At 42.2% G+C, this 144,179-nt stretch overlaps 1 protein-coding gene across 1 annotated transcript; it reads left to right on the plus strand.

Moving 5' to 3' along the window:
- Window positions 1-27,686: 27,686 nt before the first annotated feature.
- Window positions 27,687-100,737, plus strand: LOC308640535 (long-chain-fatty-acid--CoA ligase ACSBG2-like; the record flags this gene model as incomplete). The annotated part of the gene is made up of 11 exons (XM_081312405.1): window positions 27,687-27,833; window positions 29,426-29,514; window positions 32,342-32,462; window positions 34,612-34,695; window positions 37,398-37,547; window positions 40,073-40,249; window positions 43,870-44,051; window positions 44,121-44,354; window positions 48,214-48,431; window positions 50,083-50,222; window positions 100,624-100,737. The coding sequence occupies 11 exons, from the start codon at window positions 27,687-27,689 to the stop codon at window positions 100,735-100,737; spliced, it is 1,656 nt and encodes a 551-aa protein (XP_081168531.1).
- Between the last annotated feature and the right edge of the window lie 43,442 nt (window positions 100,738-144,179).

Raw genomic sequence — 144,179 nt, forward strand, 5'->3', positions numbered from 1 at the left:
TTGTCGTTGGAGCTCCTGCCAGCGCTCACCCTTGCAGAGGGATGTGTTTGTCCACTAAATTCCTAGATTAACTTCAGGTGTTTCCTACCTTAAAACAGACCGCACAAGGTCCACATGCAATCCAGGAGGACGTCCTTCCTGAATGCATCCTCAACATCCGGTGGTAGTCAGGAAATCCAATCACAAATGGACAATCCCGGGCCACTTATTACTTAGTAATTATAACCACAGGCTTTCTGAGCACCTTGTAGGTGCCAAGCCCTGGACTAGGTGGTTGATAGAAGTTATTTCTACCATAGCAGCCATATAAGCTATCGCTACTGATCCATAGTCCCTGCCTCTCGCCGTTTAACCCTCCTGCCGCACTCCAAGCTGTCACTCCCTGTGAGGTGGGAGCTGAGGAACTAGCTTTTCCTTCCTTCTCTCGGCCCTCATTCATCCAGTCTGAGCTCTGCCAAGTCTCAGCGGTGGCTTTCGTGGTCCCCGAGGAGCCACTCTCCACTCCACAGGGGCTGTCCTTGCAGGCATGCAGGAAACCACTTGTTACTGGGCCAGGGTTGTTCTCAGCCCTGGGGATGTAGAAGGTACACAAACTGCTGCCCTCACCAGGCTGACAGTCTCATGAGGGTGGTGATGACAAAATAAGCAGGCCGACTGCACAGTGTCAAACACCACGGAGACGGGGAAGAGGGAGGGAGGCCGAGTGCACCGTCATTTCTGAGTGAGTGGCCCATGACATCTGGGATGGGGCTTGGAGGCAGCGAGCCCTCCCAATTCCTGGGCAAGGACTTTGCAGGTGCTGGGTTTCTGAGAGGCCAGCAATGCAAGGGAGGTCAAAGGTGAGGCCATGGAGGCACTCACTGGGGAATGAGGGTGACTCTGGTTTTTGCTCCATGTTGAGGTGAGAGCCACTGACTGGACAGGTTTGAGCTGAAGAATAGAAAACAGGAATGAATATGACCCCCTCAGATGAACAGCTTCTGGGCTGAGGATGGACTGCCATAGGCCACCGAAGGCATCACCTGCACAGGACCCTCCTGGTGGCTTGAACCAGGACTGCCAGGAGAAGTGGTGGGACATGGTTAAGGGACAGTGGACAGGATACGACAGCCCAGAAGAAAGGAGCCAAGATTGACTTCAGGGTTTTGATGTGAGCAACTGAGAGAAGCAAATTGTTAATATTTACTAAGGTGGGGGCAGGTTTGGGGGGGCTGTGGTGAGCTCAGCTTAGCTGCAGAATCCGCCTGGACACTTTGGGCAGGGAGAGCATCCTGAGCCGGTTGGGGCTTTCTGGCAGGAACTCCCTCCAGAGCCTCTCGGGGTTCTCCCGGGCCCTTCTCCCCCTTTCCTTGTCCTTCCCTCGCCCACAAACCCTCGCCATTCTGGTCTTCCTTTCCTAAAGTTCTCCATTTTATTTTCTATAAGAATTCTTTGCTGATCTTGGGGTTTCCAAGAAGCATGTGGTGTCTTCAGATTTCTCTTAACCGTGACACTCATGCCATCCACCGTCACTCTGCAGTCCGTTTAATGAATCAAGTGCGTCCGCTATGCTAGGCACATGCTGTGAGAGTGTGGCCTGGAGGGTTAATCCCCACTGAAATTCTGGAGGAGGCAGAATATGAAATAATATGAAACTAAAATCAAAGCAACTTTCTAAACAAGTCCACAGCCCCTTACAGAAATCTGACCTGAACACTGGGAAATCTTAAAACAAATTGATACAGACTCATCTGATGACAAAACCTGACCTGAACTGATATGACTCCACTTATGATCCTTCTCCACTCCATTTCATGCAAATAGTCCTATAATTTAGGGCAGAAATCTGGATGTGTCCTCATGTGAGTGCAGAGGACCCTGCAACTTGGATGCTGATGGGGAATGGTGCTGACGACTCTTCCAATTGCTGAGGGTCCCAAGAAGTGAGATGGTCTCTCTGGGAACTTCCCTTTGCTTTTTAAAAAGTTTCATAATTTACAAATAAGTAGGTGGGCATGGGGTTCATTATATAAAGAAGCTGTCACCCTTCAGTTAATTAAAAACTAACATATAAGATGTGGTTCCAACCAGTCCTAGAATTTTATGAGCAAAAGAAACACTACTCATATAAAAAACTCACAAGTATACTCAGATTTTTTTACTCAATTACAATATTAATTAAGTTTAAATTAATTAAATATTACTATTAATTGTAACTCTAATATGAAACTCAAAATCAGATCTAAGGAATGAGACCCAGAGAAACCATTCCCCAGTGTGGTGTTTCTGGTGCACAGATCCATCCTATTAGCACTTGGGTAATAAACACCATCAAGAGATGAAAAACAGCACTACCAATACTTCTAAAGGCAACACGTGCCCTTTGCCCACAAAGCCAGCTTCACTGAATATCCTGTTACTTGAGGTAATTGATGACTCTGTCCCTCTCCTCTCAGGCTCAGTGGTTTGTAGAGGCACATCTCAAGGGTGAAATGATTCCGTAAGGCTCATGCTGCAGGGGCAGACTATTTCTGAATCTGTTCCCGGCCCCAAACAGTGGAGCTATACAGGATCAAGTAACAGTGGTAGCTTTTCCATCATTAACCCCCACCAAAGTGTGGCCCAGCCTGGATGAAGGAGCCCTAGTGACAGAGGAAATTAAATTCCTCTCCTAGGGGCTCTCACCCGACAACTCTTGCTTCTCCGTGAGCAGAATAGGTGAGCGGCCATTTCCAGGGTTATTTTCAGGTCAATGCAAGTCTTTGACTGGGAAAAACAGGAGGTAGTCACATCCAGAAGGACAGGGTAAGAATCTTCATATAATAATGTATACACACACACACACACATCTATCTGTCTAAACTTTCACACCGCTTCAGAGCACGAAACAAAAAGAGAAGAACATCTGGACAGTACAGACAGGCAAAACTAAAAAGAAGTTCCTATTGAGGTTTCACCTCATGATTATTGGCCTGAAAGTGTGTTTAATTCACCTTCACTTCTAACATTTTATTTGACACATAATCCCTGTACGTATGTAGGAGGAACGCGCAGAAGGCGCAGCAGCAGCAGCACTTTGTGGGGAAGTTCCCTGAAACTGATCATGAACCTCCAGCAAAATCTTGATTAACTTTGGATCTTCAGAGCGAATCCGATTGGGAGGGGGAACCTCACTAAATCCTGCGCTGACAGTTCACAGCGCAAAGCAAGAAAATAGGGGAGGGTACCCAAAACATCCCAAATAGGAATGAGGTCCGGGGACAGGCAGAAGCCCCGGGCTCGTGCTCGGGACGGACCAAACTCTGCCCGGTCCCTTCTCCGTTCCTGCAGAGCGAGGTTAAAATAAGAAAGCGAACCTCCGCCTCCCGCCCAAGTGGCCGGACAGCTGGGGCCCGGGGCCCCTGAACGAGCCGGGCGACAGGCAACAGGCGCCGCGGCTTCTCCCGGGCAGCGCAGGAGAGGAACGAGCGCGGCGGCGGGGCGCGGGCGAGGGTGGGTCTCACCAACGACGCTCGCACCGCGCCGCGCAGCCGGGAAGGCGCGCCAGCACTCGGGCTCCTGCGCTAACTATGAAGACTCAAAAAAAAAAAATCCACTTCGGTGATCGGTGAACTTTTTCCGCTTCCCTGTAGGTCCTAATGGGGGAGCCGCGGGTGTGCGGGGAGACTGGGTGGGAGGCGTGGGAAGCACCGGCGGGGACCCGCACACGCAGGGCTGGGCAGGAGGGGCTCTCCCAGCGCCAGCACGCCGACTTTTCTGCGCAAAGTGCGAGAAGGGGGTTCCAGGGCTGCCCCGAAATCAGTATGTCTCGGGGGTCCAAGGGATAGGGGTCCCGGGACACTTCAAATCCAGGAACTGGGGCATAAACGAAAACGGCGCCTTCCAGGACCCCCAGTTCGGGGAGTGTGAGACTGAAAGAGAGAGGGGCCCCAAGGGGTGCCCCGATTTCAGAACTTTTGGGAGTAAACGGCAGAGGACTCTCCGATCGCCCCCAATTTGCGAGGCCTGGGAGCGAAAGCGTCCCGGGTCAGTGGCCCGCGGTCCCGCTCCCGGCTCTGGGTGCGGGGAGAAGAGTGACGGGTCCTCGGCCCCTAGTGGGGAGCCCAAAGCTGGCCGAGGGTCCCCGGGCGGCCGCACCCCAGGAAGTTTTGTAAAAAGTGAGGCGACGGGTTCCCACCTCTCCGAGACTGCTACAAAGAGGGAGGGGGCGTCGCTAGGGACCCCCAAACTCAGCGGCGCGTGGGTCCCGGGGCGCGGAGGCGGGTCCCGGGTGCGCCATCCCGGGCGCTCGGGTTGCTTGGCGGGGTGCTCTCCCCAATCCCCGGCCCCCCGGGAGAGGTCCCCGCCGCTCCCCGCACTTCCCGGACGGTCGCATCGGTCACCTGGAGTTCGGGCCGGGAGTTCGGGCAGCGGCTCTGGCGGCGGCGGCGGCGGCTGCTGCGTGTTGGTCCCCGTTGGTAAGTAACAGTCTCCACGGCTACACTCTCTATGGCGGCGGCGGTGGCGGCGGCCGCTCCTCCTCTGGCTCCCGCCGCCCTCCCGCCGGGCTGCCTTGCGCCGCCCGCCGGCCGCGACGGGGCGTGGCGTTGTTACCGGCAATGGTTACCAGGCTCCACGCCCCACCCCCTCAACGGACCGCCCACGCCCGCCTCCAACGGGCAAGGGGCGGAGCGCGAGGCCCTGCGGAGTCCTATTGGATGCATGAAGTTCCTATCGCGGGGGGCGTTCCCCATCGAGAAAGAGGGCGAGGCCGGGCCAATAGCCACGAAGAAGGGCGGGGCCTGGCGGGAGGCGCGCGCGGCTGGGAGGGTGGGCGAAGGGGAGGCTCGCAGGGGCCGGGTTGGTGGCCCGTCCTGGCGGAAAGTCGGTGTTTCCCGGCACACGGGGCTTTGGTTTATGCACAGGCGGAATGTCCCCATGTAGGCACAGCTTGGCCTGGGGTCAGCAAACTTTGGTTCTCTGTTTTTTATGGCTCTTAAGTTGTGAATTTAAAGAGATGTTTTAACATGGTTAGAAAACAAATCAATAGAATTTTTGGTGGCGTGTGAAAACTATAGAAGGCTGCATTTTATTTTTATTGAATCCAGAATTTTCAACTAGTTTAAGTGTTAGGTAGCCAGGCGAGCAAGGAGGGACAATGGAGGGCGGCTGGAAGCCACAGGGAGCCTTATCTGACAAGCAAGCCCTGGGAGGCTGGGGACTTGGTCTGATCAAACCTCCCCAGCTCTTTACACCCCCTTAAGAAAGACTATTGTTCCAAGATCCTATCACACTCCACCAGGTGGCCTGGACCCTCCCTTGTCACCTCAACTGTCACAACCCCCAATCACCCTGGCAACCAAAATATCTAGAGTATCACAAACAGAGCTTGCTGAGGGCTGTTCAGAGGGTAATAAACCATTAAGGGGGCAGGAATTTCCTTAAAGACTCCAACTCCTGAGCCTCAGCCAGCCTCCCCTGAAGGCTGTCCTTGCCGTTCCTATGATGTCAGTCAAAGATGGACCTGGGAAGATTCCCTGGAAACTTCTCTGGCACCCCCCTCACCCCCTAAAACTGAGAGGACCCATGCTCTCCTTTGAATGCCCCCCATTCCTTCTAATAAACTCATGCTTGTTACTCTGAGCAGGTGTCTGAACTCATCTGGTCTGATTGCAAGAATCCGGGTGTAGAGGGGGGCGTCTGGCTGCCTGAATTTTGTGGCAGGCCTCTGTAACATGAAGATGGGCAAACTGTAGCCTCAGGTCACGCTGGGTCCACTTCTGTTTATAAATAAAGTTTTATTGGAACACAGCCCTGTGCATTCCTTTGCGCAATGTGGAGAAATACTTGGATACTGTAGGGGCAGAGCAATGGATTATTGGGAGGTTGGACAAAGACCACAGGGCATAAGCGCAGCCTAGACTATTTCCTGTCTGGCCCTTTAGTGCCTTCCTCAAGGCAGTAGGTTCAGTTGTGAACACAACAATGGGACCCTCATGGGGTTTTTATTTCGGGGGTGGGGGGCATTGACAATACACAGAATAAATAAAGAAACAGGTACAGGATTTTAGGAGAAGGAGCTGGAACTCTGTGAGAAAAAGGCAGGCTCTGGGAAGAGGCAGTCAGGGAAGTTCAGGCAATCATCAGGCCTCGGACACAGCCATTCAGAGGGTCGTATTAGTATCAGCCAAGCTGTTTCCACGAGCCAGAGGATGATATAAGCCTTCTTCATACGCTACCTCATTAAATTCCACACTCACATCCTGAGAAAAGCCCTGGGTATTATCCCCACTTTACAGATCGACAATCTGAGGCCCAGGAAAAAGTGAGAAAATTTGCCCCATGTCAAACAATTTGTAAAGGATTCAAATCCCACATCTTAGCACCAAATTCCAGGCTTCTTTTGTTCAGTGGGCTTTGTTTGTTTCTTTGTCAGTGCTGGGGATCTAACCTGGGGTCTTTCACATGCAAGGCAAGGGCTTTACCCGGAACCACATTCCCAGACCCTGAGCACCACTCTTGACCACTAGAAGGGAGGCTTGGCTGCACTACACAGCAGCAAAGACGGTCCACTCAGAGACCAGCCACACAAGCGCATCTGCACCTGAAACAAGTGCTCCCTGCAGACAACAGTGCACGTAAGAAAAGACAAACTTTGTGTTCCGCTCCAGTTGTACCCTTTCGGTCATCTCTGTGGACCGAGATGTGGTTTGGAGTTGGTTTGAGTGTGTTCCCCAAGGATTCACACACGGGAGGCTAGGTCCTCAGTGTGATGATGCTGGAAAGTGGCAGAACCTTCTTAGGTCACTGAGGTGCTGCCCTTGAAAGAGATTGATGCTGGTCTCAGAGTGAATCAGGTGTTCTTAGAGGAGGAAGTTGTTATAAAAAGGCAGGACTGACTCCTGCATCTTTCTCTCTGGATTCTTCCATTGCCATGTAATCTCTCTCTCTCCACATGTGCTCCTGTCACAATGCCATCTGCCATTATGCCATCCACCCTCATGATGCAGCCAAGGGGAACCGTCACCAGAGGCTGAACAAATAAATGGAGCACACTGATCTTGGACTTTCAGATTCCACAACTGTGAGCTAAATAAACCTCTTTCGTTTATAAGTTACCCAGCCTTGGGTATTTTGTAATAGCAACCGAAAGTGAACTAATACACTAATGTACTATGATAGTTTCTTTTCTATTTCATTTTAATTAAAAGTTACTAGTGGTTTGCTAACTTGATTTCCCCATCTTATAATGGTGGCTTCTTGCAGATTTTCATGTGAGTGAGTCTTAAACTTAAGCAGACCTCAGTAATTAGTTCCTTTCACTCAATCATTAATTCTGGCAAAAAACACGAATTGTCTACTAATTGTAGGTTCTAAAGACACTGCTGTAAATAAAGTACTATTTTTTTATTCACGTGCTTATAGGAAAGGTGAGATAGTGATTTGGGGATGCTGAGTGGGTGCAGCTTATCCTAGACAGAGCAGCCAAAGATGACCTCTCTAGGGAGATCAACCATCTTATTTGGCCTGAAAATGAGGGGTTTTCCAGGACATGGGCCTTTCAGCTCTAAAACTGGGAAATCCCCAGACAAAGTGGGAAGAGTCTGTCCCCCTAGGCCTCCCTGAAGAGATGACATTTGAACCACAGCAGCGATAAGGATGAATGAGAGAAGACAATTTTGAATTCAAAATCCCTAGGGCGGGGAGCAGGTCCTTGGAGGTGTAGACCGGAGTGAGAGGAGGAGGGCTGTGAGCGGGCAGCGCGGCGAGCCAGGGAGGTGGCAGGAGGCTCAGGCCGTGGGCAGGAGGCCCCGTCGGTCTGGAAGCCAGTGTTTTAGGTTTCAAGCAGGGGGAAATGGCATCTGGTGGGGATTTTAAAAGCTCAGTTGGAGCACCGCTTGGGAGGGTGGACTCTGATAGTTTCTTTCCTATTTCATTTTAATTAAAATGCTCTGAGTGGTTTGCTAACTCGATTTCCCCATCTTCCAGGAGAGTTTAAGTGACAGAGATGGATGGATCTCCTGGCAGTGGGGGTGGACGTGGTGAGTGGACTGGGGATACGTGTTGGAGAACATTGTCATGGAGCAGATGTGGGGGACAGGGATAAGGTTTTATGGTGGGGCAGGGGTAGCTGCTTGGGACAGCCAGTCTACGAGATCACATGTTTGTCCCCATGTGATGGATATAGTCGGCTGGCCCTTGTCCTCTGGGGGTTCCACATTCAGGGATTTGACCAACTACCAGGAGAAAATGTTTGAGGGGAAAGATTCCAGAATGTTCCCCAGAGCTTGAATTTTCCATGCACTGAGCTCTACTCGGGGTCCAAGTCTAAGAAGTGAAGTGTGGGCAGAACCGCGGCAGCCCCCCACCACTCACGGGTGCCTGGTCTCCCTCTGGCGCTCAGCATCGGAGCATCCTGCCCATAGTGTCCTTGTGTCACCTACACGGGCCTCTGAGGGTGACACCTGTACTGAGCAGGTATAGACTTTTTTTTGTCAGTTTTCATCAATGCCACATAACAGCAGTGCACATGGCATTGGAACTGTATAAGGTCTGATCGCGAGTCTACAGCCAGACGGGTGTTCCGGGCTAGCACTGTGCCCCTTAATATAAGGAACTCGAGCACCGGTGGATGGGGCAGCCATAGATGGATACTCGGGGCGACGGTCATCGGAAGCAATCCGACTACAACGTGAATTTTGCCTTTGCAATTTCTTCTGTGGGAAACACTGGGTGAATACAGAAATTGCCTCCTTCTAAACCAAACCACGTAGGAAGACCCAGAGCACCCACAAGCTCACACTCGAACACTTCCCAGCCGCCTGGCGCCCCATGTCACCCCAATGTAATGTGCCCCAGACTGATCTTCAGCCCTCCAGAAGCACAGCTTTGAGGCATTTCTTAACCACTTAAAATGGGCAAAACCCACCGTCTTCAAGGCAAAATCATGAGATAAATTAGAAAACGCTTTGAAATGAACGAAACGAAACCCAACATGCCAAGATTGATGGGATGCAGCTACTGAGGAGGAAATTTTTCAGTTGTAAAAACCCAGGTTAGGGGCTGGGGATGTGGCTCAAGTGGTAGCACGCTCGCCTGGTACGCGCAAGGCACTGGGTTCGATCCTCAGCACCACGTAAAAATAAATAAAGATATTGTGTCCACCTAAAACAAGAAAATAAATATTAAAAAAACCCAGCTTAGTAAAGCAAGGTCTGAAGTAAATTTCCAGCTTAAGAAAATGGAAAAAGAAGAGTGAACTAGACCAAAGTTAACAGCATGAGGAAATGATCAAGAAAGTGGTAGAGATGAATGGAAGACAAGGTAGAAAGCAAATAGACAACCACACCGTGAGTTGGTTCCTTCAAAAGATCAACAAAATTGACAAACATTTAATTCGACTGACTGACAAAAGAAATGAGAGAAGGTTCAAATTGCTAACATAAGGAAGGAAAGAGAGGACAGCACCACCGAAGAAAGATTACAGACCAAAACTCTGTATCACAGAAATAAAAAGGACGATAAAGAACTATGAATCATTGTCCGCCAGCAAATCAGATATCCTAAGTGACACCTAGTAACCAATAAGTCACATAAATGAAACAAACAAATTCCTAGAAAGATACAAAGTGCCAAAAATGACAAAAGAAGAAGTAAAGAATCTGAACAGATCTCTAGCAAGCAAAGAAACTGACGGTGATTTTTAAAAACCCTCCCACAAAAAGCCCAGGACCAGATGGCTTCACGAGCAAATTCTACAAATATTTAAAGAATTGGCACCAAACTGCTCACACGCTAGTCTTAAAAACAGAAGAGAATGGAACTTCCAGCACCTCCCAATTTATTCTAGTAAGCTGGTATTATGCAGAAAACAAGACCACACAAAGACATCACAGGACATCCCCCAAAAACTGTGGACTGATATCACTTATGGTTGTAGATATAAAGAGCTTCAATGAAACACCAAAAAGCCAAACCCAAGGATATAAAAACACCACGGCCAAGTGGGATTCATCACAAGAATGTAAGTCTTATTGGTTCAAAAAACTTTTTAAAATCATCATTTTAGTAGAATAGAGGGCAAAAACTAGATGACCATTTCAATGATGCTGAAAAAAGCATTTGATAAAATCCAACTCTGATTCGTGACAAAATAACCCCACAAACTAGAAATAGAAGAGAGCTGGTTCATCCTGATAAAGGGCAGCTACAAGAACCCCACAGTTAACATCACATTTAATAGTACAAAAGGGAGTGTGTTCCCCTGAGATCGGGAACAAATCGAAGATGCTCACTCTTACCACTTGACATTTCACTGAAGGATCTATCCAGGGCAATCAGGCAAAGGAAAGAAATAAAAGTCAACCAGATTGGAAAGGAAGAAGCATAACTATCTGAATTTGTAGACTATTTCATTTTGTATGTAGAAAATCAGAACAAACTCAGTCAAAAGCTATCAGGGAGCTGGGGTTGTGGCTCAGTGGTAGAGTGCTCTTCTGGCATGCATGGGGCACTGGGTTCAATCCTCAGCACCATATAAATGTAAAATAAAGATATTGTGTCCACTTAAACCTAAAAAATGAATATTAAAAAAAGCTATCGGAATTAATAAACAAGTTCAGCAAGGTTCTAGAGTAAAAAAATCAATATTAAAACACCATTTTATTTCTATACACCAGCAATGAATAATCCAAAATTAAGAAAACATCCATCAAGCATTAAAAAGAATAAAACACCTAAGAACAAACTTCATTAGATACACACAAGACTTGTGTACTAAAAAATTACAAAGTATCATTGAAATAAATTAAAGAACACGCAAATAAGTGGGCAGACATCCCATGTTCATGGATTAGTGCCCCTGATAGCCGTAAGGTGGTAATGTGCCCCAGACTGATCTTCAGACTCCACATAATCTCCATCAAAATCCAGATGGCTCTTTTGCAGAATTTGATAGACTGGTTCTAAATGTCAGGTAGAAATACAAGGAACTCAGAATAGCTCAAACAATCTTAAAAAAGAACAAATTGAAGGACTCACACTTCTGTATTTTAAAACTATCCATAAATGAGACAGCTTTTAGGCTGCAGATATAAAACCTTACATGTGTGGTCAGCTGATTTTTGACAAGGTATCAAAGGAATAAGAATAGTGTCTTCAACAAATGGTGCTAGGACAACTGGCCATTCACATGTAGAATAATGCAGTTGAAACCCTACCCCATACCATGTGCAAAAATTAACTTAAAATACAGCATAGAACTGAATGTAAGAACTAAAATTCTTACAAGAAAATAGAGGGCTACATCTTCATAATCTTGGTTTTGCAAAAGCTTCTTAAGTGTGATACCAAAAGCACAGGTAAAAAGAAAATAGATAAATTGGACATTATCAGCATCAAAAAAAAATTCTGCTTCAAAGACTACCTTTCAAGAAAGTAAAAAGACAACCCACAAGATGGGAAAAATATTTGCAAATCAAAAATGTTATGAGTGTCTCAGATGCATAATATATAAAGAATTCTTACAGCTCAATAATAAAATGACAAGTCAATTAAAAATGAAGAAATATTTGCATAGACATTTCTTCAATGATGATAAACAAATGTACAATAAGCACATGAAAAAAATACTCAGAATCATTTACCATCAGGAACAATGCCACCAAACATTATGAAATGCCACTCACGCTCATCAAGATGGCCCCATAAACAAAGACAGATAATAGCAAGTCTCCGTGGGGACGTGGAGAAATCAGAATACGCATATGATACTAGTGGAAATATAAAATGGAGCGGCCAGTTGGGAACACTGTGTGGCAGTTCCTACAAGAGTCAAGCATCGAGTTACCATACGATCCAGCAATTCCAGTCCCACGCAAAAGAGGAATGAAGACAGACGTCCACAACAAAGCTTGTGCACAAATGTTGGTGGTGGCATTATTCACAATAGACAATTGGTAGAAAAACTTTGAATACCCACCGACTGATGAAAATAGGTAAATAAAATATGGCAAATATTTTCTCAAATACTATTTTGAAATAAAAAAGAATGAAACACTGACACAACATGGATTGACTTTCAGACGGCTCGCTCTGTGAAGGTTGCCTGTCACAGGGGATCACATCTTGCAGGACTTCTTTTGTATGAAATGTCTGGAGTCGTCACCTGCATGGGCACAGCCAATGGCTGAGGAAAGAGGGGATGGGGAGGCTGCTGAGGCACATGGGGCTTCGTCGTTGATTGCGGTGATGGTTGCCCCAACCTATAAGCATGCCAGAAACCCCCTGGATTATCTAGTTTAAAAGCTGACCTTTGTGCTATGTGAAATATACCCAAGAAACACTTCCCTTTAGAAAGTTCTAGTGCAGGGCTGAGGCTGCAGCCCCGCTGCCCAGTGGCCCAAACCCCTGGGTTCAATCCCCAGCGCCACACAAAACAAAAAAGAGACCCCACCTCAGTTGTCTTATGCTTTCTAAGGTGCTATCACTGTCACCCATTAGCCAATGGCACTGCACACATTCAACTTCCTGAGCAACGACCCCACCACCTGGCCTCAGAATCGCTCCTCTCCCCACTCGACACTCACTCCTGTCCCCTCCTGCAGCCCTTCGTAAGTACCAATCCACTTCCTGTGGATTCGCCTGTCCTGGGGACCTCGTGTGTTGGTCCTTGGGGCAGGAGGACTGGCTCTTTTCACCTAACGTAATGTCTCAGGGTCCACCCGCGCCGTGGCAGGGCCTGGGCTCCCTTCCTTCTCAGGGCTGATGGTACTTGGCTGTATGCAGAGACGACACCATGGATGTGGGGTGTCTCCACCTTGGGCTCCTGTGAACATGGGTGGCCAAGGATTTCTTCCAGATCCTGTCCCTGCGTATGGTGCCCTAAGCCCTTGGGCTTAGGGGCAGAAACAGTGAAGAAAGGCCGAGGGGAGCAGATGCCATGCTGTGCCCTGGAGGGGGCTCAGCTCAGCTGGGGGTACAGGAGGAAGGGGCCACGGCTTCTCATCGCTGTGCTGACTCCCACAGAGGCTGTGCAACAGGAGGGCAGGAGGTGACAGTATGCATTTCCTCCAGGAACCTTCCACCTGGGCTCACACTCTGTTGGGGCCTGGGACCTCCCCAGGACCCCTTCCATGGTCCAAGCAATCTGGATCAAAGAAGCGCCTGGCTCGGCTGATGCAGGACACCCAGGCAGACGGGGAGGGACAGCTCCCAGCTCCTGCGTGGATGGGGGACCCTGCTCGTGGACTTGGCTCCTGCCTTTCTGGCTCTCCCAGGAGCTGCTAGAACCATCTCAGAGGACCATCCCTGAAGGACCTTGTGGGGCGCAGCTTGGAGGGAAGGACGGAGCCAAAGCTGGCAGAGTGGACAGTCTGCAGAGACAGGGGAGCGTGGAGGTCGGGTCGTGGAGGAGGGAAGGGTATACAGAAGCTCCCAACCGAGGCTCTCGGGCAAGTGACACCAAGGAGGAATCATTTGGAGGGTGACCAACTCACCCAGTTTCCTTGGTACTTTCCCACTTTAAAGACCCAAAGTCCCAGTTCCTCAAAATGTTCCACCTGTAGCCACCATAAGGCCCGGCAGCGCCACCCCTGGGGTCTGCCCAGAGCCGTTGAAAACGAGGCTCACCCAGGATGCCCACCCAGCATGAGTCCTGACAGCCCAGAACCAGGAAGGACCCCATACCCGCCCAAGACGAAGGGACACACGGTGATGTATCTGTACACGGAATATTATTCAGCCATAAAGAGGACATGCAGCCCGCAGGCGGGTGTGTGGGAGGATTTCCACTGCCTACATCTTGGCTGTGACCCTTCGTGGGAGGTCAGGGGTGGAATTTACCATTTGCAGCTTCATGTCGGGACTCAAAAAGCTTTGGATTTCGGAGCAGTTTGGATTTTGGATTTTCAGATGAGAGACACTCAATGTGTGCTACCTTTTTAAGCCAATGTATGTGCGCCCACTGAGTGCCTACTATATGCCAGGTAATTCTCTCATCACTTTGCCAAAGCAAATTCACTTAGTCTGCTTGACAATTTTCACACTCTCCGTCCCACTTTACCTGTCAGGGAACTGGGTGTCCATTATTTACTGCTGTGCAACAATTCACCCTCAAAACAGCATCATTCCTAATTTCCTGGGGTTCTGTGGGTCTGCAAGCTGCGGGCACCGTAGCTGGCCGGTTCTAGCTCACGGTCTCCCACGAAGTCATTCACTGGGGTTGCATTCTCCTCCCAAGGCTCCCCTGGAGGCAGGTTCGCCCCTTCTCTTCCTTCCTCCTCCTCCTCCTTCCCCCTCCTTTCTTTTTAAAAACAGTGCTAAGAACACTTCATATGAGATGCCCCCTCTTAATGAAGATTTAAATGCACAGTGTTGTACAAGTGTCCCTCTGTCTCTTGGAGGATTGGTCCCAGGATCCCCTGCAGATACCAAAATCCGTGGATAGTCAAGGCCCTCATTTAAAATGGAGTGGCAATTGCACAGGACCTACCCAGTCCTCTTGCAGGCTTTAAAGCATGGGGAGATGATTTGTAACACCTGATAGATACAATGTAGGTGCTAGGTGCACAGTTGTTACACTGTATGGTGTAGGCACCAGGACAAGAAAAGCATATGTGTCCTAAGTACAGGTGAAATTTTTAAAAAGTTATTTTTGAACACGAGGGGTTGAATCTGCAGATGCAAAACCCATAGATGCTGGGACTGGCTGCCTTGTGCCCTGTAGGCACAGCACTGCAGAGCGGATCTCCGGAAGGTAGCCATCTTGCATAACCGTGTCTTTCCATTCATTGAACAGCACCTCCTTGTGGGGCAGATTTGCTTCTCACTCCTGAGGTGCTTGGTAGGCCTCCCTCCCCAGAGAGCTACTGGCTGGAGATGCTCTTGGCCATGTGAGCTTTTCAACAAGCATCTTGATTGTCCTTGCGGCCTGGCAGCTGGCTTCCCCATGCACCCAAGATGGACATCACAGTCTTGGTATGACCTAATCTCAGTAGTGACATCCTAGCACTCTGACTTCTTGGTTAGAAGTGAGTCACTAGGTCTACCTCAGGGTCAAGGAGAGGGGATTGTGTAAAGATGTGACTATGGGCAAGTGGGAATACGGGGGCATTTGGGGGGCTGCCTCCCCACTGGGGTACAGAGTAGTCCATTTGCTTGCCCAGGCTTACAGAGCTAGCCAATGAGGGAGCAAGGGTGTGTCGGCCCAAGACATATCAGCGTGGTATATTCATCATTTTGAGCTGAGAACAAACTGCGATTGCAAGACAGGCTAGTTGACCTTCCAGGCTACATGTAACAGGTCATGAGGACTTGGGGGAGGGCACCCCACACACCAGAGAAGGGGTCCTTATCATTGGCGGCTGAGGCTGGCGCCCCAACGGAGCTCAGCAAACTCGCTAGAGGAAGCCTTGTCTTCCACTGGCTCTAATTCCCCACCTACCTCCTAGTCACCTTCTTACGAAGCACAACTCCTAGCATAGAAATCCCTGAGTCCTGCCATTGCTTTGCAAATTTGTTCTTTGTCTAAAATGGACAGGGCCTCTGGTTTGGGCCACGTCTTTGGATATTCGCTCTCTTGTGGGGTCCTAATGTACACGCAAAATTAATAAAATGTGTCTACTTTGCTCCTGTTAATCTTCCCTGTGTTAATTTGGCTCCTGGACCCCAATGAAGACCCACCTAAGATCTAAGAGAGTTGGAGGTGAGTATTTGCCCTTCCACACTAAGAGCTCACAGAGCTCAGCTCTGCTCCCTGTGCTTAGCCCTACCCTGCATCTGCTCTGCCCACATCTCCCTGATGTGCTTTTGTCAATTTTGGGTACTGGGGGTTGAACCACTGAGCCACTGCCACAGCCATTTTGATTTTCTTTTTTTTTTTTTGAGATAGGGTCTCACTAAATTGCTGAGGCTGGCCTCAAGCTTTTGATCCTCCCTCCTCAGCCTCCCAGGTCTCTGGGATGACAGACACCCCTGTGCCCAGTACCTGTGCACTTTTTTAACACACTCAATGGCAGAGGATATTTCTGGAAAAATAATAGATATAATTTAAGCAAGGTAGGCTGACTGCAAATTCAGGTGATTTCATGCTGTGGAGTGTGTCTGTCTTTGCATGCATTTACCAAATACCAACATTACCTTTCCGGTCAATTTCATTTTGCCAGAAAAACCCCAAAGGCATGGTAAAATGAAAGGATTTTTTTTCCTGATAAAATAGAAAATGGAACAAAAGATGTTAGCGCTGACAAGGAAAGCAGATGCAACCTTGGATCTGTAGATCCAACCTTCCTGGACAGACAGCTGGTGGACGGAGAACAGGATGAAGGACAAGAATGTGAGGAGCCGCAACCCGAGAGCCTGCTGCGTGGCCATTGGAACTCTTTCTCCCTGGACAGACGGGCTTTTTCCTAATTGCCTGTTTTTATTTCACTAATGACTGTTGATTAAGCAGCGTGGCTGGAACTTTATGAGCCATTCTGCACCTAGGGGTGGGTCGAGAGCCTCTTAGTTGGCAGAGGCCTGAGTATGAGCATCTGATCCTCTTAAGAGTAGAATAAAAGGACAATTTCCATAAGGACGGAGCTTCTGAAGAGCGGGTTTTGCGTGAAAAGCACCTGAGTGCTACAGCGTCTTCTATTTTTGTGGTGGCTCTCCTGCCATCCCTCTGTCACATTTCTCTGCGACACCAAATCATTTCCATAGCAAACTGTCACGACCCCGCCAGCCTTCAAAGGGGCCACTGAGTGGGCATCCAATGCATTTCTTTAAAAAAATGCACACATTTTCTTTTAGTCAAATGTATCATTAAACACTTCTAGGCAACCAGGGAGCTGGGGATAGAATGGCTGGGCTGAAGCTCCAGGCTGCCTGGAAATGGACCAGAGGGCAGGGCCGGGAGGGAGGGAGAGGGGCAGAGAGAGAAGGAAGGGAGAATTGGAAAGAAAAAGAGAGGAAGGGAGAAGGAGAAGAAAAGAGAAACAACAACAACAAAAAGAAACAAAGTTTCAATAGCAAAACCTTCCCAGAGCAGCTGACCAGGTGCCATGCCAAGTTCAAGGCAGAGTGCGGCCATCCCTCAGGCCCCTTGCATCTGCAGATCCAACCTTCCTGGACAGACAGCTCCCGGAGCCATCCCAGAGAGCTTGATATCTGTCTTTGTCCATTTTCAGTTTCTATGATAAAATACCTGAGACCAGATCATTTGTGAACAACAGAATGTTTTTGGCCCACGGTCCGGAGCCTGACATGGCTGAGAGCTTGGCGCGGCATGTCCTCAGCCTCTGGTGAGGACCTTCTTGCCGAGGGAGGTGTGCAACATGGTGGGGCATCACCTGGTGAGGCAAAGCAAAAGTGCTAGCCCACCTCTCTTCTCCCCTCATGGGGGCTCTGCCCTCACGACCTCCGCCAGCCTATAGGTCCCACCTCCAAATGCCCTCAGCCTGTGTGTGTGACATCCACAGCCCTCCCCCCCCCCCCCGAGATGGGATGCAGATGCTAGGTTTATCGAGTAATGCTTCCTGGGGAGGGTCTGGTGGCAGGGGACTGGACTGGTGTTCCGTGGTGACAGGCTCCACAAGTGCTTCACCAGAAGGTGCGGTGGAAACGGGTGGGGCAGGTGCACCCCATTTCACATGGTGCCTCCGTGTGTCACCAGAAAATAAGGGTGGCCACCGAGATGAGCACTCCCCGCTCCATGGGGCTTTGATGTGCGGCAGTCACCACAGGGACCGGCCTTTACAAATCAGGGCAGAAGCCGTGCTGTCACTGGTGTGCTCCGTTTCTTGTTGTTGGATGACCTGCCTCTAGGGAGCAGCTGCCCTGGCATGTGTGCAAGAAAGCAGTGCCTACAGGTGACACTGGTGGGCCCTGTGTGCAATACACAAAAGACAGACAGAGCCAGTGTCCTTCAGGAGGTCCGGACACATACTATCTCGAAGGACATTGGCCCACTCTTTTTAAAAAAAAAATTATTAGTTGTGGATGGACCTTGATTTATTTGTTCGTTTATTTATTTATTTACTTTTGGTGCTGAGGATCGGACCCAGTGCCTCACGTGGACTAGGCGAGGGCTGTGCCCCTGAGCCCCAGCCCAGCCCTTGGCCCATTGGTCTCTGAACTTGACTCAGTTCCAGGGAGTGGAAAGGGGCATTTTGGGGACAGTGTTTTACTGTCCTCCTTTCCTTTAAGGATGACAGGGTATGACTTTGGGGATTAAGTTCCCAACACATGAACTTTTGGGGGACACACTCAAACCACGGCCAGGTCCGACTCCCCTGCCCAGAGAGGGGACCCCGGAGAGTCACTCCCTTTCAGTTTCCAGCGTGAGCCCCTGGAGCTGCCCTGGCGCTGGGGACAGGGGTCTTCTGGGGTCTGCTGAAGTGAGGCGGATGGGTTTGGCCTGGTGACTGCTTCTTTGTGGTCAGTCCTTGCTCCAATTAAAATCTAATCAGAGGCTTGGGGTGGGCTCCATTGCTCCACTTGGAGGAGGGGTCCTCAGTCCTGGGACCCCTGAGCTCAGATCTGTACAGGGAGCGCTCATGAAAAGAAGGGGCTGACCACAGGGGTTTGGGAGTGAGCAGCTCAGGGTCCCCAGGGCAGGGCTGTGGGTGGGGAGTGCCCATGTTACTATCTTACCTGGGGTCAGTACGATCCAGGGAAGACAAACTGAGTGTCTTAGCTTTCATTCTGTGACCAAAAGGCCTGACAAGAACGACTCGGGGGAGGGAGAGTTCTGTTGGACCCCCAGTTTCAGAGGGTCGCTCTGTGAATGACTGACTCACTGCTCTGGGCCCGAGGTGAGGCAGACCGTCGTGAAGGAAGGCCCTGGTGGGGGACAGCTGCTCAGCTCATGACCGTCAGGAGGCAGAGAGAACCGGCAGAGTGCTGGGGGCAGATATGAACCCCAAATGCACACCCTCCAGCCATTCCCCCCCTGACTACAGTTACCACCCAGCGAGCTCACCCACATTATTAACTTATCAACTGGATTCATCCACTGACTAGGCTACAGTTCTAACGGAACCATGTCACCTCTGAACAGTCCTTCATTAGCATAGGATGTTGGGGGACACCTCACATCCAAATAGAATATTCACTCCGGCCCTCAAAGCTTATATCCACATCACAAGGCAAAATGCTTTCATTCAGTGTGTCACCAGGAATCCCCATTGTCCTAACAGTCCCAGCCTTGCCCAAAGTCCAAGTTCAAAGTCTCCCTAGATACTCAAGGCAAACTCTCGTCTATGAGTCTAGAAATCAAAAGCGAGTTATGTATACCACACCCAGTGGCACAGAGTAGGTGTTCTCGTTCTGAGAGAGGAATTGGGGCATAGAAAGAAGGGTTGGGACCAAATCAAGACCAAAGCCCAGCCGGGAAAACACTGGGTCGCAGAACTCCAAGTCTGACATCCAGGGCGTTTGGTGGGAGAATCCCGGAAGGCAGCTCTGCAGGCCACCCTGTGCCAGCACTCTGTCCCCAAGGACTCTCCCAGAGAGGTTTTGTTTTTACATCCCAGAGTCTGCCATGGGTGTGATCTGGCGATTCTTGACATTCCCCCAGGGTGTCTTCGAATGGTCTCTGGGCAGAGTACTTGGTTTCTCTTTAATGGTGATAATCTCTTCAATACCACTTTCTTGGCCCCCATTTTACATGTGCTTCTCTAGCCAAGCTGCAAGTTTTCTGAATCTTTCCTGTCTACCTTATGCTCCCAGTTATCCCAGTGAATCTGTCTAAGAGCTGCCATCACCCATCCCACTGCCTCAATTCTGTGCTGCCTTGAAATTTCTTCCACCAGATTAGTTAGTCCATCACCTTTAAATCCAGCTTCGCAGAATCTCAGGACTAGGATACAATGTAGACAGGTTCTTTGCCAAAGTGTGACATGAATGGCCATTAGTGCAATTCCCAACAGAGTCCTCATGAGCACGGTCTTTACTATCTACATTCCTATCAGCACCGCTTTTCCCATCAGAATTGCCCATTAAGCTCTGCTTGCAATATTTTAATATTTTAAATTAAAAAGGATTGATATCTTATTAAAAGCAGATTTAATATCTGCTTACAATATTTAATTTTTTAAAGCTTTTCCAAACTCCTCCTACAAACCAGTTCCAAAAGCTTCTGAAGCACGTGGTCAGGTTAGTTACAGAACAACCCAACTTCCTAGCACCACTTTCTGTGTTAGCCAGCTTCCCGTTGCTAAGAACAGAATGCCTGACAAAACTCAGGAGAGGGAAGGTTTGTTCTGGGCACACACTTTCAGAGGGTCAGCCTGTGACTGACTTGCTCTGGGCCCGAGGTGAGGCGGACCGTCATGGCGGAAGGGCCTGGTGGGGGACAGCCCTCATCTCATGACCGTCAGGAGGCAGAGAGAACCGGCAAGTGTCAGGGACAAAATATGAACTCCTGAGTTCCACCCCAGTGACGAATTTCCTCCAGCCACGCCTCTCCTGTCAACAGTCGCCACCCGTTAGTCCTTCTACAATATTAGTCGGTCAAGTGGGTTAACCCACTCATTGGCTTACGGCTCTCCTGACTGAACCATTTCACCTGTGAACATTCCTTCATCAACACGGGAGGGTTTTTTTGTTAATTTTTTTTTTAGTTGTAGGTGGACACAACACCTTTATTTGACTTTTCTGTGGTGCTGAGGATCGAACCCAGTGCCTTCCACATGCGAGGTGAGCGCTCTACCACTGAGCCACAGCCACAGCCCAACACAGGAGTTTTTGGGGGATGCCTGACATCCAAACCCAGCATCAAGGGACTGTAGTGGTGTGCATGGCTGCCTTGGTCACATGTGCAGGACCCTTGGGAACCAGAGGAGAGGAACTGAGAGGACAAAAGGTTACTCAGAGGGGCTCTCTTAGGATGGACAGCGGTGGAATGGAAGGAATCACGAGTGGACAGAGAGGGACAGGAGGACGATGGCTGCTCCCAGGGAAGATGGCGGCTGGGACGGCTTCTCTCTGGGTCCTGAGCTGGGGTGAGGGGCAGGACATCATACCCTGGGCTGATCCTCGGTGTCCTGGGAAGGGAGTGGCAGCCTGGGTGAGCAGTGCCATTCAGAGGCCGCTGGACTGAAGGGTCAGGGAGCAGAGGTCTGCCAAACACCATTCCCAGAAGCCAGGAGCCATCCTTCATGCCTAAAAATACCTGGGAAAGTGGCAGTGTCCCCTCGGCCTTGCTAAGCCTAACAGTTATTATCTCCGACTGGTGTTTCCCGAGTGAGTTTTCTCTTCTGTAGTGTGTGTGCATGAGTGTGTGTGTGTGTGAGTGTGATATGTGTGTTATCCTGTGTCTGAGTGCAGGTCTGTGTGTGTGTGTCGCAGTTTCTGTGTGCAACAGTGTGTCTGTAAGCGTGTGTGCCTGTCTGTGCCTGTGTCCGTGTGCAGCATGTGTGGGTGTACACGTGGCTGCGTGTCTGTGTACCTGTGTGAGTGTGTTTGCCTCTACCAGGGGTGTGTGTGCTGTGTAAGAGTGTAGGCACTAGTGCATGTGAGGCGTGCACAGTGTGTGTGACAGTCGTGTGGGAGGCAGGGCTGTGGCAGGTGGGACGGCAGCGCGGGTCGGCACGCCCTGGGACAGCCTGCGGGGCTCTGAGAGTGCTGCCGAGGTCAGCCCTCGGCGTGCCTGGTCTCTTGGCCCTGGGTGCCCTCACCCGCGGTCCCCTTGACAGACCCTCCTGCCTCTGGCGTCCCACACGGTGCTGGCCTTAGGGCTGTGGCCCGCCGGTCCCAGCACATGCAGAAGTGCAAGCACGGGGAAGGGTGAGTGAGAGAACGAGGTCCCAGGAGCAGTTCCCTCCAGGGGAGGGGGCGGGAAAGTGATGTCACAAGGGATGGCCTGGACGGAAGGTTCCGGAAGGTTGAATGGGGTAGAAGACGGTGGAGGAGGGAGGGAAACTACCCCCCTTCCTGCCTCCCTCCACCACCATCATCCCAGTGGGACCCAGGGGGTGGGGTAGGGACAGCACATGCCTGGGCTTCCAGGAGGGGGCACCTGTTCGCTGTCTTAGAGAAGGAAACGCTGTGTGGTTCCATGTCAGCTCCCGACACCTGGCCCTGATGGCCAGAGCCACACGTGGTGAAGAGCAGCACTCGGTAGGGGCCTTGGGACAGGTCACGACTTGGTGTGTGGACACTTCTGGGACAGGGCTGTGCGGGAGACCGTGTGGGTCTGGTTCTATGGCCCTGGTTCGTGCATTACCCAGGGTCCAGCCCTTGCTGGCTTCAGGGGCTTCCTCCTGCCCAGAGGGCACAGCTGCTCTCTGTAGCTGCTGCTGCTCTGGACGTAGGAAAGACTCTGATGGCACCTGCTGAATCTCATCCAGAGTGTCCCCAAGGGTCGGCATGGACCTGGTGACATGTGGGCTGGGCTTTTCCTGGTGGGAGGAAGGTATCCTGGTCACTGTGGGTGTTTTGCAGCATCCGGCTCCATCCAGTGGATACCAGTAGCAACCAAAGCTGGCCACTCTCTGCCAAGTGTATTCTCAGGGGGCAGAATTGTCCCCAGTGAGAATTTCAGCTCTATTAAGTCAATATATTCAGGTGTTCCTCATCCTGCTGACATTGATTGAGCCTGTTTGTGACAGGCACAGGGTTAGGTGTTAGGAGACAATAATCAACAAGACGGCAGCGAGCACGCGCACACGCACACACTCACTCACACACGCACACACGCACACACACACATTCACAGAACTACAAAGTGGTGATTGAGCCACAGAGGAAATGCAAGGCGCAGGGTCTGGTTCACCCCAGGACAGCAGGACGTGCTCCCCAGTCCCTGGAGTCACCTGCAGCGCTGTTTCCTGTCCGTGGGTCCCACCTGTGTGGCCGGTGCGCCTGGTTCTCACTGAGCTGGCGCCCTGGCTGTGGGGAGACCCTGCTGTGGCATGGGCACGTTCCTGGCGTCTGCACACAGCCGAGGGGTCTGCACCTTTCAGGGGTCCAGGCCCACCCACCAGCCCCTCTGGTTGCACACGTGCGTCTTGCTCTTCAGCCTGAGCAGGGTAGGCGTGCTTGGCCGGGAGTGGGGAGCCTGGCGGTGCATAGCTCCTCAGCCTTCCTGGTTACCTGGGACTGACGTGTGGCTTCGTGGGGACGTGAGACTTTATTCCCAAATGGAAACAGATACTTCCTGATGGTCCCTCTATACAGGCCCAGCTTGTCACGGTGCATTATCACATTCTAATTATTTAAAATCTGGACTCCATCTGGTGAGTGTGCAATTTGGGCACAGAATACATTTTCCACACCTAACCGGCAGCTGCCCTTCCACGACACACATCCTTGGATTCAGCCAACTGTGGGTAGAAAATATTCAGAACAAAAACCCTGTATCAAACACACACAGGGTCTTTTCCTATGCAATACAGTGTAACAAGAACAGGCCAGTACTGACCTTGCACTAGGTACAGGAGTCTTCCAAAGAGGATCCGAGACCTGCGGGAGGATCGCGCAGGCTCTAGACAAATGCTACCCTGTTTTATATAAGGGACTGGACAGCTGTAGACTGGGGTGTCAGCAGAGGGTCCCGGAACCAGTCGCTGTTACACCCCTGTAATTCCTTCTTCCTTCCTTCTTCCTTCCTTCTCTATCTCCCCCAACCCCTTTCTCTCTCTTTCGAGCCACTCCTCCCTCTCCCAGCCCATGGCAACCACTGATCTGCTGCCTGACGCTGTATTTTGTTTCCCCCAGAAAGCTGCACAAATGGCAGGTCGCACTCTGTAAGTCAGGCTGAGCTTGGTTTCCCGTCGGGCAGTCTGTAGGCAGCAGCGGCCGGGAGACTCGGCTGCACTGCTCTGTGGGTGCAGAGCTTGTCCTGTTGGTGACAGTGTGGCTGTGCAGAGGTACCACAGCTGGCTGGTCTTTGAGGATGTATCCAGTTGGGGTGACCAAGGATCCTGTCCTGGACAGATGAGCTAACACCTCGTGACATTAAGTCTGCTTGCTTACAAACGTCTTCCAAAGAGACACATGGATTTTTACCACAATGTATGAGAGTTTTCCCACACCCTCACTAGGATAAGGTACTTTCAACGTTTTTGAACTTGATCTGAGAGGTGAAACTTACTTTCTACTATTCTCTATTGCTTTTCTCTCGTAACTGAGATTTGAGCATGTTTTCCTGTCTTTAAAAGTCATTTTCAATTTTGTTTTAGAATTATCTCACCCTGTCCCTTGCCCACTTTCTCAATGGTTCTTGGACCCTTTTTTATTGTTTCACCAGAGTTCTTTACACTTGAAGGAAATACAACCTTTATCTATTGGAAATCTTGCCTGTATTTTTTCCCTGGTTTGTTGTTGACCTTTAGATCATGTTGATGATATTTGCTGCCTTGTGGAAAAATTTAAAACTTTAATATGCAAAGAATGACCCTGTTCCTTTCTTTATGCTATTGGGGTTCTCATGTTACACAGTAAGGCCTCCATCTCCACATCCTCAAACCCAGCCAATCTTCAAATGAAAATATATATATTTTTTAAATTGCATGTGTCCTGGACGTTTATATATTTTTCTTGTCATTATAACCTAAACAATGCAGTGCAGCGACTATTTGCATAGCATTTGTATTGTCCTGGTGTTATAAATCATGGCAAGATGATTTAAAGTCTACAGCAGGCTGGGTGCGGTTTCTGTGTAAATGCTGAACTCGTGGGTCACTTTGCAGGAGGAACTTGAGGTACAATTGATGCCTGCAGGGGGTCCTGGAACTAATCCCCAACACATACCAAGGGGCGACTCTCTGTAAGGCAACGTGGCTAGAGCAGAGTTCCTTGAAAACTGTGAGAGTTTCTTTCCCCGTGAGAGGTTCCAAAATATTTCCGCATCCACTTAGACCTTGTATTCCAACCGTGGCAGAGTCTCTTCTACAAACTCACAGGCGGACACCCTCTGAGCTTTACAGATCCTCTCCTCCCAGGCTCGGGGCAGGCGTGACTAATCCATCCCAGGATTCTGGGCAGACATGACCTGTGGCTGGGAGTGGCCCTTTGCCATGTCGCTAAGTGCCACTCTTTTGCCTCGTAGTCCTGCAAAGAATGGTTCCTGGAACCTGGAAGGGCTGAACTCCAGTGTCTCGAGGAAAGGACCCTAAGACAGACATGAGTGAAACGCAAGGTATGCCACTCCTGAGAGAAGTGAGGGGCACGTGGATGGCACAAAGGGACCAGCCGCCCTTCTCAGCCCTGCTCAGCCCGTCACCACTCCCAGGGAACACGGAGGGAGTGGTCGGCGGTGTGGAGCCGGCCCCAGGTCACAGGCCCAGTTCACGAGTCCAGCCCAAGTCACTCAGGCACTGACCATAGCTCCTCCCCCTCAGGATGGTGGGCCCGGGTAGGGCCAGTGCCCAGGAGCCACCCAGAGTCCCGATGATGTGGCATCGTGAGGTGATGACCGCTGAGCGAACCCTGGGCCTCGAGCCATCATCCAGACCTGCACCCACCCTCACAGCTCTGTGTGCTTTGCAGAGCACATAAAATGGTGGCCCGACGGTGACTCGCGGTCCCTCCTTCTCCATCAGCGATGAGCTTAGAAACCATGTGTCCGCCTCCCAGGCTGTCAGAACAAGGCGACCGGCCTGGGCGTCTGTGTAGGCAGGGCCGTCAGAGGCTCTGAGGGGGAGTCAGTGTAAGCGTCGCCTGGCTCCTGTGGCTGAGCCATCCTCGGGGTTCTTTGGCTTGTGGGCACACTGCTCCAACCCCTGTGTCTCAGTCCACCCAGTGAGACGAGGAAAATCATAACAGAAAGAGGTTGGTTCATGTTCTGGAGGCCGGGAAGCCCAAGATGGGGTGCGGTCACTGTCCAGGGCCTTGTGCTGCGTTGTGACATGGCCCATGGCGTCCATGGTGGGGCACGTGAGAGCAGCAACTGGGCGCAGGCAAAAGAGGCAGAACACGGGCAGGGCCTTGCTCTGTAACAGCCCACTCACGTGGGACTAAAACAGTCCTGCGAGGGCAGGGTTCGCTCACTGCTGCTTGAACTAACCTGGTCCCCCGAGAACGGCATCGACCCCTCTCACTGGCCCCTCCAACACGGCCGCCGTGACCGCTCAGTTCAACACGCGCTTCGAGGGGACCAGCTGCTTCCAACCATGGCACCTGCCTCTGGGTGCACATGGCCCTGTCCTCTGTGTCCTTTCCCCTTTGTGGGAGGACAGCAGTCACTGGAGTTGGCGATCACCCTACATCCATGATGTTTTCACCTCAAGATCTTTAACCAAGTCCACCTGCAAAACCCCTGTTTCCAAGTTAGGCAACGAACATTCCCCTCGCTCCATGGCTTTGCCAAATACGAGCTTATGTCTTGCCCCATCACGTGTCTGCTGTTAGGGCAGGGGCTTCTATTTTTTTTCCTTTTTTTTTTTTTGGTACCAGGGATTGAACTCAGGGGCACTCGACCACTGAGCCACATCCCCAGCCCAATTTTATATTTTATTTAGAGACAGGGTCTCACTGAGTTGCTTAGCAGCCTCGCCATTGCTGAGGCTGGCTTTGAACCCGCGATCCTCCTACCTCAGCCTCCCAAGCCACAGGGATTACAGGCATGTGCCACTGCGCCCAGCAGGGGGCTTCTCCTTGACATAAGCTTTCTCCGACTTTGTAGCAGAATAGAGCAGAAAGAGCCCAACAGTGACACAATCCATCACTGGCCGAAGCACATGGAGTCACTTGGTGCTAATTTACCTTAAAAAAAAATCCATGTAAATACAGGTTGAGCATCCCTAACCTGAAAATCCCAAACCCAAATGCTCCAAAACCCAAACCTCATGAGGACCAACACCACACCCAGGAGGAAGATCCCACACCCGACCCCACGCCCGGGTGGCCGCAGAAGTGCAGTCGCACCACAGGCCCAATGCAAAAGGACCTTCAGTCTGTGTGTGTGCATGTGACGCCTAAGGGAATTCTGTGTCTGGATCTGGGTCCCATCCTCAAGACACCTCATTAGGTACAGGCAAATGTTCTAAAACCCGAAAACAAGCCAAACGTCGGAAGAATTTCTGTTCCCAAACGTTCCTGTGACGTGGACTCCAGTTAATGGTTCAGAGGCACAGTCATTTAAGGCTGAGGTGGGTGGGTAGCTTCAGCTCAATTTGAAATGCAGCTGGATATGGAGGATGGGCGCATCCTGGGGGTGTGTGATTGGCCAGCCCAGCAAAATGCCAGCTGCGGTGGCACGTAGGTGGTGGGCAAGCGGGCGTTTGCCATAGTTTTTTCCACTTTCTTACATGCTTGAATTTTTTTATAATAAATTATTGAAAGGGGCCATCAAAAATTAATAATTTAGCCTTGCACAGTGATCCACGCCCGTTATCCCAGCGGCTCAGGAGGCTGAGGCAGGAGGATCATGAATTCAAAGCCAGCCTCAGCAACTTATCGAGGAGGCCCTAAGCAACTCAGCCAGACCCTGTCTCTAAATAAAATATTAAAATGGGCTGGGGTTGTGGTTCAGTGGTTGAGTGCCCCGGGTTCAATCCCTGGTAGCCCAAAATAAATAAATAAATAAAAACTCATCCACTCGTTTTTACCCAAGGAGGGGGATTAATTAAGTGCTCAGCACCTTTCTCCAAAACCCAGTCACCCCCTCCCGAGGTGCTCCGTTAATGAAGTCCCCGCCCCCAACCCCTTGGCTGTTCACAGGTCCTACCAGGTTGCGGACCACCTATCGAGATGGAGAAGTCCTCCTCAGGCTCTCGAAGCACGGGCCAGGCCACGAGACCCCGATGACCATCCCTGAGCTTTTTCAAGAGTCAGTCCAACGATTCGGCTCTTACCCGGCTCTCTCATGGAAGGATGACGAGAAATGGGAAACTCTGAATTTCTACCAGTACTACCAAGCTTGCCGGAAGGCCGCCAGAGCCTTGATCAAGGTGAGAGGGTTTGGACCACACGTTGGCGGGGTCCACGTAGGGGGATCTGGTACTAAACACCGAAGTTCTAAAACATGCAATAGTCAATTGATGAAATGGCTCCCCGAGAGCCCTTGACCCTCAGCCACCCGGGTTCCCTGTGAAGGAAGCCACCATTGCCAGTTTTTTTGCATGTCCTTTTGGGGAACAAATCATATGTCTATATCATACAAGTTTCATGTTTGCACAGTTTTACACACGTGGTGTCATCTACACACAAGGTTCTGAATCTGGCTTTTGTCCCTTATTATGGCATCTCAGTGTATGAGTCAGTCACTGCTACATAACAATTTATCCTACAGTGACTTAAAATGACAGATGTTTGTTTCCTTCCATGAATCTAGGGCCAGCTTTGCTGGGTGGCTTTGGCTCAGGGCGCCTCCTAAGGCTGCTGACAAGCTGTCCAAATTACTTATGTGGTACCCAGAACAAAAGGGCATCTCCCTCAAAGACAGCCAACTTCATCAACTTTCCTGGGTCGTTATCAGCCACATCTGCAATAGGCCTGCACTTTAAAGTGTGCAATTCATCACTATAGGATGTTACTCTCTTGAGTACTTTTGTTATTAGACATAAAAATAATTTCACATCTATTCAAATGCCCACACACATACATGTACATATATGCATATGTGTGTGTTGTGTGTGTGTGGTTTTGGTTTTGGGGTCTTTGTACTGGGGATTGAACTCGGGGGAGGGGCTCTGTTGCTGAGACAGGGTCTCACTAAGTTGCCCAGGCTGGTCTTGAACTTGCCATCCTCCTGCCTCAGCCTTGTGTCTCTGGGATCACAGGTGTGCACCACCACGCCCAGTGTAGGGTTTTAAAGAAACCATAAAATAACACGTGTTGGTGAGGACGCCAAGACACTGGGAACCTTGCACAGTTGTTGGAAAGCAAAACGGTTGGGCCCGTCTGAAAAAGAGTACGGCGGTCCTTAGGCATTAGACCTGGGATCCCCATGTGTCCAGCAGCTCTGTTCCCGGGGGATATCCAAGTTGATAGCAAGGGCACAGGGAGGTATTTGTGCGGCCGAGCGCTCGCCACCGCCATTCACAGCAGCCAAGCAGCAGGGGGTCCAAAATGGGGGATATCATCCAGACAGTACATGGGAGTGCCGCGGCATGAGTGACCCAAGGCACCCTGAGCAGCAAGCCATCAGTCACAGAAGGACAAATGCCGCCCGGTCCCACTCCCGGGACCCCCTCACCACACACCTGCATCTTCAGAAGCAGCACGGTGGGAGCTGGGGCTGGGACTGGGCGGGCGCCAGTGTCAGAAGGGACAGAGCTGCCAGATGGGGAGAGGAGGAAGCTCTGGGGCTGGACGGGGGATGGCAGCGCCCTGGACGGCACACTGCACGGTGAAGATGACTCATGTTCTGTCACAAAAAAACAAAAAGATAGACAAATGGAGTGTCACACAGGGGGAGGCAAACCCACCTCCCAGAGTCACGTTTCCGTCGTGACACTGACTACCTTCAGCCCACTTCTCACATCCTGGTGATCATGGCCCACGAGCTCCCTGACTCCCGCTGCCTTCCCTTCCCTTCCAGCTGGGCCTGCAGCGGTTCCATGGGGTCGGCATCCTGGGATTCAACTCCGTCGAGTGGTTCATCGCAGCTCTTGGCGCCGTCTTGGCAGGGTAAGGCGCCGTCCTGGTCCACTGGGAGTGTCGGGGAGCCACCGCCCTGGGCCTGGCAGCGATGGCCGGCCCCAGGTTAGCGGGCAGGAGGGAGAGAACTCTGTTCAAAGTAGTGATCACGGATAACATCTGGAGACTTCTGACCACGGGCCAAGCACGGTGCTCTCACAGAGCAATGTGAAGTGGGCCCTGCCACCCCATAGGCACCGAGGAGAGAGCCAAGGCTCACAGAGCCAGGGGCAGAAGGGCCAGCCCCAGACCCAGGCTCTTGGTCAGCTGCACCCAGAAAACCCCTCGTTGTTTCCCTCCGGCTGCATAAGGCCTCGTTTATTCATTTTCATTTAATTTGTATTATGATAAAATGTGAATCACATGGAATTTATATTGTCCTGCCAATGGTGGGGTTATGGGGGGCCAGGACGCCCTGGAGTTAAGTTCCACATGGATGGGGACTGTTTAATCCACCTTTGGGGCATAATTCACCAGGTGATGCAGTAGGTATTTCATAAATGGTGACCATCTGTATGGTCAAGTGAAAGCCCATGTGAAGTCTCTGTGTGTAAGGGGTAAATCTACAAATAATCCCTAAAGGAAAAAGATCAGCCATCTTTGTCTACACCGGGGTTTCTCCCTCCTGGCACTGACAACCTCTGAGGCTGAACCGTTCTCTGTGGTGGAACATCCCAGCCATCCCTGGTCTCCACCCTGGAAATGTCAGCAGTACCCTCAAGTTGTGACAACCATAAATGTCCCTAGGATTTCCCAGTGTACCCCCGTGGGACAGAATCACCCATTTAGACTCCCCAGGTGAGGGATGCCATGGATCCCAAGAGACTCTGCATCCCATGATCATTTGAGGCCCTATGATGCTGCCCATCAAGAGTGAATGTGGAGCCCAGCGTGGGCAGAGATGGAGCAGCCCACACAGGAAACTGAGGCCGATGGCCAAAACAGACATAGCATGTACACGTGTGGGCATGAAGACCTACACACTCTAGTACATTCTACTTCTGAATTTCATACGAGCATATATCAGTCCTGACTTATTAGTGTGTTGGAATGAACTTTAACAAAGAGTCAATTTGTGCTTCAGGGCAGCGTGGTGAGACAGTGTGGTGCGTGGGTGGGCTCTGGTCGCAGACTGCAGCTGAGTCTAGAGCGATTGGTCTTCCCAAGATCTTGTGTCATCTGGAAAATGAGGATGATTTCAATATACCTCCAAGCCTCACAGGATTAAGCCCTTCGACAGAGCCTAGAATAGCGCATGCCTGCAAACAGTGATTAGGGTAACTATTTCACATGATTATAACCTGCATGATTTCCTGCACAATCTAGCAGCACAACTAGATCAACAGAGCAGAGAGCCCAGAAATAGACCTACATATACTTGGTCACTGACTCTCATAAAAAAGCACCAAAGTAATCCAATGGTGCTGGATGTGCACATGGAAATGTGTCAGCCTTGATCCCTACCTCACACCATACACAAACTTATATTGAGGTGAGCTGTAGACCCAATCACAAAAGCTAAAGTCTAAAGCTTCTGGAAAAAGGCAGCACAGGAGAATATCTTCACAACCTGGAGTATCCAAAGTCTTCTTGGGACACAGAAAGCAAAATAAAAATAAAATAAAATAAAAGGCTGACAAATGGGCTTTGTTAACATTAAAAATTTACATTTTTTGACTCAGTAATACCATTTCTAATCATCAATCCTAGGGAAATAATATAAAACAACAAACATAAGTGACGATGTTAAAAAAATGTGATTTTCTAAAAAGAATGACAGGAAATAACTTCTACAAGTAGACAAATTGGCTTTTTAAAAAAAACTTGGCAAAAAAAACCCATTAAAATGATTCTAAAGTAGTGAAGAATACACCATGTACCTATATGTAAGCCTAGTGTTACTATTACATAACCTTGAGGACATATACCAGTTATTTACATCTGTTAACACAAAGTTTCCTCTATGCAAAAAGTGAAGCTAATAATAATACCTGAAAGTTGTTGTAAAGAGGAAATAAAAGATACTTTAAGCATATAGTAAGCCCTGTAAGTTTCGGTTATGATAAGAATATGATATCCATTATTATTATAGTCATGTAAAACCCATAAATTTTTAAAATAAAAATGCAATAGAACAAAAATGAGTAAATAAATAAATGATAAAAAAAATAAAAATAAAAATGATTGCTCATCAGAAGACACCAAAAAAAAAAAAAAAACATGAACAGGCAAGCCCCATGCTTGAAGAAAATATTCATAAAACTTGAACCTATCAGAGAATTTGTATCTAGAATGTGCAAAGAAATTCCATAACTCCATAACAAAAAAAGACAAAACTTTTAAATGGGTGAAAGACTTGAGCAGAAGTCGCACAGAGAAGTAGCCCATCAATACTGGTAAAGATGCTTCGTGTCATCTGCCATTGAAATGCACACAAAACCACAATTGTGTGTCACCAGCAAGGTTACACGTGAGAACCAAAGACAGTGAGTGGAGAAGGAGCCGAGGCCTGGGCTGGGGGTTCAAATCCCACGCCTGACCCCTCCTTGCCATATAACCTTGAGCAAGCAGCCCCTGTGCTGGCCTCTTCTCTCTTGGGGTACAGTGGGGTGTGGTCAGGGTTCTGTGATCCACTGTCATGGTGACAATGTAGGAGTTCCCGCTCGTCATGGATGTCACTTCTGTTGTTTCAATGTGGTTAAGCTGGTGCTGAGACTGTGACCTCCAAACTCGCCTGCAGACTCTCCTCTGCCTGACCTCCCTGCCCACTCACTGCCAGGGGAGTGAGTACACATGCAAACGTGTTTTCTTTCCCCAGGGGCCTCTGTGTTGGTATTTATGCCACCAATTCTGCCGATGCTTGTCAATATGTCATCTCGCATGCCAAGGTGAACGTCCTGCTGGTTGAAAACAATCAACAGTTACAGAAAATACTTTTGGTAAAGCCTCACCTAGCACTGCCTGCCGTAGCCACCCCGGAGACCTCAGGGCTCTGGCCAGGCCTCATCTGACTCCCTGGTCGATGCTAATGATTGAGATGGGGGTTCCCCCTGAAATGGGCTCGGGAAGAGTCCCCCATGACCACACCAAGGTCCGGGGGAAGCTGCTTTTGTGGAGGCAGCAGATTGTGGGGGGGTTAATTTCCAATTAACGGTAACTGAGTTTATGGCTCAACCTCCACGCAAAAAAAATGCATTTATGCATGATTTTATAGATGCCATTTTATTTTACAGACACGATCTATCTTTCCTTTAGGAGTGTGATGATTTCAAGGCCATGCTCCCTGACATTTTCTTCATTTCTTGTCACTGTTTTCATTTCTGAAATGACTTTGCTTTTCTATTTCTTTCCTGAGTTCTGCCCCTTCCTGTTTCATTCTTTTCCCCTGGTGACAGGCCCTTCCTTCCCTGAGCACCTGAATGTCTGCTTTGTGCTCTTTGCTTCATTACCTTTTAAATTTTATGCTGGAGAGCTGGATTGCAATTTTATTTCACTTTGTGGTGAAATTTTCAGGTGAGTTTTCTCTGTGTGCAAGGAAATTTAGCCTCTCTTCTTCTTTTCTTTTGGTAGTGTCTTTGTATAAATGTTGTAAAATTTTGTTTGAATGAGCTGCAGTTTCCTGCATCAGCTTTTGGCAGGAGGATCCTGAAGGTAGGAGAGTCCTGGGAAGAGACTTGTAGGCAACCAAATTCCTCATTCAGCTCCAAAGCCTCTGAGTCACACATTTCTTGACTTGTAATATCTCTAGAGAACAGACGTGTCTTGCCATTGATGGTATCTTCTGATCACGTCGATCATGTGTTTTCCCATGTCTGAAATTCAGGCACACTGTCCAGACTCAACAAACTCCCAGCTAGAGCCGCTGAGCTTCCATACCAGGGTTCAGGAATGACAGACAGCTCCAGCCTTAAGCTTCTGGGAATTGCTTTCTTAAGTGCTGCTGCTGTGGTCTCCAATACCCATGTCACGGCTGTTTGTTCACACTATGGCATGGGGCCAGGGGTGAAGGTGGGTGGGTGGGGTCCTTCCTCCTGCCATGCATATTGGCTTCATATGAGTTTTCTGTCACTGAGATATGCCACATGCCCTGACGGTTCGCTCTACAGCTCCCTGGATGCCCTCCCTTACAGCCCTGATTCTGGCATGTCCGGCCTCCCATGCATAACAAGTTATTTCTCTTCCTAGTTTTGTGGAAGGCGCAGTTCGGGGGAGACGGATTTGTTGTTCTAGTTGCTCTGTATAAAAGATTCAAACTGGATATCAAGCTCCGCTGGAGAGCGTTGATTTGGGGCAATGACCATGGCCCTCCTGTGATCATGACCCTCGACCCCCAGAGGTTTCCTGTCTCCTATGAGAACAGCTTAAACTCCTTGCCTTGGCCTCCCAGGCTCCACCCCGCTGGCCCTCACCACCCTTTCTTGCCTCCTTCCCTGTCACTGTCCTGGTGTCCCCTCTGGCCATGCTCTCTGGGGTCCTCAAACTCCCTAGGCTGGGCCTCTTCCAGGCTGCTGAGCATCTGGTTCTTCCCCCTGGAAAACTCTTGCCCGGCTGTCCCACCAGCTTCTTGTCTGAGCACAGGGCAGTCCGGAGGTGGCTCTTTCTCTGGGCTGGCCAGATAACGCCATAAAAGTGCCCTCCTTTGCACAAACAGCCTGTAGGAATCGCACCAGTCGCCTGAACCGTACAGTCCTAGGCCCGGTAGCCGGCTCCCAGCGTATCCAGCGCCAGCCACCTTCATGAAGAATTTTGTTGCCTAGGTTAGCGGAATCCTGCTGCCTAGTGCAGGTCGCTGGAAAGGGGAGAACCAGGACATGCTTAGCTCGCCCGCCAGCGTCCGCCACGCAGAGCAGCAGAACGGCCTGAGAAGCACCCGGCCGCAGGCAGTGGTCTTCATCCACTCTTGCCCGTTGCAGGCTACTACTGATGCGACCCCAAAGAATCCAAACCAGCCAAGACAGAGCAGTGCTTTGCAGAGAGGGCGGGGAAAGACAAAAGGCTGGAGCTGCTTCAGGACAGAGCTGAGACTCTGCCAGCGTCAGCTTCCCCAGGGCTGGGTTGCCACAAGCCCCACAGGGAACTTTGTTTCAGATTCCACGAAGCAAGCTGGCGACCCTAAAAGCGATCATCCAGTACAAGCCTCCACTGAAGGAGAGAAGCAACAACCTGTACTCTGTAAGTGGGGGAGGCGGGCGCTGGGGAGGGGACTGGGGCCTTGCCAGGGAGGTGGGTTAGCCGGTCCATGGGCAATTAGAGCTGGGGTAAGGGAAGTGGACAGGGTCATGGGGGGGGGAGTGAGAGGTGCTGTGCTGCGGAGTGGGTGGGGCCATGCGGGGGAGTGGGAGGGACATGCTGGGGAGTGGGTGGGTCCATGCTGGGGAGTGGGAGGGACATGCTGGGAGTGGGTGGGTCCATGCTGGGGAGTGGGAGGGACATGCTGGGAGTGGGTGGGTCCATGCTGGGGAGTGGGAGGGACATGCTGGGAGTGGGTGGGTCCATGCTGGGGAGTGGGAGGGACATGCTGGGGAGTGGGTGGGACATGCTGGGAGTGGGTGGGTCCATGCTGGGGCATGGGCGTGGCCATGCCCTGAGCCCTAGACCTGGTAAGGGAAGTGGGTGGGAACTCTTAAAGGAAGTGGGCAGAGAGCAAAGGAGAGGCTGGCCTTGCAGAGGGATGGGTGAGGCTTTATTATGGGAGTGGATGGGACCCTGTAACGGGAAGCTGGAGGACTTTGGGACTCTTTTTCTTTTGCAGTGGGAAGGTGTCTGTTCTGGTTACTTATTGTTGGATAAGGACACATCCCCAAAGTTGGTGGATTAAAACAGCAACAATCATTTCAGTTTTTTTTTTCAGAACATGAAGGTGGTTGAAAAAATATCAAAAAATTGAAAGGTGTATTAAAACACATTTTTAAAATTTATTTTTATGAGTAAAAATTATGCATATTTATGTTTTACAATATGATATTCTCGTATATGTATATACTATGGAATATCTAAATCAAACTATTTACCATATAGATTACTTTATTTTTTAAAATATTTATTTTTTGGTTATAGGTGGACACAATATCTTTATTTTATTTTTTATGTGGTTCTGAGGCTCGAACCCAGTGCCTCACGCATGCTAGGTGAGCGCTCTAACTCCCAGCCATAACCCCAGCCCCTGGATTACTTTAAATACTTGTTTTTGTGTGTGTGTGAGAATACTTTAAGTCTAAGTGATTTTCAAATATACAACTCACATTATTATTATTTTTATATTTTTTTGTAGTTGTAAGTGGACAGAATGCCTTTATTTTGTTTATTTTTATGTGGTGCTGAGGATTGAACCCAGTGCCTCACGCATGCTAGGCAAGTGCTCTACCACTGAGCTATAGCCCCAGCCCTGCAACTCACATTATTTGAAAGCTAAATATTTTACTGATACCCAAGCCATAATTTATTGTGTGTGTGTGTGTGTGTATATATATATATATATATATATATATATATGTATATATATATATATATATATATATATATATATACACACACACACACATACATATATATGTGTGTGTGTGGTTTTAACAACAGATATAAATTCATCTATAATTTTTATACCTTTATTTTATTTATTTATTTTTATGTGGTGCTGAAGATCGAACCCAGGGTCTCACACATGCGGGGCAAGCTCTCTACTGCTGAGCCACAACCCCAGCCCAATAATATTTTTTATTAAAACCATTTACTGGGTCTGGGGATATAGCTCTGTGGTAGCACACTTGTCTAACACGCAGGAGCCCTGGGTTCCATCTCCAGTACCACAGAAGATAAAAATAAAACCACTGAAGCTCAGCGCAGTGGCACATACCTGTAATCCCAGTGGTTAGGGAGGCTGAGGCAGGAGGATTTCAAGTTCCGAGCCAGCCTCAGCAAAAGTGAAATGCTAAGCAACTCAGTGAGACCCTGTCTCTAAATAAAATACAACATAGGGCTGGGGATATGGCTCAGTGGTCAAGTGCCCCTGAGTTCAATCCCCAGTCCCCCCCCCAAAAAAAAAAAAAAAAACCACTGACCACTTTAAAATATGTAAAAGAACATATATCAGGTGCACACAGTTTTCTTCTGGCTGCAGGTTCTGCTATGGCTTGGACCCAATGGTCCAGTCTTTATCTAAAATGTTGATATAGTCATCAGATTTGTTGCATTCATAGTGACTTTTGAATTGCATTGTAACATTATTCATCTTGATTACCAAGGGGTGTGTGTGTCTTAAATTCCATGCCCTACCCAGCCCTAGTGCTCACCCTGTTGTCAGCTGCGACTCCTCCAGCCTCTTTCCCTGTCTCTTTGTGCTTTCACCATATGGCTCCGGAGCTGTGACCAGGAGATCCCAGACTCATTTGCTGGTCGGTTTCCCACAGAGGATGTCTTGGGAGGCAGTTGGCCAGGTGGACACTGCCTTGCCTTTTATGACCTGTCTTGGAAGTCGCAGAGCCCACCCAAAGCTCTGCCAGGAACCACAGGGCAGGGCCACCATATCTCACCGAGGGAGGGGCAAGGCCCCCAAAGAGATGTGACACCATAAATGGCATCACTGTCACTTTTGGAAAACACACCCTCCTCCCCCTCCTTCTCCTCCTCCTGGTCCTCCTCCTCCTCCTCCATGAGTGGATTCTGTTACCGCTGGGAACCTCCGCAGGAGTGGGTCCTGAAATCATTCCCATTTCACAAATGAGGAAACTGAGGCCCAAAGAGGCGACGGCACTGGGAAGCGCAGAGCTTTCGAGGGGCCTGGAGCCCTGCGCAGGCAGAGCTGTACCTTGGCGGGGGCCAGCCAGTGGGTGGGTCCCCCGGAGCGGCCCCCATCCTCGGCTCTCTTGTCCGTGCAGTGGCATGACTTCATGGAACTTGGCAACAGCATTCCTGACACCCAGTTGGACCAGATCATCAAGACCCAGAAAGCTAATCAGTGTGCGGTCATCATCTACACCTCGGGGACCGTAGGCCTCCCCAAGGGCGTCATTCTCAGTCACGACAACGTAAGCGCCAAGCCCTTGGCTGTGGGCGGCGGGCGGGGGCGCGGGGCTGTGGTGGGGCTTCAGGGCAGACCTGTCCAAGGCCTGACTCTCCAAGCCTCGGTTTCCTAGTCTGCGGGATGGGGGCATTTCCACCCGGGGCTCTCGTTTGTAGAGAGCTAAAACCGGTGGATTCTATTTTCTAAATAGGAGTCGGGAGAGCAGGGCGTGTCCGCTCCCGGCAAGCGGGGTTGGCTGGAGAAACTTCCCCAGTGGCCCCTCGATGGCCACAGCGGGTGGTCCGGGACCCCCTGGGACCCGCTCCGAGCGCCACGTGTGCGGGTGAGCGGTGGAAACGTGGTGTGTGCGTGGCCCTGCCTGCGTCTTCCGCAGACCTTGAATCGTGGTGGATGCCTCAGAAACCCTCAGCCATGCACAGAGTCCTTGTGCTGTGCGGTGTAGGGAATAAGGACAAGGAAAAAGAGTCTGTTCATGTTCAGGGCAGGCGTGATTCCTTTTTTTGAATATTTCCATCTGTGGTTTCCTGACTCCCAGGATGTGCAACTCACATCTGGATCAGGAGGGCTGACTGTGGGTCTAGAGGCAGAGCCCAGAGCTGCTGGTGATTTGATCCTTGTTATAAAAGAATAAGGGGGACACATGTCACATGATTCCATCTATATAAAAATTTACCCAGGAGTGGCAGTAGTGGTTTCTACATTAGTTTGTTTTCTGTTGCTGTAACAAAACACCTGAGGCAGGCTAACATTATAAAGAAAAGAGCTATTAGTTTTAGAGACTGAGAGTCCAAGTAGTATGGCACTGGCTCTGGGGAGGGTCCCCTGGCAGGAGTGCATGTGGGAGGAGATCCTATGGCCAAAGAGGAAGGCAGAGAGCTGAAGTCCCACCATCCCTTCCAAAGGTAGCACCCTGAGTGACCCAGGGGCACCCAGTAGGCCCCAGCTCTTAAAGGTCCCGCCATCTCTGGACTGAGGACCAAACTTCCAACACAGCCCCTGGCAGACAGTTCAGACCAACCTCAGACTGGCAGGACTGTGGCTGTGAGTGGTAGCACCTGTCAACACTCCTCTGACTGGCCACCCAGAGCAGGAGATGGACTAATCCCGAGGACATATCTGGGGCCAAATGCTCCACGCGTTGGACTTAGCCATCCTCTCTCCCGTCTACTCACCCAGCAACAGCTGTCAAGCACACACCGTGGTGGGGACGTTCCAGGGCTGGGGATACCACAGTGAACAAGCCAGACCCAATGCCAGATCCCTGGAAGACAGATGGGAGGTGAACAGGCAAACACAGGCTGTGCTAAGACTCAGACCATAACACCTTCAACCTCAGCCGTGTAAGGTGGCCCCTCTAAGGAGGTGACATTTGAGCCACACCAAATATTCAAGCAGCAGCCCACTGTGGGAGTAGGTGGGGGGCGGGAAGCCAGAGGAAGAGCATTCCAGGAAGAGGGAATGGCCAGTGCAAAGGCCCCGAGGCTGAAGCAGGCCTGGTGAGTTGGAGGGACAGCTGTGAGGTCCACGTGGCTAGATTAGCACAGTAACTGTTCCCTGTAGATTTATGACAACATTGAGAAATACAGATAGCGAAATTGTAGACACTAAAACTTTACTTGAAGGTGTGCCCTGGAAATGGGAAAGCACCAGTCTGCTCACTGTTGGCGTATTTGTGTGATGGGATGGTGGGTAGCCTGTTTGGTTCTATTGTTTTATAATAAGCATGAGATTTAAGGACTTTGGCATTAGACCAGAGACCCTGTGCCTACGAGAAGAAAAAGTAGGACCAAATCTCCATCTTGTCGGCTTAGGAACCAAATTCCCCAACAAGACTACTAAAGCACAAGAAAGAACCAAGAATCAGTAAATGGAATTGTATCAAGCTAAAAAGCTTCTTCACAGCAAAGGAAACAGTCAAAAACATGGAAAGCCTACAGAATGGGAAAAAATCTTAGCCACTTGCACCTCAGAGCATTAATCTCCAGGATACACAAAAAACTGAAAAAAAAATAATTACACACACAAATAAATAACCCAATTAATAGATGGGCAAAAGAACGGAATAAACACTCCACAGAAGAAGAAAAACAAATGGACAACAAATGTATAAAAAAGATTTCAACATCTCTAGCAATTAGGGAAATGCAAATTAAAACTACACTGAGAAGGAACAACAAATGTTGGTGAGGACGTAGGGAGAAAGGCACACTCACACATGGCTAGTGGCACTGCCCTGTGCTGCTGCTCCCCATCTGTGAGACGGGCTGGGGAACAGGGAGCCACGGACCCCAAGTGCTGGGAGCAGGGCCAGTTGGCAGCTTGGAGCTGCAGAGCAGGCTGGGCAGGCGGAACACAGCACGGCCCTGGGGAGGTGAGGGCCTGGGGAGGTGAGGCCCTGGGGAGGTGAGACCCTGGGGAGGTGAGGGCCTGGGGAGGTGAGGCCCTGGGGAGGTGAGACCCTGGGGAGGTGAGGCCCTGGGGAGGTGAGGCCTGGGGAGGTGAGGGCCTGTGGCGTCTCCTGTGTTCTAGATCACGTGGATGGCTGGAGCAGTGGTGAGGGACCTGGAGCTGACGGCCACCCCCGAGCATCAGGAGGTGGTGGTCAGCTACCTGCCCCTCAGCCATATTGCAGCGCAGATGATGGACATGTGGGTACCCATAAAGATCGGCGCTGTCATTTACTTTGCTGAATCAGACGCGCTCAAGGTAAGGCTGAGTGAGGACCTGGGCCCCAGGGCTGGAGGGCTGTCCCTCCAGGGAACAGGTGTCCTGCTAAGCTCTGGGTCTATGAGGCTTTTTCCTCAGTCCTCGTCTTCTGCTCCAAGATTCCTTGAATATGTGATACCATCTTTTCTTGATTTATTGAATTTTAAATATCATCAATTACCTTTCCACTGTGGTAAGTAAAAATTGACTTCCTTTTCTCCCCGTTTCCACACATCTCCCTTCCCATCCTCTCGGGGTCAATCATTCTTAACAGTTTAGCCCAGCACTTCACTATATGGTTATGTTTCCCTGTCGGGTACAACTTTTTGGTTTTCTTAGAGTTAACACTTGCTTTTCGTTTCCAATTTGGTGACATTTTTGCACGCCAGTCCAGTCGCTCCATTTGATCCAGCCCGTGTTCATTGGCATTTTTCAAATGGTCAAAAAAAGTTGCCTTTTTTCCCTTCAATTCTTAGCTCTAATCTGGACCGCTGTTGTCCTAGGTTGGACCACATAGAAGCAAAATCTGAGATGGGTATGTTTGTGATTTATTGAGAGGAAGCTCCCGAGTGAAAGGAGAGGAGCAGAGCAGGTCAGGGAAAGAAGCCAAGAAAGGGTGTCGGTCTGGCTGGACTAAAACCTCCTTCAGTCCATGGGAAACCGGAAGACATGAATGCAGCACAGAGTTGCCCCACTTGGGCCAGGAAGACTGGTGTCTGTGTCTCAGAGAGTCACTGGTTGTAGGCTCACGCACCACAGGGGAGCACAACTTGCCAGGCCTTTCTGAGTAAGGCCGCCTCTCCAAAAAGAAGACACTGTGCACTATGGGGACCAGGCTAGAACACCCACAGCACCTTCTACAAGCCGCCATGCAGGGCTATCCCTTCCCCCACCCTGTGGTCTGTTTTCCGGGGTCACTGTGTCCTGTTTTTGGATATTCCTTCATGTGGCTGGAGATCGCCCATGGTAGCTTTTCCAGAGTAATTCTGTGGGAGGAATTTTGATTTCTTTTGTGTCTGGACTTTGCAAACATAACGAAGCCCCTGCTGCACCGTGAGCTCCCTGGTACTGCCACCTCACTGACCGCACAGTTCGTGGCTTAGCAAGGCACACTTTTATTATGTTATAGCTCTGGAGGTCAGACGTCCGAAATGCCTCTCTCTTGGTGTCCTCGGGGCTGGTTATGTCTGGGAGGTCTTGGGGAGAATACATTTCCTTCCTTCCCCTCCCAGCTTCTAGGGGCCTCCCGCGGTCCTCAGTGGTGGCCTCCCTCCACCTGCTGAACCAGCAGTGCAGTATCTTCCACTCTCAACCCTCCTCCACAGTTTGCTTCCATTATCAGATGTCCCTGACTCTGGCCTCCTGACTCCCCCTTGCAAGGACCTGGTGATGACACTGGGCTGCCCGGATGATTCAGGAAATGTCCCCATCTCAAGATTCTCAACTTTGCTGGGCTTGGTGGCCCATACCTGTAATCCCAGGAACTTGGGAGGCTGAGACACAAGGATCTCAAGCTCAAGGGTAGCCTCAGAAACTGAGCAAGACCCTGACTCAATTAAAAAAAAAAAGACTAGAGATCTCGAGGTGTAGCTCAGTGATGAGGGAGCTTGGGTTCAACCCCTCAACTCAACAACCCTTCAACTCAACCACATCTGCAAAGACCCTTCTGTCCCCAAAGACATGGTCATCACCAGTTCTGAGAGTTAGGGTGAGGAGGACATATTTGGGGGGAGGCCTTTGTTCTGCCTTCTGGAAGGGCCTTCTCCTGTTCTGTGAGTGGCTGACTCTCCCTGTCACTTCATTCTTTGCTTGACTGTTTCCTCAGTCTCTCAGTCACTCTCCTGTCCCCTCTGCTCAGTGCTTAAGCCACTGCAGTTACTCGATAAGGCATGCTTTTTTATTTTTTTAACTGAATGCATAAAGTATCCACAGTCACCTACAGGATCCAAGAAGTTCCATCTTCCCACATCCTTATCAGTCCCTAATAGTGTCAGAATTTTTAATTGTCAAACAGAGTTGTGCTGAGGGGTCTTGAGGTTTAAGAATCTGCCTTTGTGTTTCACAGTAGCTGCAGCGCTTCACATCCACGGGGGAGTATGAAGGTTCTGGTTTCTCCATGGGTGCCCGGACACGACATATCCACTTAAAATTACTTTATGGCCATTCTAATGGGTACAAAGTGGTGCCTTATGACTTTAACTTGCACTTCCCTAATGGCCAGTGATGGTAAGATCTTTCCCTGTGTTTATTGGCTATTTGTATATCTTCTTTGGAGAAATGTCTGTTTGAATCTTTTGCATTTTAAATTTTGGTTGGATATTTAACCTTAGTGTTGATTTTAAGGGTTCTTTACATATTCTGGTTATGATTTTTAAAAATTTTCATTGTAATTACACAATACCTTTATTTTATTTACTTTTATGCAGTGCTGAGGATCAAACCCAGAGCCTCACTTGTGCTGGGCCAGCGCTCTACCACTGAGCACCCCCCACCATAAATTCTTTATCAAATAGAAGACTCACAGGTGCTTTCCTGGTCCTGTGGTGTGTATCTCTGTTTTCGTCATAGTCTTTTGAAGAGTGTCAAGTGTTTAACTTGAATGAGACCCACTTATGGGTTCCCCCTTTTATGCTTTTGTTCTCGTTTCTAGGAAATCTTGGCCCACGCTAACATCACAGAGATTTTCTTCTCTTTTCCTCTAGAAGGATTTTGTTTTATCACTTCCACTTTAGGGCGATGCCCATTTCAGTTTTAGTGTTGCCAAGCGGAGCCCCCTGGCTCACTGTGTGGAGTCCCTCTCTCTGCCCTGCAGTCCTCGGCACAGTTATTGAAAATTGGTTGTTTATAAATGGAAGGTTTCTTGTGGGACTTCTGCTCTGCTCCCTTGAGCAGCACGGCCATCCTTAGGCCAAAACCACACTGCCTTGGTCATGGCACTTTGTATCAGGGTGAGCCACCTGTCCCAGTGTGCCTGGGAATTCCTGGGGATCCCCCACTTTTTAAACTGAAAGTCTTGCATTTCTGGAACCCCTTCAGTTCTGGGAAAGCCTGCACAGTGGATTAGCCTATTTTATAGTAAGTTTTAAAACTAGGTAGGAGCCTCTGATTTTGTTCTTCTCCCAAATCGCTTTGCCTGTTGGTAGCCTGGCATTTGTATGTAAACCGTAAGATCGGCCTGTTGATTTGTACATGACCTCCTGCATGGATTTGGACAGGGATTGAGGGGATCAGAAGATCAGTTGGGAGGTGAATCTTGCTTTTTTAATTATTATTTTTCACAATTGCATACTGTCCCATTACAAGCTTGGGCAATTTCTTTAGCTGATCCCGCTTGCTTAACATGCAAGTTGTTTCCATTATGCCACAAATCACATCTTGTTTGCCTTTCTCTGTGTATTCAAGTCTTTCATTCAGCTACACCCCTCGGCTCACTTCCAAGCATCTTCCCGGTGTGGGTGCCACATCCGAGCCCTGGAGGGCATGAGCTCCCGTGGGACTCGCGCTGTCCAATCCGCGAGGGGAAGGTCCTCGGGCTGTGCCACACCCCGGCTCACGTACCCCCAAGGTCCTGCGGGGCCTGCCCCTGCCCCGACCCGACCTGCCCCGTCTGTCCCGCGCAGGGCACACTGGTGCACACCCTGAAGGAGATAAAGCCCACCATCTTCCTGGGGGTGCCTCGAATCTGGGAGAAGATGCATGACACCATCAAGGAAGACCTGGCCAAGGCCTCCAGCTTGAGGAAGAAGGCGTTTGCGTGGGCGAAAGACAGGGGCCTGAAGGTCAACACGAAGCGCATGCTGGGGTAGGTGGAGGCCAGGCCCGGGCGGGGCAGCCCAGCCTTCCGCGGCTCCAGGACGTCCTTGGCCCGCAGGAAACGCGACCTCCCGCTGGGCTACCACATGGCCAAGGGGCTGGTGTACCGCAGGGTCCGCAGCTCCCTGGGCCTGGAGCACTGCCACGCCTTCCTCAGCGGGGCCGCGCCGCTCCCCGAGAGCACCTCCGAGTTCTTCCTGAGCCTCGACATCCCCATAGGCGAGATCTACGGCCTGAGCGAGAGCTCGGGGCCCCACTCCATCTCCACCCACAGCGACTACCACATCCTGAGGTGGGCAGGCCCGGGCGGGGGCGGGGGCAGGGGCAGGGGGCAGGGACAGGGGGCAGGCCCGGGCGGCGGCGGGGGCAGGGACAGGGGGCAGGGACAGGGGGCAGGGCCTGGGGCAGGGGCAGGCGGGGGGGGGGGCGGGGGGGGCGGGGACAGGGGGCAGGCCCGGGCAGGGGCGGGGGCAGGCCCGGGCAGGGGCGGGGGCAGGCCCGGGCAGGGGCGGGGGCAGGCCCGGGCAGGGGCGGGGGCAGGCCCGGGCAGGGGCGGGGGCAGGCCCGGGCAGGGGCGGGGGCAGGCCCGGGCAGGGGCCAGGCGGCCTCCGGGCCTCTCCAGGAAGACCCCAGTCTCGGGCCTCCAGCGCCCCAGCTTCCTGAGGCGTGGATCCCTGGTTGGTCAGGTAAAGCAAGGGCCGCCCCCATGTCGCTGGCGAGTTCTGCCTCCAAGTTCACGTCCTGTGACCTGGAAGCCCCTCCACTTGACCATCTTCCATCTCTAACACTTCCGAGGCCCCTTTCTGGGTTTTCCCAAGTTGGACTCACCCCAGGCCGAGAGGTTGACCCAGATGATACCAAAACCAGGAGATCACCAAGGGCAAGCTCAGCGCTGAGGCTGAGCCTTGTTCCTTCACAGAATCTTCTGGTAGGGTCTCTCTGACACCGGGCTCTGCCACCGTGTCACCATTATCACCTCCCTGTCCTGCTTGGGGCTCTCCCTTGTCAGGTGCCAACTGAGGTAGCAAAAAAGGCTGGGGCTGGGGCTCAGGGGCAGAGGCTTGCCTGGCTGTGGGAGGCACTGGGTTCCATTCTCAGCACCACATATAAATAAATTAATTAAATAAACATCCATCAACAACTAATAAAAATATTTCAAAAACAAAACATAAGTTAAATCTTTCTAACCTGACGAAACCCTCTCCTGCCTCTGACTTGCGGGCACCTTAACGTCTCCGCCTCCCCCATCATGCCTCTAAACTCCCATCAAAATCTGTCTTCTGCGGAACCCCAAGGCCCCCTAGTGTTTTTCAGAACCAAAAAGCAGTGCCAATGCCAGTCTCTGTCTTCAAATGATCCTTTTCAATGAGTGCTATGTGTGAGTCAGCAGGCTTAAAGATGGCACCATGAAAGTCCCCACCCAAGCCCTCTCCTGAGTCCCCTAGGGCAGCCATAACAAAGCACCCACACTAAACAGCAGAAGTGTGTGGGCTGCCAGTTCTGGAGGCTGGAAGTCAGATCAGGACGTGGACAGGGCCGGCTACTTCTGAAGCTGTGATGGGGAATCTGCCCCAGGCCCCTCCCTAACTTCTGGTGATTTTTCTGGTGTTCTTTGACTTATGGAGTGTCACCCTCTCACCTCCATCTTCATGTGGTACTGTGTGTGGGTGTGTGGGTGTGTCCCCATTTCCCCATTCTGTAAGGACACCAGTCACACTGGATTAGGGCCCACCCTGTGCCAGTGTGACCTCCTTTTAAATAATTACACCTGTAGTACCTTGTTTCCAGGTAAGGTCACATGCCATGCTACATGGGTTTAGGACTTATACATATGAACTAGGGAGAAGGGGGTGGGGGGAACAACAAAATTCAACCTGTAACCACCTCCCAGAGGCAAAACCACCTGTGTTCTTTCTAGTCAAGCTGGTACACGTCAGGCATTGACATAGGCTGTGTGCCTTCATCCCCAACAGAAGCATTTTCCATGTCAAAACAGAACACAGAACCCTCCTCCTCTGGACTCTCTTGTTCTCTCTGCAACCCAGGAACCAGATCAGCTCAGGCAACAGGGTTCCCTCCCAAGCTGGACTCAGGGCAAACTTCCCCTCATCCTGGACTGGCACCATCTATGCTCGGAGTCAGATGGATTTTGTTAGAAGGGGTTCTTATCACGTGGAGAATGTTCCCTGTCAGTAGAACAGCTGCAATGTGTATGTGTGCGCCTGCTCGTGGTGTGTGCGTGGGGTGGAACCCAGGGCCGAGTGCATGCTAGGCACGAACTTTATTACTGAGCCCCTGCCCGGCTGCCTTATTCTTTTAAAAACAATTTTTTTTAATTGTACTTAGACACAACACCTTTACTTTATTTATTTTTATGTGGTTTGTATGTGGTGCTGAGGATCAAACCCAGGGCCTGGCACTTGCTAGGTGAGCGCTGTCCCTCTGAGCCACAACCCCAGCCCCAGCTGCCTTATTCTTAACAGCTTTGTGGCATTCCAGAGGACACAAATGGTCGTACCATAAATTATTAAGTGGTTCCCTTACTGGTGACTATTTAGGGCTTAATTTCTCCCACAGGTGTTCCCATAAATAATGATAAAATGAATGTTTGACATAGACATTTTGTACTGTGATGCAAAATGATATCTCCATTTTTCTCTTCCTTTTATTATAAGTGGAGTTAGAAATAATCTTTTCACACATATAAAACCCATTTGTACTTCCTTTTCTCTGAACTATCTGTCTACATTATCTTCCCATTAAAAATTGAATTATTTGTTGTTAGCATTTACATATTAGGAAAATCAACCCTTTGTCTTTCACATAAGTTACAAATATTTTACCCCCTCATTTTTTCATTAGGGTTTTTATTTTAGTTAATTTTTTTTACAATACCTTTATTTTATTTATTTTTATGTGGTGCTGAGGATCAAACCCTGGGTCTTGGATGTGCTAGGCAAGCGCTCTACTCCTGAGCCTACAACCCCAGCCCCAGTTAATCTGTTTTTTTTTAAATATTTTTTAGTCTTCAGTGGACCTTAATTTTATTTAAATGTGGTGCTGAGAATCTAACCCAGTGCCTCACACATGCTAGGCAAGTGCTCTACCTCTGAGGTACAACCCCAGCCATAATCTGTTTTTTGATGTACAGAAATTTATGATTTTTATCTGGTTGAAGTTATCAATCTTGTTTTATGGCTTCTAGATTTTTCTACATATCTAGAAAGGCTTCAGTGGAGAAGCTATAAGTCTTTTTTAAGTTCTGAATGTCTCAGCCCTGCCTTTTTTCTCTTGCTGAGATGATTCCTAGGCTTAACCCTTAAACCCTTATCCTTCTAGTTTCCAGGGAAGGAGATCTCAGTGATGCAAGAACATGTTTATCCCTGCATCCTAAAACTGCCCTTGCAAGTGTATTTCTAGAGAAATGAGTCTTATAAGAATCCAGATTTCAGATGATGCTCTGCTATCTGATGGAAGTAACTTTTTACCTCTAGGGAGATTCTAGCTGGTTGGTTTGCTTATAGTCAGCTTTCCTGGTCAGGGTGACCTGCAGTATAGATGTATAGGTCTACACGGCTGTTTTCTCAAGGATGGGGGGATTTTTTTTCCTATCCTTAAGCACTTTTTCCTTCTCCCATGTACATGGGTATAAATACAGTACACAGAGGCTGGGGTTGGAGCTCAGTGGCAAAGAACTTACCTGGAACAGGTGAGGCCCTAGGTTTGATGCCCAGCACTTCAAATAAATAAATAAAAACAATCCACAGCCAACCATGGTTGTGCACGCCTATAATCCCAGCGGCTCAGGAGGCTGAGGTAAGAGGGTTGCTTTAAAGCCAGCCTCAATAAAAAGCAAGGCGCTGAGCAACTCAGTGAGACCCTGTCTCTAAGTAAAATACAACATAGGGCTGGAGCTGTGGCTCAGTGGCCGAGTGCCCGAGTTGAATCCCCAGAACCTCCCCCTGCCCCCCAAAAGCAACGAAACCAAAACCGGTCGACACCACCGCTAGGGTTCCGAGTTCACGAAGTGTTGGGGATTTAGCAGATGGAACACTTGGCAGGCCCCTCCTCACATCTGCTGCGCCCTCTGAGCACACTGTGGGTGACTCTGTCTCTGAGCCTCGGTTTCCCCACTCCTGTCCCCCTGGCAGCTGTGGCGAGATCGTGAGTGGGTGTGAGAACATGCTGGTCCAGCAGAACAAGGACGGCACTGGGGAGGTCTGCATGTGGGGCAGGCACATCTTCATGGGCTACCTGGACAGGGAGGGCACGACTCTAGAGACCATTGATGGGGATGGCTGGCTGCACTCCGGGGATCTGGGCCGCATGGACAACCAGGGGTTCCTGTTTATCACCGGCCGCATCAAAGGTAGCACTGGTGCCGGGGTCTGGGCTCTGAGGGCCTCTTGCACGTGCTGGTGCAAAGGCTTTCTGGCTTTCCCACCTCCCATGAAGGGCTGTGCAGGACACCCTGGTGGGCACGACCCAGCCTCCTCCTGGTGCCCAGGAAATCACCCCTCCATCATCTGGCACTCCATAGTCTTCCTTTGGGAGGATGGACCTGGGAGAGACAGGCCCTGAAACACCCAGCCCCTCCACTGTAGCTTGAGGATGTGAGGATGCTGATGTACAGGGCTTGGGGGTTAATTGCAATGACAGGATCTCCCAGGGTTTTCTGGAGAAGGCCCTATGGAAAGTGCTTCTGGGTTTCCAGGACTCACAGTCTCCACTGCCACTATCGGTCATGCCACCTTGGCACAGCCACAGACGGTGCATGAAGGAATGTGTCACAAATAATCCTCCTTTCACTTCCTTTTGTCCACTTGGAAAATACATATTTAAAAAAATAAACATTTTGGCTTACGGTCATACAAAATTGAGCAATGGGCCAGATTTGGCGCACAGAACTATGCAGTTGGCCAACTCATATAGAAAGCATTTGGTATCAAATCTGACATAGGCAGTAACTATTCAATAAATGGGCTATGTTAACATTATTTCTTGTGATGAGTGACAGAAAACTCATTTCAAATTGAGTGGCAAAGCAAAACTGTTGGCTAAATATAACTGAAAAGTCCAGAAGTTCTAGCTTCAGGCATAGCTGGATCCAGGTACCAAAATGACTTCACAATGAATCTTTTTCCTTCTCTGTGCTAATGCCATTGCTAATAAACTGGTTCCTGTTTTTGGCAAGAAGGCTACCAACAGTCTAGGTTCATATCTAACTCCAAAGGGAAGAGAGTAGTATTTCCAGTAGTTCCAGTGCAAACATTGTATGTCTGGCTTTCACTGGACCAATGGAGAAAAGATTATCAAGAGGAATTATCAACTGTCTCAGAATGAGTCTCACTGTAGGGGGTGGAATATGCCGACTTGTTAGACCTGGTCATCCCTGTGGTCCACCCCACCCAGGCCAATTGCATGAAAGAGCAGATTGCTAGTGAAACAGCCAGTGCTGTCCCCAGGGAGGGGTCCCTGGGCAGGCCATGCCACAGAGGTGTTCTGCACCATCACAGTGAAGATGCTGTTGGGACGAATGGCCATTGTAAGGGCAGCTTTGCCAGGTCCTGGGACAGGAGGAGACAGGATCACAGAATGAAAGAGTAAAATTTTCTGGGTGCAGGTTAGGAGATGTGAATTCTGGAGATGAAGATTTCCGGAGACTGGGCAGAGGGGGAAGGATTCTTAGAGAATTAGGGATGCCACACACGCCCCCAGGGTAAGACTGGAACTAGACTCCTAGGTGGCCAGCCAATGGAAGCAGCAGCAAGAGACAGACAGAGCCTGGCCCCAGGGCCTTCACTAGCCTGTAAGCAAGACGTGAGAAAGGCCAGGACAGGCCTGGGGCCAGGCGGGAACTAGGACTGGGATTCTCAATGGGAAAGCAAGCGACCAGGGAGGTGGGGCCAGGGCTTGCATGCTCCTGAGATTTTGGAGGTGTCATCTGCCGTTCTGTGCCCACACCAGTGGGGGTTTCCTGTTGTCATGGGTGGACCTGGTTGAGCCAAGCCTTGTTGCAGAAATCCTCATCACTGCTGGTGGTGAAAACGTGGCCCCCGTTCCCATCGAGAACCTGATGAGGGAGAGGATCCCCATCATCAGCAATGCCATGCTGGTGGGCGACAGAGCCAAGTTTCTGAGCATACTGCTGACGCTGAAGGTTAGGTGGGCCCCTGCTGTCCCCTGGGGCCTCCACAGCCAGCCCGGCCCGGCTCCAGGGCCAGGAGCTGGCCTGCAGGTTCAAAATCACTTCTTGGTCTTCAGGGCCTGGGTTGGGTGGGGCTGGCCAAGGAACGTGTGTGGTGACAGGGCTGTCCTGGGGCAGTGTGAGACGGATCAGGTGAGTGCATGTGAGATAAGTGCTAAGCACCTCACTTTTGCTGAGGCTGTCTTTGAACTCATGATCCTCCTATCTCAGCCTCCTGAGCTGCTGGGACTACAGGTGTGTGCTTCCATGCCCAGCTTGATTTCTTTTCTCTTTTAATTTGATGGTCCAATAAGAAGTGTCCCCTGCCCTCTCAGGAATCCTAATCAAAAAAGATGAATGATGAAATGCCAATCATATGTGTGGCTTTGCTCACTGACTTTCTTGACATCAGGTCACTGAAAATCTCAGACCTTCTCAAGTGAAAAACAAAAATAAAAATGTGATTAGTCCCACTGAGAGTTGGTGAAGACTAGCACATCCAAGCTGTGATAACACTTGTTCAGAGAGAAGCCCTTTAACATGAACCAGAGCCCTTCCCAAGGTCATCCCCAACCTTCCTGTCCCTTTTACAAATGAATGTCTTGGCAAATCAAGATTTAATGGGGGTTTGGTTTTGTTGTTGAGGCACAGTTCAGAATCTGAGTTGTGCTTCTTTGAGAGAATTGGAGGTGAAAATTCTCCCCAAGCTGTCAATACAGAAGGCAGGGGCCTTTGAGTCAGCACCACATGTGGACTAGAATAGAACAGACCCTGTAGAATAAACTATCCAAACACAGACATGTTCTAATGGAGCCCATAGGGGCACCTGCCACACTACAAGTAATTCTGTCTTGTCTTCCTCTGCCTGGGATAAATGGCAGTGGCAGTCAGAGGGATTTAAATATTAGGACTTTAATCAAATCCAGAATGAACTCTCTTACCTGTATTGGTTTCCGCGACCCAGGGGCAGCTCTTCCTCCTTCTGTGAACCTCCCTCTAAGGCCAGACTTGCTTGGAGGAGAGTTCTTCTTTTAGTGCCAAGAATTATTCAAAACATCTAAAGAAGGAGAAGTCATGATATTCAACATTGGGAGAGCCACCAGATCTTGTTGTGTCCCTGTGGCCAGGCAGCCTTGTGAGAGCAGATTGCCTAACTCTCCTACAGTTATGGAGATGGAGAAAGCAAGAAAGTTATGTTGCTCCATCAAGGGAGTAATAGCAGTGGGAAAGAAGCTCCCTTGCTCTTCATGCGAGCTGATCCTTGACTAATTGGACCCAAGGGAATAGATACATTGACATGGTGTCCACTCAGAGTGGTGGCATCAAGAGGACGACCCCCCAGAAGTGTTATACAGGATTCTGTCATTCCTGCTACACACAGCAAAACAGTGCAACACAAAATCCAGGTGAGACCATACGGAGTTAGTGGGAAGCCCTGGACGCTTTGTCCCAGGGTGGAGAAAGTTCAATTCAGTCACAAGGTTTGTTCTTGAAGGCTTTGGAAACCCATTTTAGAGGGAGCTGTTCTCTTCTGGCCAAAGAACCTTTAATCCTTCTGCAGGCTGACCTTTCTTGCAAAAGGGAACCTATTCCATGCAAAAGAGAACCTTAAAAGTAAGGTTAGTATGTCTTTAAGTTCACCCTGTTTAAAAGTTTACAGCTGTCTTATGTGATTTTGATGTGTTTTTTGCTTTTGTTTTGTTTTTTGGTACTGGGGACTTAACACAGGGGTGCTTAACCACTGACCCACATCCCAACCCCATTTTGTTTCTTTTTATTTTGAGACAGGGTCTTGATAAGTTGTTGAGGCTGGCTTTGAACTTGCAGTCCTCCTGCATCAGCCTCCCAAACATGCGCCACCACATCCAGTTTGTTATTATTTTTGTTTTCAATTTTCAAGGGTACATATAGTCTTTTTAAATTGATTTTATTTTTTAAATACACAATAGCAGAATACATTACAATTCATATTACACATATGGAGAATAATTTTTCATATCTCTGTTTGTATATAAAGTAGGTTGACATCCAATTTGTGTCTTCATACATGTACTTTGAATATTGATGTCCATCACATTCCACTATCCTTGCTAATCCCCTGCCTCCTCCCTTTCCCTCCCAACCCTCTGCCCTATCTAGAATTCATCTATTCCTCCCATGATCCCCCTCCCTACCCCACTATAAGAATATTTTAAATCCAAAATTCTTATGGAGTTGTTACCACATATTTTTGGCACCCATGGGACAAAGAACAGAGACAGAAATCAAACTTGGCTGTAGATTTTTAGATTAATTTAAGGGATATAAGAACCCCTATCTTCTCTAAGCATTGTGTGTTGCCTGGATAATACAGCTTCTACCCATATGTAATGGTCATCAATTTTATTGTAATACAAAGGGACAGTCTTGTTTATAAATACCATTACATTCTTAGTAGTCTTTTATCTTTTTTATACAATGTGTACTCAAATATAGTTATTATTATGCTTTTGAATTTTGATTTTTGAAAAAATATAAAGGAACCATGATACTAGAAAAGAGTAGAAGTTAACTACTGCTCAACTCCTCAGACCACCCCCCCCATCAATTCATTTGGTTCCAGAAATAGAACCCATTCTGCCTCTAGGAACCTACAAGGATGGACTGTGGACTCATGCTGGATGTCAACTGCAGCCATAGAACATGGCCAAATTCCACGGCTCCTATTAACCACAGGTTTCTCATCTGTAATATGGAGACAGTGATGGGGCTACTTACAGTGTTTACCATAAAGCTTCCAATACAGTTAACACCTAATAAAAGTATTATTTACAAAAGTATGAGCAAGCTGCAAATTGTGTGGAGAATCGGGAGTTGGAAGAGTTCAGTTTCTCATGGTGGATTAGCTGCTAACAGAAATCCCAGGAAATGAGGCTGATGAAAATGTTTAGTTGTTTCAATGAACAAACCCAGCTCCTGATGAATACTCTTATTTTTGAAAGAAAAAAAAAAGAAACTGGAGAAATCATTGGCTACAGATAGACTGGCCTGACAGTGTGAGGTAACCAGCCCAGCCTGGCCACTGAGCCTCTAGGCTGCAGGCTCCCTCGGGCTGCCTGCCTGTGTCCCTCGACCTTGACAGCAGGTTCTGGCAGACAACCTGGCATCTCTAATGGTCCATTAAGATGACAGATGCAGACACACTCAGGCCAATGGCTGAATTCAGGTTAATTTCAGCCTGGTCCTGCTGATGGCCTCACACAGCCCATGGCAGCTCAGCCCAGAAACCTGCAAGGTCGGGTCCTGGTAAGACACCAACTAATGGACTTGTCTCAGTGGGCATGTGCTGAACAAATGGAAAACGGGTGACTGGAGAGTTCTGTTTAGAGAAGAAACTGCCAGTCTGTCATTAGGAGATGGAGGCAGGAGAGAGCCTGGGAAACAGGGGACAAATGCACAGAAGCAAAGCTGGGTGGCTAGGAAAATATTTTAGACTTGATCTATGTTTGTTTTCTAGAAGGTGCAGCTGTTAACTTGACCCAGGGGTGCTTAACCACTGAGCCACATCTCAAGTCCTTTTTGTTTTTTTTTTTTTTTATTTAGAGACAGAGTCTTGCTCAATTGTTGAGGCGGGCTTTGAATTTGTAATCCTCCTGCCTCAGCCTCCCAAGCTGCTGGTATTACAGGTGGACTTATTTGGGTTATGTGGCTGGACTTTTTAATGACACAGTAAGGTTCATTTGCCTTTTGCCATTGTGACAGTAGAGCCTGTGCATGTGAGTGGTGCAGCAGCCTGCCAGACAACTGCCACTGAGTCGTAGATCATTTGTCTTTATCTCTTTTCTCTGGATTCTGCTTGGCTAATTTATTTACTCAAGTTTCTACTTATCCTTGAGAAAATTAACACTTAGTCTTTCTTTTGTGACTCAGAGTCCAGATGACCTGAACTCACATTTTGGGAAGAGGAAAGACCTGGAAGGCTGAGATCTTTGTGGCAGTTGGGACAGGGATCCTTGGGGAAGACAGCTTTCTATTAGCATGAGAATGTGCAGTGTGCGTTTTCTTCTCCCACATTAGATTTCTGATGATTGAGCTCCTCCTGTTGCTGGGTCCTCAGCCCACCCTCTCCCAAGTCCTGGTGGTACCCTTCCTTCTTCTGTCCCGTCTCCTCCCCAGCATCCACTTCAGTGTGGCTCAACAAATGGCTGTGTGCCTGCTCTCATCTGGGCATGGTTAAATGTGGGTTATATGAGATAAATAAGTCTGACCCTCATCCATAAGGCACTTATGGTCTATTATCAGGAACTTGCCTGTCCCCAGAAAGAAGGGGCACAGAAAAGGTAGCAGAAGAATCCAAACCAAATCTCTTGGCTGTACAATTCTAATCTAGGACTTACACTGGGTTCATTTGGGTGCATGAATGGATATGAAAGATGAACAGAAACTCAGCTAAATGGGCATTTTCAAGAGTTATGGTTTAAATAGCCATGCTACCCAAGTTTAAGAGCTGAGCTTCAGAATTTGTCATGACTTGAACCCTTGAAGATTCACCAACTCTATCTGGCATCACTTTTGGTGTGCTAGTATGAGACAATAATTTCTGTGGGTCTGTGAAATGAGATATTATAAGACGTGCCTAGCAGAGGGACGAGGACATAGTAGGTAATTAATAAAAGGTAACCCTTATTACTTTCTAGTCATCTGTATTTGCAGATGAGTTTGTTAATGCCTGTGAAGGGCAACTGTGGTCTTGGAAGAAAGGAGAGCTGGAACAGGTTATGTGAGCCACAAGGTGGGTGCCCAAAAATCAAGGTGGGTGTGAGGAGGTCAGGAAGAACTACAACATTTTTACTTTGGCAGCAGCTGAGTTTTCTCTTAAGTAAAGGAAATGGCATGTTTATCCAGCCAGATAACCAGGCTGCGACTGTCAGAGAGCTTTTAAATGGAGCTTCGCAAATGTGTTCTGTGCAGCCTGCAGTAATGAAATTCATCCTTCTTCAGTGGTAATCCTCCACTACACAGCATTTTAAATCTTTTTCTTATTTGGTGCTCAGAACTGAGGTCCAGGATATACATATTTCCAAGTGTCATTTTTAATTTAATCCATGATTGAACACATTTCCACTGGCACAGCTAAATAGTTAAACTAGAAACCATCAATTTGTCCTGAACTGTTGACATGCAGGGTAATGCTATGGTTAAATTAAATTTAAATCTAAGAATGAGAGGCAGCTTGGTTTCTTGGAAGCCCTTGGTCCTGCTTTGTCAGTGAGGCATAGCTGCAGGAGGAAGAAGACATTTTAAAATATGAGGTGCATTTCTAACCACCCCTCAGTATGGCCAAGGGAATGTCATCCTGCTGTATTTCTGGTTATTTTCCCTACTGAGTGGCAAAGCAGACCAGGTGTCCAGATTTTGGCAGGAGGGTACTGTGCAAATACAAAAGAAATCACTGTTAATAGGAAAAACCTGGTTGGCAAATCATAAAATTTCAGAACAGATTTGGGCAACTCCAGAATATCAGAGTCAGGGAGATGGGCCAGAGCTTTTGGTTCAACTCAGAGAATTCAGGCAGGCTGCCCAAGGACATCTGGGGCAAGCGCTGGGCCCCTGGACTCAGTCTGAATTCTCTCTCTTTCATATTTCATCATACTTTATGCAAAGATGTGGTTGAGTGGCACTCTGTTGCTCATTTATGTGAGAACCTGGACAAATGAGTGAAATACTCTGAGCTCTGTTTGCTTGTCCATGAAATGGAGATAATAATTGTAACTACCTCATAAGATCATCAGGAGAATTAAGTGAGTTACTGGAAGTGAAATTGTAAAACTGTGCCTGGCATTTGCTGAGAGCTCAATCTATGCTCTTCTTGTTGAAGAAAGAACAAGAAGTTTGCTTTTAAAAAAAATGTTTATTTTTTAGTTGTAGATAGACAACTAAAATTTATTTAATTTTATTTCTTATGTGGTGTTGAGGATCGAACCCAGGGCCTCACATGTGCTAGGCAAGCACTCTACTGCTGAGCCACAACCTCAGCCCAAGGAGTTTGCTTTTATTATTTTTTGCTTTTATAAAAATATGTTGTTTTCTTTTATCATTGCTTGTATGTTTACTCAGAATTGTTTTTGGAGGAGTGGGGATACCCAGGAATCATCTGGTTCTCCTGGTGTCATGCAGTGTCAGTAGCATGTGGGTCTAACATGGCTGGTGCATTTAGATCTCTTAGGGGTGTCATAACACAATACCCCAAGCTGGTGTGTTTAAACAATCTATGTTTTAAAACTATTTTGGAGGCCAGAAGTCCAAAGACAAGATGTCAACTGGACTATGCTCCCTCTGAAGATTCTAGAGGAGAATACTTCCTTGCCTTTTCCAGTGTGTTATGGCTCCCAGTGATCCTTGACTTGTTCCCTTATCATCCATTCCCTGCCTCTGTCTTCACATGGCCTTCTCCCTCTCTGTATCTGTTTTTTCTTTGTCTTTTATAAGGACATTTGTCATTGGATTTCATGCCCACTGGTTAATCCAGATTTCATCTCATCCCATCCCATCTCACCTCACCTTTGATCTCTTTGTGAGATCCTTAACTTTATTATGTCTGCAAGGACTCTTTGTCCAAATAAAATCATATTCTCATTCATAGTTCTGGGATATGGGCACACCCTGTTTGTGTCCACCATTTCAGACAATGTAGCTGAGAATTTTTGAGTGAGAGCCAGATGTTAGAAAAGGAACAAAACTGGAAGGAATTAAACCCAGAGACTTGGTGTTGGTTGAACTTTGTGCTTACTTACCATAGTCTTTGGCACTTAGAAAGCAGAAATGGTAGAAAGAAAGAAATGTGACTGCAAAGATTTACATCATTGTCTCATCACAAAGGAAATATGGGTTGTGATTGGTAAATAAGGTGGACCCTCATCCATTAAGCAAATGCTGATCAGGAACCTACTCCAGCCCTGACACTACTGTGTGCTACATGCCAGAGACACAAAGATGTCAAAGACACTGTCCCTACATATTTGGAGACAATAGTCTGGGGAGAACTATAAGTAAATAAAAATTTATAATACAATATGATAAGTTCAAAGCTTGAGCTGTTCTCAGTGCATTACAGAGAAGGGGCAGGAACCAGGGGTGGGATGCAGGGTAAGAAAGGGGTGTGAGCCGTGTCAGGTCAGGCATCCTGGGGGTGGAAGAGGTGACACCAAGACAAGTTTGACAGAAGAAATCAAGTTGTGGAAGAAAGGGTGTCATGGAAGAGAGGGTAGGAAGGGGAAATGGCTTAACAGGCAGGGAGGATGAACCAGAGGACCAAAGGCACGGGGGACCCAGGGGCATCACAGGGTTCTTAGAGCAGGAGAGAGAGAGGACTCAGTGCCTGGTGGGTCCACAGAGGTAGGCAGAGAGGATTATGGGGAGGTCTGCAGGCCATGATAAGCACAGAGCATGGCTCTTGTCCTGGAAACCTCAGAGGTCATAGCATGCTAAGCATTTGAAGGAAGTCAGACTTGCTTTTGAGAGGTCACACTCTTGGTGACATTGAAAGAATGTGAGTGAGGGGGCAGAAGAGGGCAGGACTCAGTTAAGAGAAGACAAAGACCTGGATTTAGTTACAAGATATTGTGAGAGAAGAAGAGTCATGAGCTTATTCAAAAACAGAGGTAACAGGCTGAGGAAAAAACACCAATGTCTGGAGGTGCTGTAGATAGAAGAATCTATGAACAAGAGTGAGGAGGGTCAGGAGGCAGAACCAGGAGAGGCTGTGTGATGGAAATGCAGAGCATCAGGAGGAAGCTGAGAGTGGCTACTTGGTAAGTGGAAGACCTATAGTTCTGACTTATCATTGAGGGAGAGGCTGGTCAGCAACCAGTGAAAGACTGATGGGCAGGCTTGGCTTGTAGCTCCATGGTAAAGTGCTTGCCTGTCATGCGTGAGGCCCTGGGTTCAATCCTCAGCACCACATAAAAATAAATAAATAAATAAAGATATTGTGTTCATCTACAACTAAATAAAAATATTAAAAACAGACTGATGGGCAAGGTGATGATGCTTTTCTGTGCAGCTTCTGACTTTGTAGATGTGCTCTGCACTTTTCATTATTGTGAGCCACTTCTGTGTTCAAATCAGCATAGGCAGAACATGGTACCCATGAAAGGATGAGGTCTGGTAAGAAAGTGATAAAGAGGGAATAGATATAAGAGAATCCAGCTTAGAGGACTGGCCTTGGAGATGAGCCTCATTAGAGAAGAAGAGGGACCAGGAGACTCTGATGGACTGGGGAGAGAAGGGTAGCAATTAATTAGACTGTGAAAAGTAGCATAGATTGCCTCTGTATACACAGTTGTAAGTAGTTAGTCATAACAATAACTTTCTCATTTCAACCCAGATAACTTCAAGTTTAGCTGAGTAAAGCTGCTGCAGTTCAAGAAAGTAAATTTCAGTTACATGTTTTCATAGAAATGAATGTGAAATTTTGCTGGTGCTCCTACAGGATTTTTCAAATCCAGACTTTCAGGACTCTCCTAAAGGAAAGAATGCTGTCTGGCTTAGGCAAAAAAAAAAAAAATGCTACATTCCCTGGTTTCTGCATCGTTTCAATTTGAAGCTTTCATGTCTTTTGAAGTCTAAACTCAATAGGTCAAGGAAAAAGGAGAGTGAGGCCTGTTGACAACAAGGACATTAGACACAGCTGTTGGGTCAGCCCTGCCAACCTCTACCCAGCCTGCTGGGTGCAGTGTGCAGAGCTAGGAAGGTGACCAGCCCCTGGCATGACATCTTTAACCATACAGCTGTGGACCCTGGCACATCACTATGTGAGCTTGGCGATAGCCTTGCAGCCACTGGGTAGCTTTTGATTAGAACAAGATGGCCAGCACTTGGGTCGGATTTAAGTCATGCTTCAAGTGGTTAGGAGCAGCCATTTTTATCACTGTCACATTGACAGAGATTGGGAGATTGTTTTACATTTCTGTGACTAAAATACCCAACAAGAACAGCTTAGAGAAGGGAAGGGTTTTTTTGGCTCATGGTTTCAGAAATTTAGTCCATCGTGGGCCAATCTATTGCTCTGGGCCCAAGGTGAGGCAGAACAATGGCAGAAGGACAGGGCCGAGGGGAGCTGCCCAGAACACTGCTGCCAGGAAGCAGAGAGAAGGGCAGAGGGAGAGAAAAGGAAGGAAGGAGTCATGGGGAAGATAAACCCTTCCTGGGTACACCTCCAGTGACCCACCTCCTCCAGCCACGCCCCACCTGCCCACAGTTACCACCCACTCAATTCTTTCAAACTAGAATGGACTGATTAGCCATAATCTATTATGGCTCTCATAATCTGTTCACCTCTGAATATTCATGCATTTACACGGAAGACGTTGGGGGACACTTCATGTCCAAACCATAATATATTTAAACATTCCTTGTGGTTTATGATGGCTTTGTTGTAGTTGTTGAACTTTAAGTTGACAATTGGATAGGGAATGCATTGACTATTGTTGTAGAGCTGTAATCGTGTTTGAAATCTACCCTTTTGAATCCCCTTATTGAATGACCAAGTTTTTTTTCAAAAAAAAAAATTCAAATTAATTCCTGATTCTCCTTTCACTTAAATCAATCACTAGAATTATGACAGTTCTTTATTTTTAATAAATAATTAAATCTAATGAACTACAATTAAATATAAATCCAATTATTTAAGCATATTACATAAAAGCTTTAAAACAATCATTTTATATTAAGTAACAAGAGATGGGAAAAAGGTAGAGTATGGTTACAGCCAATTTGTTATCCAGCAAAAGCAAATTTCTTCTTCATTCATATTTCTGCTCAATTTCTTTCAAAGACAGTAATCTTCAATACCTGATTTCTGGTTGTGATCCTAACTCATGAATATTTGTGAAAGACCAAAATATTTGTAAATGCATAAAATAACTATTCAGAGATACTACCGCTATTCAGTGTTTTTGAAACAATTTTCAAAATATCTATTCACGTTTTTAAGCCTCATCTTTTACTAAGTATTTATCTTCACCAAGAGAGCACAGCAGGAGTGTGGATTTCTAAAATTTTGGAACTAGATTGAAAGAGAACATTGAAAAAGAAGAAATTATCGTTGAAATTTTGGATAACAATGAAAATAGAGTTAACAGCTAACAGGGACTATATGAATATTAGCTTTTAAGTGAAAATGTAAAGAGGAATAGAAATACATGCAATTAATGAAAATCAGTTAGGGAGTTTAACAAATTACAGATACAAATACTTTTATGATACATTTTTTTCAATTAAGTTTTTGTCAAGTCTTATCATGATCTCAATTAGTATTTGAAAATCATGGTTGAAAATGCCTTCTTTTAGCTTACACATCCTAAAGAAGTAAATTATGTACAATTTTATTTATTCTGTTATCAATTAAAGCAAACAATGGTTTTCTTTATGGGAAAATAGCCACCTTTCCTTGTGTTGTAGTGCACAATTGTCCCTCTGTATACATGGGAGGTTGGTTCCAATACCCCCCCCACCATACACCCAAAATCTGATGAATTTCATGTCCCTTATATACAGTAGTATTATATGTTCATATGACTTACTGCATATCCTCCTGTATACTTTCAGTAATTTTTACATTACTTATAACATTCCAATAAAATATATTGTTCAATATTTTAGGAACTAGTGTCAAGAATAAAAGTGTGTACATGTATAGCAATGGATTACATTTATTTCCAGGTATCTTCAAATTCATCATTGATTGAACCTACACCTATATAACACAACATTGTTAGGACTGAATGTACTTCAAACAACATATAGTATTATAGTTATGATATTAAATGTTATAACTTCCTTTATAAATACAGTATTTTAATAATCCCAAATTACTATATCATATTTTATTATCCTAAATCATACAATAATTCATTTATCTGATAAGATGACTGTTGAGAATGGCCAACACTGCTAGATGCTTTGGATATAATGCCACATACTAAAGTTGATGTAAATGTCTAACACCTACAGTTAAAGGCTAAACAAACAGTCTCTTAGTGAAATTTTATTCTAATGTGGGAAGTTAATGTTAATTGCTAATGATACAAACAACTGTCAAATTATAATAAGAGTATTAATGAAGAATGCTCAGTGTCAGTGACAATGAAGTCAGAAAGATCAAAAACCTTACTGGAAAAAAATACAAAGAAATTAAGACTTCATAGGTGAGGAAGAACTTTTGGAAAAAAAGGGCAGGAAAGACATTTCATTGAGAGAGAAAAGCATCCTTAAAGGCCTCTGGAGAAGATGAATAAGGATAGGTGTCAGGGATTAAAGTCAGCATACCTGCAACCAAGAGCTAGAGAAAATGTGTGGAGGTGAGGAGGCTGGAGAATAGAGTAGGCAGGATCCCAGTGAGGACACCATGCTTGAGTACTCGAAGTAGGGTGATAAAAATTTAACAGATGGAAGTTACTGTATACATGTCATATACTTTCTGAAAATGTCCTAGTAAAAATGTCCTATTGAGGTTAGGAAAATAAGTTTGGGAGTTAGTTTTACATAATATGTCACCCTTTTAGAATAAGTAGGTATAAAATTAATCCATATACAAATAGACTTTTCACACTTAATCTAGCAAAAGGAATAGAGAAAGATAGTGTTTGTGGCTTTTAAGATCTTTATTCTGGAAGACATAAGATAAAAACTTTAATGCCAGTAATCAGGAGGGTTAGTTCAGAGAATTATATTATAGGATTTTATAGAAGTTCCTCTTCTGCCAGAAAGAAAACATGAGTTTGAGAACCAGTCTTAAGATTGTCCTACACTCTTAAGATTGTCTTACTCAGATTGATTTTGTTATTTTTGACTGAAGATTAAAATAGCTTACCTAGAGCATTTCCTTGAATGTTTGAACTTTTTCCTTCACTATTATTTCTCAACACATGTGTTTTTCTTTAAAAGTGACAAATGCTTATGGTATATATAAAAGAGTGATTCAGCCTTGTTTAGAAGAAAAGGGATTTAAGTATTCTTTATAACACATAGTCATCCATTTGTATTGCAGTGTAGGAGCTATCTTCCATGTTGAGCTTCAGAGCATCAGTTCTGGGCAGTGTGGAGAGAATAAGACCAGGAAAAGAACAGACGACAGGGGCCACTCCTGCTGACAGAACAGAGGAAAATCATAAAAGTCAAGTTGAACTACATAAAGGTATTCCCTATTTGTTCCTGTGTTTATTCAATCACACAAGTTAAACTGGTTCATTAAGCAACTACTTTTCAGATTTGTGCTCCTGGTGTCATTCAAATTTATTTGTTTATTCATGTTTTCCCTAAACATCTTATATGTATATTTTTTCTACTTACTCATTTAATTGATAAGTAAATAGATAATTTTACATTCTGAAATAAAATTTCTTTATTTTTAATTGGGATAATACCAAAATAGCCACTGCAGGTCTATGTTGGTTAATTTACCCATTATACAATTTTTAATAATGTTTATGTTTAGCTTCTTTGCATGTTTATATTTAGGGCATCTCTTTTAATCTAGTATATCAATCCATGTGCACATCCTTGAGAAGTATTTTCTTGTCACAAAACAATTACTGATATTGACTTTGTACATACATTTATTTCTTTTATTTCATTTTTACTTTATTGCTTTATTCCGCCTTTCTTGACTTTTTACTTTGTTCTTCATGAATTAATTCTTTGTAGTGTACCATTCTATATTTCATAGGGATTTAGTTTGTGTTCTACTGTTGTAGTAATTTTCTTAAGATTCAACAAGAAACTTTGACTTATGGCCCACGTTAAGTGAACACTTTTTAAAAATTTCCTGCAATTAAATTTTGTTAAACTTTCTACAATTCCAGACCTCACAGAAGTTGATAAACTGCCTTGCTTTTGTGATAATTATGATTGTTAGATGTATTATGTTTACATAGGCACAACCAACAAAAATTATAATAGCTGGTATTTAAACATCATTATCAATTCATATTTCTAACATATTTTCCTTTATCCCAATATTTCCATATTCTTGTGCCATGACTCTACAAGACTTACAAGTGTGTAACTGACAGAGCTCAATTAGTTCAGCACTAAGAAATTGCTGAAATCCTCTGTTTCCCAACTCACAGAAGCTTGGAGTTATCTCTTTAGCCTCAGAAGCTCAATAAATATCATTATGGACATATAATGAAAACCACATGATGGCATCTTAAATACAATTTTTGTGTTTTGATAAATACCATTGTAGAGCCCAGTCATATTTCTATAACACTCCAGCGGGTAGATAAACATCAGAAATTTGTTCCTTGGGGATTTTTCCATGAAGCTACATTATCTGTCTTAGCCTCAGTACTCAAACAACACAAACTTGGTACCATGACACTTTCTTACTCTTCCACTGTGGGTCCAGGATTTTGAACAGTCCATCAGAGTTGATCTATTTGTTCATGGCCTTTGAAGATTTAGGCAAGTTTCACTTGATGTAACTCATTGATTATGCTAGCTGAGAGGGTGTGAATATATGTGTGTTCCTTCCTGAAGTTCTGCCCAAACTACCAAGAATATCAAAATGAGCTTATAACCAAGGACAAGAGAAACAGAATGAAAAGTGACAGATTTAAAGCAGGTCTCAGATGGACCATTTTAATTGACTTGGATCTTAGAAAATCAAATACCCCATGTGCACTAAGAATCATTCTGAAATATATGAATAATTCTCAGGACTCTGGGTTGGTGATGATGAATCTGAAATATTCTAAAATCAGAATGAGTGGAACTACCAGAGAAGCAAGTTGACTTCCATATTTTCTCTGTCCATTGTATGGCCTACCAGCTATCTCTCACCTTTATTTTTAACTGCAGAAAGTATAACTAAGCTGTGGAAGGCAAATCTGAGCAGAACTGACATTATAGTATCAGGAGAATGCCTGTGTACCTCATGAATGCTGTGTGCTGTGACTCCCTCTCTTTTGTAACCATATCCATCTAACCCTTCCAGCAAGGAAAGATGACTTTCCAAAGCAATTGTTTGAGACTGAGATGACAACAGATAGAATCACATAAATATTTCCACTTAAATAGACAGAACAAATCAGAGAGAAGGCAAGTTTCCCAACTCAGCAGTAGGAAGCTGTTGCAAAGTTGAGGGAGAGGTGCTGATGGTTCTGGAAGTGATAAAGAAAATACTGGACTCTGGGGTGATTCAGGAAAAGAAAGTTTTTTTAAAAAACTTGTCATTATTTGGATATAGTATGTGAGAGAAAAAGTAAAATAAAAGCTAACCCTTAAGCTTTCAATTGATTTCTTAGATTGTGGAATATAATATTCAGTGACAGAGGGATATTGAAATAATCAAAATAATTTGGGGAAACAAATAATCCCCCAAATATGACCCCCTCTCTCTCTCCCTTCCCCCCACATTTCTCTCTCATTTGTAATCAAGAATGGAATCTACAACGATGCCACAGCCATTATGGAAATTCACATTAACCATACATAAATTTATATATATATTTTCTGTTTACTATGCATGTCCCATTCTTGTTTTGTTTTTAACCTTAATACTTTTGAAATTGGGACACATCTAACATCAGATAATCAACATTATTATCCTAATACTTTTTTCTGTTGTATTCATTGTTTCCTTTATTTTCCTGAAGAACTGACATCAAAGCATGAAATATCTTTAAAACAATGAGTCAATTGTGAACCAAGAAAATCACATATTCTTCAAATCATTCAAATAAGAGGTGATAACAATAGAAATTGCCAACTAAATTTAGGTGCTATTTTGAAAAATATATTTAATATTAACAACTATATTAGTACAAAATACATGTTATTGTAAGCTATGATAATATTTGAAAAATTTAGAAAACTACCCATATATTCATTACCATACACTGTGTTATAAATATGTTTTAAAGTGTTTTAATCTCAAGAAAGTATGTCTACATTTTTTGTACTATTTGGGTAATGTTCAACTTCTTTATATTTTTCTGATAAGTACAATTTCCCAGAGGTTAGACCCAACACAGCTCTACTAACATACTTTTAATGCAGACGTGGTCCTGTAGCCAGACTTTTGTTTTGCTCTGCTTTTATTTCTATGCTCAAAATGCCTTTGGTCTTGTAAAATTATTTTATTTTATATTATAAATGGACTAATGATTATAGAGAAGATCTATGTGTCAGGTGTCAGTATAAGTGTTTTCCATTAATTTTTAGGTCATTTAAAATAGAGCATCCCTGTTTTTCTTACCCCTGCCTTACAGAACCAAGGCAGAGGGAGGTTAAGGAATAATTTCATTTTTGTGTAGTTCATAATATCAGAGTCAAGTAAAAGAGAAGAAAAAAATCTCCTCCACATGTGTCTTATTTCTTGAAATATGCAGGAATTCTGATGTCCACTGATGTTTTTTCTAAATTAAGTAATTTCTGCAATATTCTTGAGAAGATTCCCGTCCACAACAAATCATGTCCCATTAACCTGCACCTTATCTTTCCCACTTTCTATCAGTCTCAGTAGTCAGTCCAATAAACAATGCTTCCTCTGCATTCTGTACAATCTAGCTCTTCCAAAGTGAATTAAACCTCATTCAATGAAATCTCATGCTCAACCATTTTAAAACAAAGAAGTAAGAGGAAATAAAAGAATTTATTAGCTTTATAATTGCTCTCTTATCCAGTTTTGTCCCATGTATTCAGATAATATTTTTGTATTTGCATTCTTAAGTTTCCAATGTTTCATAACCTTTGGAAATTGCTTAAATCTTCCCTCTTTCTTCTCTATTTAACATTTATGCTAGAATTGCTTCCAAATTCCATGAACATGTAATATTCTATTTTTCTTTGCATGTCTCTAGCATTTACCTTTGCAGGTCACCTTTTCTCTTCTAAAGGTACATTATTCTCTGACCACTGGTCCCATAATATTCACTGCTGTAATCCAAGGTGTCATAGCTACTTTCTGAAATGGCTTTGTAGCTGGACTCCCTTCCATTACATGCAATCACTATCTTATATTTTTTTTCTAAAATTGCTAGATAAAGCTCTTTATACCCAAAGTCTCATAATGCCTCCTATCTATTCAAAAGCCACTGGGATACATGACCATTCTTAGTTTAAAACTAAGCAAGTGTTCTGAGTTTCCACTCCTCTGGAAGATAATTACTCCAATACATTGGTTCCTAAAAGCTCTTCTAGCAACCTGCTGTTGTCATTAATACACTGAGAGAGAATGTCTAACTTTTCTTTCAAGAATGCATAGTAGATTTATTGATTCACTTCTAAAGAACAGTAAATAGTGAAAGTAAAGTAGATAGTTATAAGACTGGTTATAAAAGGCAAAACATACCAATAGTTCAGCATCCACATGAACAGAGTCTAATCACAGATCCAGCTGATGTCTCAAGTGACAGCCAGCATTAATTAGTTGCCCAAAAAGTGAGTATTGGAAACTTCAGAGGATTCTGAGTGCTGATGCTGAGTAGAGCAGAGGTGAATTTTTCCTGCCAAGTCCTGTTCAAATTGCAGGTTTCTGACAAGTAAATGTTTTCATTGTTTTAAGCCACTAGGTTTTGCACCTTCATTTTTTATTTAGATACACACAAACAACAAATAAAATCTTTTCTTAAACTTTAACCTTATATTCCACTCTATATTGCATATGAAGTTTTAATTATATTAAACTGTCTGCAGTTTCTCATAGGTACCATTTTATTTTTTTAAAGATCAGAAGACATTTGCAGTTTATATATATTATTTCCTGAACATTTCCTAACCACCCCACCATTTTTTTGTTTTTCTTTTTACATAGTGTACCTATTTGTTGACAGCCTGTCTCCTAATTTGCTGTGTACTTTAGTTTTTGAGATTGAAGTTGGCCATGCATGGTGGTTCATGCCTGTTATCTCAGCTGCTTCAGAGGCTGAGATAGGAGGATCCTGAATTTGAAGTCAGTCTCAGCAATGGTGAGAAGCTAAGCAACTCAGTGAAAACCTTTCTCTAAGTAAAAATTTAAAAAAAATAAGGGTAGGGATGTGGCTCAGTGGTAGAGTGTCCATGACTTCAATCCATGGTTTTGCCTCCCAAAATATGGGACTGGGGATATAGCTCAGCTGATAGAGTGCTTGCCTTCTAAGCATGAGGCCCTGGGTTTAATTCCCAGTACCAAAAAAAAAAAAAACAAAACAAAAACAAAAAAAAGGAAAGAAAGAGAGAGATTGATCTTTCATGTAGTTTAAATTTAAGTTAGTCCCACTTTTATTTTCCTGCCCCACCAGAGAAAGGTGTTTACTGAAATGTTTGGAATGTTTCTATGGATCAGGGCCATTTTAATAAAATGGTCTTACATATGAAAACAAAATGAATTGAGGACCTTTACTGGGACACATAAATTACACTACCTCATTTAGAAGAAATTAATTCTTTTTAATGTCACCTAATTTTATTCTGCTTTATTCATATGTGAAAAGCTCGGATTTTTGGTAAAGATGGTGCCTGGAGGGGCTGGGTATGTGGATCAAGTGGTAGAGCACTCACCTGGCATGCGTGCAGCCCAGGTTTCATCCTCAGCACTACCTACAAACAAAGATGTTGTGTCCACTGAAAACTAAAAGAAAAAAAAAATTAAAAATTCTCTCTCTCTCTCTCTCTCTCTCTCTCTCTCTCTCTCTCTCTCTCTGTCTCTCTCTTTAAAAAAAAAAGATGGTACCTGGAGCATTTCTATTCCAGGAGCTCAGGTCCATTACTCACTGAATGGCGCTCAAACTTTTAATGGCACAATGGCACACCTCTAAATCCCCAAAGTGGTGTGAACTCTCAGCCAATAAAGAAGTAAGAGCCCACTCCCCACTGCTCCTCCTCATCCCCCGTTGAGCTCATAACTATCAACACCGTATCCCTCTCCCTCTCCCCAATCCCCCTGCCCCTCTCTTCCCCCCTCCCCCTATCTTCCCCCCTCCCTCTCTCTTCTTTCCCCTTCCCCCTTCTCTTCTGTGACAGGCCTCCACAGTCCTGCTTGTTCAGTTTATGGAGCTTTTCCACCATTCCTACACAGATGATAAATCAAATCTTTTAAAAATGCTCTCTAGTTCTTGAAGAAAAATGAAATGAAATATGGGAAAATAGTCATTAATAATGTTGAAAATGGAGTTTTGAGATGAAACAAAATTTCTCACTTTGCCAATTGCATCTGGGTGCTTGTCTCACAAATTTTGAAGAACAAAATCTATTTATTTATTTTTTTTAAAGAAAGAGTGAGAGAGAGTGAGAAAGAGAACTTTAATATTTATTTTTCAGTATTTGGCGGACACAGCATCTTTGTCTGCATGTGGTGCTGAGGATTGAACCCAGGCCGCATGCATGCCAGGCGAGCGCACTACCACTTGAGCCACATCCCCAGCCCAAAATCTATTTAATTAAGCAAGTCAAAATAGAACTCCCACCATGTGGGATGGGGAATGATACCAGATAAACTCATTTTTTGTGCCATTTTAAAAGTTTACAGATATTTTTTCAGCAGACATGGAAAAAATTTATTTAAAATAGGTTTTAGAAAAGGCATCCTGACTACCATATGGGTTCATTTTCATCTTTTCCGTGACCCATCTTTTCTCTTGCAACTTCACCACAGGACAAAGGACTTTGTTGAAGGTGTTCCCAAAAGTGGGCGTTAAGGTTTTTAACATTTGAAATAGGCCTTAATGGTGCTCATTAACATAGCTTCCAGTTAGCCTCCAGCTGTGGTAGAATGTGGTTCATTATCCTGATTACACTGTCATTTTACTATCCCTTCTATCTTATACTTATCACTATGAAAAAATAACCCTAGATTTGAATAAGTGAACAGAGAGCTAGAAAACTAGAAGATTATTCTCAGACCAAGGAAGAGCTAAGCTGAAGTTCTGGAATTTATATTGTTGTTCTGAATTTGTGATACTGCTTCCCCTACATTTAAAAAGCTCAGGAGTAATGAGGAGCATTGAGTTTAAATCCAGCATCAGCAACTTAATAAGGCCCTAAGAAACTCAAAGGGACCCTGTCTCCATATAAAAATATTTAAAAGGGGCTGGGGATGTGATTCAGTGGCTGAACACCCCTGGGTTGAATTCCTGGTACCAAAAAGAAAACAAAACAAAAACCCAAAACCCTCTGTAACAAGCTCTAAATGTACAATCTCTCTTGTGCATGGAATCAACAAATGAAGTTGGGATTCTCTTCAGATAATTATTCCAGTCTTCACCACACAATGTGGGAACATGCTGGACTCATGGCACATGGATGCCCACAAAGGGATTTAGAGACAAGCTGAAAACACCATACAATTATGGAACAAAATGCCCAGGTTTTTAACTGCTGATCTAAGCTTCACTAGACTAGTAAGGTGGAGGATCGAGGTTGATCTGCCACAGAGACACTTTGAGGAGTCCTGTGAAGATGGCTTAGGCCTGAGCCTACACAATTCTATTTTAAAAATTCTAGTTTCAAACCTGCAGTCTCACGAGGCACACACACAGAGCACTCCAGTATGACCTCAAACAAGTTATTTCCCCTCAACCTGATAAATAGAATGAAGCCCCTGGTAGGCTGTCCTAGCCTGATAAGAGAAAAAGGCAAAAATATCAGGGTGGAGACCACCAGACAACATGTTTCTGACCACAGGGTAAATGAAGAGCAGAAACCTGGTGGTAGCTGAAGAAGATTGCAAGGGGGATCAAAAGCCCAAAATTTTATGTAAATAATAGAGCTAATGAACAGGGATTCAGCCAGCCAAAACAAGGATGCACTTGAGTTGGATAGCCTGATGAGGACCTGACATCCCATCACTTATCTTTATTTCCTGATCCTCTGCATAGTACTCACCACTCTCCAACTCTATGCCCTTGTCTGGACCCTGGTGAGAGCTGCAACTTCTCCCTATCATCCTCTCCTCAACCAGTCATCTGCTCCACACCAGGAAAGCCCTCCCTTGGTTTTTGTCCTGATCACCCTGGTCTGAGTAAGTGTGCATATGCTGGACATAAAGCCTAAGGCTTGAGACTTTTGAAATTAGCATGCAGAGGGAGTGTCTGTAATTAGCCTGTCATTATTACATGTGCTTTGCACTGCTTAGAGTTAATTTATAATTGTTAGCTGTGAATGGATTATGTCTATTGCAGTACCTAGCATTAAGAATTGTTGTTGGGCTTGGGATGTGGCTCAAGCAGTAGCGCACTCACCTGGCATGCCTGCGCACAGGTTCGATCCTCAGCACCACATACAAACAAAGATGTTGTGCCCGCTGATAACTAAAAAAAAAATAAATATTAAAATTCTCTCTACCTCTATCTACCTCTCTTTCTCTCTAAAAAAAAGATTTTTTTTTCTTGATTAAGATCCTATAGAGTGAAATTATGTTGAGTAATTGAATGAATAAAGCATTGAAAGGGGCAGAAGTGCATGGAAATTCTTTATTTCTCTCCTGTACTGCATACATCACAATTGTTGCCCCCTCACAACAAGGCCCTAGCCACAATTTTCATTCTCCGCCATTTCCACTTCTTGCCAGCTTCAAACAACCTACTTATCCAGTCTCAAGATAACAAGGCACACTTATCATTTTCTTGCTTTCAGTGTTTTCATATTTCTCCCTGTGATTTGTTTTCAGCTTCTTTTTAGCACAGAAACTTGGGCTCCTGATCCATGACAGAAAGCCTACAAAATGATTAAAAGAATGGCACCTAAGAGACTGATTGGACAAGTCTTCAGGCACTGACTCCAACCTAAGGTGAGTGGGCCCAGAATCAAGTCCAAAAGGCAGACTGTTCCTTTTTCATTGTTAAAAGACTAGGATCAGGGCTGGGGATATGAACTTAAATAAGAGAAATTAAAATACTTCTTATAAGATATCTGCTGTTTTCCAGATATTCACTGTATAATTAAAACCTGACATTTTCCCATCCAGTGTGTATATTGTTGTCTATAACTGTATAAGAAGTCACTCTAAAACTTACTAGTTCACAATTGTATTGAACTGCACTCATCTGCAATATTTTTGCTGCATATGTTTAGCTGTTAAGATTACTGAACTTCAGAGGTTGATCTGGCTGCCAAAAAAAAGGACCCTGAATCTTCTTCACATGATACCTCAGAATCTAATAAATTAAGGTGAGCTTGTTCTCATGGAGGAGACAGTTTTCTAAAAGCAAAAGAAAAAAACATTAAAAAATATTTCCTGACTAGGTACCTGACTAGTACTCTTTCATAGCCACAACTTTATATAAGCCATAAAAAAAGAAGAGGAGCCCTGACCCAAAGTTTGTAGAATGCATTCTGCATTTGGCTAGAGTAGGAGTAAAATCACATTACCAAATTTCTGTACACATATTGAAAGTGTAAAGCTGCTTCTAAGCTGCAAAGCCTGAGTTAAAATGTAAGGGACTAGGTATTGTAAAGTTTCTGAACTGCACACAGAACCTGAAATTCCTGAGGCAGTTAAGACAATGCCCTACTGACCATTTAGTTGATTAATAGCCTAGGACCCTGTGCAGCTTGGCACATAAGCATTCAGGGCCCGAACAAATCAGTTTAAATATAACCCGCTCCTTAGGAATGACCTATCACTCCAGCCCGTGAATATAGTAATCAAGTCTAAGGATTGTTATTTGATTTTCCCGTGGTGTAAGGTGATTTGTTAAAGAAGACTGTAATGTGTTTAAAGTCCCCGCCCTCCCCAAAAAGTGCACTTAAGCACTGCTCAACCCCTGCCCGGGGCTCTGGGCTGCTCTCCCTTCTTGAGTGAGCACGGAGCCCCACCGAGCTGGATCAATAAACCCCCCTTCTGCGGATTGCTTGAGTCAGTCTCTTCGTGGTCTCTTCCTCCGATGTTCGCCGGACCATTACAATATAAGGCTAAAGGACTACTAATATTATGTCACTAATTCTGCCTTTTGTAATACATGAGGTTTATACAGCTGTTCAGTGTCAAAAAATATTTTCAAAATCCCACAAGTACTGTGTGTGTGTGTGTGTGTGTGTGTGTGTGTGTGTGTGTGTCTGTGTGAGTGAGTGTTTATATGAGTGTAGTGCTGGTGGTTAAACTGAGAGAATTATTATTCCTGAGCTATATCCTCAATTTTTTCTTTTTTTTTTATTTTGAGACAGGATCTTACAAAGATGCTTTGTTGTGTGCCCACAATTTTTTAGTACATACCAAGATCAAATATGCCTGACCCAAAGGCAAAACTTACTTCCTTTAGAAGCAATGATTCATAATTATTTTTAAGTAGTGACATTTTTAAGTAGTGAAATTTATTCAAAAAGGGGAGAGGGTTACACACATATGTGGCTCATGTAAGCAATCTTAATAATTTGGGAGACTTAAGCAGAAGAATCACAATTTAAAATTCAGCCTAAATAATATGAGAGGGCCCTAAGAAACTAAGCAAGACTTTGTGTGAAAACTAAAAATAAAATAAAATACAATTTAAAAAGCCTAGTGATATAGGGATTTAGGAGAACTACCCTGGGTTAAGTATTATTTCCTCTCCCCTTTAAAAAAAAGAAACAATTAAAAAAACCAAAATTTTTACATCTGATGAATTTTTTATTCAATGGGGATAATATGTTTGAGAAAAAATTCTAAAGCTTATAGTAAGGATTTAAAATAAACTTGGGAAATTGCTGAAAATTGAATTGAAAAATCCAGAACAAGCAATATTTTTTAAATTTCTTATCAGGATAAATTTGAAAACAGGCATATTTTATTTCAGTTATGATGATAATTCAGGATGATATGGAAACTGCAATAATAGGACTGTATCTATATCACAAAAGTTTTGTAAATGGAGAATATGAAACACTACATAAAAAAAGTGAAGGCGAGACAACATTAAGGCCATATGTGTAATCTAAAATAAATAATATACTAAATCTCCACTATATGAATTTTATCTTGAAGTATGTCTACAAAACCATACTCCTTGCATAAAGCAGAGGATTTGTGATAGTCTCAAATTAAAAATGATTTCACATCTGTGGCTGTTGTGCAGGGGCTCATATCAAAAAAGCAAGGTTTGGGGCTCAAGCAGTTGAAAGAAGATGTGAGGAACTTTTGGGATGGTAGGCATGCTACTTTTGAAGGCAGCAATAGCCCATAACCAACCTCTAGCTTCTATCCCTCAGCCCCCCAATTTATTAAATAGAACTTTTTTTTTTATGCAGGTCAGACAAAGAAGGCACATCAACATTTTACTGATGTAGGAGCATGCTCACAAACAAATGTTTTTGACCTTGAGTACATAGATTGAATATGAGTGTTTATGACCTTGGCTACTCTCTAAAAATACAGCCCTCTGGAAGCATGGCCAGGTACTAACATACTTGGTCTTTTTTTTGTCCTTAAATGCCTCATGGCATTCAGTATTTTACAACTTCTACTGTAAGGATCAATGCTAACCTCTCCATTATTAAGGTGCAACACAGAATGCTGTTTATCTCTAATTCTTACAGACAAAAATAATAATCTCTGCCACCTGGGTAAATTATTTTTTAAGTCCACCAGTTCTGCTTAACAGGTAAAATGGGGTAAACTTGGATATCTGGGCTGGCCATGCCAGTTGTTCACTGGAGCCATTGGCTGCTGTTGTTTCATTTTATGCATCATCCATTGACTGGACTTGAAGGCCTTTATCCTTCTTCTTCTCCTCCCCAGACTCAATCATCACAATGGGGAAGGTTGATGGGTATTTTCAAAATACAGAGATCTTACTCTACTGGATATACTTTGGATTCCTATACTTCTTGATTATCTTGCAATTTCTCATTCTGGTAGTCTTTTGTACACTTGCATCAGTTTTTGCTGTCATATCTATAGAAACTTTTTATCCAATGGCCAGAGCAGCTGCACATGACTCATTTGAATACTTCTCCAAATTGTCTATGCCACTGCTGCCACTTTTTTCTTTGGCCAGGGGCTGGGGCCTGGGCTTCAGCAATTCATTGATAGTTCAATTTCCAAGGTTCATGTTTGCACACAGTGCAGTCAGAATCCTTATTTCTGTTTACAAGGAACTAATCCCATTATGTCACCACTCTCCACAGGAGTTCACTGTAATTGGACTGAGGCAACTAAGTGTTGTATCCTTCTTCATGTGCATAGGTGCCACTACTCCCCTAAAAATCTCCATTAATCTATCAGGACTGAGATATCTCTCACCTGCAAATATCCTAAAGACTATGCGAGTTGCTGTGTGGGTATTGAGACCCAGGATGTAAAATTTTCGTCTCTAGAAATTGAGAGGGAAATTACTTTAGGCTTTTAATTTGTAGAATAAATTAGATTAAAATTTTTAGCTCTTCAATTTAGAGTCTTTGCAACTAAGGAAAATGTATTACTATTTACTAAAGTCATTGTTCATATTCTTTTTTCAAGAGTTAAAAAATAAATTCTGGGCCACGTTGTTTGTAAATTTTATTCCTAAAAATTTTGTCAGTGCTATTGAGAATGTCATTTTTTTATTTCATTTATATATATTTTTTTACATATTTTTAGCTGATATAGTAAAAAAAGGAAAAGATTAATAAAAGCAAATGTTTGGGGGAGAGCGTGAAATAATGAGTTTATATACACTGTAGTTGGAAAATGAATTGAGAGCAACTGGGCTTGGTTAGAAAAGGTGAAGAATATTTGGAATTTTACCCAGGCCCTGGTACACACTGCAGGTCCATGGGGCTGGAGAAACACTCACATTTGTGAAAAGGAGACTTGTACATGAAAGTTCACACCCAAGCAATGGAATAAGCAGAGCTGCATTCTGGCACTGCAATAACCCATAGCCAGGCAGTGGCATGCTGCAGCCCACACGCCCTCCCAGCAGAACTCCACCAACCTGCTGCCGACAAACACAGCAGGCTCAGAAGGAACCCTTTCAGAGTGACACTATTTCCATGGGCATCAAATAAGCCATATATGGAATCCAGGCATGCATACATAGACCTGTGTGCAAATGGCCAACAACCAATCTCAAGATACACACCACCTCCAAGGGAGAACGTGGTCAGGGGGGCGCTGCACCATGACTTCTGCCGCATGCTTCTCTACAGCCAGATGACAGGTGCACAGGTGCACATGCAGCTTCCTTATATAGCTCAGAGTCTGGCGTATTTCATTCTAATTTGTACTAAAAACACTGCCACTTTCTGTATTTCAATTCTGTAACCTGTTTATTCAATTTTTCTCCTGTTCTTAGAGGTTTTTTCACTATTATGGTTGGGTTCTCCAGGCCTTTTTCTAACCAGGATATAGAACTCTGATCACAGTTTCCCCCTAACTTCATTGTATCATTCCCAAAACAATTTAACATGATGATTATAGAATTAACCTATTTCTACTCTCATTCACCAAACATGACATTGGCGATTGTTACAATGCAGTGACAGGACACAGAATTTTTGGATTTGACAGGTGGGGAGTGTGATGGACACATATGTGTGATGGGAATTGTTTTTTTTTTTTTCTTACATCCTATACAAGGCAACTTTCCATAAATTTTCATAAGAATGATTGTGTATGAACTGAGGAGTGGAATAGTTGGGTCAAATGGTGGTTCCATTCCAAGTTTTCTGAGGAATCTTCATACTGCTTTCCAGAGTGGTTGCACCAATTTGCAGTGCCACCAGCAATCTATGAGTGTGCCTTTCCCCCACATCCTCACCAACATTTATTGTTGCCTATATTCTTGATGATTGACATTCTGACAGGAGTGAGATAAAATCTTAGTTTTGATTTGCATTTCTCTAATTGCTAGAGATTTTGAACACTTTTTCATATATTTGTTGATCAATTGTATTTCTTCTCTGAAGTGTCTGTTCAGTTTCTTAGCCCATTTATTGACTGGGTTATTTGTTTTTTTGGTGTTAAGGTTTTTGAGTTCTTTATATGTCCTAGGGATTAATGCTTTATCAGCGGGGCATGTGGTAAAGATTTTCTTCCAATCTTTAGGCTCTCTCTTAACTTCATTAATTGTTTCCTTTGCTGAGAAACTTCTTCATTTGAATCCATCCCATTTATTGATGCTTGATTTTACTTCTTGTGCTTTTGGAGTCTTGTTATGAGTCAGATCCTAGGCTGACATGGTGAAGATTTGGGCCTATGTTTTTTTCTATTAGGCTCAGGGTCTCTGTTTTAGTGCCTAAGCCTTTGATCCACTTTCAGTTGATTTTTATGAAGGGTGAGAGATAGAGGTTTAATTTTAATTTGCTTCATATGGATTTCCAGTTTTGCCAGCACCTTTTGTTGAATAGGCTATCTTTTCTCCAGTGAATGTTTTTGGCACCCTTGTCCATTATGACATAACTGTATTGATGTGGGTTTGTCTCTGTGTTCTTTATTCTGTACCATTGTTCTACAAGCCTATCTTGGTGCCAATACCATGCTGTTTTGGTTACTATAGCTCTCTAGTATAGTTTAAGTTCTGGTATTGTGATGCCTCCTGCTTCACTTTTCTTGCTAAGGGTTGCTTTAGCTATTATGGGTCTCTTATTTTTCCAAATAAATTTCATAATTGTTTTTTCTCTTTCTATGAAGAATGTCATTGGGATTTTAATAGGAATTGCATTAAGTCTATGTAACACTTTTGGTATTATGGCCATTTTGACAATATTAATTCTCCCTATCCAGGAGCATGGGACATGTTTCCATCTTCTGAGGTTTTCTTCAATTTCTTTCTTTAGTGTTTTGTAGTTTTCATTGTAGAGGTCTTTCACCTCTTTTGTTAGATTGATTCCCAGGTTGTTTTTTTTTTTTGAGGCTATTGTGAATGGAGTAGTTTTCTTAATTTCTCTTTCAGTGGATTCATTGCTGGTGTGTAGGAATGTGTGTGATTTATGGGTGTTGATTTTATATCCTGCTACTTTGCTAACTTTCTTTATTAGTTCTAGAAGTTTCTGGTGGAATTTTTTTGGATATTTTAGATATAGAATCATGACATTAGCAAATAGTGTTAGTTTGATTTCTTCTTTACCTATTTGTATGTGTTTAATTTCTTTCTTTTGTATAATTGCTAGAGTTTCAAGGATGATGTTGAATAGAAGTGGTAAAAGAGGACATGCTTGTCTTGTTCCAGTATTTAGCAGGAATGCTTTCAATTTTTTTTTTCCATTTAGAATGATGCTGGCCTTGGGTTGAGCATATATAGCTTTTCCAATATTGAGGTATGTTTCTACTATCCCTAGTTTTTTCTAGAGTTTTGAACATAAAGGTGTGCTGTCTTTTGACAAATGCTTTTTCTGCATCTATTGAGATGATCATATGATTCTTTTTTAAAAAATCTATTAATATGATGAATTAAGTTTATTGATTTCGGTATGTAGAACAAACCCTGCATCCCTGGGATGAATCCCACTTGATCGTGGTGCACTATCTGTTTAATATGTTTTTGTATGTGATTTGCCTGAATTTTATGAAGAATTTTTGCATCTATGTTCATCAGTGATATTGGTCTGAAGATTTCTTTCCTTTATTTATACCCAAAGGACTTAAAATCAGCATACTACATTAATGCAGCACATCAATGTTTATAGCAGTGCAACTCACAATAGCTAAACTATGGAACCAAACTAGGTATCCTTCAATAAATGAATGGATAAGGAAAATGTGGTTTATATATTCACTGAAATATTACTCAGCTTTAAAGAAAAATGAAATAATGGTATTTACCAGTAAAAGGGTGAAGTTGGAGAATATCATGCTAAGCAAAATAAATCAATCCCCTCAAAAATGCCAAACATTTTCTCTAATATGTGGAAATAAATTCACAATAAGGTGGGAGGCACTAGAGAAGAATAGTGTTACCTTAGATTAAGTGGAGGTAAGTGAAGGGAGGGTAAGATAGGGGGATGTGGGGATAGGAAGGATAGTAAAATGAAACAGATATCATTATTATATGTATATATGTGATTACATGACCAATATGATTCTGAAACATGTACACTCATAAAAGTAAGAAATTATAAATGCATTCTACTGTCATGCATAACTAATTAAAACAAATAAAAATTTAAAAATGAATGATTGGCCTGGTATGTATATTACATATTCTCATATTTTAATATATAAAGACAATCAAATGACTTTTCCTCATTCAATCTTTTAAAAGAGTATGCTCTATTATATTTTCTCATTTTAAACCACCCTTCCATTCTTGGAGCCTCACATTTGCACATTATTTTTGAAAATACCAGTGTCTTATCTCTGATGTTGTAATGATGACACTCTTCTGTGTTCAACGTGGGTGGGATTGGGCAGTTTTCTCACATGTGCCCTGCTCTGTAGGTTACAGGGTTAACTGACATCAGGAAAGAAAAAGGAGAGCCTCATCCTTCCTGATGTGAAGGAAGAGTCTAGGATTTATCAAGAAGATATGACAGAATTCCCCAAGGAAACAACAGTTTTCAGATGGAGGTACAAGGTCTTTTTTGATTAGTTTTTAAATTTTCTTCCATCTTAGGATTTTCTTTAGATCTTTAGAAATGAAATCCTAAAACAGCATAGTTTTACAGTCCCCACAGTTACAGCATCATAGTTCTACACATTCCTCTTGCAGCAGATAAAATTATTCTTTTGGCGACTGGAGACATATTTCACCATGAGTGTTTTACCTGTGGAAACTATTTGGGTTTTTTTTTCTACATTCAAACTTTTCTTCCAAGTAAAATAAAATCATCTCCCCCAGTCTTTCCTCTTGTTATTACCTGTTGGGGTTCAAGTGTGCAGAGTTTAGCTCCCTCATGCCTGACAGGTTGCAAGAGCTGTGGCTGGGATTTAGGTCAGCTGAGGCAAACCTCAGTTAGGAGGAGAAAAAGTTCTCTTCCCCTTATCGCAAGTCACAAGTTCTGCATGGTTTGGCCAAGAGGAAGAAGCTTCCTGCATACTTGTCCTGGGAACAGTACATTCTAAAGAAACAAATGCATCCTCAGAGGATTAGATAATGTTTACAAAGAACTTTGGGAGGGTACTTATCATATGAACAGGAACAATCTGAATTTAGCTCTGTGTACCCGCTGAGGCATGATATTTGGGCAATGTGGGTAAAGTGTTAATTTCTTGCTTTGTTAGAAGAAGAATATAAAAGGAACTTGCAAATAAACCTCAGCATGCAGTTGCAACTGCTGCCTTTGCTCTGCATCCCCTGTGTCCCGTTTATTTCATGACCCTTACCCAGGGACCCGAACGCACTAGAAAACAAGCTTTGAAGTCCCTTTGCAAATTAGGCAGGTTGCTGGAATTCAAATGCACCCATACAGAATTTCAAGGCTGTGGTTCTCAACCATGCAGGCGGTTTTTGTATTGAAACAGTCTCCTGTGGCTGGTCTCTGTGACTTTTCCTCACAAGCTGTCTGATGGACAATGTTTGAGTGGTGTGTTGGTCTCTCCAAAACTAACTGCCTCCTCCCCTACCAGCTGGCTCTTTCTCCTGTCTTTAAATCTCACCATGCCTACATATCACCTCTAGTGCTACTATTTCTCTGCACAAAATAAAACACTCTTCACTAGTTTCTCATCAATTTCTGGAGTGTCAGAACCTCAGCTAAACTTTCAAGAACCGCAGTGAGGTTGAAGGCTTTCTGGCCATGTCTCTATGCTCTTTCCAGTACATACCCACCTTGACTCCAACCCACTTGCATCAAACACAGCTACATATGCTTCCCCATTTTCTTCATCATATCACCTTGAAATGGGTCTGCCCTACTCCATCTCTGCCTGGTGCAATCCTATCCATGCCTCATGCTGCACCCACTTAGTCGTTATTCTGTCTCATAATTTTCATGATCTGTTTGACTGTTCCCTGATTTCTCCCAGTACCAGAGGCCCTGATCAAATTTTACCTAGTTTTATTTTATATGAGTCCCTGTCTGAACTCTTCTCCCTAACAAGAATGTAACCTTGATGAGGACAAGATTTGTCTCACTCATTATTATTGTGGTGCCTAAGAAATTGCCTCATCAACTTAATACACCCATGCAATGAATACATCTTGATACGAGTCCATAAATGTTCTCAGCAGTTGGTAGTCTTCCCCATCATTTAGACAAGGGCATCTGAATTAGCCTCATGGGTCATGTTTATGTGTTAAGATCACAGCTTCCCACTCAGTTTTATGATTTTTTTTTTATCATCTGCAACCATCCTTTCTTCTCAGTCTCATTTCCATCGAGAGGCTCTTTTTTCCCCAACCCTCTATTTTTTTTCATGTTTTTTCCTTCTCACTTCATTTCATTTCTGGACCCTTTCCTTCTTCCTTCCTGTGATCAACCTCCTTTTAAAGCCCTTCTAGGAGCTTTCACTTCCATCCTCATTTAGCATATTTACTAAGTACCAGTGTCATAGCCATGCTGTGTTGGGCAGATATCCTAAGATTTATTATATAAGAATAGGATATAGATACCATTTTTAAAAGAACATACAAAAAACTCTGTTTTAGCAAATCAACCCAAGAAGAACTCATAAGGGTGTAAGAGGTTCACAGCACTACTCATGATGCCTGGCATCCTAGGACCCATCTTAGGGTACAGATGACCATTTAGGCCAAATAGTCAGGAGATGGGGTTCTAGTTTCAACTTCCCCTCTAACATTCTCTAAGAACTTCAGCCCCTCTCAGGTGTCTGTTTCTCCATCAGTGAAATTCAGAATTGGGGTTAGGTCAATAGTCCTCAAGGTATTTTCCAAAGAACACAAATTTTGCAGAAATTTAACAGATGTCGTGCAAAAATGGGGTAGGGATTGTTCCATGTCCAAAATCTTGGGAAAACCTCTTTCAACAAACTTAAAAACTTTCTTTTCCCCTAACTATTCACAATACCTTTATTAAACTATGCACCTTAAGTCTCTTGGGGGACAAGATAGGAAACAATGTGTTGACTGGTAATTCTCCTTTTAATTATAGAAATTATTTCCAGAAGCCATTTCTGTGCATATTGGAGACAATAAAGACAGATATATCAGAAGATTTTGAACAAGGAATAATCTACAAACCTATTTCGCCTTTCTAAAGCCTTATTGAAACTAACGATTTAGAAAATTTTAATGAATCCAAGATATGGGAGGTACAAAGGAAGAAAAAAAAACTTTCTAAAACTGAGTAAACCAGTTTGAGAAACATATTTTTGAGTAGGTGACACTGAATTTTGCAGGTGACACTGAATTTTAAGTAGGAATCTTGGAGAATAAGGTTATTCTCAAATATAGAAGAATTAACAAAAAATAAGAGGAAAATATATAAAAATACACTTAGAAATGTCATGTTTTCTAAAGAAATCTTAGTCAAATGGATATATAATAGGAGAGATTAATTTAATTGACTTTAAACATAATTACATGGGCTAATTTAAAATGCAATGTCAGTCCATATTTTGATGTGTTAAACTGATTTCTCAATGGTTCTGTTGAAAGTCAAAAGGAAAAAAATTAGTTTACACCATTAATTTGGCAATTTGGGGGTAAAATTCATTTGTTTAGCAGAGATACACAAAGCAATGTCGTGAAACATCCTCAAAAACGTGTTCCAACCAGAAAACATGCATGTATATTTATGTATGTATGTATTCCAATAGAAGCATATATGTGCATTATATATGTGTGTGAAAATGTGTTTGTACACATACAGATGTCATGGACATGCACTGGGACTTAAGAGGTTAAGCAGCTTATAATTTGAAATGGTGATTTTGAAATACTTTAAAGCATAAAAAGGGACCTATGTCAATAGGAAGGAAAAGACACAGAGTCTAGGGTATGCAAACTGCTATTCCCTTTGGTTGTTGAGTCAATATGTAGGCAAAGCTTTTATGTGGAACATTGTACAAACATGAAAAAAAGTGATTACTCCTTGGTTTGCCTTTGGACTGGTACTATTGTCAGGGTTCAGAGAACAGATTCTACACATCCAGGGTTCTTTTATGAGTCTTAATTATGAACCCCCTGAGGAACTCAGTGGAGCCTGGGGTTACTGGAGATGATGTCTTTCTTGGCATATTTATCATCTACAAATCATCTGCTATAAATATACCTCAGCAGGCTCATCATCAGGCCAGCTCAGGAACCTGTGACTTATGAAGGTTACAGGAAAGAGTGTGAAGGCTGAAACACTTTATTAAGGGTAGCTTTCTTTTCTGACCCAGCCCTGCACTCTACTTGAATAGAAATGATCCTGAGAATGAGTGCTCTTTTCCATTTAGAATTAAGCCTTTTAAAATTCTCTTTGGATGTTATTCTTACATAACTGAGTTTTGACATTTAAGAATTTCTAAGAAACATAAAAATCACTATGTTAAAGGATAATATGAGAAACTACTAAATGTAAAAGAAGCATATTTAAACCTTACTTTTCTTTCATTTTTTTAAAGTACAAACTGTGCAAAGCATTTTTTCTCATTTTTTATTACATATCTATCATTAACCTGTATTTTTCTCTGGATAAAATAATAGAACTGACCAAAATGTTTTGGAGATACCATGATTCCAATCTCTGGAAGTTGAAATAAATAAAATGTGTACCTTCTTTGTATTGCTGAATGTTTTTTTTTATTTTAAGAAAAATGTGTTTGTTTTACAGAGTTTGCCCTGAACATATAAACCATATTTTCTTTGCACATTTGTTTCAATGAATTAAAATTGTTTTAATGAACCAAAAATGACACAAAACAAAAATGCCACCCAAGTTTCTCTCACTGGTGATTTGTTCCTGCAAATACTCTTAAAGCCAGCTAGGGAATGATTAACGTTTCCCTTACAGGGTTTTTCTTTAAACACTTATCCTAGAAAAGAAAGCCTTGAAGAGGGTCATTCTATTAACATGTATTAAGAAGCAAAGGGCCAATTTTAATATTTCAAACCACTATGTTGTTTTCATTCTAACATTTTAATAAAATATCTTTTTCTTGGCTACACAATCGCCTCAGGGGAGAGGAATAAAAGAGGAATAAAAATGCAGAAGATCGAGGAGACAAAATGATGGTAAATTGCTTTATTCAACTTTACCTGTGGCTCAAGCAACTCACCCTTAAGAAGACTCCACACTTGAAATGAATTACCCTTTATGGTTTCCTCCCACACATCACTGCACTATTTGAGCACTTGTTTTGCAAACCACCAACTGAGTCTACAAGCAGAGACATAGTAAGGAGTCCAATGATATTTTTGCAGCCCATATTTGAAGCTAGTTCAGCAAATACTTCAAGAGCCTACAGTTTAGGAGGCTAAATAAATAAATAATAAAATATGGGGCGGGGCAGTGGAAATTTATCTTTTCCTTCCCTCTTACATGGAGAATCAGGTCCTTCTCTTGGTTTTCCCGGGTTTCTTCCCACTTGTTCCCCAAGCTTGTTACTAGGGGAAACTTGAAAAAGAAAAAGATACATGAAGACCACAAAACAAAACAAAAGTTTAGATGTCACAACCATGATCCCATTGCCATGCAGAAATCAATGCAAGATTACCATCCTAGGTCGCTTCACTGCAGTCCCTACATAACCTGTACCGAACCTGAACAAATTAGATGTTAATTGCGTCCTTGCTGAGAAAAACTACTATTTCCAGGCCAAGACCCACAGCAATGGTAGCTGAGATATAGCCCCTTCTGCGCGGCCTGGATCAATTCTGAATCCTGATGCTGAAATGACAGCTCTCTCGCTGAGCAAGGTACATGCTGAAAGACAGAAAGAGAAGGATGGTCAAGTCCAGCGTTTACTTCCCACCCTTCAGAGTCGCCTTCCCATTCACCATACGCCCCCCACCCCACCCGACCCCCGCCTCACAGAGTTTCTCTTACATTTGGTCGCTGCCAGCCCAAGCGTAGGAACCAAGTACACAAAACCTTCCCAGAAGCAGAAACTACCACTTTTGGCACTTGCCTGGGTTTGAGTAGTGGTGACCTGCAGGCATGGCCCTGGCTGGATCTCCATGGCGCACTCCTCCAGCATGCTCCCTCTCTCCAGCTCACCCCTCTCTCTTTTCCCACCCACCTCTCTCTCTCCCGCCTACCCCTCTCCCTCCCGCCCCTCTCCCTCTCTCTCCTGCTCGCCCCTCTTGCTCTCTTTGCCACCCCCTCTCCCGCCCGATCTTAGGGCCCTCCCTCTTCTCCCACCCAGCTGCTCTCCTCACGTGCTCTCACATACACCCGCCCTCTGGAGACAGAGCTCCTAGAAGGTTCCCCAACCGCACGACGCACAAGGAGCCTCAGGCCAGCTTTTCAGCGCACAGAATGAGTGCTGGCAGCGGGTGCGCGCGCGCCCACGATTACGCAGGGGGACATCTTGCGGGCGGGAGCTTGGGGACAGGCACCTCTCTAGCGCGTACCCGGGGGAGATGAAGCGCAGCTCGCCAGTGCGCACAGCCAATACTGAGCTTTACCGTCTCTCAACGTCTCTCACCTCCCTCCTCGATGAGAATTCAAGCAGCTTTCTAATATCACCAGCCAAAAATATTTTCCCCACCTCTCCTTAGTCACCTTTTGTCCATCAGTACTTATGGGAGGTGGGTGGGAGGAGGTAGAGAGAGGAAAGCGGAAAGAGGGAAAAGCATAAGCTTGAGCCTTCCCCTCCAACCAGGAGTACGCCTGTAATAAATCCACCACTCCAACAAATCTGCCTTAGCAGCTGCCACCACCACCACTGGTCTCAGTGCTTTCTTTGCTTCTTGGCTATTCGGTTTGTTGGGGGATAGATTTCATAAAGCAAATCTTTGTTCTTAATCCACTTTCATCGTTTTTTTGTGTGTGTTTATTTGTTGAGAGATTTATATCTGTGCACAACTGGGAACATATCTGCCACTTAATGATATAAAAAAGCTAGGTAGACTTAGGCCTTAGTCCAGCCTTAGTATGCTACATAATTGAAACAAAAACATCAACAGCCAGTGTCACCCTGAGAAAAGCAAGATTGGGACCATTTATATGACACCCTAACTAAACAGTTTTCTGTGCTTTCTATTTTAATTTACATTGTGCTGCGAAAGGATCTACACGTTCATAAGTGCTAAGATCAGAGAAAAAGTGATAGTTGTCTATGTTCAGGCAAGGACCTCCATGGGCTTTAACTCCTGGGATCAGGAGAGAGAAGTTAAATCTAAAAGAACTTGGCTTCTACCTTTATGAGTGTTCAGCAAACGAAGAGCTCCAATCTTGGGTTTTCCCCTGTAAAAATCACAAGACTGCCAATTATTTCCAGAAGGAAAAATTTTCATCACTGAATGTATTATCTCTTAATAGCTTCCGTTCAATGAAAGAAACTAATTGTCTCCCATAAAACAAAGATTCCCAACCTACGTGACAAAAGAATGGTGAGAGGCTTAGGCTGAAGGACCCCAAATATAAAGCCATTTTAAATCCTCAAGCACTGGGAATAAGCTTACTGAACACTTGCAAATCTCCCCTAGATCATAATCCAGTCATTTCTCATTGCTGTACAAGTTTCTCAATGGGCTGCTAAAATCCCAAGCAATAGTGTAGAGAAGGTGTTATAAATAATACTTGCCCATTAATCCCCCAAAAGGTTTGTAACACACACTCTCTTTGGCTACATGACAGACTGAACTCTACAATCTTTCATCAGGGATTTGATGCACAAGTCAAACAGTAGACAATTGTATACAAAGCACCACTGTTAAAATAGCTTTTATCACCAGGCATGGTGGTGCATACCTATAATTCCAGCAGTTTAGAAGGCTGAGGCAGGAGAATTGAGAGTTCCAAGCCAGCCTCAGCAACAGTGAGGAACTAAGCAACTAAGTGATACCATGTCTCTAAAGAAAATACAAAATTTAGACCTTGGGATGTGGCTCAGTGTTTGAGTGTCCCTGAGTTTATTTCCCAATAGCCTTCCCCCCCAAAATAGAGAGAACAGCTTTTGTCAATAATTTAATAATAACCAAGACTCAAGAAACTACGAATATGGGAAAAAGAAAGCCCTTGTACACTGTGGGTGAGAATGTAAGTTTAAAAAAGTCATTTTTGAAAATAGTGTAAACTCTGAACCATTTAAAACACAACTAACATATAACATGGTTAAATTGATTCTGGGTGTACTTTCAAGGTATTAGAATGAGGAAGATAAAGAAACAACTGCATGCCAAATTTTATGTAGCAGGATTGTCAGTAGTAAAAAAAAGAAGAAGAAATAAAGTTTCTTCAAATGAAGGGTGTACCAGGAGATTCCTTGTAACTGCAGGGCATCTAACTACTCCCCTGTTAACCCTTACACCATATTTCAGACCATTTTCTCTTGGAAACAGAGGACACTGAGACTCAAATTAGGTAGACACTCCAAAGTATACAGACATGAGAGCTGTGGATAGCTCAGAAACCTCTGAGCCAAGAGAAAGTATAAAAGTAACATGAGGACACATCATCCTGTCAAGTCTACAATGGGGAATCCCCACTCAAAGACTTTCCAATAAGGTATATGTATCTATGGAAGACAAAGAGGGGGCAGAAATGAGCATTGTTTTACAAAAAGAGCCAAGTGATCTTCTCTTTTTTTTCCCTCTCATATAAAAATACAACAGAGAAAAATCCCATAAACAGTGCCACCTAGTGTTGGAGAAAATAGTTATACGATACTGTGTCTGAAATATAATAGGAGAAACTGTTTATTATACTGTGGAGTAATAAAGTTAGCATTAGGAATGTGAACAAGAAAATGAAAATATAGGATATATTCTGAGGTACGAATATAAAGCTAAAGATCAGTTCCAGCATTCTGAATTTGATGTTCTGCTTCTCAGAAATTTCAGGAATAATAAACAACTCAATCACCTATATACCAGCAAAACCTTATGCAAAGAAACAAAAATCACACCTGGATTTGGGATTCTCTCCTGATAATCACAGCAATCATCAGCATACAGTCTGGGGAAATGCCAGGTTGCCAGAACAAAGCTATGCACATGGGCTTCGGGCCATGATTGAAGATACCATGAATGGAGAAAACAGAATTTCCAAAATTTCAGCTGCTGGTATATTTCCCACTTGATTTCCCAGAGCAAACTTAGAAATGAACTGCTCCATAGGAGGATTTATTTTGTCAGACACTGGAGACTAACTGTAATGGGTCCACAATTTTTTTTTCATATGTAAGACCTTTTTATTTAAATGACCCATAGACACATTCCAAATGTTTCATTAAACTCCTTTGTCCTCCCTCCCCTTTCCCCCCCCCCCCTCATGATCCTGGGGATTGAATCCTGGGCCTTATGCTTACAAGGCAAGCACTGTTCAAGCTTAGCAATACCTCCAGGCCCATTTGAGGGAAGGAAACAAGGGATTGAAATCAGGGGCACTCCACTGTGACTGACTTTTGTTTTCATTTTTAATGTGAATAGTAGAAACTTTAAAATTATACTTATTGAGTCACTTTTTTGAGGGGAAGAATATGGGAACATTGCTGACTCAGGGAATTTCTAATGAGTTTAAATCTCAAGCTGTTTTTTATAAGACCAGAGAACAGAAAAGTTAAATAATTTTTAATGTAACTGTGATATAATTTCCATAAATAAAAATATATACATATTTATTCACAAATTACTTTAACCATATATACAGTGATAAGTGTCAATGCACTTCTCTCTGGGCTGAACTCTAGCAGCAGCTAGTCAATCTCCTTGAAGCTTCCATCCTGCTGCCTTCATTTTCTTTTTTAAAAATATTTTGTTTTTTTTAGTTGTTGATAGAATTTTATTTTTATTTATTTATATGTGGTGTTGAGAAACAAACACAGTGCTTCACACATGCTGGGCAATTGCTCTTCAACTGAACCATCACTCAACATCTCATTGTTTTCTTAAGTGAATGAAATTTGACACAATCAACCAGTCCTTGTACTTTTTTTTTAACACATATGATTTTATTTATTGCCCATTTATTTCATCTGGAATCTAAACTTGGTTTACCTGTTGATTTGTGTGATAAATTTCACAAGGCCTTAGTTGTCACTCCTGCTTTGTATGTAGTTCATTGATGGAAACCATTCTTATTTGCACTAGTACATAGATCTCGGATCTGAGACTAGAGATAATAGATACAAGATTTTGCTGAAACAACTAAAAAATCCATCTTCATCTTTCTCTCTTTCTGACATATAGGACATATATCATCATGTGGAAAAATAACCTGATACATTAAGACTGCAAGAGTATATCCTCAAGTTTATACATATTTAACCACTGATCAGGTCCGGCAGAGAAGTGGCTCTCACTACCTTGAGTGCCCACTCAGTTCCCTCTGAGCTTCCCTGAAATAAAGCAGTTGCCGCTTCAACCTTCAGCTTGCTTGTCACCTTCCCTGTTATTGTGCTTGGCCAGACTGTGGCATAAATATGTCAAACAATGGATCCAACTATTATTTACAATTTTAATGTGGTATTAAAATAACTTTAAAAGGCACATAGTATAAATTATGTGATTAGATTATCTCAGAATTGACATTATAGTAAGAAAAATAAATATATATGTGATATTTGTTTTTTTTGCTGTTTACAATAAAATGTATTTCTGAAAAATGAAAGGCAAAATAGGATTCTGAGATACATTGTTATAAAAGTGCATGTTATAGTATTTTACCACAGCCATAGAATAATTAATAAATGTACATACTGCTTTTCTAAAAATAAAAAAGAGAGATGATGCTTTTTGTATATAACATGCAAGTCATTGCTAAGGTAGAAGAAGTACTTTATTCAATTTTCCATAACAGATAGTATGTGGACTAGGAATAGATAAAGTATGAATTTTCAAATTTGAACATCATTCTGACATTTTTTGGCAAGTACAAACTTTGTTTTCTTTATAGTTCAAGAAATATAACTATAGGCTTTTGTCATAACCAGTTTAAAATTTGTGTGTACTTCATTTTAAATGCAGGAGTCAAATGCTTTTCATTTTTGTTCTCTCTTTTTTCTTTTATTGTAGCATTTTGATTACAACTGGTTAAGACTAAAAATGTGTTGTTAAAATCTCTGATATTGGGCTGGGTATGTGGCTCAAGCGGTAGCGTGCTCGCCTAGCATGCGTGTGGCCCAGGTTCGGTCCTCAGCACCACGTACAAACAAAGATGTTGTGTCGGCCAAAAACTAAAAAATAAATATTAAAAAAAATTCTCTCTCTCTCTTCTCTCTCTCTCTCTCTCTCTCTCTCTCTCTCTCTCAAAAAAAAAAAAAATCTCTGATATCAAAGAGGGATCTGAATTTCCAAAGTCCTCATTTTTGTTTTATGGAAAGGCCAAAATGTACATAACTGCAGGCTCTCTTTCTCTCCAGATATTTCTAAATCCTTTCCCTCCCAGCATCCTTCACTCTCTATAAAAAATAAGTTTACTCTTCTTTATTTAAGATATCTGCCACCAGAGCAGCCTCACTGTGGCAGGTGCTATCTGTACTTATTGTATTTCAATGAGGATTTGTAGTGCATATTTTAGAATCATTGTTCAAGGCACTTTCATTCATCTGGGGCACTGTCTTCTCCTAGGCCATCACTCCATTTTTAGCCAGGGACCCATGTGAAGACACGGCAGAGAACTTTGATTCCCTGGATTTTGACTTCAGCTCTTTGGCCACTTCTTCCACTGAAGCAGCATAAGGAGGTCTGCCCTAAATTGCTCCCTGGCTTTTATAACCTCGGCCATAGTGCCTTCCACCTCTACAAAACCTCCATATCACTATGGTGTAAATAACTCCTCTTGGATGCCCTCTTGCTGGTCCTCCCACAGAGACAACTTGCAGTGGGAAGGGCCCTCAGCCTCCATGGTCCTGCCTGCTTCCTGCCCAGCAGCCAACCACAGTGCCAGCAATTTCTAGTTTCCCTCCCTGAGAAGGTATAATTTGGACTCCGCCCTGGGACTTGCTAGTCCTACTGCTGTCACTGCCTGAGAAGGCTCCACAAGGTCCCCATGCTGCCACCATCCAGAAGGCACTGTAAAGGCAAGTTGCTATGGTTTTCCCATAAGGGCTGCCAAAGCCACAGACAAAAGCTTTTATGAGGTCACAAATGGTTTTCTTATCTAGAATGTGCTTTTCGTGGCTTTTTAGTAAATTTCTACTCATCCTTCAATACCTAGTTGAATGTGAAGATTTCATATTCCCAGCCAGTACCTATATCCAGCCAACCAGACCCCTTCTCTGAAGACTTAGAATCTGAGCTGCGCCAAAGTGACAGCAGAAAGACTTACAGTGTGCTCATATATCAGCAGGCTCCAGGAAGGACTATAAAGGGGTTTGGGGCACTAAGATCACCTGGAAAAACCCAGCTCCAGTTTTATTGAACTTTGCCATCAACTTCCCTTGACCTCCCCAGTGTCATCTAGTGCATTTTTTAAAGCACCCAGATCAGTTTCTGCAACTTGAAACCCAAGCCTCCAACTGCTGCCCTGTCCTTACAGCATTGAGTCAGGCTGTCAGAATAAACTATAGTTATACAGAAGTCATTATAAAGAGGCTATTTCTTCTGAGACTGAACCTTGAGAAAGATGGCCATGATCAGACACCTATGGTCCCTCATTCTGAGATGCCCCAGGCTGGCTGGATAAGAGATCACAGAAGACTCTTGTTTGCCAAGTACCTGTGCCCATGCTGTGCTGAAAGGGTAAGAGAAGGTTCTGAAGGCCACAGAGCTAAAGAAAATCTGAAGGCCATGTCCTTTGCAAACATGCTTTTTAAATTCTGGCTGGGCTCTTTCACATATAGGGCAGGGACCTTGCTAGTTGCTGGCCAATGTCTCTCCTGCATCCATAATACACAGACAGTGCTGAAAACATGCTTAGATTTATGCAAATAAAGTATTATCATCAGCTAAATTTTGTAAATGGAGATAGTCTGACTCAAGTTAGCAAAGTGGTTCAAGGTCATACACGTTTGGGCTCCAAATGTGACCAGAGCCCAAATATAATTGTCCCTTAGACTCGGTGGTGTCACAATCATGGGCATCTCTGCAAGATTCCTTTCATTCATTTCAGATGAAGCTTTTGAGGAGCAGTGGAAAGGCCAGGTGACACAGGGTGGCTGGTGTAGGAGTGATCTTGATGGAAAAGCATAGCTAACAAAGAAAATCTGAGCCATTTGGTATGCTAGTGGATGTTGGTGGAATAGAGCCAAGCCAGACAGCAAAGCTTCCACAGCTAGAGGAAAAAAACCTGCAATCCCAGAGAGTTAAATAGGTCAGCGTAGGATGAGCCCCGTGGACAGAATGCAGAGGATCAAATGGGTGGGGTGGGTGTGGCTCTGCAGAACAGTGAAGGTAAGAGGCCAGATGCTGGGTGGAGCCTATGAAAAAAAGTAGAGAGGACTTAGTGGGGCTTAATTGTTTGGCAGAGCTGGTGATGCAGTGTCCGGCTGAGTGAGTGGAGCCCATCCCATAAGAACAGTGGGCGGGGAGAAGACAGAGGAAGCATGTGGGTAGCAACATCCCATTCAGGACCCCTTATGTGAGCATAGCCTAGGAAAAAGGTGGCACAGTGGTGCGGGAGTAGAAGGTATGGTGGGTGTGTCCACAGGAGGCAAAGGGAGTCAGGAGAGGCATCCGGGAATTCTGTTAGGAGTCACTGTTGACCCCGTGAGGAAGAAGGGTCTTTGTGCTCTGAGATAGAAATGTGACCTCAGGGTCTGCTCCACAGGGGGCCTCAGTTTTCCCACTTACATACTGAGACAATGGAGGGAGGCTGAACATGCCACAGCACAGCCTTTCTTGGTTCCTCCCTCTCATGGGATGCACTTTCCATATTTTCATGTTGGTTGGGTTCCATGGGGTTTCTGGGAGGGATCCTGGGGATATTGCCTGAGACACTTTGTTTTGGGAGAACAACAATTTTTCCAGAATGTTCACAGAGAATTCTCTTGGTGCCTGCTCTGTACATACTGAGACCTGGAGGTCCCGAGAGGGTAAGCCTGTGATGCAGCCATCACTTGCTGAAGCCTGGTCTGGATTGCACAGTCCACTGCACTGGTTCACAGCCAGGGTTTTCCTAGCACCTGGGCAATGAAAAAAGCATTGATGGGGGAGGAGGCCTTGACCCTTTCCAGAAGCGACTTTGGAAACTCCCTACATCTGTAAAGTAGGACACAAAGTGACACCAGCTTCTCAGGCTGGAGTAAGGCCAAGCCTCAGCTTCATGATTCTCTAAAAGGCAGTTTGCATTGATGGGTAAGGGATCTATTTTTGACAGTGTTATCATTTAGGTTTTTTTTTTTTCTTTTAAACATTTATGTTTTAGTTGTAGATGAACACAATGCATTTATTTTATTTTATGTGGTGGTGAGGCTTGAACCCAGTGCCTCATGCATAATAGGTGAACACTCAACCTCTAAGCATAACCACAACCCTCATTTTTTTTTGAGAGAGAGAGAGAGAGAGAGAGAGAGAGAGAGAGAATGTTTTTAATATTTATTTTTTTTAGTTTTCAGCGGACACAACATCTTTGTTTGTATGTGGTGCTGAGGATTGAACCCGGGCCGCATGCATGCCAGGTGAGAGTGCTACCACTTGAGCCACATCCCAGCCCTCATTTGGTTTAATACATGGAAACATAACCCCTTGCATTTTAAAATAAAACTATTAACACCAGGCTTTGTTCTAGGCAAAGAGGGCATGGGCATCAACAAAACAGCAAGGAACCTCTACTCCCATTCTTCTGAGGACTACCATTCCCCTGGTCTGACCCAAGAATTCAAGCAATAAAGAAACACGGAGTATTGACCTCTTTTAGGCATCTGATCTAAGGTTATCATCCATGAATATTTTACCTTCTGAATTATTCTAAGACACCCCTCGCCATGTCATTTACCTGCCCCAATCCTTTTCTACCTGTGAGATAAAGGCCTCCTTAGGAAATCTTCCATTTCTTGCTTCTCCAGTTGAATTTCCTCACCCTTTATTGAGGTTTCAAGAATTCTTGTTTCATCTCTACTTGTACTTAGGGCTCTGCTTAACGTGGGTACTTTCATTGTTAGAAGTGCTAGCTCCTTATTAGACACTAGATGGCGACAGAATTATACTTTTGATTTTTTTTCTAGCGTCCACCAAAGTATCTGCCTACTCATTGGCTGGCTTGGTTACTAATTTTAGAAAGCCCTTCAGTACTTGTTGTACAAACAGCTTTTTAATTTTTTAAAACAAATCTTCATTAGTTGTATGTATGAAATTAATCATCCAGCATGGAAGGGAGGAATACACTCACCATCCAGTGTGTGTGTGTGTGTGTGTGTGTGTGTGTGTGTGTGTGTGTGAACATATATATTTACATACATATTTTTTTTTCCAAAATTTTATTCAGAAGTGGGGTAAGAGTTGCAATTCAATCATGGCCTCTTCCTACTTCTGTTGTGCTTAGGATGTTTCAGGAGTCCTTACTAATATTGCAGATATTTCTTTTTCTTTTCTATGCTGTGATTTTGTAAGCCAATAAATAGAATAAATATATTTCAGTGATGCCAATGGTTATCTCACTTGTGGTTATCCATTGGGCATCTGTAGGCCTAAGTGAACAATCAGTGCTTTTTGGCAAAAGCAGCTTTTAAATCTCTTGATATGAAGAGGATTTGTGGCCATTTAGCAGAACTTGTCGACATGGATATGATTTCCAATAGAATATGCATTATATAGCATTATGGCATGACTTGGTAACAGCAATAAAAGTGGTTTAATCTGATTTATTTATTTATAATTATACATTTTATAGATATTTAATATACATAAATTGTATACTTATATGTTTATAATTTTGAATATATGTATCTCTCTCTCTCTCTCTCTCTCTCACACACACACACACACACACACACACATGTTTATAATATTGTCTTTAGAATAAGCAGGATGAATTTGGGTGAGTGTTATGGTTAAAAGACCAAGGAAAATTGCTGAACTTTAGCACTCTAGGGTAGTTGCTGATACCCAATCCTGTATGAGGCAGAAAGACAACATGAGGCTAGTCTTGAAAAGGCTTTTGCATTGATGTTTGTGATTTCTCTTATATATCCACATGAACATGTCTGAAGGTAAGAGAATAGGACTGGGAAGAAAATGGATATTTGGGAGGCAGGGGGATGTGGATTATACAACCATGAGACTTATCAAAATCCTGGGTGTGGGTAAAGATATAGAAGTACAGGGATCATTTCTCTGAGCTGGGGACACACCTATATTTAGCAATGAAGAAGAAAAGTCTATGAAAGAGATAGAGAGTGAGGGCATCCAGTTAAGGAGATAGAAAACCAGGGAAATGTAATGACGTGGATTTCTGGAAGAGATGATTCTAAAAAGTAAGTTTTTGTTCTAAAAATCTACTAAAAAGTGAACTACAGGGTGACAAAGGAGGGACCTTCAGATTTGGTGCAATTGTGGTTTCTGATGATCTAAGTGGAGCCCCTGTCCTCATGTGGTGAGAACTGAAGCCAAATGGGTGAGGAAAAAATAAGGTCAGCATAGTGAAAGCAATAGCTGGAGATTGTTTTTTGAATTGTGTACAATGAGATAAAAGGAGACTCAGCCAGGTGTTAACATTTATGGTCTCTGAGATGTGGGGACAGTTCATTTCTGCAAATACTTGTTTGTGGCTGCAGAAATAATTTTTCTATTACCGTTTTTGCCACCTACATCCTAGAATTAATTTTTTAAAGTAATATGGAAGCCCAATAGTAATTTCTTGAGAGTAGGAAGAGTGCTGGGGCAGGACAAGGGATAAAAGTAGATGATAGATAATTAGATATGATCACTGTGTGTCATGCATTTGGAAATATTATGCTTGAATCCATTAACATGTGCAATATATATTTGTTAATTTAAAACAAATTAAAACTAATTATTCTATTTGATTACTGAAAGATAGGCACTCAACATTGAGGGATAGAATATCCTTATGTTTTGTTCCCTGCTTGTGAAAATTGTCATTGTCAGTTACCTGTAAAAAGAACTGATTAAATAATTTTTGAAGAAATAGTATGGATTGGAAATTCCTTGTTGCCACAGCATAATGAGGTTACCTGATGGTCACTGAAATATTTGAAATGCCACAGTACATTCATTGTCAAGGTAGTTTGTGTCAGGTTCATCCTTTGGGAATGTAATAATTTCCCTATTCCTTCACTGTTTGTTGCATTCAAGTAACTGAGTCTGCCCACTCCTAAAAAGGCAAGAATACTAAGCTCCACATGAAGGAGGGGATGCTATTTTCCTGCATTGTTTTGAACTCTTCTATATGAAAGATTTCCCTGTTCCCATCACTTTTTATCAATGAAGCCAATTATTTTTATCACTAAATACATATATATTTGTTGCTTTCACTCATATTTTACTGTTAAAGTTTTTTTATTTTATTGCTCATATTTTTCCAGCTTTCACTATTTCAGGATTTTTTACTTTAGTTTTTATTTCATTTGTCAGGCATCCACATGTGGAACACCTTGGGAGACTCTCCTCCTAATCTTTCTTCTCTTCCTCCTTCTATGTTCATGCTCATTTTAAAATTTATCTTACCAGATCCTAGAATCAGCACTTTCTCCAGTGAAATATGCACGTTTTTACTGATATTGTTAGGGCAACTTGTGTAATTTGTCAGGCCCAATGCTAAATGAAAACTTAGAGTGCCTGTCTAAAATCAGGTGACCTGTACTATTGACATCATGCCACAGAAATCTATTTCTTTCTTCTGTGATCTCTTCACATGTCATGGTACATCTTGTCTGTCTTTTAACTGTCCTTCTTATTACAACATTTTAAACATTTATCTTTAAGTATGCTATATCAATTCTAGATGCAAACTTACAAGCAAGTCATACTGTAGAGCTTGCACATCCATGTTGTGTTCATTAATGCCAAAGCAGTGAATATGTTACACAGAATCAGTGCAATTGTTTTTACTACACTTTGATAACTGTGGACAGTTTCTCCAACTGGTTTATTAATGAGTCTGAAAGAACCGGTAGAAATGTGATGGTGGATCACCCTGGTTTCCCTTTCCCTTCACATCCTCAGCTGGAGAGGTGGGCTAACAAAGAGTACCTTGAGTGATAAGGCTGTCTTCTTTATGTATTTGAATCTAATTCTGGTGGACATTACTGTGTGGCCTCCCTGGGTTTCATCACCCTCCCTTTTTTTTACTTACTTGTGGATAGGACATGGTCACATTGTACCCAACTTTCTCTTAGCTCCAATTTTTTTGGCCCACTGGAATTCTGTGATTATGGGAATGAAAACTCAGTGTGCATGAGGTGGGAAAATGCATTATACCTGCAGGTTACATTTATGTGCTGTGTTCATATCTGTGGTCGATTGCCTTCTTGGAATTTATTTTTGAAAATAAGTAGTAAGATAAAATCAGTAAAAATTATGATAGAAGTAGCAGGATATTCAATCAAGGACAGCTTTGAGCAGGAATCCTGACTGTGTAGGAAGAGCATCATGGGGCTAGTCCCCCTTTCCCTGCCTTCTGCCTCCTCCTCTCTCCATCATCCTTCTCTCCCTCCCTCCCTTGCTTCTTTCATTCCTCCCCTGCACAATAGTAAGAACACTAAGCAGGATATATGTACTCTGAAAACATACTATTATAAAGTGTAAGTATAGAATTATTCTGCAAATATCTAGAAGTTGTTTATCTTATGCAATTGAAATTTTATATCCATTGAAGATCAGCACCCCATTTTACCCTAACCACATTTTTTTGAAAACAACATGCTACTCTCTGTTTACATTTTTTTCACCACTAGTGATTGAATCTACAGCACTTAACCACTAAGGCACATCCCCAGAGTTTTATTTATTTATTTATTTTAAATTTAGAGACAGGGTTTTATTCAGTTTCTTTTGGCCTGGCTAATTTTATGAGGCTAGTTTTTAACTTGTGATCCTCCTACCTCAGCTTCTGAAACCACTGGTATTAAAGTATGTCCCACTGTGCCCAGCTTGCTTAATGGTTTTTCCTCAAGTTTTTTTTTTATTATTATTTTAATAGAGTCATGGGGATTTTCTTGTGTTTTTTAGACTTTACCCTTTTTCTTGTGTTTCTTGTGTGTTTTAGACTTTACACATTTTTCAGGTGATGTGCAGGTAATTTCTCTCATTACAACAGTTGAGTCTTTTTTTCTGTACATGCTTTATTGTGCTGTGCAGAAGCTTTTGGCTTAATGAAATAATACTTGTCTGTTTACGGTTCTGTCCCCTGTCCTTTTACTGTCATAGCCAAAGTACCATTTTCTAAAGCAATGATGTTAAGTGTTTCTTCTGTGTTTTGTTTTTATTGCTCACAAACTTATGCTCTTCTTCCTGTTTTTTATTTTAGATTGAAAAATAGCAACTTCATCTGCTTGTGTGGTATACCATGATATTTTAATACATGTAACACTGTGTAGTGATCAAATCAGAGAAAGATCATGTCTATCACCTTAGTAGGATGGGAAGAGATTGGTAAATGGGACCCAGTATTTTCTTTCTTCCCCATGCAAATATTGAGTGTCCTCAGCACCATCTGTTAAAGAGACTATCCTTTATCCATTCTGTATTATTGGCCCCCTTCTCAAACATGAGTGTGAAGTGAGTGTCTGGGTTTATCCTTGTTCTCTTTTCTGTGCATTGGTTTATATGTTGCCTTCTATTTCAGTACAACAGTGTTTTAGTTCTTATAGTGTGTAATTTGTTTTATTCTGTCTTTTTTGCATTTGTTACAATTAGCTATATATAACAGTATAATGCATTGACACAGTATATATAAATGAATTATACATTCACATTTTTCTTGTTGTAGAATTTGTTGATGGAGAATTGCATCAGTCATGTAATTGTGTAAGTGTGCAAGGTAATAATATCTGATCCATTCATAATCCTTCCAAATCTCATACCTCTTTCCCTCCCTTCACTTCCCTCTCTCTAATACAAAGTACATTTTTTCTTCCCTAGTGCCCTCCATTATGAATTATCATCTGCACACCAGATAAACTATTCAGCCTTTGTAAGTTTGCTATTGGTTTATTTATCTTAGCATGGTATTCTCAAGTTCCATCCATTTGCCAGCAAGTGGCATAATTTTATTCTTTTTGTGGTTGAGTAATATTCCATACACACACACACACATAATATATATATATATATATATATATATATATATATATATATATATATCACATTTTATTTATCCATTCATCTGTTGAAGGGTACCTAGGTTGTTTCCATAGTTTAGCTATTGTGAATTGACCTACTCTACATTGATGTGGTCACCAGCAATGTATGAGTGTACCTTTTCTCCCCCATTCTCATGAAAAAAAATTGTTTCTTGTATTCTTGATAATTGCCACTATGACTGCAGTGAAATGAAATATTGAAATAGCTTTGATTTTCATTTCTATAATTGCTAAAGATGATGGTCTATTGAATGTGTTTGTTGATCAATTATATTTCTTCTTCTGTGAAGTGCCTGTTCTGTTTCTTAGTCCATTTATTGATGGGTTATGTCTCTTTTTTGGGATTGTTTGTTGAGTTCTTTATATATCTTGGAGATTACTGCTCTATTCGATGTGTGGTGGTAAAGATTTATTTTCCCATTTTGTAGGTTCTCTCTTCATGCTATAGATTGTTTTATTTGTGAAGAATAAGCTTCTTTCTTTGAATCCATCCCATTTATTAATTCCTATTTTTACTTTTTGTATTTTAGGAATCTTGTTCAAGATGTCATGTCCTAAGCTAACATGATGAGGATGTGGACCTTCTTTTTTTTCTCTTAGTCACAGGGTTTCCATTCTCATGTCTAACTCTTTGATCTACTTTGAGTTGATTTTTGAGCACAGTGAGAGATAGAGGTTTAATTTCATCTTTCTACATATGGATTTCCAGTTTTCCCAGCACCAATTGTTGAAGAGGCTATCTTTTCTCCAATTTATGTTTTTGGCATCTTTTTCTAGTATGAGATTGGTCTACATGTCTCTTGGTACCTTGTTTAAATTTTTTGACTATTTATCTGTAGTATAGTTTAAGGACTAGTATTGTGATGCCTACTGATTCACTCATTTTGTTGAGAATTGCTTTGGCTATTGTGGCTCTCCTATTTTTTTCAAATTAAGTTAATGCTTGCTTTTTCTAGTTTTATGAAGAATGTCATTGGAAGTTTAAAAGGAATTGCACTGAATCTGTATAACTACTTTTTTGGTATGGCTGTTTTGACTATGATCGTTCTGCCTATCCAAGTGCCTGGAACATCTTTACATCTTCTAAGATCTTCAATCTGTATCTTTAGTGTTCTGTAGTTTTCATTGTGGAGGTATTTTAACTCTTTTTTAGATTGATTCCCAAGTATTTTGTTTTATTCTTTTTTTTGAGGCCATTATTAATGGGGTGATTTTCCTAATTTTATTTTTACAGTGGATTCATTGTTAAAGTATAGAAATGCACTTGGTTTATGGGTGTTTATTTTGCTGAATTTATTTATTAGTAAAGAAAATTTTCAGGTTAATTTTTTTTTTTGGTTTTCTAAATATAGAAGCATGTTATTAGCAAATAGAGATAGCTTGAGTTCCTCTTTTCCTACTCATTTATCTTTAATTCTTTCTTCTAATTGTTTTGGATAGAGTTTCAAGGATGTTGTTGAATAGAAGTGGCAAAAAAGGGCATCTTTTTTTTTTAATTTTAGAGGGAATGCTTTAAATTTTTCTCCCTTAAGAACAATGTTTCTGAGGAGCCGCTGTGGGAGGGCCAGGCACAGCGGCCCAGCCACTCCCGCCTCCTACCGGTGCTTTGAGGTGGGGGGGAGCCAGAGGATGGAAACACCCCTCTAAGGCGATGAGGCCCTGAGCCTGGGCGGTAGCACCAGTGGCAATGGCAGCAACTTAGCGTCCCAGGGCTGCTTGTTCCCTGGGGCACCCCAGAAGGACACGCTGACACTGAGCCTGAGCAAGCAGGTGTTACCGCTCCAGATAGCGGCTGCGCCACCTCAGCCTCCCTGGGCTGGATGGGCACCGCCAGGGCAGTGGCCCCCGGCCTCTGCCCTCCTCACCAGACCTGGAGCTACTCAAGCTCGCCTCTCCTGAGCTCGGGCGCCCCATAATCCAGTCCAAAGGGCTGGTCACCACCACAGGACAAGCATGCAGTTCCTCTACCCCAAGGTGGCAGCCAGGGAGGAGTAGGAGTTCACCCAGGTCTTTGTTAAGGCCCTGGAAGATCTGCACAAGCAGATGCAGCTTGGCGCCGGTAGGGCAGCCTCTGCTGCGGCACTGAAGGAAGATGGCATCCAGCGCTTAGCCCCCTATTCACCCCACCTCGGTGAGCTGCCCACAAGGAGGCACCGCTCTAAGCTAACCTGAGCAGCAAGCGGGTGGCTCACAGGGGTGCTGGGTGCTGCCACTGTGGCCTTCACCGCCGATCCCATTCCCTTCCCACTACAGATGCCCCCATAGCACTGGGTCCGCTTTGCCTGCTTCCGCGAGAGCACGCTGCTGTGGCCCATCGAGGTGGACATGGAAGAGCCAGATCGCAAGCAGCTGGCCAAATGCATGGCAGCTTCCAAGTGACACAAGCGCAAGCTGGAGCGCATCTCGCACTTGGAGGAGAAAGTGAAGACGCTCAAGAGCCAGATCAGGAGCTGGAGTCCACCGCGAGCCTGCTGAGCCAGCAGGTGGTGCAGCTCAAGCAGAAAGTTATCAGCCACGCCAACAGCGGCTGCCAGCTGCTGCCCCAGCACCAGGTGCCGGCATACTGAGCCCGAGCAGGGGCGCAGCCCCCCTGCTTGAGGAGCGGGCTCACTAGGAGCTAGGCATGGGTGCCCCAGACTTGGAGAGCATGCGGCCCCGGTGACCTCCTCCGCTAGAGTGCCCAGGACATGGAGAGGGCACAGCCCCAGGTATATCCCAGGGGGTACCCAGATCTCAGAGAGAGCGCCCTGGACTTCAATAAGCTGGACCCCCAGCTCCTTGGGCGCATGACACCACCCCCCTTCATCAAGCTGCCTCTGTCTGTGGCCCTGTGTTGCAGAAACCTGAGAGCGCCTAGAGCTGTCCCTTTATACACACCTTTGTGGAAGGGGCTCTGTTGGGCACAGCCAGCAGCCTGCCTTTTCTTTTACTTTTTTTTTTTTTTTTTTTTTTTGCCTTTGGAAGAAAGAAGAACAAAGTGTTCGGTTCTGCCCTATTTATATTTTTACTCCGGAACAAATGGTTGTGTATATGTGTGTGTTTCCTTGTTTTTTTTTTTCAAGAAAGGGGGAGAAGAAAAGAAATTACTATGCCTTTTCCTAGCTCTGGCTACCCTCTTCTATCCTTCCGACCACCACTCCCTTTTTGTTCTTTTGGTTTTGTCTTTTTTTTTTTTTTTTTTTTTTTTGCTAGGAGTCCGCGTTCCTGTTTGTAATTCTTTGTTCGCCCTGTTATCTGTTTTCACAGTCTCCTTATGCAAAAAAAAAAAAAAAAAAAAATATATATATATATATATATATATATATATATATATATATAAAATAAATAATACAAAGAAAAGAAAAAACTAATGTTTCCCTTGTGTTTACCATTGACAGCTTTTATAGTGTTAAGGTATATGTCTACTATACATGGTTTTCTAGTGTTTTGATCATGTATGTAGTCAAATGCTTTTCCTGCATTTTTTTAGATAATTTTCTGATTCTTGTCTTTACATCTATTTACTTAAAAAATGTTTATTGATTTTCATGTGTTGAACCAACCCTGCATCCCTGGGACAAACTCCACTGATCATATTGCACTATCTTTTTAATATGATTTTGTATGCTGCTTGTCATAATTTTATTGAGAATGATTACATCTCTGTTCATCAGGAATACTGGCCTGAAATGTTTTTTCCTCTATGTGTCTGTCTCCTTTGATATTAGTTGATATTAGTTTCATAGAATGAGGTTAGAAGGTTTTGCTATTTTCTATTTTATTAAATAATTTTAGAAGAATTGGTGTTCATTCTTTTTTCAACTTCTTGTAGAACTGGGTGGAGAATTCCTCTGATACTGGGTTTTTCTTAGTTGTTAGGCTTGTGATAAATCCTGGCTTGGGAGAATTAATGTAGTACATTCAAGACTTCATACTTTAGAGGAGAAATGACTCCCCTAACATCAGCCTGCTTTGACAAATGTTAGTCCTCAAATAACAATATTTTTTAAACTTTATTTTTTCCCCCAGGAGAGGAGTGACACCTTCAAGACTCCTTTTTTTTTAAAACGTGTGTGTGTGTGTGTGTGTGTGTGTGTGTGTGTGTATCCGGAGTTTTGTGGTCACTTGGTAAAATTGCATTAAATAACACAGCTGTGACTCCATTTTGGGTACTTTATTCAAGCTTTTTAGCTCACATATTAAATTTTTGATCCATAAAACACTTAAAGTAGCTATAATTTCTATCAGAGTCTCTATATAGAAGTATGCAATGATGGGATAAAATATTTTGACACTCTAACTCTCCAATGCTATCAAATTTATTTCTAATGGAATTTAATGTTATTCATACTCTTGACATAATGCTCCTTAAATAAATGTAAAAACCATTGAAATAAATAAAACACAAGAGGATCAGTTAAAGGAAGTGAAAGACCCCATGAGAGCAGGATAAAAATTATGAAATACTTCTGAATTAAAAGCTAAGTTCCATGAAAAGTGGAATCAACATTTTTCATGTGTATGTATCAGGATAATTACTACACTGAGATATCTAGGTGTTTGTAAAGCAGGAATGAAAGACCCCAGCCCCATAACCTGAGGCCTTGTTGTGAAAGTAAAAGTATGCCATAAACAGGCACAAGTACCGGATGAGCTTACCATATAACCGGTTGAGAAAGAGCACTGCACCCATATCTCAGGACATGCTTGAGCTAACAGGAACAGATAAGCAGGAACAGAAAGAATGGAATGTAACCCTGTAAGTTTTCCGAGAACATATAGTGAAAAGCAAGTTTACCCTAATGCTGGATTCAAAAGAACCAATGAGATACCTGTTAGTGTGCTAGGCGGGAAACAGCTCCCCTCTCCCTATAAAAGAACTGTACCCCAAAGCCCGGTGTGCCAGTTCACCAAAGCTTTGGCTGAGGTTTTGCTGTGCACCCGCAGGCGCCTGTGTATTAATAAACTTGCCTCTTGCTTTTGCAGCCAGTGTGACGCGTAGTTCTCTTTTGGACGGGGGATTTGAGGGTCTTTCAGGAAAATATAAGATACTATTAGAGTGTTAAGAAATAGGGAAATAAGAGGAGCACTAACATAAACATCATGCTGAATTTAGCTGGACACCTAAATGTGAAGCCTAGAGATGTTTTGTAGAAATCAACAAAGTTAAACAAATATCATCAGTTCTCTTGCTGCTGAGGACAGAGTAGAAGGCAATAGTTTACACACATATTTTTAATAAATTCAATATAATATTTCATTTCAAGGGAAAGGAGTAAACCAGTCTGGGTAGAAGAAACTGTCAAGTTCAACTTGTTAAACTGTCTTTGACACATCTATGACCAAGAAGGAAAAATGACTATTTCCCATGAATAAATTCAGTAATAACAGAAAGTCTTCTCAGACTACACTTTGAATAATGCTGCAATGTTCATTAACTCTGGTGCCTCTCACAGAATAGTTGATACTGCTGTTTACCTGGAGTCTTTGCTTTCCCAATGCTGAAGTATAGCACCAAAGAAGCAGGCCCAGGCAAGTGTAGAATGGAAAGTGGAAGCTTTATTAAGGACAGTAGAAAAGACTTCTCCCCAGAGGAAGAAGGGGACCCAAAAGGTAGAATCCGTAGAAGGGCGAGGTCTTCCCTTTTTTATTGCTAAAGTCTTCTTTCAGTTTTCCCACACTCGTGTCTTTTTTTTTTCCAAGGTGGAAAGGCCAAAAAGGTGGGAGATAGCCAGGCTGGAGGAGTAATCTGGTTAGGAAGGGCCTGGAGCAGCTTTGGGATTAGCAACTCCCTGTTTGCTTGGAGCTATTTCATTAACATTTCCTTAGGATGGGCTCCAGGTCTAGGGGACATTAACATTTCAATTTCTGCAAGGCTGCTCCGGTTTCCTGGACTCCATTCTCTATAATGGCCTCCATTTAATTTATCTTACTGGATATGAGATGGGATTTACCTAACTACACTAAGGACATATCTTTAAATCTGGCTTCATAGTCACTCAGTGCCTGAAAGACTCATGGGTAAAAAGAAGTAAGTACCCAGGGCTTTGAGTCTTCTTCAAAAAAATTTTCCTTTACTTCCAAGTTTGACCATTCTGACATCAATATGTGGATTCAGATATTTGGGGCAAAGCTGTACTCTGATGATCCAATTACCTTTCTCCTTTAAAATTACAAAAATTTCTATAAAAAATTCTTACTTTACCTGAACACCCAAAGTCCATTGTCATTCATTAAGTAAATTGAAATTGCCTTTGAAAAACAAATTTTCTTTAAAGTTTTCAGTGAATAAAATCATATGGCTTCTATTCCATTGTGTGCACGCACACACACACACACACACAAACACACACATCATATTTTTTATCCATTCATCTGTTGAAGAACATTAGTCTTCATTATTGGATTAAATATTAGGTCCCATCTTGTTCAAAAGTGGATTTTGAGTTTTTTGTAAAATTCATAATGTTCAAAAAGGTAAGCTGAGAGTGTTACCATAAAAGAAACATAAAAAGTGTAATAACAGGTATTAGATTATTTATCCCAGTTTGTGGTTATAGTAATACAAAAGATACATTTTTATATATCTTTATTTTAATTACATGTGGTGCTAAAAGTCGAACCCAGCACCTTACCCATGCTAGGCAAACACTCTACCACTGCGCTACAGCCCCGGCCCCAAAAGACACATATTGAAAAAAGAATTTCTGAATACCACTACCAATGAGACCTGTGTAATCATTTTTGATTGAGAATTCAGTAGTTTGTTAAACATTGCAACTTTATCAAGGGCAGTATGTAGACATACAGGGCTCACCCTGTTGTGTAAGGAATGTGATAGTGACTAGGCAGGAGTACACAATCTTCTATTTTCTTAAGGGAATTCAGAAATAATCAGCAGCTTACTGTTGTACGTAGTGATATTTTTTTTAAGAGTAAACATCATTATATAATAATAATAATAATAATAATAATAATAATAATAATAATAATAAATTTTTAAAGTGACCTGAGATACAAAATCATTAACAGAAATATCAGGTAGTTGTGAGACATCTTGAAAAACAGCCAGCTGGTACCCTGAAACTACAATGTGTATCAGAGACTTCTCTAAAAGATTTAGCATATTTTCACATAAATTTAATGAAGAAACTAAGACAAATGACAAGTCAAGTATGTAGAAAATTGAACATGTCATTTGTAAATCAACACCTGCTTAAGTAATAAAAATTATTCTGGGATACTAATTTCAATGAACAGCTTTCTTTACATTTTCATTATAATTTATTGTATTATATTTGGGGATCTTTATACTGCACTTATTTCTTACACTTAATATTTTCTTTTAGAATTTTTCTCTTACAAAATAAGCATCTTTCATTAAAATATCTAGTCTGGGGGAAGCTGAGACTTTTTTCTATAATCCAGCAGCTTTTAATGCTGTCTCTACTTCCATGGTACAATAAGGAAAACTAAATTAGAGGTACTATTTAATAGAATGTTTCAGGAAACTTTGTTATTTTTAGCTCATTTTTATGCATCTATTCAAAATCTGCAAGTAATTACTAAATTGACTTTAAAAATTTGTACAAATATTTTTATGTTTTTCTCAAAATACAGATATGTTTTAGGTTTTAGTTTAATTATTGAAAAACTTAGGCTATTTCTTAATTTTTTTCTTTTATTTTAGATACATTATGAAGCATATAAATATTTGTATTATGTCTGGACTGATATCCAAACTAGACAATGAAAAATGTTAGCTAAGTTTTTTTTCAGTACATCTTTTAAAAGGCATTTTTATGATATATGTAATGCACCTGACACCGAATTCACCCATATAACATGTAAAATTCAGTGTCTCTTACATTAACAGAGTTATGTAACCATTTACACAGTCAATTTTAGAACATTTTCATGTTCTTGAAAAGAAACCTGGAACCTCTTAGCTGTCAGTTTTCTAATCCCTACTCGTCCAAAGTCCTAGAAAACTACCAATGTATTATTTTAGTAATTTACAAGTGTAAAAATATTACTTTTATTTATTTATTAACTTTAGGCAAGCCTTTATTTTATTTTTATGTGATTTTTAAAATTGTTTTAATTAGTTACACATGACAGTACAATGACCTTGACATATCATACATTTGAATCACATGGGACGCATATGATTCTGCGACCTGTATACTCTACAAGGTATGGTGGCTCAGTTATTTTGTGCCCAGCCAGATTGTGGCATTTGGTGGCCCATACGGGGAATGCCTGAAGCTTGGAGGTAAGTGAAATTGCTCTCCCCTGAAGGAGAGCAAAAAAAAAAATGGGTGACCATTTCAAAAAACAATGTGTTCTTGTTTTGATTTGTTTTGTTTTTATTTCAAGTTGCCTGTCTCTAGAACTTTCTCAGGCAAACTGGGGAAAATGGTTGGCTCAAGGTTTGAAGTTGTTCACCCCTGAGGAAGAGAAATTGTTAGAGGAAGGAGGCACCCCAGTGAGACCAGAACAATTAGGGCATATGTTGATACAATACAAAAATGTAGCCCATGGCTTTTAAAAGAGGAGTTGTTGAATATATCACAATGGGACCATCATGGTATCCTGTAAAAAGATTTTTCTTCAACAAGAAAGAGATGGCTAGTTCTATTTACTACACTTGTCTAAGATCTTGTTTTTTACAGATATCTGATTAATTTACAAAGCTAAAGTGTTGAAACATCAACCAATAAATATAAAAGCAAGTACTCCTTACTTATTAAGTTCCATAAGGTAATATTTAAACATTATGTGTGTTTTCATAAATTGGTAAATGGAAAAAATGTTTAATATTGCTTTGGTCTGTGTCTTTGCTGAAACAAGGTTACTAAGTGTTAAGATTCTATCAGGTGTAATTTATATACAAAGAGTATAAGAAGTTTCAGTTGGGTTTCAATTATATTATTATTGTACCATAAAAAAACATAAAAATATTTCATCTTATTAAAGTGGAGTAACTTATCTAAATTCAGAAATTTTATAAGGGTTGTTTCACAATGTAAATTTTTTAAAAAAGGGTTAATGGCCACAAAAGAGATATAAAAAGATTCAAGATGTGGCATTATATTTTAATATAAAGGTTAAAAAAAGAAATATTTCTAGATGAGATAATCTCTGTGTGGTAAAGTAAAAAGTTGTAAAATGCCATTTAAAAAGATTTTGAAGAAACTAGACTTACTTTAAAAGCTTGAGAAAGGAAGAAAGAAAAAAAGGTATTTGTACATGGAAGATTGAGACAAAGCTTCTTAATGGAGTAAAAAAAATAGCCTTTAGTTGAAGGACAGCCATGTAAACTAACATTAAAGTGATTTAAACAGAATCTAAGCCTCGTTTAAAAGAGTGAAGCTATAGGTGTTGAAAAAGTACATTTAAAAGTACAGTATAGATGATAATTGAAAGGCTTTAAAAGGTTAAATTGCAGGTGGTCACGATACCTTCATGGCGGAAAAAAGATTGCTTTACTCACATAACAAAAATCCCATACAATCCATAGGGACAAAGCATAGTTAAAAAAAAAAAAAACTCATCAAACTATTAAAATGTACTTATTAAAGCAAAAAGAGGGAATTGGAAAGGGGTCTATACCCCCCAAAGATAAACTTAAAATAACCCTTTTTACTCTAAACTTTTAAAATTTGGATTCATCTGGGCTTTGTGCTGTGGAAAAGCATATGTATCCAAAAAATGTACATAAGCCTAAGGTACTTTATAAGGATATTTTAATAGGACAATGGAAAGGTCCTGACCCAGTGATTGTCTGGAGTCTGGGTTCTGTTTGTGTGTTTCCACAGGGAGAACAGTAGCTGATTTAGATTCCAGAGAGACTAACCAAAGCAACTTCTACAGACCTAAAAGAAAATGATTTGACTCCAATCCATAACAGCTGATATCCATAGCTCCAGCTTGGCTATTCTTACATCTGTGACAGTGATTAACCAGGATGCTTTTTTCAATATCTATTTTATTATTACCTTTTCCCACATCATAAAGTTCTATTTTATTTTTTGAGCTCATACAGACATATGATAATGTTTTTCTGATCAGTTTTATTTTTTGACTGTGGAGTTTTTAAACATTACAATGGAGATTTCACCTGTGTAAGCTACAAGGCCTTTACTATTGTCTTATGTGTTGTATGTTTGTGTGCACACTTGTGTTTTGTGTTGTATGTCTGAGTGTGTGTATGTCCATATATCATATATGAGGAGCGCTCATGAAAAAATGGATCTGAATTTTTTTTTATTCACGTGATTGTAATGGTTTAATTTAAATTGGGTAAACAGCTGTTGAGGATTGTTTTAATATGTGTACAAATAAGGAGGTTAACAGATCTGTTTGTTTACTTTCACTTTTCCTTTTCATTATATTTAATAATTCTATTCAGGATAATGTAAATTGTTCAGAAAATTGTTTTCTTAGTACCTGTTAGAATGTTACATAATTTTTTAAGCATCATTGCCAGAATTCCTATCTTCATCCCAGTGCTGGTGAAGAAAAAGATAAAACCAAACTACAGCTTCTTCAATAGTTATCAAAACAAACTGTATAAACTGATGCATCAATGAATAATAACTCAACAAGTAATGCTCAATCAAGGAGTCGATTTACTTTGGGAGGAAATGGACATATTGATGGATTTCTCTGCTTTGAACTGCTTGCAGAACTTGCCTGGACTATGTATCACTTGTATGCATTGTGAATTATCTGTTGGTGCAGCGAATTGTGGTAGTGCTGGTGTATCTTTGCTGATGGTGTCACCGGTGATACAATTTTTCCAAAGGAGCTGTCAATTGGCTTGGTGTTGTGGCATTTCTATATCCTCCTCCCTTCTGCGAGTGATGGTCTAAAATTTGGGGGCCAACAGAGGTGAGGCAAAGAACCTCACCCCCCCACTGGCACCAAGGGCAAATTTGGGGGCCAACAGATGTGAGGCAAAGGACCTCACCCCCCCCCACTGGTGCAAAGGCCAAATTTGGGGACCAACAGAGGTGAGGCAAAGAACCTCACCACCCCACTGGTGCATAGGCCTATCCACAAGTATGGCTGTATGCTGGACCGGTAGTCAGTGATGGGTATGATCCAATTGCAGTGGTACCAACCTAAGACAGGGGGCTGATGCCTAGAGGTCAGCTCATCCGATGACGGGTAAGAACCATATGTTGTATTGGACAACCTAACAGGCACGGCCCCTAAGCCACATTGCTTGTTGTTTAATTAAACAGAAGGGGGGAGATACTGAGAGCCATAGCCAAGTAGGAATGATGCATGGCATTTTTGGTTGAAAGGTGACCCTGCTCAGGGATTAGGGTGGCTCCGGGTTTAGGGTGGATCCTGCTGGGAATAGGGCAGCTCCAGGATTATGGTGATCCTGCTGGATTAGGGCGTATCCTGCTGCCTCAGGTGCCCACTCCTTTGGAGTTCTCTTTGAGTTCTCGAGAGGTTCTGAGAGAATTGGCAAGCAGAGCCTGGTGGAGGCAGGGTATTCCTGGGAAGTGTGGGTAGAGGTTGGTGAGAGTTTGGGAATAAAGAGTTGCTGTTTGAATCTACAAGGTATGGTGGCTCGGTTATTTTGTGCCCAGCCAGACTGCGGCAACCTGTATACTCAGGTTGCAGAATCACATTGGTCATGCATTCACATATATACACATGGTAATAATAATATCCATTTTATTCTACTATCCTTCCTATCTCCCCAGCCTTCCCCTCCCTTCCCATCACTTGTCTCTATCTAATCTAAGGTAACACTATTATTTTTTCTCACATCTTCATACATGTATTTTGTATAACAACGAATGTCTCCTTTCACCATCCATGCAATTCCCTTTCTCCCTCCTTTTCCCTCCCACCCCTCTTCCCTGTGTGGAGGTAATCTTCTTCCCATGCTCTTCCTCTCTTCCCCATTTTGAGTCACCCCCCTTATATCAGAGAAGACATTCGACATTTGTTTTTCTGGGGATTGGCTAACTTCACTTAGCATAATCTGCTCTAATGCCATTCATTTCCCTGCAAATGCCATGATCTTATTATTTTTAGTGCTGAGTAATATTCCATTGAGTATATATGCCACATGTTTTTATCCATTCATCCATTGAAGGGAATCTAGGTTGGCTCCACAGTCTAGCTATTGTGAATTGTGCTGCGATAAACAATGATGTGGCTATGTCCTTGTAGTATTCTGTTTCTTTATTGTTCTTTTTAGATGTATATGACAGTAATTTGAATATTTACATTCATAGATTATAACTTCACATTTTTATATTTTTATATAATATGGAGTTACACTGGTCATGTATTCACATGTGAACATAGGAAAGTTGTGTCAGATTTATTCTACTGTCTCTTCTGTTTCCATTTTCACTCCCATTCCTTTTGTCTAATTCAATGAACTTCTATTCTTTCCTCCCCCATTCCTTACTGTGTGTTAGTATCCACTTATGAAAGAGAACTTCCAGCCTTTGGATTTGGGGGATTGGCTTATTTCACTTAGGATGATAATCTCCAGTTCCATCCATTTACTGGGAAATGCCATAATTTCATTCTTTCTCACAGCTGATTAATATTCTATCGTGTGTACATGACACATTTTTTAAAATCTGTTCATCTATTGAAGGGTACCTTGGTTGGTTTCATAGCTTCAATATTGTGATTTGAGCCACTTTAGGCATTGTTGTAGCAGTGTCACTGTAGTATGATGATTTTAAGGATTTTGTGTGTAAACCAAGGAGTGGGATAAGTGGGTCAAGTGGCGGTTACATTCCAAGATTTCTGAGGACTCTCCATACTGCTTTCCAGAGTGATTGCACCAATTTGCAATCCCATCAGCAATGTGTAAGTGAACATTTTCCCCACACTGCCACCAACATTTATCATCATTTTATTCTTTTCAGTTCCCATTCTGACCCAAGTTAGATGGAATCTCAGAGTGGCATTTGCATTTCTCTAATTGCTAGAGATGTTGAATTTTTTATATTTTCTGACTATTTGCATATGTTCTTCTGGGAAGTGCCTTTTCAGTTTCTTTGCCCATTTATTGATTGGATTATTGGTTGGTGTTCTTTTGGTGTTAAACAATTTGAATTATTTGTTCATCCTGGTGATTAATGTTCTATCTGAGGTGCACATGACAAAGATTTTCTCACATTTTGAAGGCACTCTGTTCATACTTCTTGATGATTTCCATTGCTGTGAAAAAGATTTTTAGTTTGATACCAACTCATTTATTGATCCTTTTTATAAAAAAAAATTAGTTGTACATAGACCACAATATCTTTATTTTTATGTGGTGGTGAGGATCAAACCCAATGCCTCACACATGGAAGGCAAGCACTCTACCACTGAGCTAAAGCCCGAGCCCCATATTGATACTTTTAAAAATATTTTTAGTTGTAGATGGACACATTATCTTTATTTATTCAGGTGTGGTGCTGAGGATCAAACCAAGAGCTGCACACATGCTAAGCAAGCACTCTACCACTGAACTACCAGCCACCATTTGCTGATTCTTGATATTAACTTTTGCTTTTTGGAAACCTTGTTTGGAAGTTGGCTTGTAGTTCTAACTCTAAATTTACTCTGTAATGGATATTTCATACAAATGAATTTATACAACAGCAGACACAACATCTTTATTTTTATGTGGTGCTGAGGATCAAACCCAGCACTGCGCATATGCCAGGTGAATGCGCTACCACTTGAGCCACATCCCCAGTCCCCCACATATGTTTTTAAAAAATGTATTTTGGTGATGTTGGCAACTTACAATTCTAACATTATAACATGCAAAGACATATTTTGAAGGAAAAAACTACTTAAGTGGGGACATGTTGAAATTCTACAAAATATTAGTGAATTAAAACTTAAGCCTGAAGCCTGAGAACCAGGTGACCAAAATAAGAAAGAAACTGTATTTCCCAGGAAACTGAATAACTTGACTTTAGGTCGGGATTTTGGAATATAGTCAGGAAAACCAAAATAAGAAATGAGATGCAACTGTCAGGAAGACAGGAAGAACAGTGGGGAAAAAAGTAGCTCAGTGACTACAGAATAAGAAGAGGATAAAGGAACACATTTCCCCTTTATGGCATGAGAAAAAAAGCAATAATAGTAGATACCCAAAAAGCCATAGGTTTAAAATTGTTTTGTTGAGAATATTATTTTTTTCCAAACCAAGTCAAAGCCTCACAGCTAAGATGAAAGAGTCTGAAAAACAGCAATACATTGAAGAAACTGCTAAAAATGCTATCAATATTGTCACTTCCCATTATATTTTGTGTCTAAATGCCTTATTTTGACACACAAATTTTATCTAATTGTTCCACATGCACACACATGCATGAACGAGAATATGCTCATGTATGAATGTGAATATGCTCATGTATACTTATACATGAGCATATTCTCATTAGATTGTGAATTCTTTCAATGGGGAAATAATTTTATATGTATTTTACATATGCTGCTTTCCAGCTCAGGACAAAGCAGATAGCAGGCAGTATTTAAAAAAAAAATTGTTAAATTGAATTATAATTAGTAAATTGGAATATACTGACAAAATGTGTCAAAACTGCATTTTTGGAGATCTGTCAAAAAAGCAAAGTATAATTCACTGTATCAGTTTGAATTTAATCTTGATTTTTCAGATGATGTCTAAATGTTTATTTTCATAATAAGCTTCAGTTTCTCATTTTTTTGTTGTCTATGTGAGGGGAAATGCTGAAATATTTAGTTAAGAAAAACACTTTCAATGGAAAAATTTTAGACAACCAGTTTGGATGGCATGCATATTTTAAAACCAACATTGACACGATTCTTGGACATAAAATGATTCAAGCATAGAAACCAGAACTCTTATTACCCAGACAAGGGATTTAAGGTACTCCCCGTGATACTTCCTAAGAAGTATTACAACTATTTGTTTTCAGCTCTGATCCAGTGTTCAGGAGTGCCTGTCCCTTCAAAAAAATCTCCCCATCCCCTCAAGCAAGAGAATGTTGACCACAAAGACAGCAAGCAAAGAGCTCAGAAACAGAAATTCAGGACCTGAAAACCCTCAGTGACATTACTCCCAGAGTGCTAAATACCTGGAGGCCTTCAGGTTACAGGAAGAAAGTTGAGGAGGGCTGCATCCTTTCAACAAGACAGTAAGCAGCATACTTATAACCTGGATTTCAAGTTAGTGTAGACTAATAGATAGACTGATGATTTTTTGCAATTAATTATAAAGACCCTGATATAGAGAACAGAGCAGCCCCATAAAAGACAGCCCTAGACAAGAATGGTTTAAGACACACTGAACATAACCCTAGACCAGAGTCAGTTAAACAAAGATACAAATCCAAGCCCAACCAGAAAAGATACAAAAATATTAGTACAAAGATGTGATTTTACATCATACAGATGTCTCCTGAAGTGGAGGTATTGTAGTGCACTAGTCTAACCAGAGTTGGCTCAGATCCCAGCTTTGGCATTTTCTAACTATTGATCCTGAGAACAGGAAACTAGCTATTGTGTGTGTCTCAGTGGGACTTACTTTACTTTATTTGAAAGCCTCTACTTTGGTACCCACCAGGTTGCAAATGGACAGCAAGTAAGACCTATTTTTCTTATGTTCCTCATTCTCTTGTTGCCCTAGTTACTCCTTTGAGATGAACGAGTAAGATACTGTTTATGGTTCTCATTCTGCTGTGTCACGTTCAAATAGCCTTTATGTTTTCTTCTTAACAGCAGAGTTTAAAAAACTCCTCTGGTCCAAGTCAAGAAGCAAAAGTAAGTAAGCAATACCTACTCCAGAGAGGTGGCCTGACAAACCAAGGTCTTTTGTGGGGTGCTAAGAATATAATGTGTAGTACTTAAAAGAGTTCGGGAAACCGGAGATAATTGTTTGAAGAGGGTCACAAAAGTATTACCTTTACTATAATTTCTAGATCAAAGAATACTAGACAACAGGATCTTTAAAACATCCCTTAGAATGGGTTCAACATAAAGTACATACTGGCACTCTAGATTTATTATATCGACTATATGTGGAATTGAAAAACAAATAAAATAGGAAATGAAAAAGAAAGTACTAAGTAAGTACATCCTGTTTTATCATTCACAATGAAAGAAATGAAAATGATGTCTACCAGTTACAAAATAATCATTTTACTTATTAAATGAAACCATGTACTGGTCTCCTAGTGACACTAAATGCAGCTAAATTCCAGACATTCTAGCTAACAGGAAAATAGAAATTATAGCAAAATATTTTAGATTAGGATTACTTTTTAGCTTCTAGGGATCAAACCTGGGTCTCAGGCATACTTGACTAACATTTTTCCACTGAGCTACACCCAAGTCCCAAGATTGGGACTTGACACTTTGAACACTTTAATGAACATATGCCATTTAATAAGTGAAGCAGCAGAATTACTGTAACTTCACTTGATCTGGTGCTACTTTAATAAGACATAATTAGCAGGAATGTTTGATTGTAACTGTCTCTAAGTATATACTAAGAATATGTTACTCACTTCTGAGAAGAAGGGGAATGAGAGGGTCTGAAGCAGAGATGACAAAGAGCATCATGAACTGCTGTAGCATCCACATCTGCATCCCTTGCTTTCACCTCACTATTACTGTCCAGAAGGGAGAGGTGTCACTGCAGTGATTTTTGGTCTGATAAGCTCTTCAAAAATAAAATATAAAAAGACAAAAAAAATATATAAAATAGTAGAATAAGTGCTAGATCATAGCCACCATAAAGACAAGTTCTGTGTTCCTCTCTCTCTCTCTCTCTCTCTCTCTCTCTCTCTCTCTCTCTGTGTGTGTGTGTGTGTGTGTGTATGTGTTTCTTATTAACTGCTCTTATGTTCCCATAGGTAGTCTGGGTTCAGATTTCTTTACATATGAAAAACTACAAGCTCAGAGATGGAGATGTGGCTCAGTGGCAAAGCACATGTTTAGCATGTGCAAAGACCTAGGTTTGATTCACAGCCTCTCAAAAAAACTAAACCATATATAATTACACACACACACACACACACACACACACACACACACACACACCCCACATTCTATATGGGTGTGTATATAATTTTAGTTAGCTTCTTTGTTCTTTTTTTTCTTTATTATTGCTTTGTTTTTTATTTCAGTTTTTCCATTCATATTTTCACTATATCTTCTACTATTTTGGATTCATTCTGTTTTTCAACCTTTGCCAGTTGAAGCTTATTTTTTATTTTATTTTATTTTTTATTGGTTGTTCACAACATTACAAAGCTCTTGACATATTTCATACATTAGATTCAAGTGGGTTATGAACTCCCAATGTTTACCCCAAATGCAGATTGCAGAATCATGTCGGTTACACATCCACATTTTTACATAATGCCCTATTAGTGACTGTTGTATTCTGCTACCTTTCCTATCCTCTACTATCCCACCTCCCCTCCCCTCCCCTCCCATCTTCAATCTCTACCCCATCTACTGTAATTCATTTCTCTCCTTGTTTATTTTCCCATTCCCCTCACAACCTCTTATATGTAATTTTGTATAGCAATGAGGGTCTCCCTTCATTTCCATGCAATTTCCCTTTTCTCTCCCTTTCCCTCTCATCTCATGTCTCTGTTTAATGTTAATCTTTTCTTCCTGCTCTTCCTCCCTGCTCTGTTCTTAGTTGCTCTCATTATATCAAAGAAAACATTTGGTATTTGTTTTTTATGGATTGGCTAGCTTCACTAAGCATAATCTGCTCTAGTGCCATCCATTTCCCTGCAAATTCCCTGATTTTGTCTATTCCCTGAAGACCTTAAAAGAGTGTACTACAGAGATACTGCCACATCGATGTTCATAGCAGCACAATTCACAATAGCTAGACTGTGGAACCAACCCAGATGCCCTTCAATAGATGAATAGATTAAAAAAAATGTGGCATTTATACACCATGGAGTATTACGCAGCACTAAAAAATGACAAAATCAGGGAATTTGCAGGGAAATGGATAGCTTCTCTGTTCTTATGACCAAAGATCTGGCAAGAACAATGAGAGGATAAAAAGTGTATTTTGGCTTATAGTTTCAGAGGTCTCAGTCCGTAGACAGCTGGGCCTAAGGTGAGGCAGAACATCACAGTGGAAGGGCATGGAGGAGGAAAGCAATCAGAAGAGGGTGCTTTCTAAAAGAAGAGGGTGCTTACTGTTACCATGCAGTCAATCCATATCAGTGGATTAATCCACTGATTAGGTTATAGTTCTCATGATCTAATCATTTCACCTCTGAACATTCTTGCATTGTCACACACATAAACTTTTAGAGTACACTTCATATCAAACCACTATACACCACACATTTGTAACACATTTTAATAAGCATTTCTCAAAATGGTCACCAGGTTAAACATCAGTGAAGTGATTGTTTTCTGTCCAGTTACTCATACTTTTAGATATCCAATGCAGGGCTACCCTTCATGTTTCTAAAAATAGAGTTGGGGATATTATTATTTTTTTAAAATACACCTACAAAAGCAACATATGTTTTTACTATGTTGACTGTGATTTGTTACAGAAAATAATACATGTTTTCAGAATTTCTTAAATCTATCAAAGAATCTATAAACACTCCTAACAAATGGAAAAAATATGACTTACTCTCACACTCTCCACAAGCTTCTCACAGCAATTAGAACTAAGAGACTTTTTCCCTGAAATTCTTTCAAGAAAGTTCGAAAAATTGGGTGAAAATGATTGACAGACTGTTTCCTTCAAAATAAGTGACCTCCACATATAACTCAGTGCCATTCACATGGAAAGACCCCAACAAATGCCTATGATGGATGTGTATGTTTCAAGTGCATACTCCATTATGATCATCGATCCACATTCTTAGCACCATAATGCTTCAATTAAACAGAAGTGCCAGTGTTTTACAATTCTGGTTTAAGGTTCAGTTAGTCAGTCATCCAGTCACCTGTTATTTATTTATTTATTCATTCAGTGCCTACAATATGCCTTTGGGAGAATCAGCAGTGAATCCAATTGACAGTTTCCATCCCCCTACTGTCCTTTGCAGAAGAATGAGGACAGGGAGCAGGGAGAAGAAAATAAATGCACCCTTAAGACCATTTGAGTAGTGTTAAGTGCATAAAACAGGAAAATTAGGATAGAGTTGGACTTGCAGGAGAGGGAAGAATGATTTTAGACACAAAAGTGCTAACTGTATAAGACAGCGAATGGGATAGAGTTTGACTTGAAGGAGAGGAAAGAACCTATTTTAAACTTTCCTCAGAGGAAAAGATTCTGACAGATTGACTTCTGAACTAAATGTAGTCAGCCATTAAAATACCTAGAGAAAGAAGTTTTCAGGCACAACAAAGAGTTAGGGCAAATAGAAGAAAAAGTATTTTGAATCTATCTAATTGCAATGAGAAGACATCTGAGAAAGGACTTTTAAAAATTATATATATTTAAAAATTATAAAAAATATATAATTTTTTAAAATTATGTGTAATATATATTATACACACACACACACAGTGGATTGAACCCAGTGCTTCACACGTGCTAGGCAAGCATTCTACCACTGAGCCACAATCACAGCCCCTGAGGAGGATTTTAATTCAGGTTTATTGAAGAATAATTTGCACACATGCCAAAAATATCACACACTGTATGGATGTGATGTGATGAATTTTGTCAAATGTATATAATCTTGTAAATACCACCCCATGACACAATTAAGATATAAAATATTTCCATCACTCCAAAAAGTTGCCTCATGCCATTTTTGCAGTCAGTGTCTTCCCCTGCATAAGCCACTAGAAATCACTACAATTTGCCATATAAATGGAATAAAAAAGGCTACCAAATAAATTGCCTCATGTAAGTATACAATGTGTCATCTTCTGGCCTCTTTAACATAATACTTTCATTCATCTTATTGCATAAGATAACAAGCATTGGAATGATATGGAAGAGAGAAAACCTTTTTGGTGGGGATGTAAATTGGTGTGGCTATTGGGAAATTGTATGGAAGCTCCTCAAAAAGGTAAAAATTGAACCATCACAAGATCCAGAAATCCTGCTTCTGGGTATATCCAAAGGGAATGAAATAAGTGTGTTGAGGAGACAGCTGTGCTTTCCTGCTCACTGCAGTATCATTCAGAATGGCCAAGAAATGGAATCAAACTAAGTAAACATCAGTGGATCAATAAATAAAGAAATGGTGAAGTGTTTTAGTCAGCTTTTTCACTGCTGTGACTAAAACACCTGATAAGAGCAATTTTAGAGGAGAAAAATTTTATTTGGGGGCTCATTCGGAGGTCTCAGTCCACAGCCAGCCAGCTCCATTCCTCCAGGCTTGAGGTGAGGCTGAACATCATAGCAGAAGAGTGTGGTGAAGGCAATCATCTCACATGATGATCAGGAAGCACTGATAGACTAAATTCAGCTCACCAATTATAGACCCCAAAGACATGAAACCCAGGAACCCATGTCTTCCAGCTACACTTTACCAGCCTACAGTTAACACTCCATTAATCCCTGTTAAAGAGTTAATTCACTGATTGGGTTAAGGCTCTCATAACCCAATCATTTCACCTGTGAATGTTCTTGCATTGTCTCACACCTGTGCTTTTGGGGACACCTACTATCTAAACCATACCATAATGTAGATATAAAATTAAATATTATTCAGCCTTCAAAGAGAAGGATATCCTGCCATTGATGGCAATATAGATGAACCCAGAGAAGTTTATCCTAAGTGAAATAAGCTATATACAGAAACACAAATACTGTGTCCCCTCACTACAATATGCCATCTGGAGAAAAAATTTTACAAAAGAACAGAATGGTGGTAACAGGGGCTGGTGCTGGGGGAAATGGGAGATGCTCAAATACATACAATTTTCATTTGTCAATCATACTTGAGTAAAGCTGGAAAAAAATATATACAAGTCTGGGCCTCAGGATAAAGATCTAGAGAAAAAAAACTCTGGAGTCTCAAAATCTGGATAGTATTTAAAACAATGGAATTAGTCATTATCCAAGGGGAAAATGAAGAACCAAGGATGGAGACCTTCAGAGTATTACAATGAGGTCAAGAATCCAGAACACTGGGAAGAAATACCCAGTAAACAAGAAAGAAAATAATGTCAAACAAAAAAGGAAGCATTTCAGAAAGGAAAAAGATTGGTCAACTGTGCCAGTTATGGTGTAAAATGGGTTCTTATCATTTATTATCAAACTGGAAACTGTCAGTTACCTTGATAAGTACTTTTTTAATATCCCTGTGCCAGAAATTAAAAAAAAAAAACATTTGGGAAAACTATGGAGACAGTAAAAAAAATAGTCACTGGTTGTTGGGGATTAGAGAGAGGGAATATCAACAGGTGAAGCCCAGGATTTAGGGCCCATCACCACTCTATGATAATACAATGTTATTTTAAATTTGTCAAAACCCATAAAATATATAGCACCAAGAGTTATCCCTCATATAAACGGTGGACTTCAGGTGATAATGATGTAACATTGTAGCTTCATCAGTTTTAATAAGTGACAATTTTGGTGGGGGATATTGTTTAACAAAGAAGACAGAGAATGGCAAAGGATGTTATGAGAAATCTCCATATCTTGCTCTTAGGTTTGTTGTGAATCTAAATCTTCTCTAAAAATATTATGCCTTTATTTTTTTTTTTAAAAAAGTATTTGAAAAGCCACAGTGATAAAGCAGAAGTGATAATATGTTGGAATTTACGGTCTAATATGAACACCATCAACTTGGTTTTTTAACTGCATACAGAGATTGGGAATTGAACATATAGTTAACGGTTCAAAAAAAGAGTTTAGAAGTTCAGAAAAAAATTGAATTCTTTGGCTTTTCTTCTATTTCCCCCCTCAACAAACTTTTAATACAACTACACTAAAGAAGAATAAAACATTATAATTTTTATGTTAACCATAGTAACATTATATTTAAAGAGAGATTTTTACTCTTTAGTAAATAAATAATTTAGAATGTATTTGAAGACACAACCAATTAGCTGCAAGTAATTTGCATTTCTATGTTTTTTATTAGTTTTCTAGATTCTTTTTCAGTGTTTCTATAATGTAAATATTATCTTTCAAAGGGAAATGGCTTTTTTTGTGTGTGTTTGCCTGGTAATGAGCTTTCTTTAATTATCAATTGGCAAATTTCACACATTTCAAAGAAAATGTAGCCATTAGTGTTGAAAGACTAGTGAACAAACCCATGGGTATTCACCAGGGTTCTCTAGAGAAACAGAACCAACAGGATATATATACAGAGGAATTGATTATAATGAAACGTCCATGAGCTTATGCAGACTGGAAAGTTCAAGAGCTGCAGGGTGAGTCAGCAAGCTGTAGACCCAGAAGAGCTGATAGTGGGGTTATAGCCTGAACCTGAAAGCCTTGGACCAGGAAAGCCAACAATAGTACAGTTCTCAAAAACAGCAGGCTCAAGGTCCAAGAAGAATCCATATTTCAGTTTGAGTCTGAAAGTAGAAAAAAATTAACATCCCAGTTTGAAGCAATCAGACAGGAAAAAAAGTGTTTTCCACTAGTTGAAGGCTGAGCCTGTTTGTTCTAATCAGGCCTTCAATTGATTAGATGAAGCCCATTTACATTAGGCAGGGCAATAATCTTTACACAGTCTATAAATTTAAATACTAATCTTAACCAAAAATACTTTTGCAGAAACCCAAAAAATAATGTTTAAACAAATCTGGCAATCTCATAACCCAACAAATTAATGCATTGTATTAACCATCACTCTGTGCACAGCATTGTTTCATTTTTTAGCTTAGTATCAAATTATTTTTCCATTAAAAATGTGTTGTCAATTTTTTCTTGTTTCTGTGTTTTATTATTGTGATTTTTTTATTTTATTGCCTTTTTTTCTTTTCTTTTTTTTTCTTTTGAGCATCTACATGTATTGCACACAAACCAAGAGTCATCAAGCATCAACCATGAACTCCACAAAGCATTGTAGATGTAATTTATTTCATCCACACTGTAGGGGAAAAAATCCCCCCAGAACATTTCAGGAAGTCAGACAATAAATGAGCATAAGACATCACACAAGTGAAAACATGCATCATCAAATTATTCCTTCCACCAAATGCACACAAATTTTTATTCTCAGGCTTAGTCTACCAGGGGCAAAAAAAAAAAAAATCTGAGACAGAGATGTGTAGTGTGTATTATAAATTTAACAGAAAAGCTTTAAAAATATAAATCCATTATTATCATTAATAAATTTTTGGCACATTGGAAACTACATTAACCATCTGTGGTTTAATTGTTAATTGTTCAGTAAGCAAACTTTCACTCTAAGTGGTATCTTTAAGCAACTTAGGGGGCTCCTCTAAATACCTGGTTGCTTAAAACTGGCAGGCAAAGGCTAGTTGCAAATATGTATAGATTTATGTCAACAAAATAAATTTCATAGTTCTTTACAGCAGCATAAAAGAGAAGAGAAATAAAGCATAAGCCAAAATAAAAATTGAAAAGGACAGGCTCTTTACAAAACAGTAACTCAAAATGGATCATATAGACCTAGGTACAAAACACAAAACTCCTAGAAGATGACATAGACAAAACCCTAGACAAATTTGGGTGCAGTGTTGATTTCTTAGATACAAAGAAATCATCAACAAGCTGACTTAGTTAAAATTTTTAATTTTAAAAAGTTAAAAGTTGCTCTATAAAACACACTGTCAAGAGGAAAAGGCTAGCCACAGGCTGGGAAAACACATTTACATAATACATATCTGGCAAAGGACTGTATCCAACATATATGTGAAACCCACCCTCTAACCTATTCAAGACTAATAGCAGATGCATTACTTCCATTCACATGGATTACCGAGGGGCCCAATTTGGTGATTCTGATAGCACTTACCTTATAATAGCTAGTTCTGACCAATAGTTTAATGTCCTCTGCTAGGAGGTTAGCAAAACAGTATCAGTTTTTTCCAAGTGATACATATTTATCTGCTGCAGAAGGAACGTGCTTGTTCAAAGACCCTAGGGATCTATTTTAAACTCTCCTATCTGGGTCTTGGCCCAGGCTTCAGTGCAGCCTCCTTTATCCCCACCCACAGACATCTCTAATACTGTGAAGTCTGCCTGATCATTTGGTCAAACAACAGGTTCACCTGTGCTACAGCCTCAATGTGCAATGGAATGCTTTCTCACTCTTAGACTCACACAAATCTAGCTATGTTTCACATCACCTGCAATACGGTTGCAGCAGTATCTAAAGTGCAGAATATGCTAACTCCAAAACCTGAAGAGGCTTACTAAGTATTATGCTATTTTCTGAGTTATGTAGTGGGCCCTGAATGTATTGTGCTTGCCTTTCACTCTCTGCAACACAAGTATCTTACTAAAATTTCCAGAGTACTTGCTATCTATAGCTCTTTGATGGTTAATGTTAATATGACAACTTGATCAGGCCACAGGGTGCACAGATATTTGATTTAAAATTATCCTGGATGTGACTGTGAGGGTGCTTCCTGATGAGATCAACTTTTAAATCAGTAAACTGATTGTCCTCCCCAAAGTGAGTGGTCCTCATTCATTTCACTGAAAGAGTGAATGCAATAGAAAGACTGAGTAATGGAGCCTTCACTCTCTGTGTCTGGCTGTCTTCTAGCTAAAAGACAAGTCATCTCCTGCCTTTGAACATGGACTCAGACTGGAACTACACAACAGGCCTCCTGAATTTCCAGCTTGGTACAAACTGTGAGACTTAGCCCCCATTATCACCTGAGGCAATTCCAATCAATCAATCAATCAATCAATATTATTGATTCTGTTTGTCTTGAGAAGTCTTCCTAACTCAAGGGTCTACTCTTACCCTGGAAATATCTTGCACTCCTGGAAGCACACATCCCTGGAAGATATTTAAATAGCAAATAAAACAAACAACAAGTCAAGGAATTGTGGAAGGAAAAAAAATTTTTTTCCTGTGTTTTAAACAAGGATCCCAGATGTTTTGTTTACCAACCCTGCTAGGTAGTTCAGTTCTGTAGCAGCAACTCCTACTGTTAGCTCAGCCTACAGAAAGAATGGCTACTAAGCTTCTTAATAATGCCAAGGTCCCCCTCACAGTGCATCTCTTATCACCTCGACAGAATATCCCCTGGGCCTCCCAAAGAATTCAGTCATCCTGTGAGTCCTCTGTTCTTCCATTTTAAAGAGACCTTAGCATGACCACTTCTCTGTGTCTGCTTGAACCCTTCTTCTACAGTCTGCCCTGACTGTTTTGACATTTCTACTTCATTTCATGAGGACCATCACTTCTTCCAAGCTTCTGGATATCTACCCCAGCAACATAAAATAAGTCATATCCTGGGGCTGGTCATAGTGTCACATACCAATGATCCCAGTTACTCAGGATGCTAAGGCAAGAGAATCTCAAGTTTGAGGTCAGCCTCCTCAACTAACTGAGACACTATCTCAATAATTTTAAAAAAGATAAAAATAAAAATAAAAAGGGATGTAGCTCAGTAGTAAAGTGTCCCTGAACATAGAAGAAAGAAAGAGAGAGAGCACCCTTTCCAGGGATTAAATGTTGTATTATGAGAGAATGCCCCCATATTGACAGTTCTTTATCATCTAGCTTTATATTCTGACCCATCAACCTAGCACTCTCAGGAGCCACTCTGGAGCATACCCTCCACTGATACAGATGATCTATGTCCTTTAACAGTTCCAATAATTTCCCAGTTGGATCTTGATGAAATAGATCCCTGGTAATTGCTCCAGCAACTAGGAGAAAAGTTGGGAAAATCCCTGAGAAAAACAGCATAGTTTTATAAAACATTTATTTTATTTGAGGCTTCTCCATATCTTTGAGTAAAGGGGATGAGGGATCCTATCTTCCAATAAAGGAGAAGACCCAGAAGTTTCAAGAAAATCTGTCAATTCAAGGTTCTCATCATAAACCCTGGGGTATACTCTTCCTCTCAGGCCCTGACTTTGATTTAGTTTTTAAAAAGCTATACCCTATAGAATGCATTCAAACACTATCAGAACTAATTATCATACTTACTGTCAGAAGATCAGCCAGCCGGCAGCTCAGTCTATATGGCTCCATGTGCAAAATTAACTTCTTCATTTGTTACACAGCCCTCGAGGTCTCCTGTTTCAGAGCTGGGTGGCTAACACCCCTACCCTTAAAATTACCCAAGCTCAAGGCTCACATTTTTCTTCTGACTCCTCTTTCTCAATCACTAAACTCTCAGTGTTGCACTTCCATTTGTAATTCCTCACAGCCTCTTTGGAAATTTCTCATTGTCATTGTCACTTCTGTCACTCTAAGTCATGTTCTCTGTTATTGATTATTATTTCCTTAACTGGTCTTGCTGCCCTGTATGCAAGTGTCATATCCATCTCATGTGTGACTGTCAGATTGGTCTTTCTACAAACCACCTATGTCATAAGATGAGGCCTTTAAAAACCTGCCAAGTATAACAAGTCAAGACTCACCCTTTATAAAGTGACTTGATTTCCTTTATGACCTGACTCTATCCTAGTTTTATGTTAAAAATTTTCTTATTTACAATGATTTCTCTTCATACATCTCTCTTTCTAAATTGTGTGATCTGATACTCCATGTTCCCTTCATCCTTTCCTGCTACTATTTCTCTACTTGCTCTGTTAGTTCTCATGTGCAAAATCCACTCCCCTCATCCTCCAGGACACAGCCACTGAGGAATACCACTGTGTGGTTAAATGGCCAGACTCTAGAGCTGAACTGCAAACTATTTACCGGCAAGTTGTTTAACTTCTCTATGCAGTGGTTTTTCTTAATGGACAAATAGGAGGAGCGAAGGGGAGAGAATGATAGCAGCTATCTCACAGAGTTTTGCAAGAGTCAATTTAGGCATATGGCAACACAAGCTTGGAATATGGTTAGCAATTAATGGAGATTGGCTATTCCTACTAACTATCCCCTTCTTCTTATAGTTTTCCCTGATGCTTCTAGGAGGAAATAGCCTCTTCCTTCTCTTATATTGTATAATAAAATCCTTTCTATCCCTTTCTATCACTTCCTGCCATAGAATATTTATGTTGACAGACAGCCTATTTCTCCATAGTATATATATTTCCATTCGTCATTGTATATCCCAACTCGATAATTTAATGTATTCACCATTACATTGAATGAATGGATTTTGGGTTGTCAGATTAAATTTAACCAGGGTAAGATCTCTCTCTCTCTCTCTCTCTCTCTCTCTCTCTCTCTCTCTCTCTCTGTCTCTGTCTCTGTCTCTCTCTCCACTATCACTACAAGGAGAAAGTATCAGTAAAATAAAATAATTATCTGCATACCCCATCCCTGCCTAGATCCTCTTTTACATTCTTGTTTCTCACCAAAACTAAGGCTAATTATAAAAAATAGCAGTGACAGTGAACCAATAAAATGTGGTCATCACCTTTCCTCTCCTCCCCATCCCTGTAAACACTATGGCAAACAAAACAAATAACCAAGTTCCACAGAGGAGAGGTTTCTGGGTTGCTTTCTCCTTCTTGTAAATTTCTATCATGGGCTCAATAATGATACTTTTATTCTGTCTCCTACTGTAGATAAATATATGCAGGTTTTTCCGGCTCATGTTGTAGCGATTAAAATAGAAGTTCCCAAGGTTATCCACAGACTCATTTATTTTTGTATCCCATACAGTGCCTTGCACAGTGCTAAAAATTGTTTGACTCAATATTATATATTTGAAATACAGAAAAAGGAATCTTGATTTTTGTAGAGGCTGAACAATGTTAGAATTGAAAGGGAGAATAGAAAGTAGAACAAATAGTCAAATAGCATGAAAGCAGTGTTGTGATCCAGCCCTCCAAAGGCAAAGTTCTCAGTTACCAAAACCTAGTGAAGGAATGTAGACTTTGAAGTTGACATGAAGGGGTTTTGAATATGCATCTACCATTCACTAGATATTTAAGTTTAAACATATTAGGTCCAAACTCTGAGCTTCAGAACCTCTTATGGTGAGTAAAAGGAATATCTATCTTGAAGCCTTGAGAGAAGACTCACATGAGGTAACATAGATGATGGAGCTCAGTATATACAGCATATATATTGTGATAATGGTAGGCCTGTCTAAAGTGACTTCATAAGGACTAGTATGTAATAAAGTAAGCAAAGCAACTCAGACACCCTTTTGGAAATAGTTAAGAGATGACATCAGCAATTAATTGAGGTAAAGGAGACAAGATGCAGCAACACAGGACACAGTAGAAATAGGCCTTTCTGAATTGGGGAAAGACCAGATCTATGTGCTGGATATGCAAAACACTTAAGATAAAAAAAATAGGAGTCAATTTTATCAAAACAATTCACAGAATAATTGAGCTAGAAAATGTTTATTTCACTTTTGCAGAGGTGATCTGTTAGAATATTCATAGCTTATGTAGAATTCTTCATGGAAGCAAAAAACACAGAAGTGAGGTCTTTATCACTGACCACAGAGAGGGAGACTTGCCTCACCATGCTAGTAACCAATTGCAGGCATCTGCAAAGAGGACAGCCAAATAATAATTGCAATTGTCCATTGAAATTAATAATATCAAAGCAGTTTTAAAAGTATACTCCCACAGGTATTCTCAAGTTTCTCAAGCCAAATAGAAAGAGCAAATTGTACACAGAAAGGCTTGCTAATCTGCAATGTTCCCTTCACTCAACAGTTTTTTTTTTTCCTTTACTCATGCCTGTTGATTCTTGGGCCTCTCTGGTCATGGCAACTGGAAGACACAAACAAGGAATATCATTGCAACCAGAAAGTCACCAATACTAAATTTTCACAATTAGAAGGGTCTCACCACCATATTACCACTGACACCACCTTATCTCCCTTCCCTAACTTTCTTGCATCCTGACCCTACCTCCCCACAAAACCAGAACTGCTACAGCAGAGAGAGATCCCTGGCTATAATTAATAGATAATATACCCAATACAGCAATGGGCATAGCAGTTGGACTTACAGGAGCTTTTATTAGAGGAAAGTTTTCCTGGAAGATTTCAGCAAATAAGTTTATGAGAAACACTAGGAAAAACAATCATAGAAAGTAATAAATAAAGCCAATAACATAAAATCAATGTTAAACAGCCTCTGTAATTAGGAGTGACTACATAGGCCATGAATTTTGGAAGAGAAAATCATGATAAGTTTATAAAAGTGTAACATTGAAGCTTAGTCAGTTGGTCATCTTTCTCTGTGCAAACATTAACCATTCCTACTTCACAGTCATAAGATACATCTCAAGAACCTAGTGCCCTCCATTTCAACCTTTCTTGTCTAAGACCTTCCCCAAGCACAGCTTTCATCCTCATTTTAGCAATGACTCAAGCAGGAAAATGTTAGAGTCTACCAAAATCAAGCCAGTCACTTTAGTTTGGCACATCCAACAATTTATTGGCTAAGTACCCATCCATTCTTGGCACCATAAACATATTCATTTTCCCACCCCATTCCTTCTAATGGAGAATGCACCAAACTAGATACATGTGCACTAAAGCCCCAAGGTAAAACAACCATAAAAAAGGCAATTTGATCAATCAAAATAAATTATACATATTGTATTGTATTCTCTCATGTAATGTGTTATATGCCATTATCATTGCATTATTGTATTTTAATAACCTTAATATTTATTTTTTATTCATGAGGGAAATATATTATTCTTAAGAGCATACTATATAAAAAAACTCCATTGAATAGAAATAGAAAATCAGAGTTGAAATGTTCAGTCTAAATGCATAAAATTAATATTGTAGTTTACCAGGTTAAGTAGGTTGACATACTGGTTGATTATCACAGGAAGAAATGATTAAGATAATTTTTAGTTACTAAAGATTATTAAAAAATGTAAAAATAATAAGAGTAGAAATGAGTACAGTCAATGGAACTGTACAGTATTTAGTACTGTCTCTACATGAATTTAGACAAAAGTTTATTCTAGAATAATGATTTCATATATAAAATTTTATTTTGATTTTATTAAATGTATCTTTAATGTATTTAGTACTGGTAACCACTGAATCCCTAATCAAAGCATAGATGTATTTATTGCAAAATCCATATATTCGTTGGTTAAATTTCATTAGTTATCCAACATAGTCTCTATTTCATGCAATAATTACAAAATGTAACAAGAGATGCATCAAGATGTAGCCAAGGACAGAGTTTAAATTTTGTTTCAGTTTATTCTATTATTAGTTAATACATATTTGAGAGCTCACTCTTTGCTAATCACAGAGTACATTATCTCACATAATGCTGCAAAGTTCTCTTTGTGGTTGGTAATATGATTGCCTCTATTTGACAAAAAAAAAAATAGATTGCTGAGGTACAGAGAACTGAGCTTGCCCAAGGTCACACTCTAGTAAAAGCAGAGCCATGAGCTGAATGAAGGGACTCTGTCTGCAGAGCCCCACCACCCATCCCCCTCATGCTCCACTGAAGTATATCAGAAATGCTGGGCTGTCCACAGGTAATAGGATCTCAGTCAAGTTCTGAATTTCACCTAAAATAAATATTCTTTCATTATATCAAGTATCAAATGAGTTGTCTGAAATTCAAAATATTTGTCACACCCAACTTCATTTGTTAATAACTGCTAATGGCTTGTAAATAAAGCACAATCTGTTGAGCCAAACAAACAAACAGAAACTTGGCTTATTGGTTTGGAACAAAAAACTCATTAACTAGCTACTGGTTTTTCCTGCTTCCGAATTTGGTCTTTAGATAGCACTTGAAGTATAGAGCAGGAATAAACAGGGTTTTCTGGTAGGAAAACTTGCAGACCCTTCAACTTTGACACTTATTAAGCCTCCAAATCTCCTCCATCACTATCTGTGTCACAGCACGTGCTGTGTGATGCAGAAGTACAATGCTGGTTGGGAAAATAGGCTCACTCCTCCTTAGGAGTAGAAATTTGCCCATTTTCTTTCACCATAGAAAACATCAGAAAATCTTGGCTATCTCCTTTGCAGATGCCTGCTACTGATTACCAGTATGGTCAGGCAAGAGCCTATTTTCGCCACTGCCCAAATGGATCAGCGCTAATGGAAAAACACTCAAAAAGCATGCCATTGATAACAGTGGGTTAGCAATAACATTCTTGCACACAAACAATAGATACATTTATTATTACTCATTGGTAATTATTATTATAATCGTTCTCTGCTGCAGTCATTTCTTCTCACTTTTGACTGCATTCTCTTCTAACATCTGTTTCTCAAACAAGGGTAGCTCTTAGAATTTTAATATAAATACTTAACAGGGCAGCATTCCTCAGAGAAAAAAAATAAACAAAAATAAACCCTGAGGGTAATTAGCTTTAAAATTAGGGTGCCTGGAAATAAGACTGTGTTACTGGAAAAATGTCTCAAGATATTGCTCTTCAAATCAGAATTATTAGTATTCAGAAGGAGAAGATAAAATTGTCCTAAATTTATTGGCTCCAGAAATTTGTGAAAACCAGTAAGGTCTAGACCCTGCTGTCTTAACAATGATGCTGGCCTATAAATTCTAGTAGAGTTATCCTTTTGAAAATGACCAGAATTGGGGAACAAATCCTTGGAAGTTAAACTTTAACTAAACTTAAGGCTAATGAGATTGACCTTTATTCCATAATTTCAAGATCCATGTCATTATTATAGTATATGTCAAAGAAATCTATTTTAGGTATAGCATTATTAGTAGAAAAAAGTGAAGTTTGGGCCATAAGACAAAAAGAATTAACCTCCAAACCTGACACATGAGCCCTGGGGTTACAAAAACAAAAACAAAAACAAACAAAAAAAACACAACCTTGTGTTTCCCATTAGGAGCCATGGTGCTGAGCCCCAAGATGAGTTTTTCTCAGCTCACTGTCATTTGTAGGACAAAAGGCAGCATGGACTTTCCCTATGAATCCCTTAGTGCCCCTGTATGTTGCCATGACACAGGAAAAAGGCTGGGCCTAGTGCTTCAATCTAACCACACTCCAGTTTCAGCTACTTAATGAGAATGTTCCAGAATGCCCATGACTATCTATGCAGGTCTGTCCCTTCCCCATATCAACTTCCCAGAAGGCTGACCTCGCTCCAGACCTGGTCCCCTCTTTCCAGCTAGCAAAACTTGAGGCTCTTTCAAACCAAAGAGATAGAGCCTTCTGCTTACTTTTGAAGTATAGACAGAAGGAGCCAATGCTCTTCACTTGAGTTAGAAAATGCAGTAGACTAGTGGTCAGGAACACAGTTCCCTAGACCTGCTCTATATTTAAAATCTGTCCCTGTTTTCTCTCTGTGAAATTCAGATGATTAAAACACCTATTTTGGGCTGGGGATATAGCCCAGTTGGTAAAGTTCTTGCCTCACATGTACAAGGCCCTGGATTCAATCCCCAGCACCACCAAAAAAATCTATTTTTTAATATCACTGTAAGGATTAAAGAGTTAATGCATTTAAACTTTAGAATGATGACTCCCTCACAGGCAGAGCTCATAAATGCTAGCCATTATTTATTATTAATTATTACTATTACTGATATTATCACCATTGCCCATCAAACTCATATTCCTTGTTATTCAGTATTTGGATTAGAAGGGAAAAAAGAGTGATAAAACTTCATAGGGATAAAACATTTATGTTCTCTGGGCTGTACTTTCCCTAAATTAGGCTAAGAATCAATGCAGAATCTGATTATACATGTACCTTCTGGTTCTCTCTCCAAAGGTCTGACTTAGCAGACATGGTATGAAACCTCATCATCTGTATGTACAACATGCCAAACAGGAGTTTCTGGTGGTGTCTGAGGTTTAGGAATCATTGATCTGGGACAGACCACCACCACCACCCAAGCCACAGGTGACCACAGCTTTCCAAAGGGACTCATTCTTCCATTCCATCAATTTCTTTCATCCACTTCAAGTAACTCCTTGAAAAGCTAATTGATGCAAAGTGTAAAGTGATTTCTTATGAGACTCTCAGTTCCGTTGGCGTCAGGAGAGTCTATTTCACCAGAGTGATGCATGAGTAATATTAATAGATGTGTGAGCTCTGTTTGCTTACTGTACCAGGCAGTTATTATACATAGCATCTACTCTTTTCAGGAAAAGAATATCATTCTTAATTTACTGATGAGGAAACTGGAACAACAAGAAGTTAAGTATTTTGCCCAAGGTAACACTACCACAAAACAGAGATAGGATTCACATCTATACAACAATAAACCTCAGGCCTTTCTCTCAATTCCAGTAGCTCTCAAACTTTAGTGGAAGTGGGAGATTTACCTGAAAAACATTCTAAAATTCCAACTTTTGGGCCAAATGAACAAAGATTATGGTTCACTAGGCTCAGTTTGGGGCCTGAACCCCATATTGCCAATAGGCAGTTCATGGGATTCTGAAGCAGGTAGTCACAGCCCACATTTTGGGAACCACAGCTCAGTAAATATATCTTATTTGACTTTAAATCTCTCCAACCCCAGTGAATATAAAGAAGTATAAATAAGTCCCATTTTTTTTTGTACCAGGGATTGAACTCAGGGACACTCAACCACTAATCCACATCCCCAGCCCTATGTTGTATTTTATTTAGAGACAAAGTCTCACTGAGTTTCTTAACACTTTGCTGTTGCTGAGGCTGGCTTTGAACTCAAAATCCTCCTGTATCAGCCTCCTGAGCATCTGGGATTAAAAGCTAGCACCACTATGCTGGGCCCAAATATTTCTGAAAATGATAGTTTGTGTTGATGTTTAAAGGTTTGGATAAAAGTTGCATGATTTGTGCTTGCCCCAAGAAAATCTGTAGTTATCTCCTGAAATGGCAGCATAAAACAACCAAGGTCCCTTTGGGGTTGTATCTGCAACAGAGATACCACTCTGAGAAAGATTAATTGTTTATAAAAAGTGATGGTTGTTGTTTTCTGCATTCTAGCCATGGTGCCTGCATGGAATATACTTCCTTTTATATTATCTTGAAGACACAGACTTGCCCATTTTTCCTTATTCCATAGTAACAACCCGAATCCTATCAACATATGCAGTGCAGATGAATAGAAAATTACTACCATTTACAACACAGGATGCGTTAATATCAATAAAGAAATATATGTGCAGAACCAGAAAAACAATGACTTCATTTAACCTCGAAATCCAAATCTGATCTTGGTGTCATTCCCCTGTCCATGCTGATAGTGAAAATTTGGCTCCAGGCACAGATCATGAGTTCTCCTCCTGAAAAGCACAAGCCACATGCCGGACAAATACAGCTAGGAAAGGAAAGGAGACCCTGGTCACAGATCAGAGTCCCTGACAAAGTGAACTTGAGATGGGACACTGAGTCAGCAATTTTGAGAGTCAATTTTGACATTTGAAAGAATGTCAAAATATCCTATTCTGAGAAAAGGTGTCAAGAGACAGCCTCCACCTGGATGTTGCTCTCAAAAGTATCAAAATGGGCAGTCTTGCCAGACATGGAGGGAAAAGCAAGACTTTAGTCAAACCATTGAACTTTTATAAGCCTCAATTTTCTCATCTATAAACTGGGGTTAGGGGAGAGGAAGCTGAGAGACCCTTTCTAATAGAGGTGTTATAAGAATTAAATTAAGATCATTTTGATGGAGCTCTTATGAGAGTACTTGGCACAATGGCATGTGTAAAATACTTTCAAAAATGTTGCCACTATTATTCCTCCAAAAATAAATAAATTATTTTTTATTTTTTTTAAAGAGAGAGTGAGAGAGGGGAGAGAGAGAGAGAGAGAGAGAGAGAGAGAGAGAGAGAGAGAGAGAGAGAGAGAGAATTTTTAATATTTATTTTTTAGTTCTCGGTGGACACAATATCTTTGTTGGTATGTGGTGCTGAGGATCAAACCTGGGCCGCACGCATGCCAGGTGAGCACGATACTGCTTGAGCCACATCCCCAGCCCCCAAAATAAATAAATTAGAAATGCTTAAAAGGCTGCAGGGCATAGTGAAAGAGAAAGAGAAATTGTTGAATAGTGTTCTCCAAAGTCTTATAACAGTCATGACATTGCTCACATTAGCCATGTGCCTACATTTAAAATAAATGGCTGCACAATCTGATCATATAAAAGTAGTCATCATTTATAAAGAGGGCAACCTGGTGAGTACACCTTTCATTAACATTTCAGGCAACAAATTTTCCCTAAATACAAATGAGTTCACATTAGGCTCTTCTAAAGTGTCAATGTTCTCTGTTTACAAGAAAGCTAAGGAAATCTGTTTATGTTCTTTTTTGTAACCAACACCCTCTAATCAAAAGGAAAAGATTCTCTCTCTGGCCCTACTTACCAGGTACTAAGCACTGTTTCTCTGACTAATGATCCAGGAATCTGCAATAACTGCAAAGCCAACATTCTGTAATTCTAACAGAGTCAGCTACCTCTGCCCAGTTGTTAAACCAAAGGCCTCTTACTGAAGGGGCCTTTGGTAATTAGTAGGGCCAGCGGGTGTTTGCACTTGCTGCTGGTCCTGGTAGTTGAGCATATGTGTCAGGCCCCTATTGGGGGTCGAAAGAGAGTGAAACAAATGGTCCTCCCCAACTCCAGCAAGGTCAACTCATCCCAGGAAGAGAAAGCAAACTTTATATCTCTGCATCAAGCAGCAGCCTAGCTCACCCTCTAAAATCCTCAGCTAATTTTGAAGTTGGATTTGGCCCTTCTCCTGCTCACATTAGTAATACTTTCTTATCATGGCTCTTTGCAGACAGTTCCCTTGGAAGTTGCTGTGCTCTGGGCCTTTCTGACCTGATTTTCTGCAACTAAAATCATTCTGTGTTGAATCTTACCACATTCTCTCAGATCCTACTTTCTGACTTCCAAGGGGATCCTCAGCCAGGATGATAATGAAATTCTACTGAAGTATGTGTCCTAACTGCTACCAGAAAAGGGCTTAATCCCACCTTAATCTCCTTCCCAATATATTTAAAGGTCTGCAGGTAAACTGGCTTTATTTGGGACAGGGAGTACAATTTAAAGCACTGGACAGTTTCTATGGTATAAATACCACCATCATGGCCAATGTAAACCATCTAGAGCAGCAGAGTTGGGAAGAGATGTACAGGACTAGCATTCAGAGATTCATACAAATACTATGAACACTGTATGGTTTATAACAGTTTCTTAAAGACAGTGTCATTACTCCTTGGGAGTGAAAATTTTATGACTAGATCTAGTTGGTTTAAGATATTTAGCCATGGGCTGGGGTTGTGACTCAGCAGTAGAGCACTTGCCTAGAACAATCTTCCAGATAGATGTAGATTAGTCAGTGCACTTGCCTAGAACGTGTGAGGCCCTGGGTTTGATCCTCAGCACAATCAATCAATCAATCAATCAATCAATTTTGTCCAACTACAACTAAAAATAAATATTTAAAAAACACATTCAACTTTAAAAAAAAGAAAGAAATATTTAGCCATTCTGGTAGGAGACACCTGTAATTCTAGCCGCTTGGGAGGCTAAGGCAGGAGAATGGCAATTTCAAGGTCAGCCTGAGTAAATTCATGAGACTGTGTCTTGAAATATTTTTTTTAATGTCTGGGAATGTAGCTCCATGGGAAAGTGCTTTCCTACCAAATACGAGACCTGGGTTCAATCTTCAGTGCTGCATGGAGGAAAAAAGAGAAAGAAAAATGAATATTTTAAGGCAAAAGAGGTCTCACAGAACACTTTAGATTGCATCGAGGACTCTTGCAGGACAGCAAAATTACCTTCATGCTTAATTCCTCTCCCTTTGGGGAACCCTTTAAAAATGCTAAAAGCTAAAATATGTATGAACCTACAGCAAGAAACTGGAGAATGGAAGCCATCAGAGAATGGTAGATAATAACAGGTCTCTGTGATTCAGAGAAGAGATGCAGCTGTGATCAATGACACAGAGAGAGGAAGCTGCCCCAGGAACTGGCACAATAGGGACTGGGATAGAAACCTGACACAGCTGCCCAGCAGCTCCCTCCAAAACTTCCTTGGCATTCTTGGGAGGCAAAAATGAGGGGGTGAGGAAAAAAGCTGAAAGCCATAAGGAATAGAGGAAAAGTCAAATGGTTCACATTGCTAGAAATGCTCAGCCCCTGCTGGCTGACGAATAGTTGGGTGAGACAGAATAGGGGAAAACTTTGAAAATCTGGTGAAGCTTGTGCAAAAAGAGCTCTGTTATCCCAACCAGATCAAAGTTTTCAGAGATCCAGCCTAGGAATTCAGACTAACTGCAAAGCATCAGTGGCAGGGGCCAGGGGAAATCTTCCAGATAGATGTAGATTAATCAGTGGAAAACTGTGCTCATGTACACTTTGAGCAAGAGCAGCCTAAACATCTTGTAAGCATAGCCCATCATCCAAGAAGAGAAAATGTTAGAGAAGATGTTTGGAATGCTTAGGAGTCTAATTCACATTTTGTGAAACTCAAACCTTAGGTGGCAGATAATTTTACTCTCAGGCAAAAGGCTGTATCCATGTAGAACCTGCCTATTGAGTGAATGTTCTCAGCTCAAAGGCCCTGTGCATCCAACAAACAAATATGGACACACAGGCACACCTACCAAGTACAAGTTCTCAGCAGCTTGTGGAGATAAATAATCAAGTGAGGTTTGATTTCAGTGTGCTTATGTAGAGGAGGGATGATACCATTGCCCCTATGTAATGCAAGGCCACATGGGACCACAATGCCTTAAGAGAGGAAGGAGGTGACAGTTCATAAGGGAGATGAAATATTTTCAGCTGAGTTGAGGTATTGGAGTGCTAGGGTTGCCAGATAAAGCACAGGACACAAATTAGATTTTAATTTCAAAGCAAGCATGAATATTTCTTTGTGTGCAAGTATACACCTGACAACCACAGGGACTTAGTTTTAAAGGTAGGTGAAATAAGAATTGTCATGGAGATTAGAAGCAAGAATTGGAAATAAGGTGGTTTTTGTTTTGTTTTGTTTTGTTTTGGTGGAAGGTTGAACTCAAAACTTCACACATACTGGGCAGTATTCTATCACTGAGCTACATCCTCAGCCATTTAAATGCTTAGTTTGTATCTGTTAAAATGTGAAAATGCATAGGGAGTCTCAATTCTGATGTAGCTTTCAAACTAAAGGGGGACAGAAAAACACAATAAGAAACTTATAAAGAAGCATAAAGGTAGCAAAGAATCACAGTGTATGCAAAACCTATTTTACTTCTGCTAAGCCACTGGCGGTCACAGCGGCCATAGGATTGAAGTCAACAGCAGCAATAACAGAGGAAGGAAAAAACTCAACAATAACCTTGGAGACAAGAAAGAAGGTAGAGCCTCTGGTCCCTTGACGTCCAAAATAGTCAAATCCCAGATCACTTTTCCCCTTTGGACCACAGTTCCTCAAAAGATAATCACCACAACCTAGCACCCTGCAGATCAGCTCCTCCAAGGTCATTGCCCAACCTAGAAGATGCACTGCAGAGGTGACCAAGAGACCATGTGCAAGAACAGCATGCATTCTGAACAGAAAGGGATGATGTATTAGAACAAAAATCAGGAAAACATGCCTTTGTATACCACCTGCAGAAGTCAGGCACTGTTGGGACTTTCTTAAAATCGATGGATACTCCAAATTATGGTGATGCCCTCCTCCTTACATCAGAAAAAGCTTACACAAAAGCATCGCCTACAAACGCAGTCAGTTAGGGTCCCTGTCAATCTGTCTCCCATATAATCTATTGTCCATCAAGAAAGATGCATGTGTCCATAGATATGAATTGATGGGTTGATTGAAGGTAGGAGACTACTAGAAAAGGTGTACCTGACAGACTTGCACTAAGCAACTACTATGTCACTAAGACCCTTTATCACTTAACTAACATAGCAAGTGAATTCCTAGTGCTTTTGAATATACAGGTCACCAAACAGCTACAAAAGGGAAAGGAAAATAACAAGTGTAGCTAGAATTCTGTTTCCTAGGTAGCAGTGCCTGCTTGCCTCTGGCTTTTTGGTTTTCTATTTCCTAGTGACATGCAAGACCTTATTTTTTTGTTATTATTGTCAGTCACTGTCTTTCAGGTGCTTGTGACACTTGACCAACACTGCTAGAAAGAAAGAAAAAGAGATAAAGGAAGGAAGGGAGTGAAAGAAAGGAAGAGAGGGAAAATGGAGGGAAGGAGAGAAAAGAGTTTCAGAAAAAAAGGAAAGGAAATGGGGAATAAAACCTAAGACATAATTGAGCCAATATCAGCTGTTACAGTGAAAAATGGAGGAATGGAAAAATTAATTTAGAAAAATACAGAACCCTTTCACTATGAGTTTTGCTGAGTCCCTTATTCATTTTTCCATGAAAATAATGATTTTTTTGGAACAACTTACATGTTCTCTGCACCATAAGGGTTATGAACTCAAATAACAAATTGTTCAACAAATAATTCCCTAAGTGTCTCCTCTGTGCCAGACCCAGGGCAAGCCACGGAGAAGACAGCAGTAAATAAAATGTCAACTTGGCTCCTCCTGGAGCTTCTTAGCTAGAACAGGCATTTCTATTCAGAATCTGCATTCTCCTTGAGGACGAAGCCAGAGCTATGGGTTTTCCTTTCAGGACATACACATGACAAATTCAAAATTGATTTGATATGATTCATGAAATCTCCAACTCAGAATTTCTTTCTAATCAGACATTTGAAAGACAATTATGTACAGTTAAAATGTCACTTGGCCTTATTAACTAAAGGTTGCCAACCAATGAGCTGGCAAGATATAACAATTTTTCCTGACAGAAATGTAACGTCCATTTCTCCAGGCCTCATGAAATTATAAGCATAGATGATACCACTCATGCAGAAATAATTCACCCTTCATTGGCTCCCATTCTCACCTACTACAAAGGACAAACCAACCTTCTACTTCTATCTAGGAATGCTCAAAGGCATCTCAGAGTCAGGAGACAATCCAAGAAGCACAGTTCCTGCCACATGCTTCTCCTCCATGCTCCCTCCTCTTGACATCCACTCATCAAACATGACTTTTATATCACTGGTACCACCCCTATCTTGTGATATGCATAGCCTCCCAAAGATGCCAATCCTTGAGGTCCAGAATAGCTCTGACAGCCACCAGGGGGATTGTCTCTCACTTAAGTCACACACCATGTGCATCCCAGGTCTCATAAAGTCCTCAGGAAGATAAGTTCTTCAGTTCCTGACTGCAGTTAGGCATTTCTGAACCCAATGACCAACATAGCTCAAGTTCAAACTGGAGTCCTTGATGAAAGCCCTGCTGAATTCTGGGCTCCTGTAGAAAAGCCAGTAAACATAAATGTAGTTCATTTATTTTTTAAAAAATGCAGAACACTTATTTACATATTGCATAGTGGGAATATATTGATAATTTTTTTAAAAGACACACTCCTTATGCTTATGAAACTGATAAGTCCAACAGACAAATATATAGTTACTGAGACAGTGTGATGAAAAACAAAGACAAAGAAAAATCCACACTGATGGAGAGATTTTCATAAGCACACCTAGACACAAAACACAGCCAACAGTCTCCAGTTGTGGAGTTTGTGACAATATTCTACTGTCCCTTTATGTGTTGACTAGTGCAAAGGCCATGAGTTGAAATAAAACATGGTACAGGTAATTCTTATAACTCAACAGTCCTATGGAAGGCAGCACACTGTACTTTTTCCTTTTAATGATAAGTCACAGACTACTGCCAGGTCATTAAAGAGGACTAGAAACTGCATTTAAGCTACTTAACTTGAAGGATTATGCTGCACTGAATATTTGAGCCCTGAGGTGTTAAGTCCTTCCATCTTGGTGCTGTCTGCAAATTTGATAATGCTCATAATTGCATTATCCAGATTAGAGATTTTTTTTAAAAAGTATTAATCCAGTGTTATCAACTGACAATGTTAACCCAGGTGGATAGATATTAAGTCAATGCTATCATAAAAACCACACCTTATTGAGGTTAATGTTATGTGAAATGAAATAAAATGCACTAAAATCTAAATAAATTTTGTCTGTATTGGCTTCTCCATTGGCACTCTGCCCAAAGGAAACAAAAGTCTCTGGACATGAATAGCTCTTCATAGAATAACTGGACGACCATGCAATATTCTCAGAAATTCCCTGTATTTTCCAACTAAAGTTTTTATTCCTTTATGACCCCACATCAGAGGCACTTTTTCTGGGGACATTTCTGTGTCACACTCAGCATGAATTGAATTACTGGAGGCTGTTCACATTTAACATTGCTGTGGTTTGGGTTTCATTTTCCTGAGATTTTATGTAAATAAACTTTTGAAAATATTCCCCATGAGGTCTTGGGTTCAATCCCCAGCCCGAAAGAAAGAAAAAAAGAAAGAAAGAAAGAAAGAAAGAAAGAAAGAAAGAAAGAAAAAAAAAGAAAGAAAGAAAGAAACACATCCCATTGACTTCAATTAAAATTTCAAAGAATATTTTCGAATGGACTATGTCTGCCACAACATGTATAACCTAATAACATCCTATCTTTGTCATTATGCAACCTATATTCATTTAATAGCCTGTTCTATAATGTGCTGGGCAAATGGACAATCAATTCATGTGTTCTTTAGATGCTAATTATTAATGCATTTATTGGACTAAGTCATATCAATTCAGGTTTTCACTGGATGCTCTCACTGAACTGGAAATCCTGAGTTTTAAGAATTCATTGATTTCTTGCTATTTTTCCAGATATTTGATATCATCCAGCAACTTCTTGTCTAAATAAATATTACTTTAAGCAATTCCCAGAGTAGGCTACAAGATATTACCAAGCATTTCAGTATTGTGATATGTAAGTATCACATACATAATGTAATACATAACTAAGGAAACTGACTGTGTTAGGAAAATAATAAATATAATTGGAACTTTATCAAATTACATATTGTCACAGTGGGTACTGTATTCTGTATTCCAAAGGCAAAAGCAGCCAAATCTCCGAAATAAGAATCTAAATACACATAGGTACCTACACAACCCTGCATTTAAAAGAGCCAGATATCAGTCAGGCATGGTGGTGCACACCTAGAATCTCAGCAGTTTGGGAGGCTGAGGGAAGGAGGGTTGCAAGTTTAAAGCCAGCCTCAGCAAAAGCGAGGTGCTCAGCAACTCAATGAGACCCTGACTTTAAATAAAATACAAAATAGGGCTGGGGATGTGGCTCAGTGATAGAGTGCCCCTGAGGTCAATCCCTGGTACCAAAAAAGAAAAAAAAAAGAGCTAGATATCTAAGTTCAGGTGAGGAAATTCTATAGCAGCAGAGTTAGAACTTCCCAGTGCAGCTCAACTCCCTGTTCTAGTCCATGTTCACTACAAGAAAATGGATTCACAAATCCCAGGAGGAACTGGCTCTGAAAATTCGTGTATCTCCTTCACAAGAATTTTCAAAGCAAATAGAAGAGACAGTGATCTTTTTCGTGCTAACTTCCTTGTATACCTAGCAAATTATTATGCATCCTTAACATTTCATCTCAATTTCCACCTCTCTTGTAATATTTTCAGTGTCCTTGCACAGCAAAAAAATTACATTTTACACACATTTCATTTGAGTTCCTATTGTACTCATATATACTTCCCTCAGTACCCTTTAGTGACTGTATCGGATTGTTTATAAATCAGCCTCCCCACTGTTTTGTGAGCTCATTAGGAGTATGAGTTTCATCCATGTCTTATCAACTTCAATTTCTAATGTCTAGCACAATACCTGGCATGGAACAGACAGGCATTCAATAAGTATTTGTTAAATTTGTTAAATAATTAAATTAAATTAAAATTGATGATCAACTCATTTCTCATCTCTGCCAGAGAAATTGGATGAAATTGATCCGATACTTCCACACTTGACTTCATTAAGTCAGTCTGTACTTCCATTTTATAGTTCTCAATTATTTTTGAATACTTTACTTGACATTACTTTGACCTAATCATGTATATTTTTATGAAAGTGATTACCTCTCATCTGTATAGATGAATAGAGTGAAATGAAGGAAGGAGGAACATATCATCATTGGGCAAAAAGAGTGCAAACTGTGGCACTCTTAGTTACAGCATTACACTCTCTTGACACTTCATAGCTAGATTTATTATAATACATAGAAAAGAACCTAGGAGGCCAGGTGTGGTTGTGCACACCTATAATCCGGAAGCTCAGGAGCCTTGAGGCAGGAGGACCATGAGTTCAAAATCAGCCTCAGCAACTGAATGAGGCCCTAAGCAACTCAGTGAGACCCTGTCTCTAAGTAAAATACAAAAAAGGGCTAGGGAAGTGCCTCCATGGTTAAGTGCCCCTGAGTTCAATCCCTGGTACAAAAAGAAAAAAAAAAAGCACCTATGAGGAAGACATAGTGAAGCCCAATGCTAGCCATAGTAACTTTAAGAAAAGGGAAAACAGGGCTGGGGCTATAGCTCAGCGCCTGCCTCACACGTGTGAGGCACTGGGTTCGATCCTCAGCACCACATAGAAATAAATAAATAAAGATATTGGGTCCATATACAATTAAAAAAAATTTAAAAAGAAAAATAAAAACAGAAAAGAAGTACAATGTGCTTATTCTTTATGGATGAAAAAAAAAACTTCCCTTTTCCAGCCAAGTGAGTCCTGTCATGACTTCTGTTCATTTTTATATCCATAGATGTCCCAAGGAATTGCCTGATTCTTTGTATTTGTACAACCACCATAACCTCAAGGCTGTGACTTCAGTTATGACTATCATACATCTTCTCTGGGTCTGCTCTTTTCACTCCCCACCCCCTTTTCTCTGAGGTTGCTATAAAAAATACCATAAACTGGATATCTTAGAATCAACAAAATTTATCTGAAAGTTCTTGAGGCTAGAAAGTAAAAAATAAATGCACCAACAGATTTGTTGACCATTGAGGACACATCTTCTCATATATGATACCTTCACTGTGTCTTGCATGGTGAAAGGCGCTAGCTACTTCTCTAGGGTCTCTGTTATAAGGATATTAATTTCATTCATAAGGCCTCATAATTTAATCACCATCACAAAGGCCCACCTTTTAAATTTTTTCTCATCGAGGATTAGGTCTCAACATTCAATTGGGGGATGGACAAAAAACATTCAAACCATGGCAACAACCTCCAAAGGGAGAAACAGAGACAATAACCAACTGAAATGAGAAATTGGCTCAGTACACCATGCTACATAAATAGCCAAACCCATCTCTAGCCAAATGGCCAGAAAAAGATCAGGCATCCTGATGGAAGTGAGTCCTGAAACTGGAAATGCATTAGGAGTCCAGAAAAGTGTTCTTTTTAAATTTTCTCTTCTTGCCTCATTGATTCATTTTTTTTAAAATTTTCTAAGAACTATTTTTTTCCTGTTTCTCAATTCAGTCTCTAACTCACACATTTCCAATGATCCTCCATTTTACATGGTCTGCCATTATAGCCACACATAGAAATTAATTGAATTGGCCATGGATCCTGTTATCTTCAATTCTGGTAGGGAGATGATGAGAGAGCATCACATGTGGGAGTGTGTCACTATGACAAAGTACTTAAAGGAGCAAAAGTTTATTTGGGGCTCACAGTTTCATGGTTTAGTTCATGGTCAGTTGACTACATGGCTTTGGGCCCAAGATGAGATAGAACATCATGGTGTAAGGGCATGACAAAGCAAAGCTGCTCAGCTGATGATGGACAAGAAGTAGTGAGAAAGAGAGAGCTCAAGGAGTCAGGAACAAGATAGAGTCCAAGGCCACACCCCCAGTGTCCTATTTCCTCCAGTCATACCCCATCTGCTGACAGTTATCACCTAGTAATCCATTCAAACTATTAATACATCAAATGAATTAATCCAGTGATGGGATCACAGTTATCATAATCGGTTCACCTCTGAACATTCTTGCATTGTTTAACACATGAGCTTGGGGTGGAGGGATGGATGATACCTAATAGCTAAAACATAACAGGAGGTTAATCCAATCCCTGTGGATGAATAGGCAGTTCTCAGGCATAAAGCTGATTACACAGGTAATCAGGTGTGCCTAAAAGAATCCAGATTTGCACAAATTAATGTATTTGAGAGTCCAAAGCATATACAATTAAGTAATGTAAGAATTAATTAAATCAAGTCATGCAGATTTTAATAATTCTAACTACCATTACTTCCCCCTGACCAAAGGCTGTTCAGGTTTTAAATAGTCAGTAAAGTTGCAAGATAGACACCATTTGTTTTTATTCTACTTAGAATTCCCTCTGCCTGCTGTTATATTGCCTTGCTAACTACGTCTAATCTTTGGAGCAAAACTGTTTAATAGAATTAGGCCTGCATCTGAGTTCTGATTCCATGACCTTGGGCAAATCTCTTTACTCCTCAAACTTCTAGATTCACATTTGTAAGATGAGGAAGTCATGTCTACTCTCTCTGCTCTCAGGATTAACAGGATATTGTCCACAAATAAACGACATTTTGAAAAATATGAAGCATTTTTTGAATTGTAATAATCACTGTGGTTAAGGGCTCTGACCCTGAGAACTCTCCAATCTGAGATTAGATCTTACCTACCTCTTATTAGAATGTTATTTCGGGCAAGTTACTTCACCCCTTTGTGTTTCAATTTCTTATGAATAAATTTAACATAAAATACTAAGTGATAGGTTATTATGAAGATTTAATATGATAATGTGAATAAAGTACTTTATATAATACCTCACATTCAAATATTCTTAATATAAAATATTAATATCTATTGAGGTTACAGATTAAACCTTTGGGTTCTATGCAAATCCAAATTAAACATTCAGTTTAGATTTGTAATCCATTCAAACTATTAATACAT

Source organism: Spermophilus citellus (genome assembly GCF_964194105.1).
Source record: "Spermophilus citellus genome assembly, contig: SCAFFOLD_272, whole genome shotgun sequence".
NCBI lineage: Eukaryota > Metazoa > Chordata > Mammalia > Rodentia > Sciuridae > Spermophilus > Spermophilus citellus.